The sequence below is a fragment of the Chrysochloris asiatica genome, unplaced genomic scaffold, assembly GCF_000296735.1.
Source record: "Chrysochloris asiatica unplaced genomic scaffold, ChrAsi1.0 scaffold00045, whole genome shotgun sequence".
In the NCBI taxonomy this organism is placed as follows: Eukaryota; Metazoa; Chordata; class Mammalia; order Afrosoricida; family Chrysochloridae; genus Chrysochloris; species Chrysochloris asiatica.
The window spans coordinates 10,324,190-10,446,846 of record NW_006408563.1 but is presented as its reverse complement, the minus strand read 5'-3'; the positions used below and the strand labels follow the sequence as shown (position 1 = coordinate 10,446,846).

Below are 122,657 nucleotides of genomic sequence, written 5' to 3'. Positions count from 1 at the left end.
GTAGCAAAACTGCTTCATGGGTTTCCAAGGCTGTAAATCTTTACAGGAGCAGAACGCCTCATCTTTCTCCCGCGGAACAGCTGGTAGTTTCAAACTGCTGACCTTGAGGTTAGCAGCCCAATTCGTAACCACTACACTACCAGAGCTCCTTATTAATGAGGTAAAATCTATATAATAAAAACTTTGCATTTTTAACTATTCTAAAACTCATACAATTAAGAGATCTAAATTACAATCACCATGTTGTACAACCATCAGCACTCAGTACACCTTAAGTAATAACTTGCCCCTTATCTCTCCCCAACCCACAGCCCCTAGAAACCCTAGCAAACTTCAATCTCTCTGCATTTGCCCATTCTAGGTATTTTGTATTGTAGGATCATACATATTTATCTAGCAAAAATTTTTCATGGCTCACCCATGTGGTTGCATGTATGGAGTTGCATTTTGATGGAGGGTAGAGAGGGAGGGAGGCATTGCAAAAGGACAAGGAGATAGTCGTCATTATGACAGGTATGAGCAAGCCTTTTTCAAAATAATTCAACATACACTGTTTGGGCATTTACTCTGTGGTAGGCACCATTCTGGCCCTGGAGGTATGGTGGTGAATTAGAAGTAACTTCTCTACCCTGGTGGAGTTTCTCCTCATGAAGAAAGCAGGCAACACAAAGGTAAACAAGATATATGTCCATAGTGATGTGTTGTATGGAAAAAATGAAGCAGAGTGACGGATGGGATAGGGATGGAAATGCTACATTAGACTGGGTGGTCAGGGAAGAGCTCACGCCCAAATAACAAGAAGACACCAACCATATCAAAGTTTGGGAGAAGTGAAGTAGGGTCTGAGCGAATAACATGTACCAAGGCCTGAGGACGGGAAGAAATTCAGCAAATTCAAGAAGCTGAAGACACAGGGAGGAGTGCAAGGGTTAAAGTCAGGACACGTAAATACCGTTAACTGATGGTACATGGAGGGGATTGCAGTCATTGTAATGAAATGTATGATTTGTTGAACATGGGACTAGTAATCTGCTTTGTAAACATTCACTCAATTCATAATTAAAAACTTACTTATAAAAAAACAAAAAACAGAAGAAGAAAAAGGAAAAAGATCAGCGTGGCAGAGACTGAAAAAAGCACAGGATAGTTCAAGATGTGCTCAGACACCTGGGCAGGGCCAATCCCTGGTGTCCCAAGGCACAAATAAGAGGTTTTACTAAGTGTGATGGGAGGCCAGTAGAAGATTTCTAATAGATAAATGTCAGGTTCCAACAGAATATGGTTCTCTTTCAGAAGAATAAAGCCCATCTTGGGTTTGTTCCTTGGGTAAGCAGTTTGGTAAGTAGGTTTATGGATTTCCCATTGAAGCCCTCAAGTATCAGGAAAAGCAAGAGGAGGTGTGGAGTATGGGTTGAATACTGAACTGGCATCAAAGCCAGGATTGGTGGAGGATGCAGAGGAGGTATGAGGTAAGGGCTGGGCCTCACTGCTGCCCTCCATTTAAAAGACCATGAAGCAAGGAAGTCTTCACCTCCTGCCCTCCTCTCTGAGGTTCAGGTCATCTGCTTCCTGACCAGGGGGAATCCGGTGGCTTGGACCTAAATCCTTCCTGCTCAAAGAACATTCCCATTTAGAACTGTAAGGCGAAACTTGGTGTGATGCCTTGCCCGACAAGATCGGATGAGTTGGTTTTCTTTGTGAACGGGAGAAAGGTAAGTATTAGGTGCTAATGCTGTGGCTTGCAGAGGCACCAGAAAAAAAAGCTAGGCTGAGGGTGGCTGTTGTGGCCCATTTGGGATGAGCCTCCCTCCTGTTAAGGGGCAAATAATAGGACTGGAGTTCCTGAGTGGTACAGTTAACACACTTGGTGCCAACCAGAAAGTTAAAGGTTTGAGTCCACTGAAATGTGCCTCAGAAGAAAATGCTGGGAATCTACTGAAAAATCAGCCATTGAGAACCCTGAGGAGTACAGGTCTGCTCTGACATGCATGGGCTCCTCATGAGTTGGAATTTACTCATGGTTTTGATTAACCAGGGTCTCCAAGAACCCAGATTAATTTGGCCTTCCTCACCCGATTCAGCCTGGACTCAGCCCCTGGGAATGTGGAGAGGCAGTGAAACATTTGGGGGTTAATTGCACATGCCCTGGTATGGGTAAAGCAGCCTTGGTGGCACTGAGGTTAAATGTTGAGTTCCTAGCTGCAAAGTTAGTATTTCAACCCTCCAGCTGCTGTGTGGGAGAAAGATGCGGCTGTCTGCTCCTGTAAAGAGTTACAGTTTTAGAAACGCTGTATAGGGTCATTATGAATAAGAATCTGCTTCATGGTAGCGGGTTTGGTTTTTGTTGTTGTTGCTGTGTTTATGGACTGCTGGGGTTTCAAGTCAGTGCTTTCTTTTATTGTGTGATCTTATGCTAAATTCTTCATCTCTCTGAGCCTCAGAATCTGAATCTTTAGAACCCACTTCCTCTGGCTATTGTAAAGACTTTAAAAGGGCTTCTTCTTTCATTAATTAAGACTCCCCTAAAGGAGCTCTGGTAGCGTAGTGGTTACGAATCGGGCTGCGAACCTTAAGGTCAGCAGTTCGAAACTACCAGCCGCTCCGCGGAAGAAAGATGAGGCTTTCTACTCCCGTAAAGATTTACACCCTCGGAAACCCTGTACAGGGTCGCTATGGGTCAGAACCGACTCAACGGCACTTAACAACAACAACAAATGCTCATAAAGCACTTAGTACTGTATCTAGTAACGTCTCCACTATCAAATTTAGGTGGATGAGAAATGGAGCTCCGTTTTTCTATTTAAAAAAAAAAAAAAAAAAAAATTGTTTTCTAAGCCAAACCCATTGGCTTTAAGTCTATTGCGACTCATAGTGATATTCCACACAGAGTAGAACTACCCCATAATAGTTCCAAGGCTATAGCTCTTTATAGAAGCAGACTGCTACATATTCCTTGTGGGTGTTTCTCTACATATCAGTTTAATTTTGCTGTCAAGTCCCCATGTTACAGAATTGGTTACAATGTAATCACAGTCCATTGGAGTCCCCCTCTTCCCCTGGGTTGTAGCTGAGTTCCAGGGGGCACAAGTTCCATTGACAGGGGGTGGGTGGATATCACTTTTCCCTGGCATCACTGGGAGAGTCATTCTCCCTCCACCACGCCTCACTATCAGTCCCTCCAAGCTACCAGCTGACTCCCAGTACCCTCTAGCAGGTCCCTTCCCATCATGAGTCTATGTGTCTCTCAAGGGAACTATTCTGATCCTAGGGTACACCATCTCATAACCTCGAGAAGACCCCTTCAAAGATCCCTCAGTTCTCCAAACCCACAAACCTAACTAGGGTTTGGTCATACCCATACCCACCCTCAGGACTTGATGCAAGAAAGGAAGCAGAGTTTATAGACCCTCTACACACTCATTTCTTCCCTTCTAGCTTTCTCTGCTCTCTCCATGACCGATAACCAGCATCCATTCTTCTGAAACTACCTTTTGTGATCTAAGTCCTTGCCTATCCCACTGGCTTAGGCTTTTGAGATACAAAAGTCAGAGGTGACTCCTTCTGCTACATTCTATCTCCCATCCCTTCCTGAGTCATGAGGCCCATAATGAAGAAGCAGTAGTCAAAACAGGGAGTAATTCTAGGTGTTAGAGAAAATACAGATGTGTAGTAGAGGCAGAAGTCAGTTAAAATTTCAAAAATAGTAGCCAGCCACATTCTCAGTAGACATTTTTAAAGGCCTAGGATGGCAGTTGCCTTTGAGTTATGGTATTGGAGGAGAATACTGAAAGTGCCATGGACTGCCAAAAGAACCAATAGATCTGTTTTGGAAGAAGTGCCGCCAGAGTGCTCCTTGGAGGCCAAGATGGCCAAACTTTGGACATATTGTCAGGAGGGAACAGTCTCTGGAGAAGGATGTCATGCTGGGTAAGATGGAGGGTCAGAGAAAAAGAGGAAGACCCCCAACGAGCTGGATAGGCCAGGTGGCATCATTGATGGCGTCAAGTATGGCAGCGGTAGTGAGGTTGGCCCAGGATGGGACATTTTTTCGTTCTGCTGTGCATGGGGTCGCTATGAGTCGGTTCCGACTTGATGGCACCTGACAACAACAACAAGGATGGCAGTAAAAGCAGGCAGAGGAGGACTTCTTTAATTGATTAAGGTCCCCCTAGAGACCTGCTGTGGGTTAATGCACTGAACTGCAAAGTCTGTTTGAATCGCAAGGTTGGTGGTTCTAGCTCACCAGCCACTCCTTGGAAACCTTATACAGGGTCACTATGGGTCGGAACTGACTCAACGGCACTTAACAACAACAGAGATCTGGTGTAGCACCATAGGATAAGCACTTAACATCAAGATCAGTTTGAACCACAAGGTTGGCGGTTCAAACTCAGCAGCTGCTCCTCAGAAATCCTATACAGGGTCACTATGAGTTGGAACCAACTCAGCGACACTTAACAACAACAGAAATCCAGAGAGGGAGCCCTGGTGGTACAGTGACTAAAACACCCAACTGCTAACCAGGAGAAAGACGTGTGCTTCAGTAAAGATTGTTGTTCTGTTAAATGCCACTGAGTTAATTCTGACTAAGAGCAGCTCTGTATCAGGTTTCTGAGGGGTGGACGGTGGGTTTGAACTGCCGATCTTGCAATTAGCAGTTCAGTGCTTATCCTACAGTGTCACAGCCTTGAAAACCCTAAGGGGCAGTTCTACTCTGTCCCATGAAGTTACTGTGTGTTGGAATTGACTCAGTGACAACAGATTTGGGGTTTCTTTGGTTTTGCTTTTTTTGGTAAAGATCCAGAAAATAATTGAATTTTAGTATTGCAGCTTAGAAGAAACTTTCAATACTTTTTTTATTCTTTGACATCTACAAACATTTATGTCTTTTTCTATAGGGAATGGAAGAACCTAAAATGAACGGCCCATTGTATCAGCCTTCCCTCTGATGCAACAGAATAGCTGGAGGTGTTTGCAGGACACCTCCAAGGCAAAAATCAAAGGAAATATTCCAAAATAAGCATATAGGGAAAGAAACAGCAAAGAATGCCCCTCCGTGGCTTTTGAGTGCTAATCCCTCACTCTCCAAGGTGAAGGGGTTAGGGTGCTAGTCTCCCACCAGAGGTACACTGGGTCTTAAGCTGGGGCATCATGACTCGGCATCTGGTCAGTTCACGAATGACAGCAACTCCTCACCTTGCTTTCTGCCACCAGTCTTAAGGCCCCCAACTCCCAAAAACTCAAACCCACTACCCTCAAGCCAATTCCCATTCATACCAACCCTGTAGCAAAACTGCTTCATGGGTTTCCAAGGCTGTGAATTTTCACAGAAGCAGAAAGCCTTGCCGTTGTCTAGCAGAGTGTCTGGTGGGTGCAAATTGGCAGCCTTTTGATTAGCAGCCCAACACCTAACCCATTGCCCCACCAGGATGCCTTTTTAAGGCCTCAAATGCTATGAAGTTTGTTGCCTTTAAAGGGGTCTCATAGGGACTTACTCAGCTTTCCTCCCTCTAGGATCTGGCATTGCAAGCACATGCCTGCATACCAGCATAGACCAGGCATCCCAATCCCTCCCGGAGTGCAAATATCTCAAGAGTACAAGAGACTGGGTCCAAGATTCCAGCTTCCACAAAGATGGATAATAGAGCAAGCGTAGGAAAAACAACTGCCAGGGGGCATCTTGTCCCACAGCAGGCGTTTCCAGCACCAATCACAAGTAGGAGCATTATTGTCACACTTGCTTCGTGTGTCCCCTGCTCTGTACTTGTGTGAGGAAGCTGTTTGTCCTCAGAGCACAAAATCACAAGGGTAGATGGAACTGGACCTAATACTATGCCCCAACCCCTAAATCAAGCAAGTCATGACAAACATTCACTGGGTCACTGATCCAACCCCCAGGTTAGGTTGTTAAGTGCCATCGTTGAGTCAGTTCTGACTCATAAGGATCCTATATAAGGTTTCTGAGGAGTGACTGGTGATTTCGAACCACCACCAACCTTGCAGTTAGCAGTCCAGTGCTTATCCTACAGCTACACCAGGACTCCCAAACCTCCACAGTAATCTCTTTTCTGCTTCCACACAGGTGGTAGAGAGGAATGTGGACCCGGAAGTGACTCTGCTGACCTTTCTGCGAAAGAGCTGTATCCTTTTTGTTAAAGCTTTGGCCATGTCTATGTTTGTTTAAAAGTTCAGAGCAGCTGCAATGATGAGAACTAATCAAATCCTTCCTTCCCAAAACCTCCAGCTCCCTTGGCCCTTGCTCCTTCCTTGTTTTTGGCAATGGTTTTGAAGGTATTAGGTTAATTGAATTCTTTTGGAGAGGATGAAGTTTCCCCGAAGTTTCTTATATCTGGATTTAATAGCAGTGAAATATAAGCTAAGTAAGCTCTTTACTTCAACACTAGTGATTCCCTTAAGGGTTGACCAGCTCCCACCAGAGTTGTTATGTAATGGAGGGCTGAGTTACACATGCCCTGCCCTTGAGTGAAACCAAATTCTACAGGTTTCATGAGAGCTTTGTCATTAGAAAAGATTTCTTTTCCTTGCATTTGTTTTCTTCCTTTCTCTTTATTTCCATTGTGATTTGAGTAAAAATTTAAATAGCAATTTGTTTTTCTATTCAACAATTCATACACATTTGGTTCATGACATTGTAATTCCCACAATGCAACAGCACTCTTCCCACTTCCTCTCTGTGCTTACCAATTCCATTAGCCCTTCCTACCTTCTGATCACTGGCCTAGGCAAATGCTGCCCTTTTGATCTCTCATGGTTGATTACATGATTGGTTGTTCTAAAAAGTGTGTACCTCTCTGATGTTATTTATACTAAAGTTTATATGTAAGTGTTGTTGTTGTTGTTGTTAAGTGCCGTCAAGTTGGTTCCAATTCATAGCAACCCTGTATATGGTCTCTGAGGCTGTACATCTGGGCAGAACAGGAAGCTTCATCTTTCTCCCATGGAGCAGCTGGTGGGCTTGAACTGCCAACCTTGTGGTTTGCAGCCCAGTGCTTATCATACAGAACCACCACACTCCCTTTGATCACCGTATATGACTGTGTATTGTTTGGCTGAAAGTTGAACTGCAGGGTTGAGTTTGGACCTGGGCCTAAAGGGTGACAAAGGGCTGTAGTTCAAGGATTCCACCAATCTTTAGAAAGCCAATAAGCCTGGTCTTTTTTTTTTAATTATTTGGGGGTTTGTTGCACCTTTTTTCCCCATTGTATCAAGGACCTCCTATTGTGATCTCTTTCAAATAGGTCTGCAGTGGCAGCCAGGTTCCATCTAGTTCTTCTGGTCTCAGAGTCATGGAGGCTGGGATTCATGGAGTCTATTAGTCCTTTAGACTCATTGTTTCCATGTTTCTTTGGTTTACTTCATTATTCTTTGCTCCAGATGGGGAGAAATCAATAGTTGCACCAATAGTCAACCACAAGCTTTTAAGACCTCAGTCACTATTCACCAAAGTGGGATAGAAAACATTGTCTTTGTGTACTATCTTATTTCAATTGACCTTGATGTTGCTGGAGACTGTGGTTCTGAACCCCAGACCCAGAAACCCCTTCCCTTAAGGTGTTGGATTATGGCTAACAAGTTTTCATAACTTTGTCCCCTGTATGTTTTACCATATTCACAGATATATTTGCAGCATGTATAAATACATCTGTTTTCTTACACCACATCTTCCCCACCATTTTATATTCTGAAATACATCTGTATTTCATACATACATAATGGAAAACACATTTAAATTGGTAAATCTAATGGATCTTTCTGAGAACTCAAAATAATCAAGTATTATTGCTGTTGTTAAATGCCATAAAGTTGGTCCTGCTCACAGTGACCCCGTGTACAACAGAACAAAAGACTGCCTTGTCCTGGGCCAACCTCACAATCATTACTACCCTTTTAGCCCATCGCTGTTGCCACTGTGCCAATCCAACTTGTTGGGGGTCATCCTCTTCTTTGCTGACCCGCCACTTTAACAAGCATGGTGTCCTTCTCCAGAGACTGGTGCCTCCTAAAAATATGTCTAAAGGATGAGGGACAAAGGAGCATTCTGGCTGTACTTCTTCCAACACAGATTGGTTTGTTCTCTGGCAGTCGGTGGTGCTTTTAATATTCTCCTCCAACACCGTAGCTCAAATGCATCATTTCTTTTGTGGTCTTCCTTATTCATTGTCCAACTTTCACATGCCTATGAAGCTATTGAAATTTTCATGTCTTAGGTCAGGTGCACCTTAGTCCTCAAACTGACATCTTTGCTCTTGAACTCTTTAAAGAGGTCTTGTGCAGCAGATTTGCCTAATGCAATACATCATTTGATTTCTTGATTGCTGTTTTCTTCAGAGTTGATAGTTGATGCTAGTAAAAGAAAGTCTTTGACAACATCAATCTCTTCTCCATTTTGTGTTGTTATTTATTGGTCTAATGGTGAGGATTTTTGTTTTCTTTACATTGAGATGCAACCCATATTGAAGGCTGTGGTCTTTGATCTTCATCAGTAAATATTTTAAGTCCTCTTTACATTCAGCATGCAAGGTTGTATCATCTGCATATCAGAAGTTGTTAATGAGTCATCCTCCAATCTTGATGCCACATTCTTCTTCATATAATCCAGCTTCTCAATTTATTTGCTTAGCGTACAGATTGAATAAGTATGGTGAAATAATACAATGCTGGCACACACCTTTCTTTATTTTAAACCGTTCAGTATCTCCTTGTTCTGTTCAAATGACTGCCTTAGTCTATGTACAGGTTCTTCATGAGCACAATTAAGTGATCTGGAATACTCATTCTCCAAAATGTCCATATCTTATCATGATACACGGAATCGAAAACCTTTGCATAATCAATAAAGCACAGGTAAGCGTCTTTCTGGTATTCTCTGCTTTCAGACAAGATCCATCTGACGTCAGCAATGATATCTCTTGTTCCACGTCCTGGCTTAAGCTCTGCTTCAGCCATATTTTAACTATCTTTAGCCAAAATCTAGTTGCATACTATATTAATATAGTAATACAGACTTCAGTATGGATTACATCTCAATGTCAAGAAAACAAAAATCATCACCACTGGACCAATAAACAACATTCTTAACAATGGAGAAAATATTGAAGTTGTCAAAGACTTCATTCTTCTTGGATCAACTATCAACACTCACGGAAGCAGCAGTCGAGAAATCAAACAATGTATTGCATTAGGCAAATCTGCTACACGAGACCTTTTGAAAGTGTTGAAGAGTGAAGATGTCAGCTTGAGGACTAAGGTGCGCCTGACCCAAGCCGTGATATTTTCAATGACCTCATATGCATGTGAAAGCTGGACAGTGAATAAGGAAGACGGTAGAAGAATTGACGCTTTTGAGTTATGGTGTTGGAGGAGAATATTGAAAGTGCCATGGGCTGCCAAAAGAACCAATAGATCCATTTTGGAAGAAGTGCAGCCAGAGTGCTCCTTGGAGGCCAGGATAGCCAAACTTCGTCTCTCATACTTCGGACATATTGTCAGGAGATAGCAGTCACTGGAAAAGGATATCATGTTTGGTAAGGTGGAGGGTCAGAGAAAAAGAGGAAGACCCCTAGTGAGATGGATTGGCCAAGTGGCAGCATCGATGGACTCAAGAGTGGCAACAGCGGTGAGGTTGGCCCGGGATCGGGCAGTGTTTCATTCTATTATGCATAGGGTCGCTATGGGTCAGTACCAACTCGATGGCACCTAACAACAGCAACAACTATATTAAAGATATTGTCCAATGATTTCTGTGTTCCATTGGGTCACTTCTCATTGGAATAGGCACAAATATGAATCTCTTCCAATCAGTTGGTCAGGTAGCTCTTTCAAATTTCTTGGCATAGTTGAGTGAGTGCCTCCAGTGCTGCATCAGTTTACTGCAAGATTTCAGTTTGTAGTCCATCAATTCCCGGAGCCTTGTTCTTTGCCAGTGCCTTCAGTGCACCTTGGACTTCTTCCTTCAGTACCACTGGCTCTTTATCATACGCTACCTCTTAAAATGGTTAAATATTTACCATTTGTTTTTGGTACAGTGACTTTGTCTATTATTTCTATCTTCTTTTGATGCTTTCTGCATCATTCAATATTTTGTCCATTGTTGTTTTTGTTCAGTGTTGTCAAGTTGGTTCCAACTCATAACAATCCTGTATAGGGTTTCCTAGGAGAAGCTGTTGGTTTGAACTGCTGTCTTATGGTTTGCAGTCCAGTGTTGATCCTACAGCACACCACCAGGAATCTGTTGTTGTTGTTGTTGTTGTTGTTGTTAAATACCGTGGGGTCGGTTCTGACTCATGGTGACCCTGCACGGGGTTTCCAAGGCTGTAAATCTTTACGGGAGCAGAAAGCCTCATCTTTCTCCCATGGAATGGCTGGTAGTTTCGAACTGCCAACCTTGAGGTTAGCAGCCCAATTCATAACCAGTATGGTACCAGAGCTCCTTTGGAATCTGTTAGAATCCTTTAATATTGTAAGTCAAGCCTTGAATTTTTTTCTGCAGTTCTTTCAGCCAGAATTAAGTAATATGAATGACAAAGTGGTGGAGTTGGTGGCTGGACACTTTTCTTTAAAAGACTACATGAGGTTTATTGTTATTATTGTTAATGCTTAATATTTATAAATCAGGAAATTTTCTATTTTAAAAATCCAGATTTCCAACTTCTCATAAAAAATGAGAAGGTAGTCTTTCCTGTGAAGCAACAGTCTTGCCTAGATGTGAACAGGCCCTGAGACTGTTTTCAACATAAAACGGGGTAGGAGCACTCCTTACAGCCAGTCCACTCAACCTACTTAACTGCTCTGATAAACATTGGAGGTTAGAATTCTTAATTTAAATGGACAAACCCTATAATTTTGTTTTGTTTTTTTAATGTAATAACAATTGAGTTTGTGATTCTGAAACCTACTTACTTGGTCCAATTAATTGTACCCAATCCCATCAATTGTGTGGAAATGGGCCATGAGTCAGAAGAAGGTTGGATTTAAAAGAGAGAGCTGGGGATTCATTGGAATTAGAACCTGGACCAAGCAGGAGCATCAGAATATGAAAGATAGGATCTGAAATGAGGTTGGGGATTTCTCACCATCTTGTTTTCAAATGCAAGACAAATTAGTGGACAAAACTAGTCATAATTGAACTGTTGAAAGTAAAACTCTTTCAATTATGATTGGAACCCAGAAGACATAATAATGGATGGCACAAGTGGTTACAAGCTCAAATACTAACTGAAACATTAGCAGTTCAAACCACGCAGAGGTGCTTCAGAAACAAAAAGCCTTGAAAATCCTGCGGAGCGCAGTACTCAGTACACACGAGTTGGAATCGCTTAGAGATCAACTAACAGCAATATACGGATAGAGGATTTTTAAAAGGGCATTTGCGGAGCGCAGTACTCAGTACACACGAGTTGGAATCGCTTAGAGATCAACTAACAGCAATATACGGATAGAGGATTTTTAAAAGGGCATTTGCGGAGCGCAGTACTCAGTACACACGAGTTGGAATCGCTTAGAGATCAACTAACAGCAATATACGGATAGAGGATTTTTAAAAGGGCATTTGTGTGTGTTATCTTACAAAATGATTCTGTTAATCTTGTGAAGGTGAAGTATCCACCACCCATCCACTGCCATCAAGTTGATTCTTACTCATAGCAACCCTATATAGGATAAAGTAGAACTGCTTTTTAGGTTTTCCAAGACTGTAAATCTTTAGGGGAGCAGACAGCCTCATCTTTTTCTCATGGGGCCACTGATGAGTTTGAATTTCCAATCTTGCAGTTAGCAGTCCGATGCTTAAGGTGCTGTGCCACCAGGGCCCTTTGAAGGTTGTTGTTGTAAGTAGGTCTACCTTCTCTTTTTGCAAGTGAAAAAACAGGCAGGGGCAGATTAATATGTCCAGGGGCACACAGCATTTAATAAAATATGGAGTAGCCTGTACAGAGACTTTAAGGTAGGTGAATGACTCCTTAGACTGACCCCTCTCCCTCCAGAGAAGATCCTTCTTGATAGTGACACCATAGAGACAATTCTATCCATCTTGACATCTTTTCCTTGACTACGTCTTTCCAGTACGCCTCACAGGAACAAAGTATGGCTGTGGACAAGGAGGCTGCGGGGCGTGTACCGTGATGGTGTCCAGGCTCGATCCCACATCCAAGAAGATAAGGTATCCTTCCCAGAAGCCTGGAAACTCAGAGTATACTGTTTCTTTGTCAGGCTTCTAGTCTCATCTCACAGCTGAAAGAGATTTTCAGTGGTCCACCAAGCCTGTGATTCTTGCCATCTTTGGATCTTAGATCCCTCAAAAAGCTCGATAAATCTATGAACCATCTATTCAGAGAATACATACTCTAGTTACATTGTTCATACAGTTTCAGGTAGCTCATGACCCTTCCAAGTCACATTGATGCACGCCAGATTAAGAAACCTCAATTTAGTTCAATTCAATTTACAAATGAGGTTCAAAGAGTTTAAGTGACTTTTTCAAGGTCATACTCTAGTAAGTGGTAGAATAAGGACTTGAACCCATGTTCTGTGGCTCTGAAGTTAATGCTATTTCAATTGTTGGGCTAGGCCAAAGGCCCCATAGATTAGGATCTTGGGCTATGATTACAATATTTAATTAAGAGCTAGACTCTAGAACTTGAGCTTCCCCAAAATCTATTAGCCAAGAAAGCAAGAGATGGTCTAAAATACAGGCTATCCATTATTGTTGCATGACCTTATCCAGAAAGCTTAAAATTAACAAGTAAAAAATTTCCTAAATATATTTGTTGTTGTTGTTACATGCCATCAAGTTGGTTGTAAATGATAGTAACCATGTATAGGGTTTCCAAGGAGCAGCTGGTGGGTTTGAACTGCCAATCTTGCGGTCCGCAGTCTAGTGCTGATACACAGCGCCACACCAGGACTCCCCCTAAACATATAGATATGGGTAAGGGACATAGGTGTGTGCCTTCTGTTGTTATGGTGCTAATGCGCCAACCACAGTCATGGTGACATGAGTCCATTTCTATTCCCACAGGTCCATCTGTTCTGGGCTTGGAAACTTTTTCTAATGTCCAGATTCTCCCCAGGAATCCCCAAAATCTTATAGCTAATACAGAGTCAGCAGAAAGGACTCTAAACTCAATCCCCTGCCCTCCCTCAGTTCCTCAGCCCCTAGACTGAGTCATAGTTTGCTGTGAGTTCTCTGCTGCCCTTGGTCTGCTTGTGGTCTCCCCACAAGCTGTTGTTCACCTTTCATTTCCCCTGTGCTTCTCTTGCAAAGACACTTTTCCGTCACCGCCTGCCTGGTGCCCATCTGCTCTCTGTATGGAACTGCCATCACCACTGTGGAAGGTGTTGGAAGCATCAAAACCAGGATTCACCCTGTACAGGTAAGATGACATCCCAGGTGTCTCACTTTCTAACTTTATCTTTTGAACAAATACTGTGTTCACTGTGCTGCCTGAGTCTCTAGGTTATAGTCAGGTAAGTAGAAGCTTTGGATGCATATTGGTCAGGATAATGGCATCTGGTAAATTATTTCAGAGAAGGCTAGGAATCTGTCTGAATTAGATTAGATTAGCATCTTTTTTCTTACTCTTGCTACTTGAATCATAACAGAATTATCAAAATACAGACTGATGCTTATCAGACCGTGTTGTTGTTAAGTGCTGTCAATTCCGACCCTGTATAGTATTTCTGAGGAGCAGCTGGTAGGTTTGAACCACCAAATTTTGGATAGCAGTCCAATGCTTATTCTACAGCACCACACCAGGACTCCTAACAGATCATGGTGGTGATGGTGCTTACGTATCACTGATTCCGTTGCCACCCTGCCTAGGGTTTCCAAGGCTGTAAATCTTTCTAAGAGCAGAAAGCCTCATCTTCCTCCTGCAGTTGTCGTTGCTAAATGCCAATTCCAACTCATACAGACCCTGTATAGGGTGTCTGAGGAGTAGCTGCTGGATTTGAACTTCTGATCTTGTGGTTAGCAGTCCAGCGCTAATCCTACAGAGCCACACCAGTAGTTTCAAGACTGGTAAATTTGAACTGCTAACCTTGCGGTTACAGGCCCTGCTCGTAATCCTTTATCAGACTATAATCTAGAATAAATGTCTCCCAGATCAACAGGATAAAATTCAGGCTTATCCTCTGGGACATGGAGTATTTTAGGAGTTAAATCAGAATTGGTGGGTAGGGCCGTGGACCAAGAGTGGAATCTAAAACTGAGTTTAGCAGACTAATCATTTCTCCAAATCCTACACTGAAACCAGAATGCACAGGCCAGATTTAGGAGTACTGTGGCATGCATGTCATTGTCATGTCATTGTCATGGTGCTTGGGGAGTCATAGAACCAGAATGATCAACATTGTGAGTAGTTCCATGTCTATTGGACAGAAAGTTGGACTGGATGTTTACATGCAGGTCAAGAAACCTGAATTCTGGGATTTCATTATCGTACATTCTGATCTCTACAAGTAGAAAGGTTTAGGTATTTGACCTTCGGAAAGCATTGTAATGATGGAATATGGCATCTGAGTCACCTCATCCAATCTGACTTGGTGAAGAGATGATCGCAGACTAATGAGGAGGAGGGGTTCATTTACTCAGGGAGTGAGTTCTACTATGGCAAGGGCATGAACCCTCGCGAGGAGGTGGTGACCACAGGAAGGCAAAGCCTCTGACCAGGCATGTGTCCTTCCAGGAGAGGATCGCCAAGAGTCATGGCACCCAGTGTGGATTCTGTACCCCTGGGATGGTGATGTCCATGTACACGCTTTTGAGGAACCACCCGGAGCCCTCAGAGGAGCAGCTCACGGAAGCCCTTGGGGGTAAGTCTGACATGGAGAAAACCTACCACCCACCTGAGGTCAGAAACCAACTATGCTAAAGGCTGCTCCACCCCACCCCTAACATCCTCCCAGCCACGTGTAGGAGTCCCTTCAGCTGTTTGTAAAGGAGGCACAGTTCAGCCACGAGTAGAGAAGAATGGCAAGTGACACCCTGTTTGTCTGAGCAAATGCTTGGAACCGCTTCCACAGGACTCATTCATGGCACGGTGGCCCAAACATCTACCTTGGCCCCCAATTCTCCATCCATTCACTTTCTTGGCTTTGCTCATTAAGGATCCTTCAATATCAAAAGGATCCTTTAAATGTTGCAATATGTTTAAGTTGCTAAAATGGAGGCCATGAGCATACCCCGCTTTCAGCACTAATAAATATCCTTTTCAGATGCCAACAATCCCTAAACAAGTGATCCATTCTATACACGAGATCTTAGATTGATTCATGGGGACCCTATAGGACAAAGCAGAACTGCCCCTGGTGTGGCACTGCAGGATACGGCACTGGATCACAAGTTCAGTTTGAACCACAAGGTTGGCGGTTCAAACTCACCAGCCACTCCTCGGAATCCCTTTACAGGGTTGCTATGTGTCCTAACTGACTCGACAGCATTTAACAACAACAACAACCTTTATGGCCGCACACTGCCTCATCTTTCTCCTGGGTTCAGACCTTTCGGCTAGCAGCCATATGCTTAGCCATTGTGAGCTAGAATCAGCTCCAGGGCAATGGTAGAGTTGGTTCCAACTTATAGCAACCCTGTATAGGTTTCCAAGGCTATAAAGCTTTACAGGAGCAGAAAGCCTCATCTTTGTCCTGCAGAACAGCTGGTAGTTTGGAACTGCTGACCTTGAGGTTAGCAGCCCGACTCATAGCCACTACGCTACCAGAGCAATAGGTTTGGTTTAGTCTTAGATTGAGTGCTGACAGGTGAGCACAGACACACTCATCTCATGCACCAGCCCCTTCACTCTCTCGGCTCCAATACAGAACATTAGATGCATTTATGAAGTTCTTTGGTGGCACTTTGTCCATAAAGCCTGGTCAAATCTTTATCATTGAAAACCTGTGGTTCTCAAACTCTACAAAAGTACCTGCAGATCTATGAAACTCAGATTCCAGAGCCTACCTCAAATATTATGAATCAAGGATCGCCATTTTTAATACTACCTTTCTACTCTTTCAGAGCTTTATAGCCTTGGAAACCCTATACTAACCACAACCCCACTTCCCAGGGATTTTGATTCACTGACCCACTGAGAAGCACTGCTGGCAACATGTCCATGGTACATGAGTGCTCTGCTTGTACACCCACCCTCATGGCCATAGTACCTTAAAAACCATTCGCTCCGCAGGTTCAGACATTTGGTAGATGTGCATGACTGAGGAGCCAATGGGCAAAGCTACCATCTATGGGATTATGACTGAATGCTTCTAAATCAGAAACTCACCCAGGAGAACCAATGCAGCAGCAGAGTGGGGCCTTGGTTCATTCCCTCACGGTCTCCACTGGCTGGCCCTGCCACACACCACACATTGTGGAGAGCCTGGTGCTAAACCATTCAAAGATGACCCACTTGTGGCAGAGCAACTTCCTGGCTTCAATCTGTTGAAAGCCCTTGATACAAGGGTTTGATAAAATAATAAAAATAAAGAATAATAAAAAGAAAAAAAACATTTTTAAGTCAATTAATTTTTTAAAAAGCAACTAGCTGCTGTGGAGCCGAGCTCGTGGTAACTAGTGTGTGTCAGAGTAGTAGGTTTTAGTGGCTGGTTTTACCCAAGTAGATCTTCCTGCTGTGCTTCGTCCCAAGGTGCCTCGAGTGGACTGAAATATCCATCGTTTCATTTAGCAGGCCCATGTTGACCATTTGGGTCACCCCAGGATTCCATCTTGTTATTGTTGTTAAGTGCCATTGAGTTGGTTCTGACCCATAGGGACCCTGTATAGGGTTTCTGAGGAGCAGCTGGTAAATTGAACTTCCCACCTTGCAGTTCAAATGGCTTTGCAGTCTGGCACATTAACACACAGCGCCACACCAGGACTCCAGAATTCCATCTAGAGCCTTGGAAATTGTCTAAATTGCCTGTTATGGGTACCCCAAAATCTTGAATAGTGTCTGAGATATAGTTGTTGTGAATATATACTTGTTGCATGAATATATAAATAAATTAATTAATGCAAGATGGATGAAAGATCTTACTGGCTAGAGTGTTATCTTTTTATCTCTTTTTTTGGTTTTAGCAAACAAAATTTTATTTCCTCACACTTTAGGAGGTTAGAAGTATGGATTCAGGTTGCCGGCTCTAAGGGCAGACTTTCTCTGACAGATGTGGAGAAAGGTTCCCTTCTCTTTTCATCTTCTGCTTCTGGGCAATCTGCATGTGGCTTGGCATCTCTCATCTCCTGTCTCAGTTTGCTCATTTGCTTGTTAATCTCTTTTTATCGCAAAAGAAATTGACTTAAAACACACCCTACACTAATGTGATCCCATCAACATAAGAACCCCATTCTCAAATGGGATTATCAGCCACAGCTATAGGGGCCAGGATTTATAGCACATACTTTTTCAGAAGACAGTTCAATCCATAGCAGTGCATATATATTGTATTTGTTTGTGCCATTAAGTCAATTTCAACTCCAAGCACTCCTATGTGACAGAGTAGCCCTGCCCCATAGAGGTTTCCAGGCTGCAAGCACTACTGTAGCAGAATGTCAGGTCATTTGCGTTTTCTTTTTGACTTTAACAAACAGAACTTTATTTTCTCACAGTCTGTTGTGGTTGAATGCCATCAAATCTATCTGACTCATAGCAACCCACCCCAAGGAGCAACTGATAGGTTTTAACTGCCAAGCTTGCAGTTAGCAGTCCTCTTCTTATCCACACCACTTTGTTGTTTTTGTTAAGTGCTGTTGAGTTGCTTCCAACCCATAGAGACCCTATATAGGGTTTCTGAGAAGCAACTGGTGAGCTTCAACTGCCTACCTTGTGGTTCAAACCAACTTTGCAGTCCAGCGCATTAACACACAGTGCCACACCAGGACTCCTCACACCAGTATAGAAGGCTAGAAATCCATGTGCAGAGCACCAGCACTAGGAGAAGGCTTTTTTGCTCGCTCTCTCTCTCTCTCTCTCTCTCTCTCTCTCTCTCGGTCTCTCTCTCTCTCTCTCTTTTTTCCCATTTGTTTTGGGGAAAGGTTCTTGTCTCCTTTCAACATCTGTAGATCCAACATTCATTAGAGATCTCCACATGCATCTTGGAGTCAGTCATCCCCTGTCTAGGAGCTTCACAATGCAGGGACCAGGGTCCAAAGGATGCATCCCACTTAGTTGTAATAGGTCCTCTGCCAGATCTTTTCCCAAAGAGCCACTAGGAGAGCTTGAACCAACGAGTGTCCAACCATTATGCCACTAGGGCTCCTTTTCATACAGTGTCTTCTTAAGGACAGAGAATAAAACTGGAATGGAAGTGGTAGGGAGGACAGTATTCTAATGACAAGAAAACAGCACTGAAAAGTTTAGCAGCTATGAAACACTCAAAAACAAAACAAAACAAAAAAAGTTGGGTCTGTTTCAGTGTTCAAAATAAAGCCTGCTAAAATAACACCTACACCTACTGACAACTATAAGGAGCCTAGTAGCTTAGTGGATTAGGAGTTGGGCCGCTAACTGCACGGTCAGCAGTTCGAATCTACCAGTCACTCCATAGGAGAAAGATGAGGATTTCTGCTCCTGTAAAGACTTACAGCTTCAGAAACCCTATATAGGGTTACTGTGAGTCGGAACCAACACAACAGCCCACAACCACAACCACCACCATTGACAACTACATTTCTTCTCTGATCAGGCAACCTATGCCGCTGCACTGGATATCGACCGATTCTTGCGAGTGGAAGAACTTTCTGCATGGTGAGTAGGTGACTGTGTGAACACTCTGCAGAATATGCACAAATGACAGTCACAGTTTGTGAAGACTGGAAACATAGGAATTGAATTATGTAGGCTATCTAAGCAGAATATAAGGGAAACCTTGAGTGTTAGTTATAACTACCTCATGGGAGTTTTAGCTACTTGTAGAGGACAGATGGCAAGAAGTGGTTGTTGTCAAATCAAAGCCACAAAGAATACTCAGGTGATCTACTCGGCCATCCAGGCATTTTCCAGGTGGGAAAGCTCACATAAATCAAAGGAGACTAGAAAGGGGATGGAGTTTTGAGTTGTGATACAAAGTTAGTACCAGGAATCCTGGCCAGCTGGAAAGGAATGAGCAGATAAAGAATTTGAATAGGCAGAGTAGACTCCAAAATCCATCCCCAAATTGCCTCACTGGATCATTGTGAAGCTCAAATGAGAGATCACAGGTAAACCACACAACAGAGTCTCGCTTAGCACTTAGTAAGAATTCAACAGTGCTGCTACTGTTATTGAGGATGTTGTATATGCTGAGTAACATTTGATGGGGAGACCAGGAGCAGATAAGCACATTGCTCTCTGCTGATTGTACCATCCATAGACCCAAGCAAAATGGACTCTGCACTTTAGCGGACCCCTCTCTGGCACTACTGCAAACATTCCCGGAAGTCTGTGGGGCAACATGGCTTACCTACCTGGAGCCCTCACTCTTCTAATCATGCTTTGGGTATCCAGGACCACAGAATTTCCCACTTCTAGAGACTACGCAAACTTCTTTCCTGAGTTTAGGAGTGGCCAGCAATCGGCTGTTTGTTGGAGGAATGGATTGATTTAGACATTCAGAGTGTGGTGCCCACACAGTATTTGAGGCTCCTTGCTAGTCAGAATAAGGCTTGTATCTACTGTGCCAAAATAAAACTGGCTTCTTGCCATTTTGCTAGCTCCCGGCCAATCACAGAAACTCTGAGCTTTAAGTAAAAGAGGAGGCTCTACTAGCTTGGCTCAGCTGTTTGTACTTCTTGGACAGAGACAGGAAGATGGCAGCTTGAGACACTTGGGCAGAAACTGATTACTGAAATCCCTGAAATTATTTTAAGAGATATATAGGACAAATGTACTTGAGGAAGAAACTCTAAGAGGCAAATTTGGAAGTAATGAGAAAATGAAAGACCAGGCAATGGAATGCTGCTTTAAAATGCATTGATTGTCAATCAATCCCAGTTAGCCCAATGCAGACCCCAAATGTCCCGGAGAGCTGCTTACCTTTTTAAAAAAAAAAAATAATAATATTTTGTTTTAAAAGCCCTTACATGGGATTATCATGAGTTGGAAAAAAACTCAACAGCACCTGGATACTTAGTATTGCTAAATCTTACATATGTTATTATTTTGAAGTTCCATCAAGTTGTGCCAACTCATAGCAGCCCTGTATAGCATTTTCAAGGCTTAAAAGTCTTTGCAGGAATGGAAAGCCTCATCTTTCTCCCATGGAGCTACTGGGGGACTCAAACTGTTGACCTTGTGGTTCACAGTCTAGTACTTATCCCCTGGAGTCAGCATGATTCCTTATATATGTTAGTGAGGGCATAAATTGATACCTCCCAGAAAAGCATTTCATCAATTAATTCTACCGCTGGGAATTACACTAAGAAGCAAATCCAAATCCAAAGATGTGCACAAAACTGTATATGCAAAACTAATTATTACAATGTTATTTATAAGTACGAGATATAGGGGGGAAATTAAGTATGAATCAATAGCAAATTTTACACAAACAACTCATCTGTAAGTTTGTCATGCTGGGTGTCTTGCTTGTTGCTGTGTTGCTGAAAGCTATGACACAGGTATTTTAAATACCAGCAGGGTCACCCACAATGGACAGGTTTCAACTGAGCTTCCAGACTAAGACAGACTAGGAAGGAGAGGCAGAATACTTCTGAATGTTTAGTCGCTGAAAAACCTTATGAAGAGCAGTGGAACACTGTCAGCACCAAAATACTGAATACTGAAACATTATGAATAGCACCAAAATATTATCATATATAGTGCCAGAAGATGAACCCCTCAGGTTGGAAGGCACTCAAAATACAACTGGGAAACAGCTGCCTCCTCTAAGTATAGCTGACCATGATGACGCAAATAGAGTAAAGCTTTGGTGACCTTCCTTTACTAATGGAGTTTAACTCAAAATAAGGAAAATCGATTGTAAACATCCATTAGTAATTGGAACATGGGATGTATGAAGTATGAATCTAGGAAAATTAGAAGTTGTCAAAAATGAAATGGAAAGTATAAAGATCAATATCCTAGGCATTAGTGAGCTAAAATGGACTGGTATTGGCCATTGTAAATCTGACAATCGTATGGTTCACTATGCTGGGAATGATAAAGAGGAATGGTGTCGCATTCATCATTAAAAAGAAGTTTCAAGATATATTTTAAAGTATAATGCTGTGATAAGATAATATCCATACACTATCATTCAGATTTACAGACCAACCACTAAAGCACTAAAGTCAGTGATAATGAAATTGAAGAAATCTACCAACTTCTTCAGTCTGAAATTGATCGAACATGCAATCAAGATGAATTGTTAGTTACTGGTGACTGGAATGCAAGGGTTGGAAACAAAGAGGAAGGATCAGTAACTGGAAAATATGACGTTGATGATAAAAACAATGCTGAAAATCGCATGATAGAATTTTGCAAGACCAATGATTTATTCACTGCAAATACCTTTTTAAAACAACATAAAAGATGACTATACATATGGACCTTACCATATGAAATACACAGAAATCAAATTGACTATATCTGTAGGAACAGACGATGGAAAAGTTTCATACCATGAGTCAAAACAAAGCTAGGGACAGACTGGGGAAAAGATCCTCAATTGCTCATATGCAAGTTCAGTATGAAGCTGAAAAAAATTAAAACAACTCCACAAAAGTCAAAATATGACTTTGAACATATCCCACCTGAATTTAGAGATCATCTCAAGAACAGATTGATGCACTTGATACTAATGACTGTAGATCAGAAGAGTTGTGGGATGACATCAAGAACATGACACAGGAATAAAGCAAAAGGTCATTAAGGAGACAAGAAAGAAAGAAAAGACCAAAATGGATGTCAGAAGAGACTCTGAAATCTGCTTTCCTACATAGAGATGCTAAAGCAAGTGGAAGAAATAAGGAAGTAAAAAAACTGAACAGAAATTTTCAAAGGGCATCTCAAGAAGACAAAGTATTATAATGAAATGTGCAAAGACCAAGGGTAAGAAAACCAAAAGAGAAAAACATGTTCAGCATTTCTCAAGTTGAAAGAAATGAAGAAAAAATTCAAGCCTTGGCTTGCAATATTGAGTGATGCAGAAATCATCACAAGAAGATAGTAGGACTACAGAGAGTCACTATATCAAAAACAAATAATTGATGTCTAACCATTTCAAAAAATAGCATATAATCAAGAGTCAAGGTGCACTGAAGTCACTGGCAAAGAGCAAGTCTCTGGAAATCGATGGAATACAGATCGAAATCTTGCAACAAACTGATGCAGCACTGGAGGCATTCACTCATCTATGCCAAGAAAATTGAAAGACAGCTATCTGGCCAACTGATTGGAAGAGATCCATATTTGTGTCCATTCCGAAAAGAGGTGACCCAAGGGAATACAGAAGTCATTGGATAATATCATTAATATCACATGTAAGTAAAATTGTGCTAAAGATAATTTTTAATGACTGCAACTGTATATTGACAGGGAACTGCCAGAGGTTTAAGCTGGATACAAACAAGGACATGGAACAAGGAATATCATTGCTGGTTTCAGATGGGTTTTGCCTGAAAACAGAGAATACCAGAAAGATGCTTATCTTTGTCTTATTGACTGTGTGGATCATGACAAGCTATGGTGAGCATTAAGGAGAATGAGTATCCTGGAACACTTAATTTTGCTCCTGAGGAACCTATACATAAACTATGGGGCAATCATTTGAACAGAACAAGGGAATATTAAATGGTTTAAAGTAAGGAAAGATGTGTGCCGGGTTTGTATTCTTTCACCATGCTTATTCTGTTGTGCATAGGGTTGCTATGAGTCGGTACCCACTCGATGGCACCTAACAACAACAACAATTCAATCTTTATGCTGAGCAAATAATCTGAGAAGCTGGATTATATGAAGCTGAATGCATCAGCAGGATTGGAGGAAGACTCATTAACAAACTGCGATATGCAGACGATAAAACTTGCTTGCTGAAAGTGAAGAGGACTTAAAATGCTTACTGATAAAAATCATAGTCTTCAGTATGGGTTGCATCTTGATGTAAAGAAAACAAAAATCCTCACCACTGGACTAATAAATAACATCCATGTAAATGAAGAAAAGATTGAAGTTGTCAAAGACTTCATTTTGCTTGAATCCACTATCAACATTCATGGAAACAGAAGTCAAGAAACCAAGCTACATTTTGCTTTAGGAAAATCTGCTGCATAAGACTTCTTTAAAGTGTTCAAGGGCAAAGATGTCATTTTGAGGACTAAAGCGTGCCTGACCCAAGCCATGGTATTTTCAATAGTTTCATATGCAGTTTGACAATGAATAAGGAAAACCATAGAAGAATTGATGCATTTGAGTCATGGTGTCAGAGAAGAATATTCAAAGTACCATGGACAGCTAGAAGAACAAACAAATCTGTGTTGGAAGAAGTATAATCAGAATGCTCTTTGGAAGCCAGGATGGTGAGACTTCGTCTCTCATGTTTCAGACTTACTATCAGGAGGAACCATTCCCTAGAGAAGGATATCATGTTTGGTAAAGTGGAGGATCAGCCAAAAAGAGGAAGACCCCCCAACAACATTGATTGGCACTGTGACACAGCAATGCATTCAAGCTTAACAATTGTGAGGATGGCACAGGACCAGGCAATGTTTGAGTCAGAAGCAACTCTACAACACCTAAAAACAACAACAATTTTGGGGATAGCCAGAGATGGAAAATTATATTTTAAGGGCATTTTGATGATATGGAGGATGTTCACAGTTTAAAAAAAAAAGGGGGGGGGGGGAAGGCAACTAAGTGAGCTAAACAACAGGCAAATAAATGAACAAAAAGGTAAAATACAAAGTATAAGCCAAATATATGGTATATCAAAACGTTATCAGTGGAACAAGGCAATGACAGTTAACTTTTATACTTCTATACTCTTTGTGTGGAGCTATAGGATAAGCACTGGACTGGTAACCAAAAGGTCAGTGGTTCAAACCCACCAGCAGTTCTTCAGAAATCCTATACAGAGTCACTATGAGTCAGAACTGGCTCAATGGCACTTAACAACATACTATATATACTATATATGGCGAGTCAGAAGGTCAGAGGCTCAAGCCCACAATCCACTCCATGGGAGAAAGATGAGGCTTTTTGCTCACACAAAGATTTGCAGTCTCAGAAACTCTATACAGAGATGCTATAAGTTGGAACTAACTCCATAGCATTTAGCAACAACAATAATACTACACACTTTTATACTATATGAGGAACAAGGTGGCTATGTAGGATACACACTGGACTGCAAAACCACAAGACTGGCAGTTTAAGCCCAGCAGCCTATCTGCAGGAGAAAGATGAGGTTTCCTACTCCTGCAAAGCTGTATGAATAGTAACTGACTCAATGGCATTTAACAAAAACAGCAACAACATACTCTATATGTTTTACTTTTGTATATTTATATGTTATAGATTGCATTTTATGTAGTTTATATATTTCATACGTGTTACAATTAAGAAGTACTAGTTGTAGTGGGTTATGAGTTGGGCTGCTAACCAAAAGGTCAGCAGTTCCAGTCTACCAGGTGATGAAGCTTTCTGCTCCCATGAGGAGCAAAGTCTCTATGAGTCAGAACTGACTCGATGCCACACAGCCCCACCACATTTGTTACTTTTAGAAAGAAAAATAAAGGAAATGGAGAAAGACTTTGTGATTATACCTATGCCAATGTTGTGTTCTAATAGAAACCCCCAAAGGTGGCTTTAAAAGTCTGAAATCTCACTTAAATTGCCAAGCTTTTCTATGGTTGCCCAAAGAAAAGTTCTGAATTGTAAGTCCTTTCACTCTCATAGGAATCAGATGGTTGTCAGCAGAAAGGAACAGGAAAATGCTGCTTGGATCAAGGAGAAAATGATTCTTCCTCACTTGGTCAGAAAAGCAGGGTGAGTCCCTTTTTTTGTTCTTTTCCTGAGAGTGTTGCTTAAGGGCCTGACAATGTCTGGGGCCGGTGCATTGTTGAAACTGTGCTTGTTGATTTGGGTGATTATTCTTTACTTGCATCTGTAAGTGCATGCATGAATAAAACCACTTTTCATTTGGGAGCTGGATAAAGTGCCGATCTAATAAGCATTGGACTGCTACCCATAAGGTCAGTAGTTCAAACCCACCAGTTACTCCTTGGAAATCCTATTCGCTGTAAGTCAGAACCGACTTGATGGCGCTGAACAACAACAGAAGCCCATATTCTGATGTTTCCCTGCTTATAAAACAATACCCTAATCAGACAAGAGAAAGAAGAACTGACCCTAGGGCATGACTGTCCCAGATATTGTCTCCATTCTTCATTCCAGCTAATGTGACCACTGACCATTCAGATGCTAACCTTTAATGCTTCAGTCCATGGTCCCACAAGGACTCTTTATGAGGATCAATTACAAGGTTCCCTTCTGGAACTAGAAAGACCTCAGAGAGACAGACAGTAAAAGAGGATGAATGTGGGACAAAAAGCTATTTCACCTAATTATCACAATGGCCCCTTAAAATGTTTTATTTCCAGCTAATCATTAGAAGGAGTCCTGGTGTGATGCTGTAGAATAGGCACTGGACCACTAAGCACAAGGTCGGCAGTTCAAACCCACCAGCCACTCCTCGGAAACCCTATACAAACAGGGTGGCTATGAGTTGGAACTGACTCGACAGCACTTAACCATAACAATCTTTCGAAGGAGTCCTGGTGCAGTGCTACAGGATAAGCACTGAACTCTTAACCACAAGGTTGGAAGTTCAAATCCACCAGCTGCTCCTCAGAAACCCTATAGAGTCACTATTGATTGGAACTGACTCAGTGGCACTTAACAACAACAATCTTTAAAAAGTTTAAATGCTTTTCCACTAAAAGGATCAGAGAGCAAGCTGGGACAGAGCTGACAGTGAGCCCAGACCTTCGTCCCTCTGGTGTCTGCCTAGGTTCTTCTCCATTACACCCACCTCCAGCCCTGCTTCCCACAGTTCTCGCCCAATCTTCCTCAGCTCTCTGGGAATGGGGGAATAAGCATCTTCCTAGCCTAAAACAGACCTAACTCAGGCGGGAGGAGAGGTTAGGTAACGTCTCAGTGTGCTTTAGTTTCCTAATAAGTAAAATGAAGAATCATTGCTTTCTTTGTAATTGCTTTCATATAATTGCTTTGAGGACTAAATAAATCACTAACACATGTAAAAGCACTTGGAAATGTAACCACTCAGTAAATGTCAGCTAGAAAACTCTGTGGATCCCAATGGTCCAATCCATAAGCAATCATGGGGATAGCACAGGATGGGACAGCCTGTCATCCTGTTAAGCTGGTGACCAATTCAACAGCAGCTAAAAACCACAAGATAGATATTAAAGCTCGAGGTTGTGTGCAGCCTGAAGAATGCAATCAGTATCACTGAATGTAACAATTGTTGGCATGGCTAATTTTATTTATATTCTCACCATAATTTTTTTATAAAGATGTGTGCGTATGTGCATATAGTTGGGTGTGTTTTACTTATGTTTAGATGTTTATGGCCACTTTTACTCTAACTGAAGAATTTCTTAGGGCTTTTAACAGTTTGAATCCTGGGTTGGCAGGACAGGTGATAGTGACGAGGTCACAGCAAGAGTTATTTCCAAACTTATTTGACCTCTGACCATTTTTCATAAAATGTCTTGGTGTGTCACGGAATACTCTTTGAAGTATTTCATAGAGTACTCTTTTGTTTTGTATCATATTAGTGGAAAATTAGTCTTTTCTTGTTTAAATGTTTCTTATTTAAACTTGCTTTGGTTTGAACTATTTCCCTGCCCAAGTGGAATGTTGTTGTTGTTGTTAAGTGCCATCGAGTCGGTTCTGACCCATAGCGACCCTGTACAGGGTTTCCGAGGGTGTAAATCCTTACGGGAGTAGAAAGCCTCTTCTTTCTCCCGCAGAGCGGCTGGTAGTTTCGAACTGCTGACCTTAAGGTTCGCAGCCCGATTCGTACCCACTACGCTACCAGAGCTCCTTGCCCAAGTGGAATAGGAGTGTCATTATACTCATCCTGCTACATCATGTAAATAATTACAAAGCTGCTTCCAATTAAACTGGGCTGACAGACTATCTTCTTCCTTTCTAAAGATGTGCACTGAATTATTTGTGAAAGAGGAGTTCCAGCCACTGGACTCTACCCAGGAGCTCATATTTCCCCCAGAACTCTTGGTAAGATGAATTGGGTGTTTTTGTCTTTGTTTCAACACCACTGGTTCTAACTCAGTTTTCCTACCTGTGAAACTGTCATATTGTGAAACTGTTTGATCTGACCAAGATGTCTCCTTTCTGACCCCTGACTGACCCTGTGGCACATTCCTTGAAGCCTCGGCAGAGGCTGATTTCTTCATTACTCTTCTTTGTCCTTTACAATGTGTCCGTAATAGCTGTCCCAAATGATACAACTTTGTCCAGCTTCTGACTTGATCTTTCTGGCCATTCTAGTTCAGGAGCCTTCCCTGTTCTTCAGCCATCTCCCCATCTGTGCCTCCGTCTTTCTTCTCATTCAGCCAGTGGTCCCATTTTATAAAGTAACTACTTCTGAAGAGGTTCTGATGTGCTCATTCATTTCATTCAACAAATACGTATTCTTTCAGCAACATGCCAGGCACTGCTTTTGTTGTTGTTGTTAAGTGCCATCAAGACCATTCCAACTTACAGCAATCCAGCCTCATGGTTATCAGTTAAATGCTTATCCTGAATATATGTTGTTATTAGGTGCTGTTGGGTTGATTTAGACTCAGAGCTACCCCACAGGGTTGTCTAGGGGTTACACAGCGGTTAAGCACTTTTGCCTGCTAACCAAAATGTCAGAGAGTAAAGGGCAGAAAACAAAACAGAGATGAGGGATCTGAACTGTGGAAGAGGAGACTGAAATCTTAAATAGCCTGATCAGAGATGTCTCTAAAAAGGTAGTATTTGAATAAAGTCCTGAAGAAGTAAGGGTGCCAGCCATGAGGACATCTGGGGGAAGACTAATCCAGGCAGTGGGAGCAGCAAGTGTGAAGTCCACCAGGGACCAGAGTGAAAGTCAGGCTGACCTGCATGGAGTGAGCAAGAGGAAGGGCAGAAGCTGTGTGGTACAGATCATGTGCACCCTTCCGCTGTTGGCTGTGTGAGACGAGAAGCTCAGGGATTTGGACAGAGGAAGGTTACACAGGAGGGCTATGATCCTACTGGCATCGCAATGGCGCCATCTGGCTGCTGTATTAAGAATGGCCTGCAGAGAGGCAAGGAAAAGCGCAGCAAGCTCAGTTAGGGACTATTGCCATCATGAGAGACAGCGATGGCTGAACCAGTTGATGAGTGACCGTCATAGAAAACAACTGGGTTCTGGATATACAGAGGGGCATCAAAAAGTCCATGGAAAAATTCCTTTATCTTTCAATTCCAGTTTTTCATGAATCTTTTGAAGCCCCTTCTATTTTGGGAAAGGAGCCTGGAAGATTTGCTGACAGACCTGCTGATAGGGGAGAGAGATTAGAATCAAGGCTGATTCTAGGGTTTGGGGACTAAGCAATTGGAAGGATGGAATGGCCATTTGCAGAGATGGGGTGACCACTAGAGAAGAAGGGAATTTTTCCAATTGAGGTTTCCCTGTTGGTGGAGAAGGACTTAGAAAAGGGCTTGGGCATAAGGTGCTCAGTCTTAGACAAATTAAATCCGATCTGTCTCTTACACATCTAAGAGGAGATGTATGCGTATGGATTTCAAAGGACACGTTCCCTAGAGATACTGTTTTAGGCGCGTTGGTATAATTACGGTTTTTAACGCCATGAGACTAAATTATGTTAAATAAATCCATACTGAAGGGTCGGTAACAAGTACAAGCTTATATTATTACTGGTATCTAAAGAGCTGCATTTTAACAAGTCTTAAGCTCAAGGAGTGAATATCTAATTATGGAAATTCAAATAGTAGCCAATGAGTGTACCTGGTATCTTTTGGGACAAGTAGATCCCAGAACCCTGAAATCGCTAGAGGAACATGTCACCACCTTGAACCTTGTATAACCCAAGAAGAAAGATATGAACACATGCCCACACACTTGTCATTTGCCTGTAGAGAATGGCAGAGAACCCAGAAAAACGCACTCTTACTTTTCATGGAGAGAGAGTTACCTGGATCTCCCCTGGGACCCTCAAGGATCTCCTGGAACTGAAAGTAAAACACCCTGAAGCCCCTCTTATATTGGGCAACACCTCCCTGGGTAAGTGCTGACAATGGTTTTCCTTCCTTCCACTGTTAATGCCAAGTGGGGCTTCCTGTCCCCTTCTCAGTTCTAGGCCTATAGAAACTACACCCTTTATAATCAAGTCAGTAGTCTCCAATTGACAGGATGACCCCTTGAGGTATGAATAGTTTGGAGATTTGTTTTGCTTTTTTGTCATCCATCTCATTCTTTTTCATTTTGCTTCTGCTAAATATTGAATAGATATTTTTGATTTTATAAAATATGACTGGGAAAATTAAAAATACAGTGCATATCCAGTTATCACCTCTCACCCAGTTTAAAACCGAGAACTTTGAAGGCCCCCATGGATCCTCTCTAATCAACACCCCCTTCTCTTCCCTCTCAAAGTCTTCATTAGTCTGAATTGTGAGTTGATCCATTGCTTCCATTGTCTTGTTATTATGCCACATATTTTAACACCAAACAATGTGTCATTTCATTCTGCATATTTTTGAACTTCATATAAATAGACTGACCTAATATTCTTGTATAATTTGCTTTGTTCATTCAACATACTTGACCTGAGATTGACTCATATTGTTGCACTCAGCAATATTATACGAATATGACACAATTTAATCATCTATTCTATTGCTGAAGGAAATAGAGCTGTTTTCTGCTTTGACTTTTATAAATATTCATGTATGTATCTTTTGATGCCCATGTGCAACAACCTCTCATTCTTTTTATTTTCCATTCTTGAGTGTAGTGAAGGTAGGAATAAGTAAATAGACATATACTGGGGCACATGCTCTATACATTTACTTGGCAGGGCTAAATGATCGTCGCCTTTATAGACATGTATTGTTCATTTTTTTAAATTTATCCAAATATTTTTTTAAAAATTTCACTACCAATGCACAACTTGGCCAAGGTAAATGTTTTCACTAAGACAAGAATAAGGGATATTTTGGTAATGACTATAACATATGCAATTTTGTAACAACAACCTAAAAAAAAATTATGGCTACATAGGTAGGTAGGTATGCATGTATGTTTATAGGTAGGAGCATGCGTGCATATTCATGTGCATATGTAGGTGTATCTAGAGGTACACATGTATGTGTGTGCTATATATATAATAAAACATACAGGGGGCACAACTATAGATATTTCTTACACATAACCAAATACCTCGCTGGATTGGTTTCTGAGTTTGAAGTCTTAAAACCATCATACTGTGGGACAATTCAATCAATTTGCATACTATAATATATAAAGATTACGGACTATGGCCTAGTTTGGGGTTTTAAAAGTTTGAGAGAGGCCATCTAAGTTACAACTATTGGCCTCTAGTTGTCTGGTACCAAAGAGAAAAAAGGAACCAAAGACTCAAAGAAGCCGTTAGTGTACAGCACTGAATGACTGCAAGGAAGATGGCCTTATCTATCCTGAGACCAGCAGGACTTGATGAAGTGCAGCTACGGCTACCAACCATCCTGACCAGGGACATAATAGATGGACCCTGACAGAGTGGGGGAAAACTGTAGAACAATATCCAAATTCATAAAAAGTACATACTCACTGGACCAGATGGGCTTACAGGGACCCCCTAAACTATCACCCTGAAATAACCTTTAAACTCTGAACTGAAATGACTCCTGGAGGTCATTTTCATCTAGATAAACAGAAAATAAACAATATCACCCTCGAGTATTGTGCTTCTCTAAAAACTTCTACGTAAGACCAAAACCATCAAATTTTACACAAAAGCAAAGATGAGAAAAGGTAAGAGGGAGGGCAGGGAAACTAGACTAAAGGAAACAAAACTACCAAACAGAAATAAGAATAGTGTTGACATCTTGTGAAAATGTAATCAGTGTCAAGACATTTAGAAATTGTTAAATGGAAATATAATTTGCTGTGAAAATTTTCACCAAAAGCACAAGAAAACATAGAAAAAAAATTCATTGTCAAAAAACATTTCCTCTTTCCTAATTCTTTCTAAAATATATTCACTTTTCAGGACCTGCCATGAAATCTCAAGAGCGTTTTCACTCAATTCTCCTCTCTCCTGTTAGAATTCCTGAGCTGTATGTGGTATCCAAAACAAGTGGTGGTGAGTTCCAGGTTTCCTCAGTAAAGTATCAGTGAAATGATGTCTGCATCAAACGTATACTTTCCTGACAATTCAGAACCTCTTTCTACATTGGTACTGTATGGCCTATGTCCCACCAGTCCCCATTTTTCTGATATGATGTAATATCCCCATCATGAAATGTTATTATCAAAATGAGGTATTGAGATGATATCACCCAAGAATTCTCAGTCATCTGCAGGATTCTTGTTCACAAAATGCCATGGTGATCCAGAGAAGAAGATAAATTTGCGGTCACTTTGATCCTGAAAGTGAAGAGAAAGAATTGTCACTGTCCATCATTTATTTAGACAGTCAATTCCATAGAAGTGGAATCTTTGGGGGAGGAAATGTGTTTCTGGTGCTTGAATACTGCCTGTCTCATGGGGGTCTGCCTGGACAAGCATCCCCCATCAGTACAACACCTTTAGTGGCCCACTGTGTGCAAAGAACTACATCAGGCAAAGTGGAAACTTTCAAAGTAAGAAGAAAACACTCAAGACTTTGCCTTCAAGATGCATAGCAAGTTTTTGCACACAAAAAGAACAAAATCAGTTGTTGTCGAATTGACCACAATGCATGACCCAGGTGTGTTAGAGTAGAACTATGCTCCCTAGCATTTTCATTGGAGGATTGTCTTCAGAAGTAAATCACCAGGACTTTCCTCTGCAGTATTTCTGGGTGGACTATAACGTCCAAACTTTTGGTTAGCATCTGAGCACATGAACCCTCTGTTCCTCCCAGGGACTCCTTTTTAAATAAAAGCAATCTTATTTTACTCTTCTTTTCATCTCCTAGAATTCCTAGCACTGTATGTATATCTAAGAAGTACTCAGCCAATGACTGATAAATGAATGAGTAGAAGAATGAATAAATGAGTGGGTCAGAAACTTTAATGTCATGGATTGATGTGGTGATAATAACGTCCTTAAACTTACGCAAGCAAAGTCTACTGAGCCGAAGGTTTTAGTCAAGACTGACATGTAGACAGACTATGGCATGTTCATGGAAGTCAGTGGTAGGCAGGGTAGGGACCCATCATGGCTCTAACCAGCATTAACCAATTATGGTGTGCTGCACCACTAAAGCTTGCTTTTCCTGGCTCACCCCACCCATCAACACGGGAAAGCACTTGTCCTAGGGTTTTACCCAGCATCATTTCATAGTTTCAGCCCTGGGCAAATCAGACAGCACACCTGAATGCTGTTGAACAAAAGAGAAGAAATCTTGCTGTGTGCAAGGAAGAAAGGAGAAAAGGGGAAGTAGTGGAGTGGGTGGGTTAAGGGACATAAACAACCATTTTAAGCAGAAGGCTCAGGACTTTCTTCCAGGGTACCCCTGAGTAGATTTGAACCTCCAATCTTTCCATTAGCAGTCCAACAAGTTAACCCACCCAGAGACTCTTCTAATACCATGGGGTGGGGGAGTGCCGTGGAGTCAGTTCCGACTCACAGCGACCTTGCATAGGGTTTCCAAGTCTATGAATCTTTATAGGAGCAGAAAGGTTTATCTTTCTGCCTAGGAATGGGCTGGTAGTTTTGAACTACTGACCTTTACGTTAGCAGCCCGACTCATAACTACTACACTATGAGAGCTCCTTTCTAGTACCATAAGCCTTCTTAAAATTAAAGTGGCTTCCATGATTCTCAGACTTTTCCTGAAGCCCTCAAGTATGCAGAGTAACTAGTTGGGGGAAGAATGCACGTGCTCAGATGGACTCCTGACCTCAGACTTCCAGGAAATAAATGCCTGCAACAGCTATAATTCTAAGTTAAATATTTAAATTTTACATGCTAATCCATATCTCATACATAGTTGGTTTGATTGTTTTTATGGTTTGTTTGTTTTCTGAAAATCTCTAATATACAAAGTGCTTCAGAAAACTGCTACATGTTTATTCTATGGGCCCATGAACTCTGAGAAGCATGTAGTTAAAATCAAACCCCCTTTCTGAGAATTGAAAATTTTAAAGTTGAAGCTTTTCAAAATCCAATGGAATACAATCTAGGTTCTGTAACCAGATTTGGATTTAAATGAGAATAGAATGACAGTAAATGGGATTTTCTCAGTAAAGTTGTGTCCTGCCTAGCACTCAGCGAAGTAAACACATGAGCAGTGGAAATAGCTAAACTCCAAACTGAGTTTGAAATCTGTACTTATTAAAATAACCAGATAAATGGCAGCTCTCCCCTTCATTTTATCTATCTTGTTGTTAAATGCCGTCGAGTTGGTTCTGACCCATAGCGACCCTGTATATGGTTTTTGAGGAGCAGCCGGTGAGCTTGAACCACCGACCTTTCAGTTCAAACAGCTTTGCAGTCTGGCGTATTAACCCAGAGCGCCACACCAGGACTCTTTATCTATCTTGCATTTTCACATTTAAAAATGAAGGAAAATATTCAAGCTTAACATATTTGGATTATGTTTATTTTTTCAATACATCATCTCCAAAAGGAGAAGAGAAAAATTATTGACTCTTTTAAAAGCTTCTTGGCTAGTCTTCAATTTTACAAACTATTTAAAGCTACTGTAAATAATTTTCACATGCACATACATGGTATAAATTTAGTCAAAAGTGCAGGGATGTTTCTGCCCATCTCAAAGCAAGTCAACCCACTGATGAGATGAAGGCCCAACTAGAGTTTGAAGTATTTAACATTATACACCTCTAGAGACCAGACTTTGAGCAACTCAAATTTTCCAGAGTTCAGTAAAATAACATGAAGGAATTTAATACACTCCCCAAAAGTCAATAAAGTAAATGGCTTGGAAGTGACTGGTGGAAGTTTGTGCTGAATTGCTTACTGCCTGTTTAGTTGGTGGTCAGGTGAATTCATTGCTCACTGACTCGTGGTGAGCTCACAATTCTACTACAGATTACTCTATCTGCTCGAGCACATTGGAGAGACACAAATCGGGGGAAATGCACTGAGAATTTTGCTAACTACAAATCAAAGAAGGCATAGTTTGCCTTTACAAACACGTTGATCCCAGTTTTTACTCCTTTGCTGTTCTGTTGATTAAGCAGAGATTCACAGCCTCTATACAGGGTTGTTTCTCGGCTATTCATAAGGTTTTCAGTGACTAAATATTCAGAAGTAGTTCGTCACTCCTTCCTAGTCTGTCTTCGTCTGGAAGCTCATCTGAAACCTGTCCACCATGGGTGACCCTGGTGGTATTTAAAATACTGGTGGCATAGCTTCCAGAATCACAGCAACTCACAAGCCACCACGGCACAACAAACTGACAGACGTGTGGTATTCTTCAAACTGAAGCTGAAGACAATGAAAACAAGTCCACGAGAGCCAAAATATGACCTTGAATACATCCCACCTGAATTTAGGGATCATTTAAGAACAGATTTGATACATCAAACACTGAAGACCGAAGACCAGAAGATCATACATGAAGATCATACACGGAAGAAAGCAAAAAGTCATTAAGAAGTCAAGAAAGAAGGAAAAGGTCAAAATGGATATCAGAAGAAACACTGAAACTTGCTCTCCAGCATAGAAAAGTTAAAGCAAATGGAAGAAATGAGTAGATCCAAGAGCTGAACAGAAAATTTCAAAGATCAGCTCAAGAAGATTAAGCCAAATATTATAACAAAATGTGCAAAGATCTGGAGTCAGAAAACCAAAAAGGAAGAACATGCTCAGCATTTTTCAAGCTGGAGGAACTGAAGAAAAAATTCAAGCCTCGACTTTCGTTATTGAAAGATTCTCTGGGCAAATTATTGGATGATGCAGAAAGCATCGAGAGAAGATGGAAGGAATACAGAGTCACTGTACCAAAAGGAAATGGTTAATGTTCAACTGTTTCAAGAGGTAGCATATGATCAAGAGCCAATGATATTGAAGGAGGAAGTCCAACGTGCATTAAAGGAATTGGCAAAGAACAAAGCACCAGGAATTGATAGAATAAAAATGGAAATCTTTTAAGAAAGTGAGGTGGCACAGGAGACACTCATCTCTGCGAGGAAATTTGGAAGACAACTATCTGGCCTACTGATTGGAAGAGATCCATATTTGTGCCCATTCCAAAGAGAGGTGACCCAACGGAATGTGGAAATCATCAGACAATCTCTTTGATATCCCATGCGAGTAAAGTTTTACTCAAGGTAATACAGAAACGACTACAATCATATTTGCCAGAGAACTTCCAGAGGTTCAAGCCGGATTCAGAAGAGGCCATGAAATGAGGGATATCATTGCTGATGTCCGATGGATCTTGACTGAAAGCAGAGAATATCAGAAAGTTTACCTGTGCTTTGTTGACTATGCAAAGGCTTTCGATTGTATTGATCATGACAAGCTATGGACAACATTGCATCCATAAATGTGTCATCAGGATTGGAGGAAAACTCATTAACAACCTGCAATATGCAGATGATACATACAACCTTGCTTGCTGAAAGTGAAGAGGACTTAAAACATTTACTGATGAAGATCAAAGAGCACAGCCTTTGGTATGGATTACATCTCATTATAAAGAAAACAAAAATACTCACCACTGGACCAATAAACAACATTCTTATCCATGGAGAAAAGATTGAAGTTGTGAAGGACTTCATTCTTCTTGGATCAGCTATCAACACTCATGGAAACAGCAGTCAAGAAATCAAACGACGTATTGCATTAGGCAAATCTGCTGCACAAGACCTTTTTAAAGTGTTGAAGAGCAAAGATGTCAGCAGCTTGAGGACCAAGGTGAGCCTGACCCAAGCCATGGTATTTTCAATCACTTCATATGCGTGTGAAAGTTGGACAGTGAATAAGGAAGACCATAGAAGAATTGATGCTTTTGAGTTATGGTGTTGGAGGAGAATATTGAAAGTGCCATGGGCTGCCCATAGAACCAACAGATTTGTTTTGGAAGAAGTGCAGCGAGAGAGCTCCTTGGAGGCCAGGATGGCCAAACTTCGACTCTCATATTTTGGACATATTGTCAGGAGGGACCAGTCACTGGAGAAGGATATCATGTTTGGTAAGGTGGAGGGTCAGAGAAAAAGAGGAAGACCCCCAGTGAGATGGATTGGCCAAGTGACAGCATTGATGGACTCAAGCGTGGCAACAGTAGTGAGGTTGGCCCACGATCGGGCAGTGTTTTGTTCTGCTGTGCATAAGGTTGCTATGAGTCAATACCGACTTGATGGCACCTAACACAACATACAGGGTCATTTTGCGTAGGAACCTTCTTCACAGTACTTAACAACAATTAACCACCTACTAGTCCAGCTGTTCAAACTCACCAGCCACTCCTCAGAAACAATATACAGGGTCGCTGGAATCAGAACCAACTCAACAGCACTCAACACAAGAAGTCCTATTGTGGAGTCTTGGTTTTGCACTGTAAAATAAGTACTGTACTGCTAACTACAAGTTCAAACCCACTAGCCATCCCTTGAAAACCCTCTATAAGGTCACAACAACAAACAAGTTGCCACTTAAGGAGCCCTAGTGGTGCAATGATCAGTGGTCCCCACACACCCAGAGGTTATGCAGCAGAAACAGCTGGTGACTTGCTTCCAAGGACACAACGTGGGACAGTTCTGCTCTTTCACAAGGACGCCAATGAGTCAAAAATGCACTTAGTGACACCCAACAATAGCTGCCGCCTATTCGTTACTATTCTTCACTTCTTGCTTTTAATTGCTTGTTCATTGAGCTGAGACTGGGAATACTATTCCTACCCATAAGACCAGCCCATCCCCACCCCACAGCTCTGGTACTCAGTCAGCAACAGAGAGACTGTAGATTGATTCACCGTGGGCCCCCACAGCTCTGGAGAGGACTCAGACAGTACAGCAGACACTTGACATTTCTCTCTGTCCTGGGGTTGAGCTGTCATTTTCTGCCTTTGACAACTAAGACACAGTGATGCTTCAGCACAATGCTTCTGAACTTAAAAAACGTGTTCATCAGAATAACAATGGGGCCTCTGGGTAGCACAGTTAAGTGTTTCACTGCTAACTGAAATGGTGGAGGTTCATGTCCACCTAGAGACACCTCAGAAGAAAAGCCTGGTAATCCTCTTCTGAAAAATCAGTCATTGAAACCTCTATGGAGCACAGTTCTACTCTGACACCCATGGGATCACCATGAGTTGGAACCGACTCCATGGCAAGTTTTTTATATGTAATAATAATAATAATAGTAAATTGTGGTGTTTTTTGAGCATCTCTGGTTTCTTCCCTACTGAGGCCTATAGTGGGAGTCCTGGTGTGGCGCTGTGGGTTAATGCACCAGATTGCAAGGTCGGCAGTTCAAGCTCACCAGCTGCTTCTTGGAAACCCTATACGGGGTCCCTATGGGTCGGAACCAACTCAATGGCACTCCACAACAACAACAACAAAGGTCTATAGTGGAAGGCTCATCTAACAGACACAAGCTAGGTCTGCCTAGCACTTCTATGGTCAGAGAGACGGCCAGTATTCTTTCAGAAGGCGACCTGATTCCATAGCTGAGTGCCTATTATGAGATGCTGAAACAGAAATCAGGTGAGGACCCAGAATGAGACTGGTTGATTCCAGAGCAGAGGGGCAATTTATTTCCAGCAAGATGTGCTTGGCATAAAGGTAATAAGAAGAAACGAGCAGCTTCCTTCATCAATTAAGTTAGCTGAGTTCCTGAAAAGGTAGGGGGTGCTGTATGGCTATGTTGTCAGGATGTGGGGAAGTATTGGGCTAGGCACATTTTTTAATGTTGATAAAATAAAGTTATAAGGGAGAATAAAATATTCTTAAAGATTTATCAGCAATGTTGTTGTTGTTAGGTGCCGTTGAGTCGGTTCCAACTCTTAGCATCCCTCTGCACAACAGAATGAAGCACTCTCCACCCCTGTGCCATCCTCACAGTTGTAATGTTTGAGTCTGTTGTGGCTGCCACTGTGCCAATCCATCTCATTGACAGTCTTCCTCTTTTTCACTGACCCTCTACTTTACAGAGCATGATGCTCTTCTCCAGAGACTGGTCCTTCCTGACATGTCCAAATGTCCAAAGTGCCATCCTTGTTTCTAGCTTCCCAGGTTCCTCCCCAGGGACCCCCACTTCCCACTCCCAACAACTAAAGAAGTAATGGATTGGGCAGCTCCTTGCATGAGCTGTATTTGTTCAGATCTGCTAGTGCCCTTCAGAGAACTAGTTGTTGAAGATGGGGGTACCTGCGGAGATCCAAAATTCCACAGTCAAAGCATTGCTGACTTTAGACAATGGCCTAGGAAATTAAAAGATCTTTGCTATTATTTAATGGAATCATTATTTTAATGCCCGATCACAAAAGAACTTTGCATAGCTTCACCAAGATCAGTCAGGAATGGAAAGTTCCAGCAAGGTCTGACACTTCCTAGTTGCTACTATCATTCCTTCTCTCTGAGTTCCTGTTTCTTCATTGGTCCAAAGAAAAGTGTACACCGGTTCAGGGGTTCCCAGCCCTGGCTGCACAGTATCCCCAGGCTTAGAGATTCTGATTTAATTGACCTGGAGTGTGTGTAACCAGGTTGGAGAGCCACTGCCCTAGCCATCACTAAGTCCCTGGTTCCACCATGACTAAACTGCTGTCACCAATAAAAACAATTTGCTTTCCAGGACTGACAATAGGTGCAGGCTGCAGCCTGGACCAGGTGAAAGACATCTTGGCTGAGATGAGTTCTGAACTCCCAGAGGAGAAAACTCAGACATACCGAGCCCTCCTGAAACATCTGAAGAGTCTCGGGGGACAGCAGATCCGGAATATGGCTGTATGTACCCAAAATGGGCTCATAGCTCCTAGTCTTACTGAAATGTTGGAATATGTGTTGTCAGAATCAGTATACAAATGAGTCTTAGCATAATGAAATTAACAGGCAGAACAAATATTTAATATTTACGAAACACAGTTTAATAGAACATTTAAAAGAGAACTGTAAATCCAGTTCAACAAAGGAGCTAAGTAGCCAGGGAGGTAGAAAAGGACGTCATGGTTTTACAAATTTCATGATAACAATATCGAAGAACCTAAATTAGTCTTAGGCTGCATTAACCAAAATGCAGTATCTATTCTATAGAATTAGTTTAGGGTTTACTACTGTTGACTTTTCACAACACAGCTGGAGAAAATATTCAGATCAGAGAGGCACATTTTAAAGGTGTGGTTGTGTCCAACTGTAGAAGAAGGAAGAGACAGGTTTTTTAAATACACATACTCCTCTCCTCCATGTACCCGAAATTTGTATTAGAAAATCTTGGACCATGGAGGAATAGGGTGATAATATGTTTGCTTTGAAAATGTTATCTCCCCTTCTTGAGAATTCTGACTAGACATCCTGGAGTGATCAAGGAGATGGTGGTAGATGAGTGAGGGGTTGGAAACCACATGAATGGATGAAAGGCTAAAACGGGGTCAGAATATGGTCAACGGGAATATGAGATTTTTAAAAACAAAGGAGCTCTGGTAGTGTAGTGGTTACGAATCAGGCTGTGCAAGGTCAGCAGTTCAAAACTACCAGCAGTTCTGCGGGAGAACGATGAGGCGTTCTGCTCCCGTAAAGATGTATAGCCTCAGAAACCCTGTATAGGGTTGCTATGAGTCGGAACCGACTCCACAGCACACAGCCACCACCACCAAGAACAAATGACCAGAGAAAAATGAGGCTTTCTGCTCCCACAAAGATTTACAGCCTCTGAAATCCTATACAGGGTCACTGTAAACTGGAACCAACTCAATAGCACTTAATAACAACGTGGTTTATTATATATGATCACAAGGGGTAAAAATATGACAGATGGGAGGCAGATTTCAGCCCAGTGGAAACAGGAACTTTATAATCCATAAAGAAAGGGGAGTTCCCCATCCTCACTGATTTTTCCAGGCCAGACCCCAGAAAGCTGACGGCCACTGTTGAGTCCATCACTCTGTGGAGAAGGGACTCTTCAGCTGCATGACCAGTTCTTCCCAAGTTCTGAGATGCTACAAGCTCAGTCGGATCCAAGTGAGGCCTCCCAAGTAAAGGAACAGGATAGCTGTCTTCCAGATGTGTGGATACTCAGAGCCCTGACATGGACCACGCTAGGTCTGGCCACTTAGACCTTCAGAGTCTCCTGTGAAATGAAGCCTGAAAACCTCTGTGTCCACAGCAGAAGGGTAGATCTGTAGCCCGTACCGTGACCTCCAAGGCTGAGGAGAGGTGATTCCGAACTGACCACAGGTTTGAGTTCCAGCCCTGCCACTACATAGCTGGGAGAACCCGGTCAAGCATCATAATTTCTCAGTACCATCTGTAAAAAAGGAATAATGGCATTAACCTCACTGGATTTTTGTGAAGATTGAGTAAACATATATAAAGAAGTCGTTGTTGTTGTGTGTAGTCGAGTTGGTTCCTACTCATAGCAACCCTGCATAGGGTTTCCGAGTAGTGACTAGTAGGTATGAATCTTATGGTTAACAGTACAGAAGTTAGGTAACATAAAATGGAAAGCAGCAAATGCTAAATATTAGATTCCCCTCCCCATTCAGAGTAGCAGTGGAAGGGGACTTTGCCAACAATATGAACTGAGCCCCTCTGTGACCTCTTTCACTGGCCACTGAGAGAACTGTAGACAGGTATCTATTGGGTATAGGAATTTAGGGATGGAATGATGAGGATGTACCTCTCTCCTTAGTCTTTAGGAGGACATGTGATGAGCCGGCACTTCTTCTCAGATCTGAATCCAATTCTGGCCGTGGGCAACGCTACACTCAATCTGATATCAGAAGGTAATCTACCTCTCCCCGCCCCCCGCACACACACACACACTCACACACACACACTCTGAACAGTAAAGCTTTCTGGTTTTTTATTATTACGGGACCACTTTAAGTTGAAACCCAGAACTCTTTCAGCTCACCATGGTGGACTCAGACATTTGAAGGAAGTGGGGGGCTGGTGCTTCCTTTTGGCACATACACACATGGGACAACACTCAGCCCACATGTTTGGTTTGGCAAGTAAATACCAGGCCTGGCTTGCAGAGGCTGAGGTGAAGGTGAAATTGGAGTGTGCTCCTACCCAGTGGCCTGAGGGTACACTCCTCTGGTCCTCTCTGTGGGCTTTCCCACCACCATACAGAGTCTGCCACCCCCCACCCCTCCACCAGGGATCCCTCTAAGTTGTTCCCCCGTGTTACTGTGTGAGAAACTACAAGTCTGGTGAGGACACATCACAGACACTGGGAGTCCCCTGAGGACAGGGAGATGATTAATTTTGCTTGCTGGCTGAGGGGAGTGTTTCCTTGGGGCTGCTCCAAGCTAAACCACCCTTCCAGCTCCCCAGAATGCTCAACACGATCACCCCACCCTCAGGCTGCTCCCCCTCACTGGGCTTGAGCTACAAGCCAGGCCCTGTGTGGGCACGTCTCACAGAGTATCTCTAAGCTGCTCAGCCACACAGCTGGGACCACTTGCCGAGACAGGAGGGGATGTGCACTCAGTCTGTCTGATGCCAAAAGGAGTGTGTTTGCCTCTTTTTAAGCCAGGTGCGTCTCCAGGCCGTACTGTTCTTTTCCCCCCACTACCTCTAACTCTCTCCCCAGGGCTACCCTATCTGCTTCTTCTGCTTGCTCGCCTACAGTTTCAGGTAATCCTCCGTGTCCACCCCACTCATCTGGTTTGTTGGCCACTTACACATTGATGCCTCCTGGCTGCTGGCGCTGTCTGAGGTGTAGGGAAGAGAATCAAACTCTCTGCCCATTCCACATGAACTCCCAGGTGCTTCCAACCAGGGATTACTTTACAGACAGCCTGACCCTCCCTGAGGTGTTTGCTGGCTAACACAAAACCCAATCCCTAAGAAACCAATTGCCGTCTAGTTGATTCTAACTCATGGAGACCTCGTGTGCGTCAGAGTAGAACGATGTCTCCATAGGGTTGTCAATGACTGTGACTTTTTCACCCTAGAAGTAAATCACTAGGTCTAGGTATATTAGAAACAGTCACTCCACCCTCCACCCAACCTTTTGTGTAGTTGCCAAACACACTGACTGTCCACACTATCCAGTCCCTGTTGTTGTTGTTAAGTACCATCGAGCTGATTCCGACCCATAGCAACCCTGTATAGGGTTTCCAAGGAGCAACTGGTGAGCTTGAACTGCCAGCCCTGCCGTTCAAACGGCTATGTAGTCTGGTGCATTAACCCACAGCACCACACCGGGACTTCCTAGGAGTAGTTATGTAGCACTATAGGGTAAGAAGCTCACTATGAGTGGGAACTGACTCGATGGCACTTAACAATGCTGTCCCTAACAGGTGGGAATTCAGGAAGTGTGTGGGGAGGAGAAGCAATCATCATTCATCCCCATCCCTATTCTATTTTGTATGGAGCCTGCCCAGGAAGCAGGAGGAAAGGCCTCTCTTCTGCCTGGGTCCGCCATCTTGCTGAGTCCTTCAGGCCTGTCATCCAGGGATCAGGAGAGAAGGAACCAAAACCCCAGGCACCAGGATGGTGTGCATAACTCAGCCCCCATCCAGGGCCTGTTTCCTTCTACTGGGGTGTTGCTGGTTACCTTGAGCCTAAGGCTTCTGCTTTCCCAGTCCTACCAAAGCCATCTCCAGCCTGGCGTGGCCACAGCTGCAGCCCCACCTTCAGCAAGGGCAGAAGATCAGCCAGGCTGGCTCAGCAGCAGAGCAGAGCAGACAAGATCCAGAAGGGGCTCCCTTAAAGCATTTCTCCTCCCTCACATCTACACCTCAATTCTAGTCACATCAGATTCATTAGGCTAGAGTTTGGTCTCTTGACAGCACTTCCTGTGGAGTAAGAAACCACTTTAAATAAGCCAGAGGAATAGCTCAACAGTGGGCTAAAAGGGAGTCTTGTGAATTGTTCACACTGCTTTAAATATCTGGCTCCAACAGCAGCAAGAACATAAAGTAAATCCAACTATTTGAACTTGGTTAATAATGGAAACAAACCCTAGATGGTTTGTGCTTGACTACTAAAGGTTGGTGGTTTGAGTAACCTCATATGCGTGCAAAAGCTGGACAGTGAATAAGAAAGACCGTAGAAGAATTGATGCTTTTGAGTTATGGTGTTGGAAGAAAATATTGAAAGTGCTATGCGCTGCCAAGAGAACCAATAGATCCATTTTGGAAGAAGTGCAGCCAGAGTGCTCCGTAGAGGCCAAGATGGCCAAACTTTGTCTCTCATGCTTTGGACATATTGTCAGGAGGGACCAGTCGCTGGAGAAGGATATCATGTTTGGTAAGGTGGAGGGTCAGAAAAAAAGAGGAAGACCCTCAACGAGATGGATTGGCCAAGTGGCAGCATCGATGGACTCAAGCGTGGCAACAGTAGTGAGGTTGACCCAGGATCAGGCAGTGTTTCGTTCTGCTGTGCATAAGGTCACTATGGGTCGGCACGAACTCGATGGCACCTAACAACAACAACCAACACCATGAAAGAATGTCCTGACAATCCTCTTCACTGAAGATTGTTGTTAAGTGCTTTTGAGTCAGTTCCAACTCATAGCAACCTTATATTGAGTTTCCAAGGAACAGGTTTGAACTGCCTACCATGTGGTTCGACCATGTGGTTTGAAGCCCAGTGCTGATCCTACAGAATTCCATCCTATGGAACAATTCTGATTTTTAATACATGGGGCCACAGCGAGTTAGCATCAACTCCATGGCAACAGGTTTTGGTTTTGGGGAGGAAGCTTGTGGAGCCTGAGAGGATACATTGATTCTAAGTATAACTGGATTGGGCTTAATTCACCAGCCTCCAGTCTAAAAGAATAAAAGTCCCACATACCTGACAGGCTTGAGGTGGGAAGAGACCAAGTTCACAAATGTGAACACGGACATGAGACAGTGTCCTGGACCTGGGGACAGGAGCAGCCCTATATCTGTCTCAGACCCAAACCTCTGCATCACTCTGTGCATATGAAGATGGCATTTTCTTCTCCACTGCTGACATTTAAAAGTACAGAAAAACCTTGCTTTCCTTGTTGCGACTGCAGAAATGTCATTTCCCTTAACAGAAGGGATGCGACAGATTCCTCTGAATGAACATTTTCTTGCTGGGTTGGCAAGTGCAGACCTTAAGCCAGAGGAACTATTGGAATCTGTGCATATTCCTCACTCACACAAGGTAAGAATTCTGCTGGTGACTTTCGGAAGTTGTTTCCCCTTTTCATCACCTCACCCAGGCATCTTTAGAAATCTGAAAGCGGATGGAAGTTGAAGCTCTGCATGAAAGGCTATTTCTGGTTGTGCTGTGGGCTGGCTCGGCGCCAAGGCTTTGAACAGGGTCTTTCCGATTCACTCTTAACCCAGAAAGCTAAACTGGAGCAGATTTGAATTTTCAAAATTTGGATGACTGGAATAGGAAAAGTTACAGGTCAAAGACCTACTAGAAACATAATCTCCCGCTTAGAAAATAAGGGTGGCGTATATACGCATTGCATAGCAGCTAAAACTCTTACCCAGTTTGATTTTGAGCAGAGTCAGAACAGTGGTACCCTGCTCAAAGATGGCATCTGTTCACATGGTTCTGAATGTGTGTCACTCTCCAGAGTCCTGCCAATAATCCAATCTAATACATCAGGCTCCTGAAAGGACTCGTTATACCTGTTCTGTGTCTCCCACTCCAGGTTAGGACCCATAATTTTTCCCATTCCAATTATCACTTTGGATCACACACATTCTAAATTTTTTAGTATGTTCCAGTTTTTCTTCACTAGCAGTGTCTGAACCAGTTCAAGGTTCTGCTCAGATATCACAAGTGAGCAACTCTGGAGTTTGTGCTGTTTCAGCTGTGGGGTAGGGCCCCCTAAGACCTGTAGTCATGCCTCCACACCTTCTTCTGTGCCTGGGACTCTAGGTGACAGAAATGAAAGCTCTCTGGCCTTATTCTGAAGCTCTCTTCCTGACCCAGAGGGAGTTGGGGACTAGAGCTAGTCTACACTCAACCCACTCTAGCCCACTGCCCCAGTTCATAGGAGCATGAAGACTTCAGACCTTTGTGCTCATTCAGAGCCCAAAGGTTGTGTGGCCATCCAGCTGGCAGTAAAGGTGGCATACAGTCTGCTCATGTGTCTCCTCCAAAACTGTACCTGAACCCAAGATGAGTCTTCTCAGAAAGAGGCAATGCAACACATACACCCACACACATACATTCAAACACACACAAAGATCATAAACCATAAATCTGCTTGCTTATGGAGCACATCTATATTTAGTCATGTTTTCAGCCAGGAATGTTCTTCATTTATTTTTCTTTCAAAAGTGTATTATTTTCCTAGGGCTGCCATAACAAAGGACCATGATCTGGGTGGCTTTAAAACAACGGAGGTGTACTGTCTCACACTTCTGGAGGCGAAAAGTCCTAAACCAAGTTGTCAATTTCAAGGGAAGACTCTTCTTCGCCTCTTCTTAGTTTCTGGTGGTTCCCGGCCATCCTTGGCATACCTTGGTTGGTAGATATGTCATTCCAACCTCTGACTCTTTTTACATGGCCACCTTCCTGTGTCTCTGTGTCCATTCATACTGGATTAGGACACAGCCTATTCCAGTCTGACTGAACTCATGACACCTCCAAAGAGCTTACTTCCAAACAGGGTCACAGTTAATGGGGAGTTAGGGCTATAACATGTATTTGTTAGAAAACACAATTCATTTTTCATGGCATTAACAGAATCAGAACTTTTAAATGTGTTCCCAAATATGCATCAATGTAAAGGCAGGCGACAGAAAAAGAGAGTAACTCAAATCTGAGAATGTTCAGTGGCTGCCCGGATGGAAACCTAGTTAGGAGCACAGGTCTTCTTCATTGACCCCACCAGTACACCAGGGTTGGGCAGCCATTACCCCTCTTAAATCTTTCTCCTGATACAAGATTCCCTAGTCCACCACATCTGGAAAGCTTCTTTTTGAGCATTGCAAAATGGACAAAGTAAACATTTCTACAAACCAAGGAACACAATAGGTCTCCTTTGCACTTTCAGCCAATCATCTTTAAAAGCACCTGCTTTAGGAGGGTTCCTCATCCTGCCAGGAGACAAAGGCATCTGCAGATGAGAGGGAGAGGTCCCTGGAAATGGAGCACAACAGTTTCCACAGCATTTGATGCAGAAAGCATTCTGGCCCAGAGGGAAAGTGCCCGGGGATCTCACTCCTTGAGGGTCTCCAGGGTGTTTGGGAGGGCCTTTGGGGGGACACTATTCTCACTTTGAAAGAGAAGAGAGCCAAGTCATCCCTGTGCCAAATCTCCTTTGTGTCCCTTTAGACGGAGGTCAAATGATTAATTAGTAGCACCAAGAGCAAAAAGCATGCTCTTTGTTTCTTCGTATCAAATAACTCCAAATGGTTACTGTCCCCACAGTGGGAATTTGTGTCAGCCTTCCGACAGGCTGAGTGCCAGCAAAATGCCTTGCCTGATGTGAACGCTGGCATGAGAGTCCTCTTTGAAGAAGGCACCGACACCATTGCAGACCTGAGCCTCGCCTACGGAGGGGTGGGCACTGCCACCGTCTGCGCAGCCCTGTCCTGCCAGCAGCTCCTAGGGAGGTGAGTGCCTTACCCTAGGGGTGAGAGCTGATGTTTGAATAACATATTTGTTCCTTCTGTAATTTTGCTAAAGGAACCAAACCTTATTAGACTTAGCTTGAATGATACAACAAAACAAGCCCAGGGCTGAGTATTATTGTTAAGTGCCATCGAGTCACAGCAACCCTGTATAGAGTAGAGACGGCAGGGTATTTTTTCCCATCTGGCTCTAGTTCTCTTATATGTACCAACCATTTAGCAGCTTCCATGTGACAGGCATGCTCCCACTGACTATGTGCACTGCGTCTTCCTGACTTCTGTTCAATCCATGACAGAGTTGACCCTAATCCTCCACTTATTGAATATTTGGTTCTAGTCTGCTCAAGGAGTCCCTGGTATGACACTGTAGGATCAGCACTGGACTGCCAACTGCAAGGCCAGTGGTTCAAATCCACCAGCCACTCCTCAAAAACCCTCTACAGGGTCACTGTGAGTTGGAACTGACTCAACGGCACTTAACATGAATCTTAACATGATTCATGGTTGTACAACATGGTTGGTGGGATAGGTCCCGTCCTCACCCTACTGTGACCAGATGGGCCACTTAGTGCAGATTCCCCAGGCCTCCGTTTTCCTGAGGGATTTCATTAGACGATTTCAAAGTTCCCTTCAATTCAAAAAAGGATTCTATTGTCTCTAAAAGGACACCATCCAGTATCTAGTATATAAAGGCATTGAGTGAAGGACCCCTGGTGGCACATGTGTTAAGCATCCAACTGTTAACTGCAGGCTAACCTACCAGTTGCTCTGAGGGAGAAAGGTAAGGCTGTCTGGGACCATATAGATTTACAGTCTTGGAAACTCTACAGAACAGTTCTACTCTGTTCTATAGGGACTCCATAAGTCGGAGTCAAGTGGGTGGCAGTAGGTAGGTAGAGACCTTGGGTGTTACACATGGTTAACACACTCAGCTGTTAACAAATGACTGCAGGTTTGGGTTCACCCAGAGGCACCTTGAAATAAAGGTCTGATGATCTACTTCTAAAAAAGCAACTATTTAAACACCCTATGGACTATTTGGAAATGGTTCCTAATAATGGTTGAACAATATGGTGGACATAATTAATGTCAGTGAACTGTTCATGTGTGCACTGCAGAAATGACAACGGTCTTGTTCTCCATATACTTATTACCAAAACAAACAAACCCTATGGAGTACAGCGCTACTCTGAGACACATGGGGTTACCAGTCAGAATCCACTTGCAGGCAGCTGGGTTGGTTTCTCTGTTTTGTGTTGTTTTGCAATGTGAGATTGCTGTGTAACTGATTCCTTCAACCCTACCAGGCGCTGGAATGAACTGATGCTGGATGAGGCTTGCAGGCTGCTGCTGGAGGAAGTCTCTATCCCAGGCTCGGCTCCTGGTGGGAGGGTAGAATTCAAGAGGGCTCTGGTGGTCAGCTTCTTCTTCAAGTTCTACCTAGAAGTTTTGAAGGAACTAAAGACACTCCTAAAACTGTTTCCTGTTCCTGTAAGTGCTCTGGATTTTATGTGCTCCTAGGGGAGCTCTGGTAGCGTAGTGGTTACGAATCGGGCTGCGAACCTTAAGGTCAGCGGTTCGAAACTACCAGCCGCTCTGCGGGAGAAAGATGAGGCTTTCTACTCCCGTAAAGATTTACACCCTCAGAAACCCTGTACAGGGTCGCTATGGGTCGGACCCGACTCGATGGCACTGAACAACAACAAGGAACCCTGGAACCCTAAACTCATGGCTTTCTCATTACTTTTCTAAACTGTCACCTGTTCTGTGTAGGGTCTTGTCAGAACCCAACCAGCCTTCCTATCCGGATTTAGCCCTGAGGGCTAAAGGAAGCTTGGGATGGATGCATGCCCTGAGGACTGAAACGTGATGCCCCTGTCTCCCTAATGCAATGTTTTTGTTTTCAAATCAACTTTATTTCTATATAGTTTACATATCAAAAAATGGATCTATTTAAACTTAGTGAGTTTAGATAAGTGTGCAAAATCAGGTAGCCACCACTACAAATAATGTATAGAACATTTTTCAAAAAGACCAAAACTTAGTTTCTCTTTCCTCTCCACTTTCCCCTTCCTGCCTTTCTCCCTCTCTGCAGCCTTGCCCTGCCTTCTGTGTGGACTTGGTTTACTTTAACTCTTCTAGTTCTGACTGCTTCCTGGTCATTTTTACCTCCAGAGTGATTTTCCAGGGTTAAGGGACCTTCTCCTCCTCCCCTGACCCTGATTCCAACCTACCTTGTACTCCTGTTTCTTAACCACACCCAACCCCAACTGCCCATCATTCCTAAAGCAAATGTTCTAGACCTTATTTATAGTGGTGACTACAAGACTTTGCACACTTGTCTAAACAAACTGATTTTCCTTTACTCACATGAAGACCGTCGCCAACCACATTCGCCAGGATAACTCTTGCTGCTATTTCACTTCTGGATCAAGACACTGAAAGCATTGTAGTGACCCCAGCACATCCTTCTCGTTTTAACTACTCTCACAGAATATCTGAGTTCCTGAGAAAACAATCAAGATTAGGTCCCCTTTGTGTACAGTGAATTCCTGCTGACTCTGATACAGCTTAACCAGCCAGAAGCCTGCTTGTTTCACTTCCTTACTCTGTGGGTCAGCTCACCTGAAGGTCTGTCTCCTCTACGTGGCTTAGGATCAGATTCAAACCAGTCCATCTAATTCCTCTTATGTGGATAAGGGGTGGGGGAGAGAGGCAGAGGGCAAGAAACATTCACAAAAAGTGAACTTTGGGAAGGGAGTATGGATTTTGGCTATCCATGCTACCCTGACCTTGCAGTGTCATGGATGAAAACGAAGTGCTTTTAAGTAGCTCCTGACCCCATGTGTGTCAGAGTAGAACTGTGATCCATGAGGTTTTCAATGGTTGTTTTTTTCAGTAGGTTGTCAGGCCTTCTTCAGGGTGGGCTTCACCCTCCAGTCTTTCAGTTAACAGCACATTAACCCTTTATACCACCTAAAGAATCATGGATATATTAGCCAAATAATTTTTGCATAAATCAAATCCACCTTAATCATACACTAACCAATTTTCTGTATTACTTTAAATCACCTGGCAGGACAGCCGTCGTTATCCTGAAATTCCAGACCGGTTCCTAAGTGCGCTAGAAGATTTCCCTGTCACAATACCCCACGGAGTCCAAACATACCAGGTCAGTGGGTTGAACTGTGCCGTAAGTAAACTTGTCCGAATTGTGATTTGTTTTGGTTCTGACTTTCTAACTACCAGCACACATTGGCTCTTTGTCCACACCAAGTCAGGGGAACACTGGACTATAAATTCAGGTGGGAGCTGTGGCTAGATGTACTCAAGGCTGAACCCACCTGAAGCAGTCTGATAACCTGACTCATCTACAAATACTTGACAGATCCTCAAATTGATATTATTTGGCCATTTGTTTGCTATTTACTCAGAACAGCTGAGACCAGTGTGGGGAAAGGATAGAGGAGTAGACTAGCAAGGTTCAGCTTTCAGCCCAGATTTCCAAATTTTAATCTCCAGTGAGCAAAACTAGAGCCCTGCAAGTAACTGAAGTCTCCATTCTTGAAGGACATTTAAGAAATCATCTATTATTTCAAGAGAACTCCTACCCCCACCCATATACAGTTACACATAGAAGACTGTTCCTCAGGAAAGTTCCAGAAGAAACACCTCCTTTATCTCCTTACACTCCAAGTGATGTTTTGTGATGTTGTCAGGGGCAGCCAAAGCACTTTAACCAGATCTGGACGGACTTCATGGCCATTGTCTCTTTCCTCCCCTTTGCCCCTTACCTAAGAGGCCCTATTCAAGTTGCACTCAAGTTGATAGTTAAGCTCTTGGTGTAGATTTTGATCCCCACCATCAGGAATCATATCACTACAATCACCTTATGCATGACAGGTTTATCACTGGAAAGATGAGACGGCAGACAGGGAAAATCCCTGAATTCCAGAAGAAAGATATTCAAGGAGAGCACCGAGGAAAAGAAAGCATCAAAAATCAAAGTCTGGGTGCCCCTTCACCTACTCCACAATTTTGCCAAAAGGCTGGCCCAGTCATTGACACATAGCTGAGTGGCAATTCCCCATTCTAGTTATGTCATTCAACTGCCACTGTCATCATTTAACTCCATCCAGTGTCCTGTTGCCTAAGGGTACCAGTCTCATTTCTCAATCCTGAATGGAGAGTGTTGGCAATTGGTCAGGTCACTTCTGAGATTAAAGGTTTCTAAACTAATTCTTAAAAAAAAAACAAAAACTTTTCATTGTGAAGTGAGTGAAGGTTTACAGAGTAGATCATCAGCTTTGCATCCAACAAATCACACATCTTCTTTCACCTCAGTGATTGCAATCCCCTCCAAATAACAAGAGTTACAATTCCTCCCTGTAGTTCCAATTTCCATTCCATACTCCTTCCCAACTCCTCTGAACCATGTCCCCCAGCTAAATGTTGCCCTTTTGATCTTGAATGATTGACTATTCCATGGTGAACCTCAGGAGTGCTCTTGTCCCACCTCCCCCTTCCCACCTTTATATCTACCTACTGCTTAGTCGAAAATTGGGCCACGAGGGTGAGTTACTCCAGACCTGAAGGATGGCTGAAGGCCAGAGTCTCATGTTCCTCCAGTCTTTTTCTGACCAGTAAGTCTGGTCTCGTTTATAATTTTGAGTTTTGTTCCACTTTTCTCTCACTCTATCCAGGACCTTCTAATGTGCTCCCTTTCAAAGCAGTTGGTAGTGGTAGCCAGGCACCGTCTAGTTCTTTGGGTTTCAGTCATGGAGACTGATGGTCACGTGTTCCATTAGTCCATTAGACTAATTGATTCCAAGCATTTTCCATTTTTATCACTCTTTTTGCTTCTGCACATTGAGAGACCAATAGTTGCATCTCAGATGGTCATGAGCTTCTAAGATTCCAGTCACTACTCACCAAAGTAGGATCTAGAACATTTCCAGACAGATTCTTATCATCCTCTCTAGAGTGTGGATTCTGACCAACCTCTCCAAGACCCAGTTGGACGCCCCATCATGCACCTGTCAGGTCTAAAACATGCTACAGGGGAAGCCACATTCTGTGATGACATTCCTGTAGTGGATAAAGAACTTGTCATGGCTTTGGTGACCAGTACCAGGGCTCATGCAAAAATCATGTAAGTAAATGAAAAGCCTTTGAGAAACCTTTTTAAAGTCCACCTGTGCTTTCCCTTTGAGGAATGTTTCCATTTTCCAGCAATGCCCTGAACCTAAAGAACCTAAAGCAGAAATAACAAGGAAAAGGTTGGAGAAAAGTATCCAGAAATAGCAGTCTTGACAGAGAGAGAACAAAAATCATGGTCCTGGGCTCCTTGCTTAATCCTAAATATCACAAAACCTCATTGCCCTACTGCAGCCTCAGGCTCGGCTCAAGAAGTAACTCTGAAGTAGGGCTCATATTAAAACACTGAACTATCGACTTCAGTGCCAGTTAGTAAATGGTCTCTATCCTGAGCTTCCCCACAGCACTCTCTTCCACAGTCACACTGGCCCTCCCCCACCTGGCTCAGTAGGGATGCTCCTGGCCCCTACTCCATAGCAGGTCTAGTCCAGTTGGTCAAGGCCTAAGCTGGACCAGAAAAAAAATGTTTACCCTCAAGTCAATGCCAACTCATGGAGACCCTATGCATGTTAGAATAGGGCTGTACTACATAGGGTTTTCCAAGGCAGATTTTTTGGAAATAGGTCTTTCTTCCAAGATTTGTCTGAGTGAATTTTAACCTCCAATCTTTTGAATGAGGGGATGTGTTAACAAATTTGTATCAGCCAGTGATCCCAAGTTGGGCCAAAACCAAAAAACTAATCTAAACCCACTGTCTTCCGGCTCATAGAGACCTTTTATGCTATGCGTTTTTGGGGCTTGGAGTCTTGGAAGCTTGCTGATTTCTACTTCTTAAATATTTTCTCTTTGCTCAGATCAATTGATTCATCTGAGGCTCTAGTACTATCAGGGGTAGTTGATGTGATAACAGCTGATGATATTCCAGGCACCAACGGTACTGAAGAGGACAGACTGTTGGCTGTTGGCGAGGTATGGAACATGTTTCCCAGATGGCTTAGTGCAAGTGATCACCAAGGGTCTTGTCCTCTGGCTTTCCATTGCTCTCAGAGGTCTCCGCCATTAGGGGGTAGAAGTGTCAAGCCTGCCAGCTTCTCTCTACTCTATTAAGTTTACTCAGACGTAGTGGTTACAAATCGGGCTGCTAATCTCACAGTCAGCAGTTCAAAACTACCAGCTGTTCCGCAGGAGAAAGATGAGGCTTTCTGCTCCCATAAAGATTTACAGCCTCAGGAACCCTGTACAGGGTTGCTATGAGTCAGAACTGACTCCACGGCACATAACAACAACAACAACTCTTCCAGAAGGAGCCCTGGTAGCTAGTGGATTACGAACTAGGCTGCTAAGTACAAGGTCAGTAATTCAAATCTACCATTTGCTCCATGGAAGAAAGAGGAGGCTTTCTGCTCCCATAAACATTTACAGCCTCGGAAACCATATATAGGCTCACTCTGAGCTGGAACCAATTGGTGACATACAACCACCACCATTCTTATAGATTCAGGAAATAAGATAGTAAAAGGAAACGTATTACAGTAATGTGACAGGTCCTTGTTATGCCACTAACTGTGTGGTCTTGAGTCAACACACTCTTATCTGAAGACTAAATGCAAGGAATTGATCTGTGTCCAGAAGATCTAGAAAGAGGAATACAAAAAACACAGCCTTGATCTGTTCTGAGCACCCTCCCCCTTCCTGGACCACTCGCTCCCCCACCTCAACGCCTGCCTTCACATATCGATATTTAATAAGGTTACCCTTACTACCTTTTCATTCAAGTCAATTATCAGTCATTGAGCACTTGCTTTTGGAGCCAGATTGCCAGACTCGTGTTCCAGTTCAGCTGTGTAATCTTGAGTTTCATCACCTGAAAAATGAGGAAAACAAGGTTGTTGTGTTATTAAGTACTTAGAGTAGATTCTGGCTCATAGCAACCCTGTATAGGGTTTCCAAGTAATGGCTGGTGGGTTTGAACCACTTACCTTGCAGTTAGCAGGAAAGTGACCATAGCACCCACTTGGTTATGTTCCTGTGAGATTTAAACGAGTTAAGAAATGTAAAGTGGTTCAAACAGTGCCTAGCTCTTAATGTTGGTCAGTCCTACTGTGCAACAAATCACCCTTTCAGTTGAACTCCAGAACTGACATCTAGTGACATGTACCAAAACAAACAAAAATGCTTCCCTTATATTTGAACTCTAAAATGGTGCCATGAAGATGACCCCAGTGAACCAAGCTCAGTAGAGGTCACAACGGATTCCGGTCACAGCCAAGCTGAGGCTTCCATCCTGAGTAACTCACTCTGAAACTTTCATCCTTGAGCAGCATGGCCATTGGAACTGTCTGTGTTCTTTACATTGTTGTTCATTCAAAAGCTTTTTTGCCAAACATGTAATTGACTGTAAACCTGTCAACTCTAACATGGTTGTCTTTACTTAACAATGACACTTTAAGGTTGAACTCAGTCTACTCCCACCCAGAATTTTCCACCTGTTCCATGCATGTACTTTCCACAGGTACATTGTGTGGGCCAGATTATCTGTGCTGTGGTAGCTGAGACAGAGGTACAGGCGAAGCAAGCAATTGAAAAGGTAAAGGTCACCTATGAAGATCTGGAGCCTGTAATCTTCTCTATTGAGGTAAGTAGGGCTGCCCATCTTTTGCAAGGTTGTAGAATCTCACATATTTTTGAATGTTTGTGAAAGACTAGTTCAGGGTTCTAATCTGTTCTTGTCACTGGCTTTTCCTGAGAATATCCGCTTTCTCTGGAAGATATTACTTATGTGAGTTGGAATTAACTTTGGCTCCAAAAAAAACAGGACAAAAAAAAAAAGAAGTTTCTTCCTTATCTAGCATTCAAAAAGTCTAAAAATGGTCAATCCAGGACTTTTATGAGGATTCAAGTGTCAGGTGTACAATAGCTGCTGAAGCCAGGTCATTACACCCACATTCCAGACAGCAGAGAGATGAGGTGAAGAATGAAGAACCACACACACCCTCCTTTTAAGGGTACTTCCCAGAAGAAGTACATACCTCCCTACTGCTCATTGGTTAGAACCTAATCTTATGCCACACCTAACTCCAAGGCAAGGCTGGGTATTTTATTGCAGGTGGCCATGCATCCAGCTAAAATTTTAGGGTTCTAGCCTAGAAAACACTATGGAGCAGGTCGACTCTGTCACATGAGATCACTGAGTCAAAAAATCAACTTGACAGTACCTAACAATGAACCAAGGTTAGTTTGAACCACAAGATCAGTGGTTCAAGACCATTCACTCCTAGGAAACCCTACACAGGGTCTCTATGAGTTGGAACCAACTCAATGGCACTTAACAACAACAACAAAGTACTTGAGGAAGATGAAAATGGATATTGAAGAAAAGGATGTTTTCAAGGTGGAGCCCAATAGCAATGGGGCTTTTGTGGTGGCATTTCACAGAAATTTTCATTGTCATTTCTGAGTTGAGATGATGAAATTCAAGATAATAATTCTAGCAAAGATAATGAAGAATTTAGATAGGAACCAAAATTTTCAAGTTCTGCTTCGATGAGAAAAGTTTACTTGTTGGTGCACATTGTTGTTGTTAAATGCACATTGTTGTAGGTTCCAACACATAGCAACCCCATATAGGGTTTCCAAGGAGCAGCTGGTTGGTTTGAACTGCTGACTTTGTGGTTCTCAGTCCAGTGCTGATCCTACAGCACCACACCAGGCAAAGATAATGAAAAATTTAGATAGGAACTAAAATTTTCAGGTTCTAATTCAATGAGAAAAGTTTGTGCACATACAAAAACAATAAAAAATGTTCAAAAGTCCTAGCAAACCATGAGCTTAAACATTTATCAGTTTCCTAGGGCTGTCGTAACAAGCTACCACAAACTAGATGACTTAAAACAACAGACATTTACTGTCTTATTCTAAATCTGGAGGGCCACACTCCTTCTGAAGGCTCTAGGTGAGAATCATTGCTTGCCTCTTCCAGCTCCTGGGGACTCCAGGCTTCCTTGGTTTCCATGCACCACCCCCCACCCCCGCCATGTATCTTTATGTCTCAAATCTCCCTCTCCTTTCTCTTTTAAAGACACCAGTGATTGGATTTAGGGCCCACCTTAAGTCCAAGATGATCTCATCCAAAGATTCGTAACTTAATTACATTAATTACATCTGCAAAGACCCTAGTTCAAAATAAAGTTACATTCATGAGTACCAGTGATAGGGGGGCAGGATACAAGTCAATCCTTTACAACATTCATTCATCCAAAATTCAATGGCAGGTATAAATCACTAAATATTCAAAGTGTAAAAAACGTCATGTCTCGAGTTCTCTAAACCAAATCAACTTTAGCTCCAAATTTCCATTTACCAAGTTTACATGAAGTTCAAATCATTTTTCTTGACTCAGTCTCCTTCTTTGGCTTTTACTGGGGTTTTAACATGGGTTTTTTAATTTTCAATTCCGCTTCTTCATGGGTGATATGACAAATGCTAACAGGTAGCTCAGAGGACACACCATGACTCTTGGGACTCAGAATGGTTAGAGATCCAGAGTTCCCTCGAAAGGGGGATACCCAGAGCCAACAGCAAAACAATATGTGAACAAAAACAGCTAACAGCCATGCTGTTGTTAAGTGCGTAGAGTCGGTTCTGGCTCATAGCAACCCTGAGGGTTTCCAAGGAGCTGCTGGCGGGTTTGAACTGCCAACCTAGTGATTAGCAGTACAGTGTTTATTCTACAGTGCCACACCAGGACTCCAACAGTGTTATATATATCAATACTTATTCATTCACTCACTCATTCATTAATATGACTATACATAGGAGAGAGTATAGGATAAGAGTTAAAAGCATAAGCCTAACATAATAAAATGCCAAAATAAAATAAAAAAGCATAGTCCTAGAACCAAACTATACTTACTGTGTAACTTTGGGCAAGTTACTTAAGCTCTCTGTGCCAGATAATAATGGTATCTACCTTCATGCTGGAGTCCTGGTGTGGTGCTGAAGGTTAATGCGCTGAACTGCAAAGTAGGTTTGAACCAAAAGGTCATCAGTGCAAGCTCACCAGTCGCTCCTCGGAAATCCTATAAGGGTTGCTAAGGGTCAGAACCCACTCAGCAGCACTTAACAACAACAAAACCTTCAAGTTGGAAGACTAAATGAGTAAATACATGTAAAGCATTTAAAGTGGTGCCTGGCACATAGTTCGCACTCAATAAACTATAAGTGTATTTTATAATAAGGGTACACTGTCTTATGATACATTTACAATATGGAAATAAATGTACAAAGGGACTTCAGAAAGTTTGGGGAGAAATGGAATCTTTCCATAACTTTATCAAAGCCCTACCTCACATTTCCACATGTACCCACATATGTTGCTGAGACCTGGATGTAGCAGAAAGTGTGAGTCTTCATTTTATTGATCATGTTCTGCTGTTTTGAGAAATCACATGTACATCAGGGAAAGCAGTTCTGAAAACTAAGGCTGGGCTAGAAAGTTGGCTCCAGCACTTGTTCACAGCGAGACCTTGAAAACAGTTTCAACCTCTCTAAGTGCAGTAATCTCATCTGGAAAATGGAAAGCAGACCAGAATGAATGTGGGAGCTCATGTAAAGATGAAGGACAGTGCTAGACACAAAGCTACTGTCAAGGTTCTTATTTTTATTATCATCTCTGGTAACATAGTGGTTACGAGTCGGACTGGTAACCTCAAGGTCAGCAGTTCAAAACTACCATCTGCTCCTTGGGAGAAAGGTGAGGCTTTCTGCTCCCATTAAGATTTACAGCCTCGGAAACCCTGTGCAGGGTCGTTATGAGTCAGAACCGACTCCACGGCACACCACCACCACCACCACCAGCAGCAGCAGCAGCAGAAGCAAGAAAAGCTTTGAAGTCTAAGGCTCTTGGAGTCTTCAGAATGCAGGACGCAGGTGCCTTTCTGAAGTAGGAGAAAAACACCCAGGGACTAAAGGTTCTGCACCAAGATTGGCCCTCAGTAGGGTCAGTCCACAGTACCACAGAGTGGAATGGTTTCTGTCTTCATGTTTGAGTCCGTTCATGTTGTCAGGAAAAAGGAACAAAGGGCAGGAAAAGACCCCTGTGAGATATTCAAATGCCAAAAACAACGAACAATGTTCCTGAAATGTCTACAGGACTTTCTTGCCTCAAAGATGGATAAGGACTTACATCTTCTTCTGACTTCAATTCTTCCAGATTTCTGAGCTAGAGCCTCTTTTATATGACCTGCCTAACTAGTCTAACACAATGTTTTTATGCATAAAGTGTTTTTGAGGGGCCCAAAACCTTGCCAGTTTGTGTCTATCACCTGTTCCCTGAAGATAAAGACCCATGTTGAAAATGAAATGAGTGCTTCTCAGCCTGGACCATCACAGCATCCCCAGGGCTCAGTTCTGAACATAGCTTCCTCCTTTAAGTCTCACTAGTCCTTGCAAATTTTCTCTGCAAATCTATAAGACATCCTCTCTGAAGTCTCATCTCTGTGGTAGGCCATTGCTCTAATACTCACTTGTTTGCAGAACTCTTTTATGTGTTTCAGTAGACAGCCATTTTCAGAAATTTACTGGGTTTGCTAAAATGCCAATGGAAGAAAAAGTAAAAAGAACTGGCTTTTCTCCCTGTCATTCAGGATGCCATAAAACATAATTCATTCCTATGCCCTGAAAAGAAACTTGAAAAAGGAAACATTGAGGAGGCATTTGAAAAAGTCGATCAAACTGTTGAAGGTACGCTATTCATGATATTTAATAGAATATTTGCCTAATTCTATTGAAGCAGACATCAAAAGCATGTTATTTTCCTCCTCAGAAAGACCACCCTCTAAACTCTTAGCACTGTTCTGCCTCTTCCTCTCAAATAGTGTGTATTTTTGTTTGTGGGTGTAGGCAGTAAGTACGAAGCAACAGAGTAGCCAGAAATGTCTGAGATTTTGGTGAAAGAACAGACTAAAGAATTATATTCAGAACTGTAATTTCTGAAATAGATCCTTAGTTGTCACAGAACAAATGCCTGGTCCATCACTTACTTGCTTCTGGAGTCCCCAAACTGGCAGCTCTCAACCAGCACTCACTCTCAATATTTTCCTGTGTTTGTGCTTGACAGGGGAGGTCCATGTTGGAGGACAGGAACATTTTTATATGGAAACACAAAGAGTGCTTGTTATTCCAAAGACAGAAGACAAAGAACTGGACATTTATGTGTCAACACAGGATCCAGCCCATGTACAGGTGAGGCCCAGGGTCACTCCCACCTCCCGGTTCCTACCTCCAGCATGGCAGCTGATCCCCACAGACTCACAGTGGGCAGCCATGTTACCAGCAGAAACTTAGGATCCAAGAATTGGATGTCAGTAAAGCAGCTAAGATGCCAAAATTGGGGGGAGGAGAGGGGAACTTGGTCTTTCTTATCACGTAAACAAAGGAAAAGCACCATCACTTTAGGTTAAAAGACAATATTCATTGCATCATATTGACGCAAATTCTGTGATTGAATGACAACACTGTTATTTTTTTTGTTTTGATTTTTCTCTAAAATAATCATTTCAGATAACCTTTGGAATAAACACATCACCTCATAGCACATTTAACTTCCCCAGTCACCAATTTTAGCTGCTTATGTATCTTTTCCTTCACCTCCTTGGGTCCAGGCATTTGACTAAGAACCCATCCAGGAAACTCTGACAGTTCCCCTTCTGCTGGAAGGGCTGTTGTGTGAAGATTCATGATCCAGGACAAATTCAGACCATCTCAATATTTTTAACCAGCAGTAGACATGAATGAATTCTGTTGTGATGTTGTATTTCATGAAAAAAAAAAACTTCTTTTGTCATTTTTTTTTTGTTTTCTGTTTTTCCATTTGCTCTTGAAAACCCTTCCCATAATCTTGTTTTTACAGAAAACCGTGTCTTCCACCCTAAGCATCCCCATCAACAGGATCACCTGTCATGTAAAGCGAGTCGGTGGGGGTTTTGGAGGGAAGGTGGGAAGACCATCTATATTTGGGGCCATTGCAGCTGTGTGTGCTATCAAGTAAGTGTTCTGAGGACAAGAGAGGGTATTAAATGGGGCTGAAGGCAAACCAGTGGCCCGACAAGAGTCACATGGTTCCTGTCACAACTAGCTGTGTGTCCTTGAGCAACTCAGTCTCCTGTCGATAATACCTACACTCCCACTTTCCTAGAGTTATTGCAAGAGTCAGATGAACACAGAATAACTTTGAAAAGGCTCTGGTAGCGTAATGGTTACGAATAGGGCTGCAAACCTTAAGGTCAGCGGTTCGAAACTACCAGCCACTCCGCGGGAGAAAGATGAGGCTTTCTACTCCCGTAAGGATTTACACCCTCGGAAACTCTGTACAGGGTCGCTATGGGTCGGAACCGACTTGACAGCACTTAACAACAACAACAACAATACTATGCTATAAAGTATTGTTACTACTCAAAATATTGCTGCCCCACCCCTGAGCTTCAGGTGATCTGTTTGGGGGTGGGGGGGAGCAAATCATCCCATCTCAGTGGAGTGCCAAGAAGGAGGCCGTTGTTGTTAGTTGTCAGCCGTGCCTCGTGTGACCCCATGTGTAACAGAATGGAACGTTGTCTGACCCTAAGCTATCTTCACAACTGTGGTAGGCTCAAGTCCATTGTTGCAGTCAGTTTAGGGGGCTTGTCTGCCAGCACTACAACAGACTACATGTTTTTTTAATCATAGGATTTTCATTGGCTAATTTTCGGAATTTGATCACCAAGGCCTGTCTTCCTAGTCTGTCTTAGTCTAGAAGCTCCACTGAAACTTGTCCACCATAGGCTGACTCTCCTGGTATTTGAAATGCTGATGGCATTTCAAATAGCAATGTGCAAGCCATCACAGTAGGCCAAACTGACAGACAAACTGACTGACAGACAAGTGGTAGAAAAGGAACCTGCTTCCAACCACTTTTTCTTCCAACCCTCAGCTCCAAGACATAGTGGAGTAAAAAAAGAAAGATTCTCCATCCTCTGCCTTCCTTCACTTGGGAAGGGCTGGCTCTTCAAGTTCTGCTAGTGGAAGGGCAACTCATCCTGAGAAGCCCCCTGGGTTAACCTCGACCAGAGGGGCTCACGCCTTTGCTGTTCATACCCCAGTATTCATGTTTAGTTAATGCTGGCTTTTCTGTTACTTTTTCATTTTCATTGATAATTTATCAGAGCCCCAATCAGACTGAAAGTTTACAGCCCTGCTTCCATCAACAACTGTGTAGTTCACAGAGACAACTGTGGACCCCAATACACACAGACATGTGTTTCAGTCTGCAGAGAAAGGTGACAAAAAGCAGGAGTTTAATACCATCTCCTGTTCTTTCAATAATGAACCCCTCCCAGCTCATAACCAGCTGGGACCCACCAAGGGATAATCCATTGCTGATTTTATTCCCTCCTGGCTTTGCGCCTTTTTGTTGTTAGATGCCATTGAGTAGATTCCGGAGTAGAACTGCCCCATAGGGTTCGCTTTGCTGTAATCTTTTCTGAAGCACATTGCCAGGTCTTTCTCCTGCAGAGCCACTGAGTGACTTTACAGCGCCAACCTTTCAGTTAGCAACCCAGCACTTAACTGTTTCCATCACCAGAACTCCTTTTGTGGCTTCTCAAAAAGTGACTGTGAGGCTAAAGAAACCTGCATCAGAATCATTGCAGGTGCTTGAGGAAAATGCAGATTCTAGGTTTCCACACCAATATATTGAATCAAAATCTTAGTACTAAGGCCCAAGAAATTTCATTTTTACCATTGCTCCAGATGATTCTTTTGCAATCCAAAGTCTAGGAGCCTTTGATAGAGATAGACAAAGGTCAAGGCTCCTCACCAACTTGGCCACTATAGTAACATTCATGGGTGAAAGATAACCCAGATATCCTACAATGAGTGTTTGACCTTGTTTTTTCAGTTGTGTGAAGTTTGCATGTATCTACTCACACTCCTTCTTTGTCACCAAGTGATTAAATGCCGTCGGGTCAGTTCCAATTCATATCGACCCTGTATAGGGTTTCAGAGACTGAAAATCTTTGCAGAAACATAAAGCCTCATCTTTCTCCCTCGGAAAGGCTGGTAGGCTCAAACCACCAATCTTGTCATTTACAGATGGCTGATAAAGATGAAGGTCAAATTTGAAACCATAAGAACACTAGTTAACTGTCATGTGACACTCATCTCATAGCTAAATCACCAACCATTGAGTTATAGACCACAAAGACAATAGTAACTTTGCTGTTAAGTGCCACTGAGTCAGTTCCAACCCATAGCGACTCTGTATAGGGTTTCTGAAGAGTGACTAGTGAGCTTGCACTGCCAACCTTGCAGCTCAAACTGACTTTGCAGTCCAGCACATTAACCCACAGTGCCATACCAGGACTCAATAACTTAGTCATATCTTCATTCAAATCATCACCTACCACATTATATGAATTAAATATATATGGGATAGATGGATGGGCAGGTAGATGGATGCATCCATGCATGGATGGATAAATGAGTGGTTGAATAAATGGGTGGGAAGATGTATTGTGGATAGATGGGTAAATGAATGGATGAGTAGAAGGTTAAATGAAAGTATGGATAAATGGGGGAGTAAATAGGTAGGTGAATGATGGATGGGTGGGATGGAGAAGTTGACTAACTAAAATGTGTTTTCTTTAGAACTGGTCACCCCATTCGTCTTGTTCTTGATCGCGAAGACGATATGCTAATAACTGGAGGAAGGCACCCATTATTTGCGAAATATAAAGTGAGTACTGAAAATGAAATTATTCAAATGCCTCATTTTATTTGAGTGGTTTTATCGTTTCCTATCATTTTAATTTTGCTAAATTCTAAAAGTAAACAATATAGTCTTAGCATCTAAAATATTAAATGATGATCCTGTATATTTGAATTCTCATATAATTTTATGAGAAACTTTTGATAATTCTGAAGTATAATAAATTAAAAGTTTAATGATAAATTTCAGATAATGAATTTTAAAAACACTACTTGAAGAATTAAGGGTTTCTACCAGTGCTTCCTCAAAGACAAAAATAACACTGAAAGATGCTACAAATACCGTTTTAGCAAAATTTCTTACCTATAAAAATATTTTGCAGTTTTGTTGTTGTTAAGTGCCTTCAAGTCAGTTCCAACTCATAGCGACCCTGTTTAGGGTTTCCGAGGAGCCGTTGATAAGCTTGAACTGCCAACTCTGCAATGCAAATGGCTTTGCAGTGTGCCTCATTAACCCACAGCACCACATCAGGGACTCCATATTTTGTAGTAGAAATGCTTAAATAACACTTAACTACTTTAACTGCTAAATCAATTTTACAAATGCTTTTTCCAAATGGTTATTGAGAATGTCACAATCAGATGACATACACAAAACTCTGAAACAAAGAAATTGCCAACCAAGAATTATATATTCAGCAAAGCTGTCCCTTAAATACAACATTAAAATTAATACATTTCCTGATATACAGAAATTAAAGGAATTTGTAATGACCAGACCAACTTTATAAAAATTGCTAAAGGGTGTTCTTTGGACTAAAAATAAAACTGAGATTACCATACATGACAACAACACCCAGAACTCAATCCAGATGTAGGAGTCCTGGTGTGGCAACCTTGGATAAGCACTCAACCATAAAGTTGGTTTGAACTACAAGGTTGGCGGTTCAAACTCACCAGCTGTTCCCCAGAAGCCCTATACAGGGTCACTATGAGTCGGAACTGACTGTAACGGCATTTAACAACAACAACATAGAAGTAGTTAAAGTAAAACAAACCTACAAGACTGAAAAATAAGGAACCAGAGGTATCAATGTATAATGAAGTCAACTACAAAAGCTAAAAGAGGGAATAGTGTAGATAAAGACCTTCCAAATAGCAAGGAAGTCAAGAAGTAGATTTTGAGATAAAACAGACTGCTTTAAAAAAAAAAGAGCTAAAGTGAATAGAGAGAAATACTGTTAACTGATGGTACATGGAGGGGATTATAATCATTGTAATGAAACAAGGCATATGATTTGTTGAATGTAAAACTGATGATCTGCCCTGTAAACTTTCACTCAATCCACAACAAAAACCTTTTTAAAAAAACAGGCTGCTGTAAGAAGGGAAAAAATGAATAAATTGCAGGACAACCTCAAATAAAAGTAATATGCCTGCACATCAAAATTAAAAAAATTAAAAAGATCAAGTAAACATTAACACAACAGACATTAAAAGAAAACCCACAAACAAAATGAACTCAGCATAGAAAATTACGTGAAACAAAGAATCCAGCAGTACCACAAAAATACACACAGAAAAATGACAGCTATCAATTCATACTTATTGATAACTACACTGAATGTAAATGGATTAAATGTACCAGTCAAGAGCCATAGAGAGCAGAATGGATAAGTAAGCAGGATCCTTCAATATGCTGACTACAAAAGGCATATCAAAAAGATGGAGACAGCCTAAATGCCCAAAATAGAAGAATAGTTAAACAAACTTGGGTATACATACACAACAGACTACTAGAAAACATTGAATAATATGATGAATCTGTGAAACACCACACAACATAGTTGAACCTGGAGGACATTATACTGAGTGAAATTAGTCAATCACAAAAGGACAAATATTTTATGAGACCAATGGTATAAAAAGTTTTGGGAAAAAAAAAAAAAGGTTTTCTTGATAAAAGAAAAAAAATTAAAACTAGTTCTTATTTAAAAGTTTCCAGACTACTGCTATCTTGGTAACTGTAATAAAATAATTTTTCTAAAACAGGAAACAAACATTTTGAAAACTACAAATTGGATCTTATCTTTAAATATTATTTTACTTCCAAATAAACATAGTAATGCTGTTGCTGTTAAGTGCTGTAGAATCGGTTCTGACTCATAACACTCACAACAATCCTGTATAGGGTTTCTGTAAGAACGGCTGGTGGATTTGAACTGCCAACCTTATGGTTAGCAGTCCAGTGCTCATCTTGCATCTCCACCAGGACTCCCAATATGGTAATAGAAATTTAATTTTACTTCCAAATAAATATAATAATATTAGAATAAATATCCTCATTCAAATCTAGCTGACGAAGTTTTGCCAGGTTATTCATAACAATTTGTAAATTAGTATAAAAGATGTTTATGTATAAATAAGTTCTAGTGTGGTGCTGTAGGATAAACCGCAAGCTCAGCAGTTCAAGCCCTCCAGCTGCTCCTCAGAAGCCCATCAGGGTCACTGTAAGTCAGAACTGACTTGTCAGCACTTAGCAACAACAGGCTCTTCCACATTTTTTTAAAGTTTATATTAAATAATTTAGGAATTCTCTCTACCTTATTTACAGTACTATTTTGCTTAGTAAAACCTTCTTCATGAAAAGTAAAAGATTGCCACAGATTCTGACTTTGTATATTTTCTGATTTCTCTATGATTGGTTCCCTAATATTTCCCTCGGAGTTGATGGTAACGACCATATTGTTTTATGGTTTCTTCAAATGTATTTATCCCTCCTTTCAGAAAAGACAAAGTATATTGAGGCAATCCTTTTTGGTATACCACAATAAAAACCAAACCTGATACTGTCAGTTCAATGCCAATTCACGTAAGTTAGAGTAGAACTGTGATCCATAGCGTTTTTTCAATGGCTACTTTTCGGGAATTAGATTTCTAGGCCTCTTTGGGTGCACTCCGATCTTCAGGTTTTCTGTTAGCATCTTAGTGCTTACCCATTCATTCACACCATCCAGGGACACCTAGAACTTCAAAAGTGAGTAGGATTTTTCTTTCCAATTTGGACTATAAAATAAAGTGATATGGAGGTAGAGAGTAGCAACTTCAGAAAATTATTAAATGATTCCAATATAGTAACAGCATCACTAACTCACATACAGGGGATTTCAAAAAAAATGCATGGAATAAAAAGATAAGGGAATTTTTCTATAAACTGTTTTGGATTTGGTCTTTGTACTTTTTATTGAATTGAGTGAAGGTTTACAGAGCAGATCATCAGTTTTACAGTCAACAAATCATATACTTTACTTCATTACAATGATTGTAATTCTTTCCTTGTAAAAAGAATTAACTTTTCTTAACTTTTACAACATTGGTCTCATGCAACACTTGTCCTTTGGTGATTCACTAAGCTGTTCCTCTTCATGGTGTCCCACATATCTTTTAGGCTTTCTTTGGATTTTTTCATACTTTTTTATAGTTGTTCTTCTAGCATACTAGTATTAGGTATTTATCTTCAAGTTCATTAATTCAGGCTTCCATTACTTCAAAACTATTCCTTTGCCCTGTCAATACTTTGTCCATTTCTGAGATCCTAGTATTAATCTTCTGGACTTCTAATTGCAGGTTATATATTGTTTCAAAATTTATATTTATCTTGTCTGTTTGTTCTTGTAGTGTTTTCCTAAATTCTTCTAAAGTTTTTTCTGTGTCCTCCTAGCTTTCTTCAATCTTCCTATCAATCCTTTGAAGGTACCTAAATATCATTCTTTTGAATTCTTTTTCAGTTAGTTCCATTATCTTTTTTTACTCAGAAACATTTTTTGGATCTACATCTTAGTCATTTGTTTGAGCTATTCTCGCTTGTTTCTTTGTGTCAACTGAAATTGTCTGTTGTCCTGGGGCATTGTGGTATTGTTGTATTTGTATTTAATTGTTATGTTGATGTGTTCTTAGGCTCTCATCAGTTGTCTCCTGTGGGTGTAGAGAGTGGAAGCTGTACACCATTGTCATTCACCATTCATGCACCTCATCAGTGTGGGCTGTGTTTGACTACCTATCATGAATCAGGCTGTATAGGAGCTGGTGCTGGCTTTTGCCCAGTGGGTGGAGCAGTAGAGGGTACAGTTGCAGCTGGGCTGTATGGCTCCTTTCCTGCCATGTGTGTGAATCAGCTCTGCCAGGATAACCTTCTGTTGCCAAAGTTACTCATAAGATGACCACCAATCACACCATGTTTGGCTGGCCATGCACCAGTCTCCCTTTCTTGCCATCCTGCTCAGCTTCTCCTACAGCACACACTCAGTTCACTTCTCAAACTTTCTTATGAAGTTCAGGGCTCCAGGATTGTCATCTGTATATATTTCATTTGGTCACTCATATCTTTGTTGCAGAGAGTTCACTTAACACATCTGTCTAGTCCACCATCTTTCTGGAAGTCTCCTTCCATGAACTTTTGAAGCTCCCTGGTATATGTGTCCTGTCACCATTTTCAATGGGTTCAACTTCACCACCTCAGTAAAATGAGAACAGTCACTCGTGTGTCCATTCCCAGGCACCAATGTGTCAGAGGCTTTTTCATAACAATATATTCTATGATTCATTCCAATGTACTCTGAAGTTCCAGAGACTTTTCCACAAGGGAGAAAACCACAGACTAAATTAGAAGGAAGCCAGTAAAAAAAATGAAGGAGAATCTTCCAAGATTCAGGAAGAAGAAAGTGGCAATTATATGTTGAGAGACAAGCTAAGGCTTGAAGATTTTATACTGACTGTACAGCCAGAAAATTACATATTAGGAGGAAAGTGCTCATAAAACGCAGGTCAGAAGAGGTCTCTGTCAAGCACTGAAAAGCAAGCCAGGTTTAGTATGCTACAGAACAGGCAGGGAGCAGTCTGCCTGTAGTCCTGAACTGGGTGATGGCTCCCACTTGGCATATCAATCCTAAACACATCAGTAAATGTCCCTCATTTGTGACAGGTGGGTTTCATGAACAACGGGCGAATCAAAGCTCTGGACATTGAGTGCTACGTTAACGGAGGATGCATGCTGGATGACTCGGAGCTGGTATGTGACTCAGAAACCAACACACCTTTGCTCAGGATTAGACTTTAAAAGTTCTAGACTCATGTGCAAGCAGCATGTTTCTTCAAGTGGTAAACAAAAGCAGTTCAATTCTATACTTGTCTTTGAGAGAAAAGGGGGGAAAAAAAGTTGTTGTCCGATGCATGTGAATATCTCCTTTCACTTTAGGTAATAGAATTTCTTATATTAAAGCTGGAAAATGCATATAAAATCCACAACCTCAGGTTCCGGGGTAATGCATGCATGACCAATTTACCATCCAATACAGCCTTCCGTGGGTTTGGCTTCCCACAAGGAACCCTGGTAACAGAATCTTGCATCACAGCTGTGGCAGCCAAATGTGGTCTTCCTCCAGAAAAGGTAAGGATGTAACTAAGGTTGCTGAAGAATCAAATAAAGCAAGGGACCAGGTATCTTGACCCAGGAAACACATTGGCAGAACCACAAAAATGAGACTTGAAAATAAATTTTATCCAAAAGAATGCACCTTACTCTCTCCCTCCTTAAGCAAAGAAAAAAAAAAGTTGACCCTGATTCAATGCCACCCCAACTGTCAGGGTAGAACGGTGTTCCGTAGAGTTTTCATATCAGTAAAACGTGGCTGGGTTTTTCAAACTAGATCACTATACCTTTTTTCTCAAACATCTCTGGGTAGGTTTGAACTGCAACCTTTCAGTTAGCAGCCAAGCACTTAACAATTTACACCACCAAGGGCTGCCTCTTTTAACAAACGTTTGTCTTTTTTTTGTAAAAAAATAACAATTACTTTTTCAAATTCAAACAATATTAAAGTAATTGAAGTAAAAAGTGAAAGTTCCTATAACTGTTAGAATTTTCCAAAGAAACCCAACCAGTGGGAGTTATCTATTGGTAAAGAGACTTATCTGAAGTGTATGTGACTGAGAAGGCTGGCATGTCTGAAAGTTCTAGGGCAGGCCGGCAGAATGGAAACTCAGGCAGGATTTGATGCTGCCGTATTTTTGCCTTTGTGTGTGTGTGTGTTTAATTTATTGTGAATTGAGTGCAGGTTTACAGATCATCAGTTTTACATTCAACAAGTTATATACACTTTGTTTCATCTCAATGACTGCAATCCCCTCCATTTAACAATAGTTATCCAATTTCATCTCTGTGGTTCTTATTTCCATTCCACCCTCCTTCCCATCTCTTCTCAATTTTGTCCGTAGGTAAATGTTGCATCATGTACCATGATGTGGCATATTAGTCCAGTTGTGAGGATTTTTGTTTTATTTAGGTTGAGATGTAACCTATATTGAGGGCTGTATTCTTTGGTCATCACTAAGTGCTTCAAGCTCTCTTCACATTCAGCAAGCGAGGTTGTATCATCTGCATCTCACAGTTTGTTAATGAGTCTTTCTCTAATCCTGATGCTGTGTTCTTCTTTATATAGACCAGCTTCTTGGACTATTTGCTCAGTATACAGATTGACTAAGTATGGTGAAAGGATAAAACCCTAATACACACCTTTCCTTATTTTAAACCTGATTTTAGTCCCCTTGTTACAGTCACTGAACTTGAACAACTGCCTTTTGATCTATGTACAGGTTCTGGATGAGCACAAGTAGGCATTTTAGATGAGAACTAATACCCATTATTTTTGCAAAAGCACATATTTTTATCAGAAAAAGAACCAGACCCTGTCTCACCACCACCACCACATTCTAAGCTTTAGTGAGGAGCCTTTTCAAATCTCTAGTGTGTAGTCTGTTTCTGTCTTGTCATATGTATTGATTTGATTTCCCACCAATTTCAGATCAGGGAGAAAAACATGTACAAAACAATTGATAAAACTATCTACAAACAAGCATTTAGCCCTGAGACTCTAATCAGATGCTGGAACGAATGTCTGGAGAAGTCTTCCTTTCATAGCAGAAGGATGCAAGTGGAAGAGTTCAATAAGAAGAATTATTGGAAGAAGAAAGGCATTGCTGTTATCCCCATGAAGTTTTCAGTTGGCTTTGCTGCAACATCTTACCATCAGGTAAGATTCTAATTTTTCTCCATTACTGTGAAACTACATATAGTAAGTAACCTTCATGTCAGAGATACTCCCGGCCCCATCAGCATTATGTTAACTTTGAAAGAGTGTGACATTTCCAGGGCACTCAACCCCCAACCTCCCCAACACCTGGGAGAAACTTACTGACCTCTCCTGAGCGCAACCTGCTATCTGCAAAGACTTTTAACATAGCACTGTAGAAAAAGGTCTCAATGGCAGCAAATAGCATCAGCATGCATGAGACCTACACAGCATATCTGCCAACGTGGATTATTGGTCCCACAGACTTGCTGCTATTCAAAAGGGGAAGAAAACCTTTCTGAGAGTGGGGCTCTCACACATTATATAAAATGGGGGCCTCTTCTAGCCTATGCTCCAAATATCCACAGCATCCCTTGATATACCAGCTAAATCTTGGCAGACAAGCCATTCATTCCATTTGGTCCTGACCAAATGGGCAGTTTCAAGTGCATCTTCCAGGTATCTGTGTCACTTCTGGTGCGTTCAGAAACCCACCCAGGTAAATTTGCTACTCAGAAGTGAGTCATTCGCAGGTCCAGACAAGGGGAGGAAGGACAGCATATAGATGAGTCCATTTACTAGAAAGGACTAGTGCAGGAGTCTCCCTGAAAACCCCAATAGATTGTGGACTCACAAGAAACCTGTTTAGAAAGCTGAGAAAGGTTGTTGCCTCCCCATTACTGCCCATAAAAGCAGGAAAACCAGGAACTGGAAGGATCTTGCATTAAGCCTCCCTTATGTAACACCATTGAAAGCATTCTTCCACTTACAATCTGCTACCAGCAGCCAATAAAGAGACAAGTACACGTACACACACACCACAAAAGCTTTCAAAGGAAACCCTGCTTAGAAAATAAAGCAGTTGTCCAAAGTCCCTAGTCACTAGAGTCAAGTTGCTGTTGTCAGGTGCCATCGAGTCAGAACCAACTCATAGCGACCCCATGCACAGCAGAATGAAACAATGTCCGATCCTGGGCCAACCTCACTACTGCTGCCACACTTCATGCCATCAATGATGCCACCTGGCTAATCCATCTCGTTGGGGGTCTTCCTCTCTTTCTCTGACCCTCCATCTTACCCAGCATGACATCCCTCTCCAGCGACTGTTCCTGACAAATCCTTGAATTATTGTGTGGGCAAATTTTGAAAGTACCATGGCCTTCCAGAAGAATAAACAAATCTGTGTTGGAAGAAATACAGCCAGAATGCTCTTTAGAAGCCAGAATGGCAAGACTTTGTCTCTCATACTTTGGGCATATTCTCAGGAGGGCCCAGTCTCTGGAGAAGGACATTATGCTTGGTAAAGTGGAGGGTCAGTGAAAAAGAGGAAAACTCCAAAGAGATAGATTGGTACAGTGGCAGCAGCAATGGGTTCAAGTGTAACAATTATGAGGATGGCAACTGTAAGAGTCACTATAAGTCATAACCCAGCAGCACTGGAAACCTAAGACCTCCAACCAAACCCACTGCTGTAAGGTCAATTCCCTCATAGTGACCCTGTTGGACAGAGTAGAACTGCCCCCAGGGGGTTTCCAAGATTGCCAAATCTTTTTCCCACAGAGGGCTGGTGATTTATAAATGAGCAACCTTCCAGTTAGCAATCAAGTGCTTTAACAACTGCACTCACAAGGCCCCTTGTACCTAAGACAGCATCTTTAAGCAACAACTTTAAGTCTCCATTTGTAAGGCCTCTAGTTTCTCAGTGTTCTAAATGGATGTACCCAAGAATCACCTGGCTAGGAGTTAAAGCATGTTATTCCAGGCCAGCAGATGACTCACAAACCAGCTGGAACCCCTCTAACCCAGGTGTGAGATGCATCATCAACAAATACTGTTATTAGCACTTACAAGCCCCTGAGCTCCCTGAGGTGCTCCCAGCCATCCCTGAGCCTCCAGGTATCCCCAACCAACCAGACTAAATTCTGAAGTATTCCTCCTCATCCCAGAACTAAAAATGCCATTTTTCCATTCATTCCATTTAGCCGACATGAATTTAGTGTCTCTGTAAATGATGAATACAACCAGGGGCCCTTCTTTGTGAGACTCTTAGAGAAGAACTAGTAACCACATAAGAGGAAATGCAGAAAGCGGTAACTGATGCTTCCTAAGTGGTGATGAGACTCTGTACAGGTGAGACTCTAGGGTCTGAAAACAGGGAAGACAGGTAAAGAACAGGAGGAGGAGCCAGCCAGGAAGAGAGAAGAACAAAGGTCAGGAAAAAGGAGCCGTGAGGTTGGGCTCAGAAACAAACGATGAAGTGGCAGAGATGAAGGAAACCAAATCCCAGTTGCCATGGTGACTCCATGTGTGTCAGAGTAGAACTGTGTTCTGTAGAGTTCTCAGTGACTGAGTTTTCAGAAGCAGACCTCCAGGTGTTTCTTCTTAGGCACCTCTGGTGTACTTGAACCTCCAACCTTTCCAGTATCTTAACTGTATGTACCACAGGGACTCCCCAAATCCCAAAGGGGCTCATGGATTATTATAAGGAGCCAGACTTTTCCTTAAGTAGTGGGGAATTTCTACCCACTGTTGAACTTTTCTCCCTTCATGAATCCATTCTCTCTGGAAACTACCCCCCTTGAGCTCCATGAACAAGTTAGAGCCATTCTTCTGGGTCCCCCAGAGCCCTTATAACACATCCATTATCTCACTAAGCATTCTGCACTACAAAGACTTAAATCCCAGCCTGTCTCTCCACTACACTGAGAACTACTTAAGGAAGAACCACACCTTATTCATATTTATACCCACCAGAGCACAGAGTTGGAACCATATTTTTAAATGCTGAAATAAGTAGTTTAGTGGTCAACCAAAAACTTAAGCAAGGATAAGACTTTCAACTAGTTGGAGCCAATACTCACAACTCCAGAGGTATGCAAACGGTCCCTACTAAACCCAGGTTCTTCAGTAGGGATGTTCTTTACAGGTGACTTCTTTACAGGCACTGAACCAAACCAGACTTCAGCATCCCATCAGGAAAGCTGGTCTCTCTGATCCTCCTAGAAGTCTGGTGTTTCATTGACTCATTTTTTATACTGAACCTCACTCACACTGAGCTGTGCATTCTGGGTTGTTTTACTAGGCTGCTGCACTTGTTCATATCTACACCGATGGGTCCGTATTGGTCTCACATGGAGGCAATGAATTGGGACAAGGTATTCACACCAAAATGCTACAGGTAATAAATAAATAAATTCAGTCATTATAGTTTCACTATATGTTGTTGGCATGATTGACATTTAGGGCTTATCTTTTAAAGTAAATGACAACTCCCTGAACTCAAACCCTACCATCCTGACCATTTAGCTGGAAAGCTTCTTGTACGCCAAATAGAATGGCTGAGGTGGCAGAAATCCCATTCGTTTGCAAACGCTCCTGAAGCTTGAGCAGGATTTATGGGTGAACATTGTTGTTAGTAAAGCCACCACTAATGGGCACATCAGGAGCCCCAGTAGTGTTGTATGATAAGCTGCAGTCGGCTCCACAGGAAAAAAAATGAGGCTTTCTGCTTCCATAAAAATTGACAGCCTGAGAAACCCTATACAGAGTGACTGTGAGTCAAAGCTGACATGATGGCGGTAGGTAAGGTGCACACAGAGCCCTGCAGACGGTGCCCATGGAGGCCGAACCAGGCAGAAATGCTAGGGACCATTTTGACAAGTAAGGACAAAAATTTCATCAACTGCCACCATTTAATCATTTTTAAAGGATTTTAACACACAAAAGACATAGGAAGGATATAATCTCTGGAAGCATTCTCTAGATAGGATAAATTTAACTTTGTAACAAATGTACTAGGTAGTCATAGGGCATATCCGTTTCTTTTGACTATCAGCCCCTTAGAAACAGTCTACCTCTCACATTACATTATAGTTCTTACCTACCCAAACCCACTACCACCCAGGGGATTCTAAGTCCTGGCAAGCCTAGAGGACAGAGTAGAACTGGCCCATAGGGCTTCCAAGGCTGTGAATCTTTACAGAAGCAGTCTGCCGCCATCTTTCTCCCAGAGTGGCTGGTCAATTCCAATGGTTAACACCTATTGGTTACAGTTGAGCACTTTAACCACTACACCACCTGTGCTCCTATACAGTTCTGAAGGAGTCCTCTATCCAGTTACCTGTTAGTCCCAGCTTCCTCTTTACCTCCACACCTGTCACAGATAGAGAGAGGTACAGGACCCAGGCCTGGCCAAGCATGGCTCCCAACCCACTCCCCACCCCCCGCCCTTCGGCTTCAGGAATAGGTCCAGGTAGAGATATGTGACTCAAGTAAGACCATTAAGTTTGAGGCTGCTATGTAGATGCTAGGAGAAAGAAACTATCTTTCCCTTGACGTGGTTTAGCTGAGACACCACAGACCAAGCTAGTCTATTGTTGGAAATAACACAGCAAACACAGAAGGAAAGAAAATATGCTAGACCAAGAGGGGACCCTGATGAGGCCATAAAACCCCTAGATTAGACAAATCTGATTCTTGCTCACCTATTCTTCCCAGCTATATAAACCAATACATTTTTTCGCCATCACTAAGAACTAGCAAAACTGTTTTTGCTTTGTTTTTTTCATTTGGTATTGTTTGGGGGAAAACTTAATGGCTGAAAGGCATTAGTCTGAAAATTGACATTTGGAAACAGAAATAGTTTCCAAAGAAGGTGTTTTTGCACACACACTTAAAAAAAAAAAATTTTTTTTCCCCCATCCCTCCCTCCATTTCACTTCTTTCTTTTTCATTTCTTTTTTATTACTGTTTGGTGCTTGTGAATTGGTTCCAACTCATAGCAAACCCCATGCATAAAGAAACAAAACAGGGCCTGGTCCTACCATCTTCACAATTGTTATCTTTGAAACCATTGCTGCTGCCACTGTGCCAATCCATCTCATTGGGGGGTCTTCCTCTTTTTGCTGACCCTCCACTCTACTAAGCATGATGTCCTTCTCCAGGGACTGGTCCTTCCTGATACCATGTCCTAAATATGAGAGATGAAAGCCTGCCATCCTGGCTTCTAGTAAGTATTCTGACTGTACTTACTCCTAGACAAATTTGTTTGTTCTTCTGACAGTCCATGGTACTTTCAATGTTTCATCAACACCATAACTCAAATGCATCAATTCTTCTATGGTCTTCCTTACTCACCATCCAATTTCACAAGCATTTGTTGCTGTTGTTGTTAAGTGCATCGAGTTGGTTCCAACTCATAGGAACCCTGTACAGGGTTTCCGAGGAGTTTGAACCACCAAACTTTGCAGTTCAAACCGACCTTGAGGTCCAGTGCTTATCCTACAGCACCACACCAAGACTCCATGTCTATGGGGCAATTGAAACTACTGTGGCATGGGTCAGGTGCATCTTAGTCCTCAAACTGACATCTTTGTTCTTGAACACTTTAAAGAGGTCTTGTGCCAAAGATTTGCCTTGACTGCTGCTTTCATGAGCATTTATTATGGATCTAAATAAAATGAAATCTTGGACAACTATCATGGTGTTGCTTATTGGTCAAGTTGTGAGGATATTTCTTTGCGTTGAAATGTACTCCACACTGAAGGCTGAAGTCTTTGATCTTCATCAATAAATATTTAAAGTCCTTTTCCCTTCCAGCAAGCAAGGGTGTGTCATTTGCATATTGCAAGTTTTTAATGAGTCTTCCTCCAACCCTGATGCCACATTCTTCTTCATGCAATTCAGTTTTTCTGATTATTTGCTCAGCGTGCACATTGAATTAAGTATGGTGAAAGGATAAAACTCTGATGCAAAACTTTCCTGATTTTGAACCATTCAGTATCCTCTTATTGGACAATGACCTCTTGGCAGTTGAGTGAAGTGTTCTGGAATATTCCCATGTTTCACAATGTTATCCATAGCTTGTTATGATTCACACAATTGAATGCCTTTGCATAGTCTATAAAACACAAGTAAACATCTTTGTTGTATTCTCTGCTTTCAGCCAATATCCATCTGACATCAGCAATGATAGCCCTAGTTCCATGAACTCTTCTGAATCCAGCTTGAATTTCTGGAAGTTCTCTGTCAATGTACTGCTGCAATCATTTCTGAATTATCTTCAGAAAAATTTTATTTGCATGTTAGATTAATGATACTGTTCAATGATTTCCACATTCCATTGAGTCACTTTTCTTTGGAATGGGCACAACACGAATCTCTTCCAATTGATTGGCCAGGTAGCTGTCTTCCCAATTTCTTGGCATAGACTAGTGAGTGCTTCCAGCGCTGCATCAGTTTGTTGAAACATTTCAATTTGTATCCTCTCAATTTCTAGAGTCTTGTTTTTCATCAAACCATTGCAGCTTGGACTTTCTTCAATACCATTGGTTCTTGATCAGATGTTAAATCTTGAAATACCTCAATATTGACCAAGTCTTTTTGGTACAATGACTCTGCTTATTCCTTTTATCTTCTTTTGATGCTTCCTGCATCATACAATAAGTTTACCATTGTTGTTATTGTTGTTGTTAAGTGCCCTTGAGGCAGTTCTGATCCATAGCAACCCTGGATAGGATTTCCAAGGAGTTTAAACCGCTGACTTTGTGGTTAGCAGATGAGTGTTTATCATACAGCACCACACCAGGACTTCATAGAATTCTTCAATGTTGTAACCCAAGACTTGAATTTCTTCTTCAGTTCTTCCAGCTTGGGACATGCTAAGCATGTTCTTTCCTTTTAGTTTTCTAACTCCTTGTCTTTTCATATTTTATTATATTTTACTTTGTCTTTTTGAGTCCGTTCAGTTGTTTTACTTCATCATTTCTTCCAGTGCCTTTGGCTTCTCTACATTCAAAAGTATGCTTCGGAGTCTTTTCTGACATCCATATTGATCTTTTATTTCTTTTCTGTCTTTTTAAAGACCAAATGCTTTAATGAATGATGTTCATTTTTCTGAAACTTACTGTGAATTGAGTGAAGGTTTACAAAGCAGATCATCAGTTTCACCTCAGTTCTTGCAATCCTTTCCATGTACCAATTATTCCACTTCCCTGTAGTTCCTGTTTCTAGTCCACCCTCCTTCCCAACTCCTTTGAACCTTATCCCCAGGTAAAATATTGCCCTTTTGATCATGAATGGCTGGTCATTTCATGCTGAGCATACCTTGCTAGTGATGTTGTATTCCCCATATACCTATTCATCTCTTGGTTGAAAATTGGTCCAGGAATGTGAGTCCCATTCCAGACTTGGTGTGTGACCAAGGGCCATAGTCTCAGGTTCTTCTAGTCTCTCTCTGCCAAGATAAGTCCAGTATTTTTTACAATTTTGAGTTTTGTACAGACGATGTTCTTTATATCATCCCACAACCCCTCTGGTCTCCAGTCACTAGTGTCTAATGCATCAAATCTGTCCATGAGATTGTCTCTAAATTCAGGTGGGATACACTCAAGGTCATATTCTGGCTCTCATGGACTATAAACTTTCTTCAGCTGCAACCTGAATTTGCATATGAGCAGTTAATATTCTGTTCCACAGTCATCCACTGGCCTTGTTATGACTAATAATATTGAACTTCTTCATCGTCTCTTCCTACTGATGCAGTCAGTTTGATTTCGGTGTATTCCATCTGGTGAGGCCCATGTGTATAGCTGCTCTTTATGTTGTTGAAAAAAGATATTTGCAATGAATAAGTTGTCAATCTTAAAAATGTCTACCATGGGATGTCCAGAATCATTTCTATCACCAAGGCTATATTTTCTAGCTAGTGATCCTTCCTCTTTGTTTCCAATTATCACATTATCAATGCATCTTGATTGCATGTTGACCAATTTCAGACTTAAGAAGCTAGCTGTTATTGTTAAATATCATCAAGTTGGTTCTGACTCATCGCGACCCTGTATAGGGTTTCTGAGGAGTGACTGGTGAGTTCTTCAATTTCATTATCACTGGCTTTAGTGGTTGGTGTTTAAATTTGAATAATAGTCATATTAACTGATCTTCCTTGAAGCCATATAGATATTATCCTATCACAGATAGCGTTGAACTTCAAGATTGGTCTTGAAATGCTCTTTTTGAAAATGAATGTAACACCATTCCTCTTCAATTTGTCATTCCCTACATAGCAAACCATATGATTATCCATTACAAAATGACCCATCAGTCTATTTCAGCTCACAACCCTGCTTACTGAAAGTGAAGAGGACTTAAAACATTTACTGATGAAAATCAAAGAACACAGCCTTCAGTATGGATTGCATCTCGATGTAAAGAAAACAAAAATCCTCACCACTGGACCAATAAACAACATTCTTATCAACAGAGAAAAGATTGAAGTTGTCAAGGACTTCATTCTTCTTGGATCAACTATCAACACTCACAGAAGCAGCAGTCAAGAAATCAAACGATTTATTGCATTTGGAAAATCTGCTGCAGAAGACCTTTTTGAAGTGTTGAAGAGCAAAGATGTCAGCAGCTTTTCCATAGTCACAGTGCGCCTAACCCAAGCCATGGTATTTTAATAACCTTATACACATGCATAAGCTGGACAGTGAATAAGGAAGACTGTAGAATTGATGCTTTTGAGTTACGGTGTTGGAGGAGAATATTGAAAGTGCCATAGGCTGCCAAAAGAACCAATAAATCCGTTTTGGAAGAAGTGCAGCCAGAGTGCTCCTTGGAGGCCAGGATGGCCAATCTTCATCTCTCCTGTTGTTGTTGTTGTTGTTAAGTGCTGTCAAGTCGATCCTGATCCATAGTGACCCTGTATAGGGTTTCCAAGGAGCAGCTGGTGAGCTTGAACCTCTGACCTTGCAGTTCAAATGACTTTGCAGTCTGGCACATTAACCCACAGCACCACACCAGGCCTCCTTCGTCTCTCATACTTCAGACATATTGTCAGGAGGGACCAGTCGCTGGAGAAGGATATTATGTTTGGTAAGGTGGAGTGTCAGAGAAAAAGAGGAAGACCCCCCAATGAGATGGATTGGCCAAGTGGCAGCACAATGGACTCAGGCGTGGCAACAGTAGTGAGGTCGGCCCAGGATCGGGCAGTGTTTCGTTCTGCTGGGCATAAGGTCACTCTGAGTTGGAATCAACTCAATGGCACCTAACAACAAACAACAACAATGCCTACGTATCAATCCTTATTGGTAGCATTTCATTTTTGACAACTTCCGGTTTTCCGCGATTCATAGTCATACATTCCGTGTTCCAATTATTCATGGATGTTTGCAGTTATTCCTCTCATTTTGAGTTGTGTTACATCAGCAAATGAAGGTCCTGAAAGCTTTGCTCCATCCACTTCATTATGGTCAACTCTACTTTGAGGCAGCAGCTCTTCCCCAGTCATATTTTGAGTGTCTTCATCTTCCAGCACTCTATCTGATAATGTCCTGCTGCTATTCATAAGGTTTTCTATGGCTAACCCTTCAGAAGCTGTCTACCTCTCCTTCTTCCTAGTCTGTCTTGGTCTGGAAGCTCCGCTGAAACCTGTCTACCATGGGTGACCCTGCTAGTAGTATTTAAAATGCCAGTGGCATAGCTTTCAGTATCACAGCAACACACAAGCCACCACACTATGACAAACCGACAGATGAGTGGTATTTTGTTTTTATTAGATGCCATAATTACCACATGTGTCTGCCAGAGAAACCTGAAGAAAAACGAACAGCAAACACTAGCAAAATGAGTAAGAAGGAACAAACATAGGAAAAGAAGGCAAAAGCCAAAGTTAAGGTGGGAGTAAGGACAAGAAAGCAGACAGGTTGTAAGGCTCTCTCCAGGTTTCTATGATACTGTGTATCAGCAGAATTCAGCCCAAATCCTGAGTCCATCAATCTATGACATTCGCTCTATCTTTCCTTACCTACCACTGCCACCAAGTCTGAAAGGCTCTACTTGGCCAATGTCCCTACACATGTAAAACTTCAGAAGCAGAATACCCTTAACATCCTAAATATACTATTTGAATTTGAAAGGAATACAAATATTACCAAGAAAGTGTTAAAAGAATCGGAAAGAGGGCCTTTTAAAAAGTGGTTTAATATTTATAAAACATATTATTTTAGGCCTTAGAGAAGACCATGGATATAATTTTTTTAAGTATACTTTTGTCATTATTTAAAAAAATGATGATTCAATTCTTCATAGCAGTCCTTACTAGACTTGAAAATATTTACTTTTCTTGCAGGTGGCCAGTCGTGAATTAAAAATACCCATGTCTCATATGCATGTCTGTGAAACAAGTACAGCAACAGTGCCTAATACAGTCGCTACAGCAGCATCCATTGGTTCAGATGTCAATGGCAAAGCCGTGCAGGTGATTCCTCTGGCCTATCTTTTCCTTGTGTACTTCTTCCACATCTCTATTTTCATTAGCTAGATGCAGGCACAAGGGGCTGGGCACAGAGCACTATCCATGTCATAAAGCATATGTATGGGTGGTGTTGTTAGTTGCCACAGAGTTGATTCCACTCATGGTAACCCTAAGTCTATGGAATAAGCAAAACATCTCGAGAGCCTAGATCAGGTATATAACAAAGAATTTGATCCTTGCCCCTAGTTCCTAGGACAAAACTTTAAAAACCCTTGGGAAATCTAGGTGATTAAAATGTCTTTGTGCTTCACCTTTTATTCTATATCTGATCGATTATGCTAATGAGGCAACTCTTAATAGGCACTCTCCATAGTTTATGCAAAGGAGATTACTCAGGATAGGGACTGCCTACACCAGAAAGATCAACCATGTGATTAAAGGGTTGGAGCTTCGAGTCACATGATACCAGTCTGACCTCCAAGGAGAAGAAGGGGACTAGAAATTTGAGTTCAAAGCACATGGTCAATGATTCAACCAATCATGCCTACATAATGAAACCCAATAAAAACTCTGGTTGGCAAAATTCTGTATATTGTCACACTCAATATGCAATCCTAAAGACAAGGAAGTTTCGCTTTAGAGACTCTTCCAGACAGTGTCCTATGTATTTCTCCTTTTGACTGGTTCCGGTATGTTTTCTTTAGCTGTACTACAACTGTAATAGTTAAGTATAACACTTTGCTGAGTTCTGAGTCATTCTAATGAGTCATAAAACCTGAGGCAATAGTGGGAACCCAGCTGATAAGAAGTGAGGGTGGCCTGTGGTTGGATAGTCTTGAAGAGGGCTGTGCCCTTACCCTTGAAGCTTGTCCTAACTCCAAGTAGTTGCTGTCAGGAGTCATTGCAGCAGGATAAGTGACAAATAGGCACAGAATATGATGGCTCCCACATGTCAGAAGTCTCTTTCTTGCACACATAACAATCCAGAGGAAATGTTCAGTCATTTGAAAACCCAGATTGCCTCTTCAACATGTGGCTTTCAAGATTGTCCTGAGCATCATCATTCCAGTTAGTCAGAGAAGGGAAAGAGCATGGTGGAGTATGTTTGGAAGACTCTGGGGCCAGACTTGGAAGTGATACAAGTCCCTGCTCGTAATTCCCTAGCAGAACCTGTGTCAGAGCACTCCTGACTGCAAGAGAGGTTGGAAAATATGAAGTAATAGGAAAACCAAAGGCCCAGCCATGACTGCATGGGAGGAGAATGGACTGATGAACAAACGGCAGCCTCTACCCCCAAGAGACACAAAAAGCAAAAATGGGGGTACTAAATAAGATACAGAGCTGGGCAAGGTTTTCCTGTCACAACAAAAGGCCTTAGAAGCAGGCAAGTGGGCATGCAGAACACCAGCCAGGTAGATATGAGACAATCAAGGTGTCATCAGTGGCATCCTAGCAGAGAGCTCACAGGTTTTCTTTGTACTTATGTTCTAGCTGTTGTGCTTGGTTTCGGCTACATTGTCACTATCTCATAACAGAGCCGTGTCTTCATTCATGTACTTTATCAGTAAGGTCTACTTGTCATTACTTTGTGTTTACTTTTTTCCATTACAACATTATAGTGAGTCATATTCTAGGACATTTATGCCCCCATAGAAACTCCACCTGTCCAACCTCCCTGGTAGTCAAGAACTGAGTTCAAATCATTCTTATCTTTGTGGGGTCACATCACAGAGATCATAAAACAGAGACTCTTTTTGCTCAAAACAAAAGTTTTGAGAAACCTGAATTCATGAGACCTAAATTTCAGAAACAGGGTCGCTATGAGTCAGAATCAACTCCAAGGCACATAACAACAACAACAACAACAATTTTGGGTGAGGTCAAACATAAGAGAATATCCCTTGAAGAATAAAAAAAAAAAGTCTGCCTTGAGCATTATGCTTTTGAAAAAATTATCTGTATGGGTTTTTCTTTTGCGGGGGGTGGTTTAATTTGCGTTGTGCATTGAGTGATAGTTTACATGGGAGAACATCAGTTTTACACTCATTGTTTCATTGCAATGATTACAATGTCCTCTGTGCAGCATCATTCAACTGTATTTGCTTCTGTTCCCTCTGTCTTTTTGGGACGTACACAAAAACACTCAGGAATACATAATCATTTAAACAACCAAAGGGCACATTCTGCAAACCTGCCTCCTGGCCGTAAAATGTATCTTATTGTTGTTATTAAGTGCTGCCAATTCCATTCCGACCCATAGCGACCCTGTACAGAGTTTCCGAGGCTGTAAATCTTTATGGGAGCAGAAAGCCTCATCTTTCTCCTGTGGAGCACAACACACCACATAAAGCACACACAATACACAGGGAAGTTAATGGGTTACAACACAGGATGAAAATTCTCAGGGCACAGTAGGCCCAGTCCGCTGCTGATAAATGCCCATAGGACACACCACTCCACCATAAGCCTCAGCCTGAAGACCCTCAGCTCTAGCTCCATGGGTCAGTAAACCTAGTCCCCCCCACTTAAGTGCCTGGAGGTACCTTAGTGTGCCCAAAGTCATTCAGCTTTACTTGCTCCGTGGGCTGGGAAGCCCATTGCTCTGTCTCGTTGTGCTGTTCCTCTGCCACTCCTCCAGGGTCACAGCTTTCTGTCCCTGAGTCAAGGAGGCCCAGTGCACAGGGATCTTGGGGTCCACAGGACACACTTGATTCTGGCTCTTTCTTCTTGATGGTAGTGAGATTTCCCCACTCCTGCTTCTGGGATGGTTCCTTTTAAACCCACTTAGAGTTGGAAAGTGTTCACAACTACAATGAACTGCTAACATCGTCATCCTATCAGTATCTTCTTCCACCTACTGGCTACCCAGACCTAGCAGGAAGAGAGTTGTTTGGTGAGAGTTATAAAAACAAGGCTAGAAGAGGCATGTTAAATAATTCACTACACCACACCCTCCACAAGCATTTGGTGCCCTAGTCCATTATCAATAAATATTCTTTCACACAAATCCTAACCATCAAGCTCTTCTGTAATGCATCTTATCTTATTTACTCAAGAATGCTTGTCAGATCCTTCTGAAACGACTGGAGCACATCATGAAGAAAAATCCAGAAGGCACCTGGGAAGACTGGGTAGGTGTTTCAATCGTGTGTATGACTGAGAAAATGATCCAAACCAGAGTTGAGAGAGTCATGTCCATGCACAAACATAATACAGAGAAACGGTCCTAAGTGTCATAGTGATGTAGTATGTCCCATTCTTCTTCTCTGGCTGAACGGATTTCTGCCATAGAACAAGCATAGCAATGATTAAGAAAGTTGTTCCATGATTTGTACCTGATGTGTATGGAGACAGGTTTCTGGGTGGCACAGATGATTAATGTGATTGTCTGCTAACTGAAAGGATTGAAGTTCAAGTCCACCCACAGGAGCCTCAGAAGAAAGGCCTGGCATTCTCCATAGCAACCAGTCATTGAAAGCCTTATGGGAAGCTCAAGGACATCTAGGTCAACTGGCACAACACAGTTCATAAAAACATGTTCTACATCCTAGTTTGTGAGTAGTATCTGGGGTCTTTACAGCTTGTGAGTAGCCATCTAAAAAGCAACAACTGGTCTCTTCCTACCTGGAGCAAAGGACAATAAAGAAAACCGAAGAGTGAATGATGCAATCAGCCCAAAGGACTAATGGCTCCCATGAACCACAATCGCCTCTAGCCTGAAACCAGAAGAACTAGATGGTGCCTAGCTCCTAATACCCACCACTCTGACCAGGACTACAACAGAAGGTCCCAGTTAGAATGGGTTTTACAAATACATATAGAACAAAATTCAAAGCCAAAAAGAAATAAACTTACTAGTCAGAAAGAGGCTAATGCCCTGAGAAAATTTTCTAATTTGAAACTCAAGACCACCTTCCAGCTAAATAGCAGAACTATAAAACAAACAGCATGAAGAATGTGCTCCTCAAAAAAATTAACTACTAGACCGAGAACAACAGGACAATTTACCCAAAACTAGAGATAAGAAATCAAACGGCATATTGCATTGGGCAAATCTACTGCAAAAGACCTTTTGAAAGTGTTGAATAACAAAGATGTCAGCTTGAGGACTAAGGTGCACCTGAACCAAGCCATGGTATTTTCAATAATCTCATATGGATGTGAAAGCTGGACAGTAAATAAGGAAGATCGTAGAAGAATTGATGTTTTTGAGTTGTGGTGTTGGAAGAGAATATTGAAAGTGCCATGGGCTGCCAAAAGAACCAATAGATCTATTTTGGAAGAAGTGCAGCCAGAGTGCTCTTTGGAGGCCAGGATGACCAAACTTCATCTTTTAAACTTCGGACATATTGTCAGAAGGGACCAGTCACTGGAGAAGGATATCATGTTTGGTAAGGTGGAGGGCAAGAGAAAAAGAGGAAGACCCCAAGCGAGATGGATTGGCCAAGTGGCAGCATCGATGGACTCAAGTGTGGCAACAGTAGTGAGGTTGGCCCAGGATCAGGCAGTGTTTTGCTCTGTTGTGCATAGGGTTGCTATGAGTCGGTACCAACTTGATGGCACCTAACAAAAAGAGATAAGATGTCAGGGAGGGACAGAGGACTTGGATGATTAGAAATGGAGAACTGAGGGTGGAAATAGGAAGAATGTTGACATATTACAAGGATTACAACCAGTGTCACAGAACAATTTGTATATGAATTATTGATTGGAAAACTAATTGGCTATGTAAAGTTTCACTTAAAGCACAATGTCCAAAAGATGAAAGAAAGCCCTATGGAGCCCACAATCCACTTGACAGTAACCAATCACTGATCACGTCCACAAGGAACAGCAGTTGCTGCAAAGAAGAATGGACTGTATGACGAATACCCAGAAGGTCTACTTCAGGAAGAAAAGGAAAAGGCTTGGCATTTCTAAGCCACAAAGAAATGTTAATGTTTTAGGGTTGTTGTAGTTAAGTGCCACGAGTCAGTTATGACTCATAGCGACCCTGTATAGGGTTTCTAAGGAATTTTCTACAATAGGCTTATAGGTTTGAACCAATGACCTTGTGGTTAGCAGCCCAGTGTTGATCCAACATGGAGGAGGAAAACTGAAGGGCCTAGTTGCTATTGAATATGTCTCAACTCATTTAATCAAAACTTACCATACCTTATACTTTATTTTATTAGAACATTATCTCTCACACATACACTTCTTAGAGTTCTAGTATTTAGAAACATAGTTCCAAGTACCAACATTTGAAGCTACAAATTCTAGCATTGAGAATTAAGCCCCTGTATGTGGTGCTGTAGGATCAGCATGTGGATTGTGAACCACATGGTTGGCAATTCAAACCCACCAGCTGCTCCTCGGAAACCCCATACAGGGTCGCTGAGTCGGAACCAACTCAGTGGAACTTAACAATATCATAGGTGCAAAAGAGTCATAGTGTGCTGTGGAATAAGCACTGGACTGCTAACCACAAGTCAGCAGTTCAAACCCACCAGTTGATCAGAGGAGAAAGATGAGACTCTCTGCTCCTGTAATGATTTACAGCCTAGGAAATCCTATACAGCGTCACCATGAGTCAGAATCTACTTAATGGCAGTGGGTTTGGTTTGGGGTTATCATAGGTGCAATGATCCATGGTAGTATAGTGGGTTAAGCATTGGGCTGCTAACCACAAGTTTGTCGGTTCAAACCTACTGGCCACTCTGAAGGAGAAAGATGAAGCTGTCTGCTCCCATGAAAATTCACAGTCTTGGAACTCTATGGAACAGTTCTATCCTGCCCTATCAATCACTAAGAGTCGGAATTGACTCGATGGCACTGGGGGTTCTTTTGGTTATCATAGCAGGGTCCATTTTGTTTGTTGAGTTCAGATTTCTGAACTCAATCAGAAAAAAAACTCTTCATGTTCCAGTTCAGGAAAAATATATGATCATTTCTATTTTTGATCAGAGAGTACCAGAAACAAATAATCAGATGTTAGTTATAATATATGGAATATCTTCATTTTCATCTATTAGATGGTGTATTTATTTTATTGTGACTAATTATGCCCATTCTGCAGATAGAAGCTGCATTTGAACAAAGAATCAGTCTTTCAGCCACTGGATATTTCAGGTAAACATTACAATAATGTCTGGATTTAACTGAGAAAATATGAAGTAACCCAACTCCTGTGAGTTTCCTTGTTAGTAATATGGAAAGTTTTTATTATGTGTTCCTTCTAGGCCCAGTAGTCTATGATTTCACGTAGGCCTTAGAGCTACGCACAAAGAAATATTAAATAATAATGTAACCCTATTAGGTTAAAATGGAGCTCTGTTAGCATAGTGGTTACGAGTCCAGCTGCTAACCTCAATGTCAACAGTTTAAAACTACGAGCTGTTCCATGGGAGAAAGATGAGACTTTCTCCGTAAAGGTTTACAGCCTCGGAAACCCTATGAGGGTCGCTATGAGTCAGAACCAACTTCACGACACACCACCACCATTAGGTTAAAAAACAAAGAGCTATTTGCACTAAGCCCCCAATGAGATGGATTGGCACAGTGACAGAAACAATGGGCTCAAGGTTAATAAAGACTGTGAGGATTGCATAGGACCTGCCAGTGTTTTGTTCTACATAAAGTCACTGTGAGTCAGAACTGACTCAATGGCATCTAACAATAACAATCATGTTTTTATTATACTTTATTATAAGTAATAGGGAATGCAGGGCTCTGTACGATAACCACTGGACTGTGAACCACAAGGTCTGCAGTTCAAGCCCATCAGCCACTCCATGGGGGAAAGATGGGGCTTTCTACTCCCATAAAGATTTGTAGCCTCAGAAGCCCTATACAGGGTCACTATGAGTCAGAACTGACTCAACAATACTTAAAAGCAACATTATAAATAAGAAGAAACTGTTAAAGGAGCCCCTGGTAGCTAAATGGTTAAGCACTTGCTGCTAATAGAAAAGGCTGGAAGTTAGAATTGCACTAGTCAGTCCAGGGTGTGGGGGACCTGGTGATCTGCTCCTATTCAGATTACAGCCTAGAAAACCTTTTGGGGTAGTTCTACTCTATTCCATAAGATTGCTAAGAGTCAGAATGTACTCAACAACAGACAACAACATGATGGTATTATTAGAAATAACTTGCAACTCAGTTTTCCAAATCTCCCTCCCTTTATCACTAATCACCATTTACACCTATCCGACAGTGAAATGGCCTTTGTAAATGCATATTACCTTGATGAAGCATGGACTAGATAGCTGGTTGTCAAATTCAGAAAGTGTATATTCATTTTACATTCTAATGAAACAAATCACCAACCAAACCAATAAACAAAAAGTAAAGCAAATCTTCATGAAGAAGTAAAGGAGGTACTAGCTCAACCTAGAGCCTCTACACAGTGAGTTCTATATTCCAGCATTCATTTTACCCAAGAGGAAAACAAACCATGCCTCTAGTTGAATACATATTCCATTATAAATTAATGCATTGACTTAACAGCCTATACAACAAAGTACAATAAGTTATGTTAGCACAATGTAGGGGTCCTTCTGGAAACACTGATAAATATCACTTGAGGCTCTCAATGTACAGCTAAAGCTCAACCCTAGATGACCAAGTGCAAGGTCTAGGCCAAAACGGTCTATTGGCTTCTCTCCTTTGTGGCATCCTAACTGCAGCACAAGAATTATCCTATATAAATGGAGGCAAAAGATGGTGGAGCTGTAAGTAACTAGGTTATAGAGCTAGCAGTTGAAACAAGGTTTAAAAGCAGTTTAAATGAACTTCCATCAAATGAAATGCTATTGTAAACCTTACATAATTTTTTAATGAATCAACATTGTTTGCACCCTCCTAAGGCAAAAGGGCTTTATTTCTTCCAACAGGGGCTACAAGGCCTTTATGGATTGGGAGAAGGGGGAGGGAGACCCATTTCCTTATTATGTCTATGGAGCTGCCTGTTCTGAGGTCGAAATTGACTGCCTGACTGGAGCTCACAAGGTAAGTCCAATGTAGCTTTCCTGTTGGCAAGTTAAAATAACCACCACCAAATATACTGTGCTTTACATTAAGTAGCCCAATTTCACTATGCTATCTGTACAGTAAGAACAAGAGTCTTTCAATTCCATGGGAATGTCCCAAGACCCAGCTTTATCCTACATTTTCACTGAGAAAGAAAATGTAATAGTCAATAAGCATTGCTCTGAGGGAAGGAGTCTTCACATCAAGTATCAACGCTATCCCCTCTGTACACAGGGTAAATAGGGACGGGCAACTTAGACATTGGATACCTAAAATGAGGGGGCGATAAAGGCACGAAGGGACTGGCTTACAAGGTTTCAAGAAGGAGTTTAGTTTAAAAGTGTGTGTGGGAAGATAGAGCCCCTACTGAATAGTTTTCATCTTGTCTAGATGGGTTTGGTAAAAAGAGATGGGGATAAGATTCTTATGCTTCAATAGTGAGTAATTGTTATCATGACTAACTGAGACTGTCACAACTATAAAGGTAGAAGTTTTGTAACATAAAGTGGGGGAGCAGTTAATCTTAACAGTCCTGAAACAGAGGACCCTAGGGCCATCAAGGGAGAAGAGCATAAGTGGAATGTGTGACCTTATCCAGAGAAGCAGCGACACCAGAGATGGAGGCAGAGATGGGGACACAGAGACAGGGAGCAGCTGAGGACTCTAGATTCATGGAACGAGAGGGACTAGGAGCCGGTGGCCAGAAGGCAGACTTGCACAATGTGCCCTTTGATGGTATAAATTATTATATATGCCTGAGTATTTTTTTAAAAAGAGCTAAAGTGAATAGAGAGAAACACTGTTAACTGATGGTACATGGAGGGGATTATAACCATTGTAATGAAACAAGGTATATGATCTGTTGAATATAAAACTGATGATCTGCCCTGTAAACTTTCACTCAACTCACAATAAAAACCTTGGGGAAAACAAAAGAAAGAAAGAAAGCATTGCTCTGGCAGCCTGGAATGCTTCCACCTGTATCAGTAGAATTTTTATTCCATTTCAAACAATAAAATGGCCTTCTTAAGTTTTCTAAAAAGTGGTTCTGATCCTAAAGGAAGAATGATGCGTTATCTAATCTGAAGAAATAGGTCATTTAAAAGTCTTGAGAAAACATAGTAAATACATAGCAATTTGCTGATGTTTTTCAAAAAAACAACCATACCAAAGGGGCTACTGACACTAAAAAAGAAATCATTTTTTAGTGAAAATAATTTTCATGTTTTCTCTTTAATTAAACATCTAAGAAACCATCGATTGAAAATAGAGAGTTACATTTAACTAAAAGTTAATAATTTATACTATTTAGGATAAATCCAAAGCATCAAAACCATGGATATATTCTATGTACCATCCTTGGAGCACATAGATTACAGAAACCTTAAATATAGTATATTGAAACCTAAAGTATAGTTAAGTTGTGAGGAAATTTACAGGATGAACCTATAGCACATCCAAATTCCATATAAAAATTATTCCAATATCACCTTGAGTCACCTTGCCCAAAATCAGAATGTTAATTCATGTAGGATAAAAAGGACTTGAAAAATACTGACCTGTGAATTGTATCAAAATGTCTCATTACCCCCATTGTTGGTTGACTTGTCCACCATTTAAATACAGTAAATGAAGAGATGTTCTGAAAAGCAGGTAGCCCTCACACTCAACTCAGTTTTCTCTTTGGGACACATAAATATTATGTCTCCATTTTCATTCTAGATCATACAAAACTCATGAAATTAGGATTACAGGTTAATCATAGAATTATTTTTAAACTGTGATATCTAATGTTTTTCACAACACAGTACACACAGAAAATGTGTGCATAGTGTGGTAAATAAGAAGGCCATGAGGGAGGCAACCAGCCTCGGTGTCCTGTCTCCACTCTCCACAAAGGTCCCGATGTCTGTATCTCAGCACACCTGTAGCCCATCTGAGGAGCCACATTAGGTGGAAAACTCTGTTTTTAGAAATCAACTAGTTTTCTGACTTACCACTCTGAAGGTAATGTTGGCAAATTTAATAAATAAAAATACAGGAAACCCAATTAAATTTTCATTTCATATAAACAATGTCCTGGTGTGGCAATGTAGGATCAGCACTGGACTGCTAACCACAAGGCAGATGGTTCAAACCCACCAATCACTCCTTGGAAACCCTATACAGGCTCACTATGAGTCAGAATCAACTCCACAGCACTTAACAACAGCAAACAAACAATAAATGCTTTTCTAGTATAACTATGCCCTGTGTGTTACATGGGACACACTTTTTTTATTTAGCAATCCTACCCAAGGGTGTCCATACAAATTCCTGAAGAAATCAACTTCATGGGGATCTTCCAGATGTATGGTGACAGAAAGGTTAAAATACGGTCTTCCTTATTATAGTTTAAGGTTCAGTTATTTCCATATCACTTTGATCTCTTAAGATAGTATAGTTTCTTTCCTGAAGAAGCAAAACTTCTTTTCATTGATGAAAAAATCAAAGCAATTCAGTGACAGGTTTTATTGTTGGAATCTCTGGGTAATAGAAATGGGTAACATGCTCTGCTGCATCTACTTCCAAAAACTCCATGAAACCCTATGGCTCACAGGTCCACTCTGGCATACATGAAGTCTCCATGAACCAGAGTTAACTGCTCAATGAAAATAGTGTCCTGGTTTTATTGGTTTTTGTTGTTGTTGTTGTTGTTTTATTGCCGTTGGCCACTTATGGTTGTTGAATTAAAACAGCTACAATTCAATAATACAGTCATCTCTCCCTACTGTTCACCACCCATTATACTAAATATATCAGGTTTCAAGGCAGAAGTAAGATGAAAGGCCCACTCTAAGGTTTATTCAGTCTCAGTCACTATTCAGGTTGAGGATGGATGAAGACTGAGAGGCCAGGTTTGAGTTAGAAGAGAATTACTGGCTCCAAAGGACTAGGTTGAAAGTCCAAGTCCAGGCAGGTATTGGGAACAATGAGTGTTATCAGAACAAACCCTGGATGTGGAGGCACAATGAGTGTTATCAGCATGTGAAGCCAAAGAGAAGCGCAGGGGGATTCCTGAGGTAGCCCACAGGCATTCAGGGGCTTTCTGTGGCTCCTCAATAACCTGACAGGTATGCTAAGGGACAAACCAAAAGATGAGGTTAGTGTGATGTATCTCAGAGAAGAAAGAAGACTATAGCAAAGCTAAAGGTGGTCTCAATGCTTGCCCTTAATACAGTGCAAGATTTTGCAAACCTACAAAATGAGACATGCATTATGGCTATATGATTTCCTTCATAAAGTGGCAATAATACCACCGACCTCTAATTATCATAAGGATAGGATGAGTTCATGAATTATACTAAAACAACAAACCCAAAATGAGAATCAGATGCTGGGTAAACAACAAGGCTCAATTATTTACTAAGTAACTCAGTCCCACACATTAGCATGGACTTTGGAGTTACTTAAGAGTCAAAACCATGAATGCAAAAGGTCTTCTGCGGTCATCAGTCCCAGTACAAAACATTTTGGCAGATGTTTCACCAGCTCCAATCTAACTCTAATGTTGATAGGGTTCAATGTACTGTTTATTGACCACCAGGAGTTCTTGAATGACTTGAGACCATTTGAACAAACCTTAAAATAATATATTTTCAATTCAAGTTTTAGTAATAAAGTGATTTCTAATTCTGACAGAAGATCAGAACAGATATCGTCATGGATGCTTGTTGTAGCCTAAATCCAGCCATTGACATGGGGCAGGTAGGTGCCAGCCATTGACATGGATCCCCCCTCCTGAGAGTGACAGTGGGGTAAGCATTCTAAAAAGTATACAATGTCACAGTGCTTGAAACTGTCCCCCTTTAGATTGAAGGGGCATTTATTCAGGGAATGGGCCTTTACACCACCGAAGAGCTGAAATATTCTCCAGAAGGGGTCCTGTACTCTCGGGGCCCAGATAAGTACAAAATTCCAACCATCACTGACGTCCCAGAGGAGTTCAACGTCTCCTTTCTGCCATCATCACAAACCCCACTCACCATCTACTCATCCAAGGTAAGTACCTGTACCTGCTGGACAATGGACTCACACTGATTGCAGAGTTTCAAGTCAGTGAAAAAAATAATAAAGGTCAACTGTTACCAGAACCCAATTACAGACTACTAGAATTTGGAGATGAGCTACCCAGTGAAAAGACATAGAGAAGATAAATGATCCACTATGTCAAATAGCGTGAGTATAGGTCTGGTAGCATAGTGGTTACAAATCGGGCTGCGAACCTCAAGGTCAGCAGTTCGAAACTACCAGCTGCTCTGCAGGAGAAAGATGAGGTTTCTGCTCCTGTAAAGATTTACAGCCTCGGAAACACTGTATAGGGTCACTATGAGTCAGAACAGCACATAACCACCACCACCATCTTAATCCCAAGGATTTTACTGATAGTCAATTTCACTGAAAACTCTAAAATTCAACAAAAAGCTTTGACTTTTTGATAGGATAACATTTTTACACAAGAACCTTAAGATTAAACTACTAAATGAGATTGTGCGTAAACGCCACTGGAAATCCTGGAAAACTGTGGCATTTTCCTCTCTGCTTATAAAGTTGGTTCAATTCATTGAATGCACTTTTCTTAATACAGCACCCTCCCCTCACACACACACATACACACATATACATCTTTCTTTTAGAATAAAGATTTAACCTAAACAGCATTAAAGATCTGGGAACTTCAGGAGTTATGGGGATTTGAAAAAGTACTCGAGCTTCCTGGTGTGGTGATGTAATAAGGTAAGTACTGGACCCCAAGTTCAATTTGAACCACAAAGTCAGTTCAACAAGAAGCTTCATTCAGTCAGTAAGTCTGTCAATAACCACTACTGAGACCCTACTGTAGGTAAGTCAGATCCTGTGTGGAGAGCCCCTTTATGGGATACAGTAGCGAACAGGACCAGAGTGGTGGTGGTGGTTGTGTGCCATTGCAGCAAACCTGTATGGGATTTCCGAGGCTGTAAATCTTTATGGGAAGCAGCTCTGGTAGCGTAGTGGTTACGAATCGGGCTGCAAATCTCAAGGTCAACAGTTCGAAATGACCAGCTGTTCCGCAGGAGAAAGATGAGGCTTTCTGCTCCCTTAAAGATTTACAGTCTTGGAAATCCTGTACAGGGTCGCTATGAGTTGGAACCGACTCCACGGCACATAACAACAACAACAACAAATCTTTATGGGAGCACAAAGTCTCCTCTTCCTCAAGCAGAACACATGGTAAATTTGAACTGCTTTTACCTTACTGGCCAGCCTAATCCACTGTGCTCCCAGGGCTCCTATATGGTGGTGGTTATGCACCATCAAGTCAGTTCCAACTCACAGTGACCCTGTGTAAAGTTTCCAAAGCTGTAAATCTTTACAGGAGCAGAAAGCCTCATCTTTGTCCCATGGGGAGACTGGCAGATTCAAATCGCTGACTTTACTGACCTTGCAGTTAGCAGCCCAGCTCCCAATCTACTACGCTACCAGAGCTCCTTATAGTCCAGTACAGAAGCTCCTAAAACAAACGTGTTCTCTCTCAGGGCCTTGGAGAGTCAGGGATGTTCTTGGGGTCATCTGTGTTCTTTGCCATCGCTGATGCTGTGGCCACAGCACGAAAAGAAAGAGACATAGCGGAAGACTTTACTGTGAGGAGCCCAGCGACACCAGAATGGGTTCGAATGGCCTGTGTGGATCGATTCACAGACATGGTAAGGCACTGGGTCTTTTCCTAAAAGGTGACTTTTCTGTTTCCTGCTTCTTAGACCTCTTGGTTATGTTTATTACCTAATCTGTGCTTAACTAAACACACTGTTGTTGTTAAGTGCCATCAAGTCGGTTCTGAATCATAGCGACCCTGTATAGGATTTCCAAGGAGTGGCTGGTGAGTTTGAACCACTGATCTTGTGATTCAAACCAACCTTGCGGTCTGTCCAGTGCTTTATCCCACAGCACTACACCAGGACTCTAAATCATCTTATAAGATGATAAGATAGCCCACATAGTAAGAAATAAGTCTTGTGGGCGTGGTCCATCTTCAGGAATTCATAAGATTGCTAGGCCTGGCAAACAGATTGTTCATTTACAAACAGGGAGGGATGTGTAACCTGGGTGTTCTAGGACTAGGACATTTAAATAAGAATACAGCCATTAAGGCAATGGACAAACCATTTACAACCTCGGAAACCCTGTACAGGGTCGCTATGGGTCGGAACCGACTCGACAGCACATAACAACAACAACAACAGGGGTAGGGAAAATGGGACACACCATAGAATTGTATGTGGCGAACTGGAACTGGAGGAGGGGCTTTTTGGAAACAAGAATAAAAACCTTTGTGGTGGGCCATGTGGCGCGTTTGCCCATGTTTACTGGATCGGGGCCCAATTTTGCAAAATCGAATAAAGAAAACCTCACTCATGCTAAAATGAGTAGAGATTGGATTACTTGCGAGTTTGTCAGTATAGGGAATGTTTCTCACAACACCAATACTTTGCATCTATGTAGTTAATGTAGTTAATTTTAACTTTTTATAAAGCATTTCCTCATGTGTTAAATCATTTGACTATCTCAGCAACCCTCCAGTAGAATAATTTATCATGTTTCAAAAGTTAATAGTTAAATATGAAATAGGAGCCCTTACTACTAACACAGTGGTTTAGTACTTGGCTGCTTACCAAAAGGTTAGCAGTCCGAACCAACCAGCCACTATGTAGAAAAAAGATGTAGCAGTCTCCTTGCATAAAGGTTTCCAGCCTATGATATACTGTGTGGCAGTTCCTATGAGTCAGAATCGACTAGACGGCAACAGGTAAATCTGAAATGACTGATTGCATCCATCTACGGGCTAATGCACTGGACTGCAAAGTCATTTGAGCCACAAGGTCAGTGGTTCAAGCTCACCCGCCGCTCCTTGGAAACTCTATACAGGGTCACTATGAGTCAGAAACGAGTCAACAGCACTTAACAACAACAACAATGGTAGTATTCCCTTTATCCTACCCAGAGGTGAAGTTACAGAAAATAGTACCTTTAGCAAACCATGAGATTATGCCCCTTTCCAAGCATCTGACACCAACTTTACCATAATACCAGCTCAAAAACAAAAGGTAAGCTCATTAATCTTTAATTTAACATATTTGGGCACTGCATGAAAATCACAACTGCACCTTCCTTGCTTTCTCTGATGAAAATTGGTCTGTGATGCACTCAGTCATTTTCCCCAGTTTTTTTCCCTTCCTACATTCAACAGCAAGATTATTGTTTGCCTTGACCCACCAAAACACGACCCACTGCCATCAGCTGACTCTGACTCATGACAACCCTACATGGTATTTCTGAGACTATAAATCTTTGCAGGACAGAACAGTTAATGGGTTTGAACTGTCAACCTTGCAGTTAGCAGCCTAATACCTAACCCACAATGCCATCGACTCATGGAGGCTCTCAAGTACAAAAGAATTCTTTTAATTTAGTTAATGATCTCTCACAACTAGTCAAGGATACTGTGATGGTTCCTAGAAACTGCTCAGTGTCACCTCCTTCAAGTGGTGCCCAGGGCAGGTGCTATACATGCCATACCTTAGAAAGCCTTGCTCCGACCCAACCTGCCCTACCATTCAAGAAAAATAAACACATACAATACAAAAACATGCATTAGTAACTGTTTTTGATCATGTCACCTTCCATGTTTCTCATGCAGATCTAGAATACACATTGCCCACCATTTAGAAACAAATGCTTCCATTACCAGCTGCTGCTTTCCCACTTCTTTCCATTTCTTGACAGCCTAGGACACAGGAAACTGGAATGTCATCTGCACAAATGCACCTACACATGGCAACCCCAACCTGCTGAGGGTTACACATAAGCAATTTTGTGAGATCAAATTCACCTCTTGTCTGATGGTTTCCTAAAAATATCTCAATATAAATAATAATGATAGCCAAACACCTTGAGGGAATGAGTTACTGAGCCTGGGGGCTCAGTACCATAGTCCCATGGGACACCATGGTCAATGTGATTAACAGTCCACAATGTCCTCCTACATCCTACTTTAGTGAATGTCCACTGGGGTCTTAGAAACTCCTGAGTGACCACCTAATGTACACTTATTGGTCTCTTCCTGTCTGGAGAAAAGAAGAGTTATGAAAATTGATGATGCTTGGAATCAACTAGCCAATGGACTAATGGAACACATGAACATCAGAAGAACTAGATGGTACCCAGCTATCATCAACAACTATTCTGAAATGGTTCACATTAGAAGGTCCTGGATAGAGTGAGAGAAAATGTGAAACTCAAAAATATAAGAAAGACCAGGCTTATTGGTCAGAAAGAGATTGGACGAATGTGAGACTATCACCCTTGGTCACCCTTCAGGCCTGGACCTGAACTCACCCTTGGGCTTCAATGTTCAGCCAAGCAGTAGATAGGTGGGGACAACAACACTAGAGGGTTATATACACCATGGAATGGTCAGCCATCAGTCAATATCAAAAAGGTAACATTTACCTAAGGACAAATTTCAGAGAGGTTGGAAAAGAAGATGGATTGGAAGCAAGAATCACAGGAAGAAGTGGGTTAAGTGATGGGGATTGTTATCATTGAAATGAAACAAAGTCTATTAATTTATTGAGTGTAAAACTGATGATGATCTGCCCTATAAACCTTCACTGGATTCACAATAAAAAGTTAAAATAATAATAATGGTGACTATGAGAATGCCAGAAAGATGTTTACTTGTATTTATTGACTGTGAAAGGCATTCACTTATGTGGATCATAACAAACGATGGATAACACTGCAAAGAATGGGAATTCCAGAACATTGCATTGTGCTCATCGGGAACTTGTACATAGACCAAGAGGCAGGCATTCAAACAGAACAAGACGATGCTGAATGGTTTTAAATTAGGTAGGATTTGCATCAAGTTTATATCCTTTCTCCATACTTATTCAATCTGTTATGCTGAGCTAATAATCTGAGAAACTGTGGATTATATGAAGAAGAACATGACATCAGGATTGGAAGAAGACTCATTAACAATCTACAATATGCAGATGATACAATCTTACTTGCTAAAAGCAAAGAGGACTTGAAGCACTTACTGATGAAAATCAAAAACTACAGTCTTCAGTACGGATTACATACATCTCAACATAAAGAATGATTCATACTAGCATACAATGCTGTAATATGCCCCTCCAAAACAAAAGGGAAAACATAGATATTATCACTCTTTATAGGAGCCTTGGTGGTATAACAGTTAAGTGCTCAGCTGCTAACCTTAAAGTTGGAGGTTCGAACCCACCCAGTATTTCTTTAGGAGAAAGACCTAGCAAACTGCTTCTGTAAAGATGACCCCTAGGAAATCCTAGGGTGAAGTTCTACTCTGTCACATGGGGTCGCCATGAGTCAAAATCAACTCAATGGCACCCAACAACAATACTCAGTTTGGCCTTTGAATATGGTTGTCAAAACACAACTTGTTATGACAAATAAGGTCAGAGGTAGAGAAGGTCTGTGTATCAGAACACTGGCATTAGAAAGTCCAAAATGGCCTCCTAATAATCCCTTTATTACCACAAGGTAAATAACAGCCTTCCTATAGCTGTTTCTTAAACAGAATAGATGGTAAAGACACTCAGTCATTTTCCTCTGGAATTAAATAAAATAATGTGTGGAAAAACAAGTCACTCTGTAAATATCTGAGTTAAGGTTTCCACCAAAATGCCCAAAAATGTTAGTGACCATCTTCAAACTAAGCCTCTCCCAAAGGACATGAAAAGTGTGTCCACATTCAGTCAACTTGACCTGTGGAAGTCTAAATAGATATTGCTGGCATGCTATGCTCATTTTCCTGGATAAATGGGCTTCAACACAAAAACAAGCATTAGCAAAAACCCTAGGGCATTTTTGTTATAATAGTTCTAATATTTGAACAAACATTTACTATATCAAAGTGGCTTGGGGTTTTTTTGTTGTTGTTTTTTTTGTCTTTTTGGCCTTGGTGAACTTGATGACAGAAGTGTTGACTTGTTTCTAAACATGGACCCTTTCCCAGCTGACTAATTCCTGGTTAGAATAGTGTTACTGGTGATGGTTTCTGCTAGAAGCCCAGAAGAATAGCCTGGTTCAGCCACAAGCATCATCTCTCTGCCATTGTTTTTTGTTAATAACAACAAAAAAATTATTTTCATTTCTTGGAATGTATGGTTTGTACAATCACTTAAAATTTCACAAGAGAAAAAAAAGTAAATTTCCCTTGAAGGTATATAGAAAAGAAATAATTAACAGTTGCAAATTAGAAATTTTCATTAGAAACAGTGATTTTTTTTTTTAAGACATCAATAGATTTATTAGAACATTAGAATGTTGTGTTGATCAGAAAACAATAAAGAGTTTGTTTCTGGTTAAGGTACATGATTTCAGGCTTCAAAGTATGACCAAGTACCTTTTGTTGTGTAATGACTGAGACAGTAAGGGTTGGGAAAGTGATTTACCACACTCAGCAGAGAAAACGACTTAACATGTGTGAATAACACCTTGTATTATAAGGTTTCTATATAATGAAGAATTGATGCCTTTAAATTGTGGTGTTGGAGGAGAATACTAAAAGTGCTATGGACTGCCAAAAGAACCAGCAGATCTGTTTTGGAAGAAGTGCAGCCAGAGTGCTCCTTGGAGGCCAAGATGGCTAAACTTTGTCTCTCATACTTTGGACATATTGTCAGGAGGGAACAGTCGCTGGAGAAGGATGTCATGCTGGGTAAAATGGAGGGTCAGAGAAAAAGAGAAAGACCCCCAACGAGATGGATCGGCCAGGTGGCATCAAGTGTGGTAGCGGTAGTGAGGTTGGCCCAGGATTGGACATTGTTTCATTCTGCTGTGCATGGGGTCGCTATGATTCGGTTCCAACTTGATGGCACCTGACAACAACAACATATAATGAAGGTGATTTACCCCACAGAAGAAAACACTAGTTAGCCTGTATTGAATAACACCTTGTATTACCATGATGAGAACTTTTCCTCTTCTTTCAATGGCTTAGAAAACAATACATTGTTGTTATCATTTCATAACATGAACTACAAAAGTGTTCGATTGCTTTTGATTAGACATGACCCATTGAACAATAGTGAAAGCTTCCTATCTTTTGAGTCTTGAAACAATAAGTTGAAAATTCACAAAATTCGGAATTATCAGTGTACACTTGTGTAACAATCTTGAAAATCACCAGTGATTTACATTTTTAAAACGTTAAGATTCAGAAACATGGCAGCCTTAAAAGTTAGAAAAATATACTTCCTTGGAGAATTTGGCAGTCGGATAGATATAACTGGCTATCACCATCAGCAAAAAGGTAATTATTGAAGTGACTATAAAACAATGGTGTGTGTGGACTCCTATCACTGACTGAAATGGAAAAAAAAAATGAGCAGGCCCAGTTTCATCTCCTGGAAACAAAAATCTCTCTAAAACTGAGTTTAGAGAGAAGTTTGTAAACAAGTTTCAGCTCTTCTCACGTTTTTGAAGGAGCAACCTTGAGTATGCTAATTTATAAGAAATCCTTGCAACCACATAAATGGCCTGCTACCATAGTTAACCTCTTGTGTACTGCCAAGTGAATTTCCTATTCCTAGCTCTGGTAGCGTAGTGGTTACGAATCGGGCTGCGAATCAGCAGTTCAAAACTACCAGCTGTTCCGTGGGAGAAAGATGAGGCTTTCTGCTCCCATAAAGATTTATAGCCTCAGAAACTCTGTACAGGATCGCTATGAGTCGGAACCGACTCCACGGCACACAGCCACCACCACCAGCAACCCCAAGTGACAGGGTAGAAGTGCTCCAAAGAGTTTTCTAGACTATAATCTTTCAATACAAGTCAGGATACTAACCTCAAGGTCAGCAGTTCAAAACTACCAGCTTTTCTGCAGGAAAAAGATGAGGCGTTCTGCTCCCATAAAGATTTACAGCCTTAGAAACTCAGTATGGGGTCACTATGAGTTGGAACCAATTCCAGGCACACCACCACCAATCTTTCAAAAAGCAGAATGCCACATCTTTCTCCCATAGAACTACTAAGTAGGCTGGAATTGCCAACATTTGGTTAGCAGCTAAGTGCTTAAAGTTACTTAGTGTTGTTCTTAAGTGCCTTCAGGTTGATTCTGACTCATAGTGACCCTATGTACAACAGACCAAAACACTGCTCTGTCCTGGATCATTCTCACAATGGTTGTCATACTTGAGCCCATTGTTGCTTCCACTGTGTCAATCCATTTCGTTGGGGGTCTTTTTCTTTTTCATTGACCATTCACTTTACCAGCATGATGTCCTTCTCCAAGAACTGGTCTTTCCTGACAACATCTCCAAAGTATGACAGACAAAGTCTTGCCATCCTTGCTTCTAAGGAAGAATCTGGCTGTTACTTCTTCCACAACAGATTTGTTTGTTCTTCTGGCAGTCCATGGTAACTTCCAATATTCTTCACCAACACCATCATTCGAATACTTCAATTCTTCTACAGTCTTCTTTATTCATTGTCCAACTTTTACATGCTTGTGAGGTGATTAAAAATACCATGGATTGTGTGTCAGACACACCTTAGTTCTCAAGCAGTGGTTGTGTCAGGCACGCCTTAGTTCTCTGCTCTTCAACACTTTAAAGAGATCTTTTGCAACAGATTTGCCTAATGCAAAATCGTTTGATCTCTTGACTGCTGCTTCCATGTATGTTGATTGTGAATCCAAGCAAAATGAAGTCTTTGACCACTTTAATCTTTTCTCCATTTATCATGATGGTATCTATTGGTCCAGTTGAGAGGATTTTTGTTTTCTGTACATTGAGGTGCAATCTATACTGAAAGCTGTAGTCTTTGATCTTTATCGGTAAGTATTTCAAATCCTCTCTGCACTTCCAGCAAGCAAGATTTTGTTATTTGCATTTCGAACATTGTTAGTCTTCCTCCCAACCTGATACCATGTTCTTCACATAATACAGCTTCTTGGATTATTGACTCAGCATACAGGTTTAATAAGTATGGTGTAAGGATGCAATCCTGACACACATCTTTCCTGATTTTAAACCATTCAGTGTACCCTTGTTTTGTTGGAACTACTGCTTTTTGGTCTATGCACAAGTTCCTCATGAGCCCAATTAAGTGTTCTGTAATACCTATTCTTTGCAATATTGTCTCTAGTTTGTTATGATCCACACAGTCTAATGCACAGTCACTAAAGCACAAGTAAACTTCTTTCTGGTACTATTTTCAGCCAAGCCCCATCTGATGCCAATAATGATAACCCTAGTTTCATGCCCTCTTCTGAACCCAACTTGAATGTCTGGCAGCTCCCTGTTGAAGTATTACTGCACTCTTTTTAAATTAATTTTATTTCCAATTTTATTTGCATGTTATATTAATGATATTGTATGGTTTCACCACTGTTGGGTCACTTTTCTTTGGAATGGGTACAAATATGGATTTATTCCAATCTGCCGCTGAACTGTTCTTAGTGCTGCATCAGTTTGTTGAAACATTTGTATTTCTATTCCATCAATGCCTGGAACCTTGTTTTTGCCAACGCAAAACACTTAGATGTCTTCCTTCAATACCATCGGTTCTTGATCATATGCTACCTCTTTAAATGATCGAACATCAACCAGTTCTTTTTGGTACAGTAATTCTGTGTATTCCTTCCATCTTCTTTTGATACTTTCTGCTTCATTCAATATTTTGCCCATTGTTGTTAAGTGCTGTTGAGTCAGTTCTGACTCATAGCAACCTTGTATAGCGTTTCCATGATGTCGCTGGTAGATTTGAACCAACTTTGTGGTTCGCAATCCAGTGCTTGTCATATAGTGTCACACCAGGAGTCCATTTTGTTGTTGTTGATGATAAGTGCCGTAGAGTCAGTTCTGATCCATAGTGACCCTGCATAGTATTTCCAAGGAGCAGCTGGTGCGCTTGAACCTCAGACTTTGAGGCTCAAACCGACTTTGCAGTCTAGCACTTTAACCCACAGCGCCACACTTTGCCCATAGAATCCTTCAATATTGTAACCTGAGGCTCAAATCTTTGCTTCAGTTCTTTCAGCTTGAAAAATGCGAGTATGTTCTTCATTTTTGGTTTTCCAACTCCAGGTCTTTGCACATTTCATTATACTATTTGACTTTGTCCTCTCAAGCTTACTTCTGAAATTTTCTATTCAACTCCTTTACTTCCTCATTTCTTCCAGTCACTTTAAAAGATTCTCTATGCTCAAGAACAAATCTCAGAATCTCCTCTGACCTCTATATTGAAATGTCCTTTCTTTCTAGTCTTTTTAATGACCTGCTGCTTTATGGATGATGTTTTTTATGACATTGCATAACTGTTATGATTTTCAGTCATTAGTAGTGTCTAAAGCATCAAATCTGTTCTTGAAATGGTCTCTAAACTCAGGTGGGATACACTTGGCTCTCCTGGAGTTTTAATTTTCTTCAGCTTCAGTTTGAACTTGCATATGAGAATTGTTGGCCTCTTCCACAGTTGGTCCTTGGCCTTGTTATAGCTGATACTGAGCTTTCCCAAAGATATACTCAATTTGATTCCTTGTGCTCCAGCTATCCACATGTATAGTTGCTTTTCATATTGGTGAGCAAGGTATTACAATGAATAAGCCATTGGTCTTGCAAAAGTCTATCATGAGAGCTCTTTCCCATCTTGCAAGATGGCGGATGAAAAGGCTAAGAAGCCGGCTACCAAGGTGAAGAAGCCTGAAGTCAAAAAAGCAAATGCCAGTGGCAAAGCTAAGAAGGCTAACCTCAAGGGCAAAAAACCCAAGTAAGGGAAGCCGCACTGCAGCCGAAATCCTGTCCTAGTCCGAGGAATTGGCAGGTATTCCCGATCAGCCATGTATTCTAGAAAGGCCATGTACAAGAGGAAGTATTCGGCTGCTAAATCCAGGGTTGAAAAGAAGAAGGAGAAAGTTCTTGCTACTGTCACAAAGCCAGTTGGTGGTGACAAGAATGGTGGTGCCCGAGTGGTTAAACTGCACAAAATGCCTAGGTATTACCCAACTGAAGATGTGCCTAGGAAACTGTTGAGCCACAGCAAAAAACTCTTCAATCAGCATGTCAGAAGACTGTGGTCCAGCATCACTCCTGGGACCATTCTGATCATCCTCACTGGGCGCCATTGAGGCAAGAGAGTGGTTTTCCTGAAGCAGCTGCCCAGTGGTTTGCTCCTTGTGACTGGACCTCTGTCCCTCAATCAAGTGCCTCTGCGTAGAACACACCATAAATTTGTCATTGCCACCTCCACCAAAATTGATATCAGTGGTGTGAAGATCCCCAAACAGCTCATGGATGCTTACTTCAAGAAGAAGAAGCTGGGGACGCCCAGACACCAAGAAGGCGAGATCTTCGACTCTGAGAAAGAGAAATACGACGTTACAGAGCAGCGTAAAGTGGATCCGAAAGCTGTGGACTCACAAATGATGCCAAAAATCAAAGCCATACCTCAGCTCCAAGGTAACCTGCGTGCTGTGTTTGCTCTCACAAATGGAATTTATCCTCACAAATTAGTATTCTAGATTTCTTGCAAAGAAAAAAACCTCATTAAATAATTGGTAAATTAAAAACAAAAAGTCTATCTTGAGATCTCCAGCAGCATTTCTAGCACACCAAGACCATATATTACAACTACTGATTCTTCCTCGTTGTTTCCAATTTTTGCATTCCAATAATTATCAGTAAATCTTGATTACATGTTTGATCAATTTCAGACTGCAGAAGTGGGTAGAATTCTTAGATTTCATTATCGTTGGCTTTAGTGTTTGGGGCATAAATTTGAATAATAGTGGTATTAACTGCTTCCTTGGAGGCATATGGATATTATCCTATCACAGACAGGATTGTACTTCAAGACAGATCTTGAAGTGCTCTTTTTAACAATGAACACTATGCCATTCCTCTTCAATTTGTCATTCATGACATAGTAAATCATATTAAAAATGGTCAATATCAGTCCATTTCAGCTCACTTATGCCTAGGATATTGATCTTTATGCATTTCATTTCATTTTTGATGACTTCCAGTTTTCCTAGATTCATTCTTCATACATTCCATATACCAATTATTAATGGATTTTTGCAGCTGTTTTTCTCAGTTAGAGTTGTGTCCCACCACCAAATGAAGGTCCCCAAAACTGCTCCATCCAAATCATTAAGGTCAACTCTACTTTGAGGAAGTTGTTGTTGTTGTTGTTGTTGTTGTTGTTGTTAAGTGCCATCGAGTCGGTTCTGACCCATAGCAACCCTGCACAGGGTTTCCGAGGCTGTAAATCTTTACGGGAGCAGAAAGCCTCATCTTTCTCCCGCGGAGCCGCTGGTAGTTTCAAATTGCTGACCTTGCGGTTCGAAGCCCGATTCGTAACCACTTCCCAAGTCATATTTTGAGTGCCTTTCAACCTAAGGGGTTCATCTTCCATCCCTATATAAGAAAACATTCTACTGTTGTTCATAAGCTTTTCAGTGGTTAATCCTTCAGAAGTGGTCCATCTCTCTTTCTTAGTCTGTCTTAGTCTGAAAGTTCTGCTGAAACCTGTGACCCTGTTGTTGTTGTTACTAAGTGCCGTCAAGTCAGTTCAAACTCATAGCAATCCCATAGAGGGTTTCCAAGAAGCAACTGGTGGGTTTGAACTGCCACCATTGAGGTTAGCAGTCCAGTGCTTATCCTACAGTACCATACCAGGACTCCATGAATGACCCTGCTGGTATTTAAAATACCAGTGGCGTAGCTTCCATTATCCCAGCAACACACAAGCCACTGCATTATAACAAACTGACAAGATGTGTGATAGATAGTTCATTGTTGTTGTTGGTAAGTGACATGTAGTCAGTTCCAACTCATAGCAAATTTGTATTAGGTTTCTGAGAAGTGGCTGGTGAGTTTGAACCACTGTACTTGCAGTTAGCAGTCCAGTTCTTATCCTACATAACACCCCGTAACTTACCTAATGGGTTTTAAATAATCTTTTAATTCTTCCCAATTACAAATAACCATACCTGTCCTGTCCCTATTATTCTGTAGGACTGAAGAGTTGTTTCTGAGGGCCTTTGCCTCCCTCCTCTGCAAACCCTAATAGAATCTCTTTCTACCTACTCTCCTCCCCCTCCTCCCTCTCACCATCCCCATGCATTTCTACATCACTAGCACCATCTCTGTATTTCAAGATGCCCTGATGTGCTGAGGGTTGGCAGCATTAGCAGTGCCACCAGTTTAGTTCAATAAAGAAAGCCCTTCTTGCCTGATTAAGTCCACGCACTATGAGCCGTCTGGTTTACCAATGCTACTTTCATCTGGTTCATTTTGCTTGGCTTTACAATCAACTTTGTGAATCCAAATCCTCAAGATGAAGCATGCTCAATCCCTATTCTATACACAATCTCAGTTTTCTGTCAGCTGGGGAGGACGTACTGTCAGTCCTACCAGGCTTCATTCTATATCCTATGCTTTGGAACCCACCTCCACAGCATGTAGAAACTTGTAGCCTCTGACCTATTCCACTGAAATCTACGCCGCAGGTAATTGGCAGGGCCTTTGGCCAGCCCGTATGTACTTTTGTCATGTGGATTCTGGGACACAGAAGCAGACTGCACGACTCAGGGCAGACTACTCAGAGTGGAATCTCCCATGATGTCTTCCTCAGGAAAGCTAAGCCTATTGTCAGTTCTGTTCCTGTGAAACACACACATGCATATTCATGAACATACAGACAGGTATGTATTCACTAAGTGATCACAGTTTTCCCTGCCCTTTTCTCATGATATCTTGGAAGAGGTTTTCTTGGCACTGTTAAAAGTTTGTGGAACTAGTTTCACACCGAATGTGATTTTCCCAGGGCACAGGAACTGAATCCATTCCCTGAAATGCTTAACGACACTTCACACAATGACTGGAGGGTGATCATCTGATATTGTTACTGAATGTATATTTTTGTACCTAAAACTCGCCTACCTGGATCCAGGAAGGTTACTATATCTTAGATGGGTTGAAGCCGAGAAAGGGGAGAGATAGGGAGAATACCTAAAAGGAAGGAAGGCACAGCTGGGGTTTCCTCAAAAACCACCCATCTTATCCAACCAAACAAAGCTGTTTCAATGAGTTGTTTTAACTTAATAATTAAAACACTGGCTCTGGAGTCAGAGAGACCTGGGTCTGTGTCTCAGACTTACCTTTGATTCTGTCATTTCTCTTACCACTCATTATAAAATACGAGAGATGGGTGGAGAGAATAATTCTTTGACTTTACCAAGTTGTTCTAAGGACTGAATAAGATAATACATAAAGCATGTTGTCACACATAGTAAGTGATCAGTGTATTGATGATGAAGATGATTGAGTGAAGGATCCCTAAGATTACCTCCAGGCCAATGATTCACTAAAGCAATCACAGAATTCCTAAAAGCTGTTCTATTCACAATTACCCTCTCCCTGTGCGTTCATAGAGACAGCACTTAATTCTCCCAACAATAGGTAACAACATCCATGAACTATGGCCAACCAAGGAATGTCACCTGAGCCTTAATATACAGGGTTGTTATTAGTGATTGGGCATGGAGGCATGGGACATCCATTGATCTTAGTCACTCAATCTCCAGTCCCTCCAGTCCCTCAAACTTATACCTTGTGGCCCAAGACCCTAGTTAAATAAAGACACATATCAAGGAGGATCCCCAGGAGCTGGTAAAGAGCTAGCTTTTTCTTTGGAATGTTCATAGTGTGGACAACTATACTGAGGTCTCCTCTTCTGACAGATGATGATGATAAAGACTCCTGGGTGGATGACAGATGCCATTGGACACTATGGTTTGAGACCAATGAGACTGGATCTAGATACTGTCTCAAAAAGTGAGCTTCAGATGAAAGTGGAAATGGTCTTGACAGCCATTTAGTGAATGTATTGCTTTAAACATGTTGTTGTTGTTGCCAGTTCCGACTCAAAGCAACCCTCTGCACAACAGAACTAAACATGCCCAGTCTTAGGCTATCCTCACAATTGTTGTTACGCTTGAGTCCATTGTTGCTGCTACTGTGTCAGCCCATCTCACTGGGGGTCTTCCTCTTTTTCGCTGACCCTCCTCTTTACTAAGCATGATGTTCTTCTTCAGAGACTGGTCTTACCTGGTATCATGTATGAAGAAAAAGTCTCACCATTCTGGCTTCTAAGGAGCATTCTGGCTTTATTTCTTTCAACACAGATTTGTTTGTTCTTCTGGCAGTCTATGGCACTTTAGTTTTCTTCTTCAACATCGTAATTCAAATGCATCACTTCTCTGTCTTCCTCATTCATTGTCCAACTTTCACATGCATATGAGGTGATTGAAAATACCATGGTGTGTTTCAGGTGCAGCTTAATTTTCAAACTGATATCTTGGCTTAACATTTGAAAGAGCTCTATTACAGCCAATTTGCCTAATGCAATATGCCATTGGATTTCTTGATTGCTGCTTCTTTGTTAACCCACAATCAATGAGTGTTGATTGTGAATCCAAGCAAAATTAAGTATTTGACAACTTTAATATTTTCTCCATGATGTTATTTATTGGTCCAGTTGTGAGGATAGTTTGTTAACTTTACATCAAGGTGCAATTAAAAAACAACCAAGAAGAAAGAGAAGGGCATCAAAAAAAGGAAAAGAAAGGAAGGGAAGGAAAGAAATCACCAAAGGTTAATTCAGAGCAGCTTAAGTCTGAGGAATAGAATCTTTGAGCTAAAATAAGAAAGTTGTATCCTCAACCAAGTGACCAGGAAGTAGGTGAGACCCAAGAAGGCAGGGTGCGTCAAGAAAATGAGAGCTGATCTAAGTACCAAAGCAGAAAAGTACCACAGGAGCCCAATTCTAGGGAAAAGAATAGGAAGCAGGTTTGGGATGAGACTAAAAAGTCCCATCACCTTTAGCAGAAGAGTAAACCTGAACCGACGTCAGACTAGACTGATGAGCTTTGTCCTATAGCAGGCAGCCTTGTGCTAGTGAAGAGAGCTAAACAACTTCCTTCCACAGGACCAGTGAAGCTAAGGAAAGGTCCTGTGAGAAGTCCCAATCTAACTCTGCATTTACATTTCAATACAGATTAAGAGTGAACTGTAGAACAGAGCCTTTAAAAAAAAAAAAAGATGTGGTTTAGGTGACTTTTGTGTGTGTGTTCTTTTAAGGGTTTTGTCAAATAAATACTACAAGGGCAAAAAGCTTTTTTGAATCGTCCTAACTTTCAACAAGCTGTGGAATGTTTGTTTTGTTTTGTTTTAGATTTTCTTTTTCTTTTATTTCTGGAGTGTCTCTTTCAGTGTGAAAACCTTTTAGGAGGGGATTTTTTACAATAGTGGTGTTATACAATGTTGATCCTTTTGTGGCTGACTTATTTCCCTCAGCATAATGACCTCCAGGCTCATCCATGTTGTAAGGTGTCATGCAGATTCGTCGTTATTCTGTAATGTTGTGTAGTGTTTCATTGAGTGTATGTACCAAAGCTTGTTTGTCCACTCTTCCATTGGTGGGCATTTAGGTTGTTTCCATTGTTTAGCTGTTATCAGCAATGCTGCAACACATATGGTGTGCATGTATCTATTTGTATCCTGGCTCTTATTTCCCTAAGATATATGCCAAAAGTAGAAGGATTGCTGGGTCAAATGGAATTCCAATTTTTTCATACCTTTTTGTGAGACTTTTTTGACATCTTTATGGCTACAATTTAACCCTTTACACAAAAGCATGTCAGTAGTGGAGAGATGAATATGTGTTCTGTTCTGAAGTCAAACCTAGGAGAATTCTCAGCAGAGGTGGCAGATGTGGAGGGCCACAAGAAGAAGGACAAACAAGTCTAATTCTTGGGGTCTACAAGTCCAGGAATTCCTAGATATTGTCCACCTACTAACTGAATGTTTGATGATTCACACCCATCCGGAAGTACTTTGAAAGAAAGTCCTGGTGGTCTGTTTCCAGAACATTCAGCCCACTGCCATGGCTCATGGTACCCCAATAGGGTTTCCAAGGCTATCAATCTTTATGGAAGCAGACCATCTCATCTTTCTCCCATGGAGCTGCTGGTGAGGTTGAACTGCCAACCTTTCTGTTAGCAGCCCAATGCTTAACCCACTGCTCTACAAAGACTCCCTTAGTGAGAGTAACTTGTAAATTATTTGGGTAAAGGTATAGGGCTGTTCTCATATCTCTGCAGAGAGGTCAGGGTCTACAGGTTCCCATACAAACAGTGCCTCCCAACTTAGCTACTTTTCTCTTTCTTCCTCTTTTCCCCCAAACATTTTCATAAAATATGTATTTCACTTTGGGATTCATTTATTCACTGGGGAACAAAGTCAGGTAGGTAACTAATCCAAGTGCCCTCTTAATTAGTAACATTAAAGATGGCAGAGATCACACCAGCAGCCCACTGGCTTTTCAGAGTTGTCACTTGAAAAGAATGGGGGTAACACAGTCCCATTTCCCAAGACCTAGAAAATCCTGCCTCCTCTCAAGAGGAATATTTACAAAACCAACAGATTTGATATAATTTTCCTGGTGAAATATTGCATGTTGTTGTTGTTAAGTGTTGTTGACTCGGTTCTGACCCATAGAGACCCATTATAAGGTTCCCAAGGAGCCTTACGTATGGATTACAACTCAATGTAAAGAAAACAAAAATCCTCACCACTGGACCAATAAACAGCATTCTTATCAATGGAGAAGAGATTGAAGTTGTCAAGGACATCATTCTTCTTGGATCAACTATCAACACTCGTGGAAGCAGCGGTCAAGAGATCAGACGACGTATTGCATTGGGCAATTCTGCTGCACAGGAACTTTTTAAAGTATTGAAGAGCAGAAATGTCAGTTTGAGGACTAAGGTGCGCCTGACCCAAGCCATGGTATTTTCAATAACCTCATATGGATGCGAAAGCTGGACAGTGAATAAGGAAGATCGTAAAAGAATTGATACCTTTGAGTTGTGGTGTTGGAGGAGAATACTGAAAGTGCCGTGGACTGCCAAAAGAACCAATAGATCTGTTTTGGAAGAAGTGCAACCAGAGTGCTCCTTGGAGGCCAAGATGGCTAAGCTTCATCTCTCATACTTTGGACACATTGTCCAGCGAGAACAGTCGCTGGAGAAGGATGCCATGCTGGGTAAAGTGGAGGGTCAGAGAAAAAGAGGAAGACCCCCAATGAGATGGATCAGCCAGGTGGCATCATTGATGGCGTCAAGTGTGGCAATGGTAGTGAGGTTGGCCCAGGTTCGGACATTGTTTCATTCTGCTGTGCATGGGGTCGCTATGAGTCAGTTCCGATTCGATGGCACCTGACAACAACAACAACAAGGAGTGACTGGTGAGTTTGAACCACTGACCTTGTGGTTCAAACCGACCTTGAGGTCCTAAGCTTATCCTACAGTGCCACACCAGGAAATATTGCATAATATTGTTAAAGTAAAATGGAGTGATGTTGTTGACAAAGCGACATCAACAGTTGAGTGGACAGCACCTCTAAGACTTTCCTTACTGAAACTGGAGCCTAGCTTTCTGGTAAACTAGGCCACTCTTGGTGAGCAGTAACATTCTAACAGTCCTTCAACCTTCACTGACCAATAATCCTAACAGTCCTTCAATTCTCATTGGCCAATGATCCTGATAGTTTTTCTACCCTCATTTATCAGAAATCTTAACAATGCTTCCACCCTCATTGACCATGACATCATGACAGCGTTTTAATAGTAAATTGTACAAAGTTATGAAAACATCTTAAATATAACCAAGCACCTTGAGGGAATAATTCACTGGGCCTGGTGCCTCAGGACCATAGTCTCAGGGAACTTCATGGCCGATCAACTGGCATAACATAGTCCACAACACGATCTTCTATGCCCCACTTTGGTGAGTAGTGACTGGGATCTTAAAAGCTTATGAGCAGTCATTCTAAGCCGCAAATACTGGTCTCTCCCTGTCTGGAGAAAGAAGAGTGATGAAAATTGAAGCAACATAGAAACAACTACTCCAATGGACTCATGGACCATGTGAACATCAGTCTTCCTGACCCTAACACTGGAAGAACTAGATGATGCCCTGACACCACTGCCAACTGCTCTGAAAGGGATCATATTTAAAGGTACTGGATAGAGTGCGAGAAAAATGTGGACTAAAATTCAAAATCATAAGAAAAAAGCCAGGCATACTGGTCAGAAAGAGACTAACAGAACCCTGAGACTGTGACCCTTACTCACCCTTCAGGCCTGGACATGAACTCAGCCCTGTGGATCAATTTTCAGGCAAATGATTAACAGGGCTCTGTAGGGTAAGCACTGAACTGTGAACCAAAACGTCAGTGGTTCAAGACCACCAGACGCTCAACAGGAGAAAGATGAGGCTTTCTGCTCCTTCAAAGATTTAAAGCCTTGGAAACCCTATACAGGGTCGCTATGAGTTAGAACCAACTCGACAGCACTTAACAAACAATAATAAGGGGAACACTTTTGAAGTACACACACTTTAGAATAATCGACCATTTGAGATCAAAAGGATAGCAATTGCCCAAGTACGAAGTTCAGAAGAGCTAGGAAAGGAGAAATGGAAATAAGAAACATAGGAAGTAAATGGAATAAGTGATGTTGCATTGAGGAAAATGTGATGTTACATCAATGAGATAAAACAAAATGTGTATGAATTATAAAACGGATGATCTACTTTGTAAGTGTCACCCAATTCATAACATTTTTTTAAAGTAAATTGTATAAGAAGCCAATCATAAATAATCTTTTGTTTCTGCATTTTGTCAATATAAGCCAATCACTGCTGATACTCAGTGGAGTGCCTTTCCACATGTGGTTTGTTGTTGTTAAGTGCCGTCAAGTTGATTCCGACCCATAGTAACTTTGTATAGGGTCTTGGAGGAGCAGCTGGTGAACTTGAACCACTGGCCTTGCAGTTCAAATGGCTTTGCAGTCTGGCGCATTAACCCACAGCACCACACCAGGACTCACATATGGTTTGGATGCTACCTAATTCTCAATTCTTCTGCAGGAATAAACCCAATCTAATAGATAACTTTTATTAAGGAGTCAGTTTCTTTTGAAATGCTATGATATTAAGTATATAATTTGCTTTCATTTTAGATCCCAAGAGATGAGCCAAAAACATTCAAACCTTGGTCTATCCCTATAGTATAATGTTGCTGCTATTTCCTAAAAGGTAAGATCAATGAACTAATAGATGATTGTGCAACCAAAAAAAAAAAAAAAAAAATCAACTACTCCAGTGGTTTTCAAACTAGGATTTTACAAATGTTTAAATCAAGTTATATTTTAAATATGTTATATATCTTAATGAACTTTTTCATCTTTTAACATTAAGTATGCATGGCTTTGAATATTGACAAAGAAAGGTTACAGTGTTTTAATTACCATAGCAGTTTTTATCTTAAAGTTAAAATGAGACTATGGATTAGATGGAGTAAGATATTTTAAAGATTCTTACTCCCTGATTCTTTTGAGAATCACTTCCAACTTGAATGCAACATATCAAATTGAAATTTACTAGTGACCCCATTTAGAATTAAGTCATGTTATTTGGAAGAATCTTTGACAGCTATCAGCTACGAGAATATTGTACTTAACAAAAAAAGCAAAGCACTGAAGGCTTTCGAGAGTCGCCACAGAACTTCCCTGGGAAGCAAGAACCACATTTTCATTGTTAGAAAATTAAACTTGTACTTTTCTGCCTACTTAGTAGTTAATACAAGAGCTCTGGTGGCACTGTAGCTAACGTGCTTGACTATTAAACAAAATGTCTGGGGGACTGTAGCTAACGTGCTTGACTGTTAAACAAAATGTCAGCAGTTTAACAGTTCAAACCCACCAGGCACTCGATGGGAGAAACATGTGGCAGTCTGCTTCCGTAGAGGTTACATTTGGAAAACATCATGGAGCACTTCTACTCTGTTCTACAGGGACACTCTGAGTCGGAAATGACTCAACTCCAGTGGGTTTGATTTTATTAGAGAACAACAGAAAGCTCTGGAAGAAAGACAGTTACTTCATACATTGAAACAAGAAATTTTCTTTTTCCTTAAAATAAAAATTTCCAATTAAATGTCTAAAGCAATCCTCAAGTAGTAACATATATTACATGTTTAATTTCATTGTGCTTTGTCATATAAGAACAACTTGTATTAATATTTTTGCTCAAACTAAATAATTAACTGATGAAAATTTGTCTCTTCTTTTACAACAACAAAAAAATCAAGAGGCAACATTTAAAGAAACAAATTTTAAAACATACACTCAGAAATGGAGTGTAAAACTACCTGAACTCTTTATTCTTTCTCTTCACTTCTCTCTTTCTAAGTTAAATGTGACTATAAACCCACTTGAATTTTTATATGAAACAATGTACTTAAAATGCATAGCATAGTCCTCACACACCTTACTCAATGAAGGATCCCTGTTAACAGCTGTTAACAAAGGAAGCACACACCCAATACAGATGTGCTAAATGCCAAACCTTAACAGATGAGAGTCCACCAAACTGTTCCTTGGAAACCTTATACAGGGTCACTATGAGTCAGAACCTACTCAACAGCACTCAACAAAAACAAAACAAAAAGAATGAACTGAATTACCAATTTTTTGTATAGAATTTAAAATAATGGCCATTCTTAGACTGCAAGATAAGTTTTTAAAACACTTTAGAGTTTTAATTTTCTCCATGTTGTGCAATTAAAAGAAAACTCATATAAATTGCATTCTGATCCTGGAACTGTCATTGGACTCCTGGTGTGGCCCTGTACAATCAACGCTGGACCTACAGTGTCGGCAGTTCAAACCCACCAACTGCTCCTCAGAAACCCTACTTAGGTCGTTATGAGTTGGAACCGACTTGACAGCACTTGACAACAACAAACTACAATTTCAAAGTTTTTTATTTTTCAAATTAGCAAAATTGTTCTCATATATTTGCTTTTATTATTTTTTTAATGTTAAACAGAATTAAACCACAGTAAAATCATATATGCAGGGTGGGGGTGAGGGAATGTACATATGGTTCTATACAACATTTTTAACTTTTGCTAAAAAATATGCAAAACTCTGGTTTTCTTATTGTATAGAGGTTACAGGAAAATACGTGACTGCTTAAATGTAGTTACCCATGTGTAAAGCATACCAAGCCAAGTTTGTAACTATTTATTGCACTTACACAGAAACATCAAAGTTGAAATTGTTATAATTATGTCATTAATCTCTTGTTTTTGTTGCTTTCCTTAGATGTTAAAGTTTTTGTCAAGTTACAAGATGGCTTGTTAATCCCAACTGGACTCCAAACTGATATTCTTACACTGTTGGGGGTAGGGGGTGTGGAGAATTAGGGACACTATCTGAGCCTGAGTAAATTATCAATATGAATCATTATTTACAAATTACTTACTTAGTCTTTTCAGCCTGGACAGCAGGCAAACACTGCAGCAAACTACATATATTCATTTCTGGAGAGATCATGTAAATGTTGTTGGAAGAGCAAATGTTTCCTTTCTGTGTCTATGCATTTTAACTGGACTAGCAGTATAGGTTACAATCATAGAATGAAAGACATGTCTCACAAGATAATTATGTACCTACTCTTCCCAGGGCTCTATTTGATTCACAAGTAGCAACAGAACAGCAACATCACAGAGTTGCTGTTTTATTTTGTGAATTGACTATGGGTCTGGGTATGTACATTTGAGAGCAAAGGAGTGGCATTTTTCCCCAAAAAATCTGCTATTTAACTGGTAAACATTCTTTTGGAATTTTGAAGGGGGGTAGGTAAACATGCAAAAGCATTTTTAGTGTATTATCACAAAGCTCTTGTTGGATTTTTTATTTCTTTATGAAAACCATCCAATTGGGTATCTGAGTTTCAGATATAATTTGAGGCTCAGTTTTCCATACATGGATAGGGATAACATGGAGCAAAATAATTATAAATTGCAACCACCCATATGTTGTGGTTTAAAACAGGATCCACCAAATTCCTTCAGAGCAGGATAAATCAGCATGTGAATTAGGCCTTATTTGACCAGAATTCACCTGGTCAGGTCCACCAAGCCATCCTCTGTAGTGACTTCTGATGTGAATGAAGCAGGTGAGACTGAGGTGAGAGCATTGGGTAACGAGAGAGAGAGAGCAGGTACACGATTAACCTGGAAGAAACTGATGGGCACTGAAGGCAACAAGGATGTTTGCTTGGAGGCACTGGGGCACAGCTGTCCACTGCCCCAACCACTGGTTTTGGAGGTTCTACTAGGCCATGGGAGCACAAGAGAAACAGGAGAACAGGAGCTCAAAAAGAAATGAAACTAGAGCAGAAGGTTATGGGAAGGATACAACTTACACAAGAAACTTAGTGGGAGCAGCAAAGGTGAAATGAGTCAAAAGTAAAATAAAAATAAAATTTGTTTAGCTCTTTTGAAAATAAGAGCCTTAACTGCAGCATCCATCAACAAGAAATGGTCAGACGTTCAAGATGGATTCCGAAGAGAATGTGGAATGAGAAATATCACTGCTGATGTCAGATGGATCTTGGTTGGAGGCAAAGAATGCTAGAAACATACTCACTTGTGTTTTATCAACTGTGCAAGGACATTCGACTCTGTGGATCATTACTAATGATGAAAATTCTAGGACACGTAATTGTGTTCGTGCCGAATGTGTACATGGGCCAAGCAGCAGTTATTAAAACAGAGCATGGAGATACTGTGGTGGTCTAAAGTTGAGAACTATGTGTCACAGGGTTGTATCATTTCACTGTATATAATCTGTATGCTGAGCAAATAATTCCAGAAGTTGGACTATGTAGAGAAGAATGTGGCATCAGAATTGGAGGAAGACTCATCAACCACCCTCAATATAAAGATGACACAGAGGATGGAGATGACTTGAAAACACATTCTGATGAAATTCAAAGCTTTCAGTGTAGATTATGGATGAAAGAAATAAAGAAAAATCCTCACAATGGGGCCGATAAACAGAGCCACCTAGAGCTAAAAATCCCTGTTCTGGACAGCCTTGTTGTATGTTCTCTGATACTGCACCTTTCTGCAATGCCAGGCTGTGGAAAATACTATGTATTTTTTAAAGAAAACTATTTTATCCCAGAAAGAGCTGGAAAATCCTCCAAGATAATTTTAGCAGTGTGTTTTAAGAGTAGAACCTGAAGTGCATCTTAAGAAAAAAAGGCTGCACTTTTTCTCATCAGATAAATTGACATTAAATTAACTTAATGGGAACCCATGGCATTCATTTGGGAGAACACACACAAAAAAAGCCCTCACTGCCATCTAATTAATTTCATCTCATAGCAACGTTGTAGGACAGAGTAGAACCAGGACTTAGGTTTTCTAAGACGGTCAGGCTTTCTGGGAGCAGTTAGCCTCATCTTTCTCCAGCAGAGCAGCTGGTGGCTTTGAACCACCCACCGACCTTGCCATTAGCGGCTCAGTGCTTAGCTCAGTCACCACCAGAATGTCTTTATTTAGAAGAATCTTCAATAATAGTTAGTTTACTTTGACAGGAATGCTGCCTTACTTTAAAGTTTCTGTGAAGATTTATAAACTGTATGTGGCACAAATGGTTAGGTGCTTGACTACTAACTGAAAGGTTCAAATCCACCCAGAGGCACCTCTGAAGAAAGGTTTAGTGATTTATTTCCAAAGATCGCAGCCACAGAAAACCAGAGAGAACAGTTCTACTCGAAAACAGATGGGGTCTCCATGAGGTAGAATTGAGTCCACAGTAACTGGTTTCTTAATGTGTTTGTTCCATTATATACTGCACACCACAGGGTCTGTGGTTTGAGCCCACCAGCCGCTCCATGGGAGAAAGATGTGGTTTTCTGCTCCCTCAAAGATTTTAAAAGTCTTAGGAACCCTGTTACATGGGTGCTATGAGTCAGAACTGACTTGACAGCACCTAAAAACATATATGTAAAATCTACCATGACTACATTATTACTATCACTAAGTAGTTTGTTGTTGGTAAGTGCCGTTGAGTCAGTTCTGACTCAACGTAGGATAAGAACTGGATTGCAAGGTTTGTTTCAATAGTAAGGTCGGCAGTTCAAACACAGTAATCTTTCCTGTGTAATTCTGGTGTGGCACTGTTGGATAAGCACTAGGCTGCTAACCCCAAGATTATCAGTTCGAACCCACCAGCCGCTCGTTAGAAACCCTATACAGTGTCGCTTTGAGTCAGAACCAACTTGACAGCACTTGATGATGTAATCCTATGGCTATCATTTATGCCATCTGTCATCACACAATTAACCTTATTTTTGTTTTGTTTTTTTAGTTTAATGAATGCCTTGAATATTATATAACCTAAGAGTGTAGGTATTATGATCACCCAAAATATTACTTGTTTGGCAAGTCACTCCTAACTATTTTCTGTATTATTCTGAAAGTAGTAAGCACTTCACAGTAGCGAAGGGTTTTCACTTTACAGAGTCAGCATTCCTATGCTGAATGAGAGAGTAGAGAGACTGGTTTCCTGAACCTCCCCTAAAGCTTCCTATTATTACAGCAGCTTATTCTAAAAAGCACACAGTTGTGTGTGTTTGTTTAGAAGCAAGGAAATAAGCCTTTGAAAAGAAGTACTCATTTGCCAAATTTTACTAAAATACTCAGGTAATTAAGCAGTGCTTAATCATTGCCTTGATTATAACAAATAGTAAAATCATTCTAAGCAGCAAGTGAATATTACTTATGGCATTTTTATCTCAAATTTGAAAGCTCACTGAACCTCAACGCATTTTCATTGTAAAGATTTTAGGATACTTCTAGACAAATAAATACACTTCAGACTGATAACTCCTATATGCTCTGAGTTGTTCCTATTTTGTGTGTGTGTTGTTTTTAAATTTCTGTTTTGTTGTGGTTGAAACTATACATAGAAAAATAGATACCAATTCAACAGTTTCCACATGTACCATTATTATATTCTTCATGTTGTGCAACTATTCGCACCCTCCCTTTCTGAGTTGTTCCCCCCAATTCGCATAAACTCACCCTCCCCTAAGGTTTCTACTAGTCTTTTGAGTTGCTGGTGTCATCTCTATTTCATATAGCTAGATTTTGAAAGAGAACTAAGCTCAAAGCAGACATAAAACCAAACCAAACTTAATGCCATGGAGTTGATTCCAACTCATATGGGTTCAAGCACAACATGTGTGAGGTTGGCGCAGGTCCAGACAGTGTTTCGTTCTGTTGTGCAGAGAGTCCCTATGAGTCAGAACTGACTTGACAGCACCTAACAACAACAACCAAAGATATGGAACCCGGGTGTCTTAGTTAACTAATGCTGCTATAACAGAAATACCACATGTGGATGACTTTAACAAGAAATTTGTTCTCACAATTTAGGAGGCTAGATGTCCAAATTCAGAGCACTGGCTGTGGAGAACGGTCCTGGTCTCCTTTCAGCATCTGTTGGCTCAACATGATTTGGAGATCTCCATGTGTCTTGGCATCAGTCTTCCTCTGCATCTAGGAGCTTCCCAGTGCAGACACTCCAGGTCTAAAGATACACTCCACTCCTAGCTCTTCTCGCTTAGTGCTAGTAGGTCCGGCAGAGCACAGCTCACTTCTTTCTCCGTTTATATTTCAAAAGAGATTGACTCAAGATACAACCAAATACTGAGAATTACATCTGACCTCATTAGCATCAAAGAAGAGAAGATTTACAAAATAAAATGTTGTTGTTGTTGTTAGGTGCCATCGCCTCCTTACTGATTCATAGCAACTCTATGCACAACAGAATGAAACACTGCCCCATACTGGGCCAATCTCACAATTGTTGCCAAGCTTGAGCTCATTGATGCTGCCACTTTGCCAATCCATCTCGCTGGGAGTCTTCCTCTTTTTCTCTGACCCTCCATCTTACCAAACATATCCTTCTCCAGTGACTGCTACCTCCTGACAATATGTTCGAAGTATGAGAGACGAAGCTTAGCCATCCTGGCCTCCAAGGAGCACTCTGGCTGCACTTCTTCCAACACAGATCTGTGGGTACTTTTGGCAGCCCATAGCACTACAATATTCTCCTCCAATACCATAACTCAAAAGCATCAATTCTTCTACGGTCTTCCTTATTCACTGTCCAGCTTTCACATGCATAAGAGGTTACTGAAAATACCATGGCTTGGGTCAGGCGCACCTCAGTCCTCAAGATGACATCTTTGCTCTTCAACACTTTAAAAAGGTTTTGTGCTGCAGATTTGCCTAATGCAACACGTTGTTTGATTTCTTGACTGCTGCTTCCGCGAGTGTTGATAGTTGATCCAAGAAGAATGAAGTCCTTGACAACTTCAATCTTTTCTCCTTTGATATGAATGCTGTTTATTGGTCCAGTGGTGAGGATTTTTGTTTTCTTTACATTGAGATGCAATCCATACTGAAGGCTGTGTTCTTTGATTTTCATCAGTAAATGTTTTAAGTCCTCTTCACTTTCAGCAAGCAGGGTGAAAGAATACAAACTGGTCGCACACCTTTCTTAATTTTAAACCATTCTGTTCCAACAGCTGCCTCTTGGTGCATGCACAGATTCCTCATGAGCACAATTAAGTGTTCTGACATACTCATGCTTTGTAATGTTGTCCATAGCTTGTCATGATCCACACAATCAAAAGCCTCTGTGTAGTCGATAAAGCACAGGTAAACATCTTTCTGGTATTCTCTGCTTTCAGCCAAGATCCATCAGACATCAGCAATGATATCCCTTGTTCCACTTTCTCTTCTGAATCCGACCTGAACCTCTGGAAGTTCTCTGTCAATGTATGCTTGCAGCCATTTCTCTTTTACCTTTAGTAAAACTTTACTCACATGGGATATCAAAGATATTGTCCTATAATATCTGCATTCCATTGGGTCACCTTTCTTTGGAATGGGCACAAATACGGATCTCTTCCAATCAGTTGGCCAGATTGTTATCTTCCAAATTTCTTGGCATGGATGAGTGAGTGCTTCCAATGCTGTCTCACTTTCTTGAAAGATTTTAATTTTTATTCCATAAATTCCTGGTGCCTTGTTCTTTGCCAATTCCTTCAATGCACTTGGACTTCTTTCTTCAGTATCATTGGCTCTTGATCATATGCTACCTCGTGAAACAGTTGAACATCAACCATTTCATTTTAGTACAGTGACTCTGTGTATTCCTTCCATCTTCTCTTGATGCTTTCTGCATTATTCAATAATTTGCCCAGAGAATCCTTCAATAACAAAAGTCGAGGCTTGAATTTTTTCTTCAGTTCCCCCAGCTTGAGAAATGCTGAGCATGTTCTTCCTTTTTGGTTTTCTGACTCCAGATCATTGCACATTTTGTTGTAATATTTGACCTTGTCTTTTTGAGCTGACTTTGAAATTTTCTGTTCAGCTCTGTACCTCCTCATTTCTTCCATTTGCTTTAGCATCTCTACACTGGAGAACAAGTTTCGGTATCTCTTCTGACATCCATTTTGATCTTTTTCTTTTTTCTTTCTTAATGTATGATGTTCTTGATGTTATTCCACAACTCTTCTGGTCTTTGGTCTTTAGAGTTTACGTATCAAATCTGTTCTTCAGATGATCTCTACATTCAGGTAGGATATATTCAAGGACATATTTTGGCTCTCGTGGACTTGCTTTCATTTTCATCCACTTTAGTTTGAATTTGCATATGAGCAATTGATGGTCTGTTCCACAACCCCTCCTGGCCTGATTGATGATGATGATGTTTTGATTGATGATATAGAGCTTTTCCATCATCTCTTTCTGCAGATACAGTCAATTTGATTTCTTTGTATTCCATCTGGTGAGGTCCATGTGTATAATCGTTTCTTATGCTGTCTAAAGAAGGTATTTGAAATGAACAAATCATTGATTTTGTAATGCAATCTCCAGCATCATTTATATCACCAAGGCCATGTTTTCTAACTATTGATCCTTCCTCTTTGTTCCCAACCTTTGCATTCCAATCACCAGTAATGATCAGCACATCTTGATTACATGTTTGATCAATTTCAAATTGAAGAAGTTGGTAGAATTCTTCTATTTCGTCCTCACTGGTTTTAGTGGTTGGTGCGTAAATTTGAATAATAGTGGTATTAACTGGGCTTCCCTATAGGAGCATGGATATTATCCTATCACAGACAGTGTTGTACTTCATGACTGATATGGATATATTCTTTTTGACAATGAATGCAACACCATTCCTCTTCAATTTGTCATTCCTAGCATAGTAAACCATGTGGTTGTCAGATTCAGAATGGCCAATACCAGTCCATTTCAGCTCACCTAAGATATCGATGTTTATGCATTCCATTTGATTTTTGACAATTTCTAATTTTCTTAGATTCATACTTCGTACATTCCACATTCCAATTACTAATGGATGTTTCAGGTGTTTCTCTTCATTTTAAACAAGACAATTATCTAAATAAGATAATTATATCAAATCAGGGTCTATCCCATCAAGTCATATCATGGGGTTCATTGTATTCTATTCAATCTCATCAAGGGGTGATAATTACATCTTACCTGCTAAACCACTGAGAATCTTGGCCCAGCCCAGTTGACACATGACCTAAACTTTCAAACCTGGCTTCAAAAGAAAGGTCTTAACTGTCATGTAAAGCATCTGATACCAATATTTTATAGAAAGCTTAACTGGAATTCATAATATTACAATAATATCCAAGACCCTGGACTAGATCCTCCTTTACATGCATCTCTCTTCATACACTCCTATAAGAAAATTAGCTTTGTCAAGCTTCCTTGTTACCCTTCTTTCTCCTCTATGATCAAAGTAGGATTATAATAAATGGATTGGTTTTATCACATTCATTCCATACTTATTAAAGCATGTTGCTTGCTGTACACTGAGACAGTATTAAAATAGGTAAGAAATAGCCATTGTCATCAAGAATTAAAGTTTAAATGGAAAAGATATCCAGACACTGCCATCAAGTTGATCCTGACTCACAGGGAGCCTGTTGGACTAGTAGAACTGCCCCCTAGGCTTGCCAAGGCTGTAAATCTTTAATGGACAATGACAGCCACATCATTCTCACATGGAGTGGCTGGTGGGTTAGCATCTGAGCACTTTAACCATTGCACTACCAGGGCTCCTTGATAGATAAATCAACTACAAGTACAAAAACCAGTTGCTGACAACACTATTGTCAAGAAAAGTTTTTCACACTAAAAGAAACATTCCTTGATGGTTACCAGGGTGGGAGGGAGAGGGAGGCAATTCGCTGTCTAGAAGATAGACACACAGGGGAAGGTTGGCAAAAAAAAAAAAAGATGGAGCAGGGAAAGACCTGGGGAGGGTGCAAGAATTAATGGCAACATTCATCACAGCACTATTCACAACAGCAAAAATATGGAGACAGCCTAAGTGCCCAACAACGGAAGAGTGGTTTAACAAAGTTTGGTACATACACATGAAGGAATAATATGC

At 41.3% G+C, this 122,657-nt stretch overlaps 1 protein-coding gene and 1 pseudogene across 1 annotated transcript; both read left to right on the top strand.

The window, feature by feature from the left end:
* The first annotated feature begins 1,658 nt into the window (after window positions 1–1,658).
* Window positions 1,659–95,870, top strand: LOC102838328 (aldehyde oxidase-like). The gene is made up of 35 exons (XM_006862037.1): window positions 1,659–1,712; window positions 6,083–6,140; window positions 12,082–12,178; window positions 13,283–13,391; window positions 14,706–14,832; window positions 18,697–18,758; window positions 24,882–24,971; window positions 27,168–27,248; window positions 29,142–29,286; window positions 31,277–31,369; window positions 38,974–39,125; window positions 41,026–41,119; window positions 44,377–44,486; window positions 46,719–46,903; window positions 48,229–48,412; window positions 50,001–50,093; window positions 51,904–52,073; window positions 52,873–52,987; window positions 54,531–54,653; window positions 58,663–58,759; window positions 59,136–59,260; window positions 59,928–60,061; window positions 62,699–62,786; window positions 67,740–67,826; window positions 68,013–68,204; window positions 69,619–69,846; window positions 72,968–73,063; window positions 80,015–80,143; window positions 83,197–83,271; window positions 86,199–86,251; window positions 88,015–88,129; window positions 91,832–91,897; window positions 92,003–92,191; window positions 93,706–93,873; window positions 95,865–95,870. The coding sequence occupies exons 1-35, from the start codon at window positions 1,659–1,661 to the stop codon at window positions 95,868–95,870; spliced, it is 3,990 nt and encodes a 1,329-aa protein (XP_006862099.1).
* Window positions 95,871–102,872: 7,002 nt separating this feature from the next.
* LOC102811993 lies at window positions 102,873–103,736 on the top strand (annotated as a pseudogene).
* The last annotated feature ends 18,921 nt before the right edge of the window (window positions 103,737–122,657 follow it).

Coding starts and splice junctions, on each gene's coding strand:
- LOC102838328 (XM_006862037.1), top strand. CDS start 1,659: ATGCCTTGCCCGACAAGATCGGATGAGTTGGTTTTCTTTGTGAACGGG. Junction 69,847..72,967: donor CTGCAACATCTTACCATCAG/GTAAGATTCTAA, acceptor TTGTTTTACTAG/GCTGCTGCACTTGTTCATAT. Junction 92,192..93,705: donor TCACCATCTACTCATCCAAG/GTAAGTACCTGT, acceptor GTTCTCTCTCAG/GGCCTTGGAGAGTCAGGGAT.